Raw genomic sequence first — 144,179 nt, 5'->3', positions numbered from 1 at the left:
ACCTTCTAACTCTCATGCACTAAATCTTACTCTCAATCACTCATGTATAGTCATCGTCACTCATTCCCACTCTGATTCACTCACTTTCTCACTCACAGTCACTTGTGCTCGCTCTTACTCTTAACCACTCATTCTCACTGGCTATCATTGTCATCCCTCATTCTCACTTATTCTCATTCACAAATGCATTCTCTTAAAGAACACTCTTACCCACCCGCAAGTGCATACAGAATTTACCTCTAAAATATTTTTTGATGACTTCAGCGGCCAGTAAAGATCTCATTCCAGATCTTTATGATTAATTTTTATCACACTAATAGTAAATAATACACATTTGCATTTTTTTAAATGGGCAGAACGCCATGAGGGCTGCAGCACCTCTGTGTTATTGACACTGATTTTTCCACATCTAAGGCCAGGGGTTGCAAAGGCAGTGCCAGGAATCGCGAAGGATTACCCAAAGGTTGCAATGCATCCCCTGGTGAGGCCTAAATGGCATCAGTGAGCCTTCTCAGTGATGCTGCAATAGATCACCCTCATAAACAGTGCAAGTCTCCCTCAACCTAGGCTCCTTCAATTATGTTACTGGCCTGCAGCATAGGGTCATGAGGGTTGTTAACGGCAAAAAAATGATTGTACTCTTACAGTCACAGTCAAGACATGAGTGACTTGCCGCTTTAATAACTAGCTACTAAAATATATGAATTCATCCATTGCCTGCACTTTTGCTTGGTCAACTTTGTTGAAATTATTGTTGATTAGTATAAAGCAAAAGTATACCAACAATCACAATTTTCCTCTTCCTACATACTTGCCCAAAGGCCAGCAGTTCAAAGGCCAATAAAGCGTAACGAGTGCTTAATTCCTGTACAGGTATTTCATATTGCACATAACTGACATAATATTGATGAATTCAATATCAAAACACAAAAATATCGGAAATTATATATGGATAACTAAAATATTACCTTTCTATATTTAACTAGTAAAAGCACAAAAAGCGACAAAACAAATCTTGTTGTTAAAAATATAGATTTTTACATATAAAGTAAACAAAAATATTGGAAACAAAAAAATGTCTTCCTTTTAAAAAATATATATTGTGTCAAAAATATTGATTCACACAATATCGATTACAATATTATTGCCAATATATTTAATAATAAAAAAACACTTTTCATTGCAAACAATGATTTAAAAAAACCTCAAACATGTTATTTAAAATAAATATAAATCTATGACAGCAACAAAACATTTATCATTCACCCCAATGAATTATAACAATACAACTCTCAAAAAATATTACCATTAACTACAAACATTTCAACAGCAACCAAAATGTTCATAAGTATATAAAAATACATTTACGGCTGGATGTACGACCCTTATATTTTGCGAGTCGCAAAATGCGTCGCTTTACAATTTACAAGTGTCTCAGACAATGTTAGAGATTCCTAATGGGTTTGTAAATTACCTGCCTCATTAATATTCATGAGGCAGGTGCAATTTGTGACCCCATTAGGAATTGCTAACACTCACCGACCGATCAATGACATTTTTCAACATAGAGAATACAAAAACAGTTAACAGATATATAAAATATTCACAAAATTGTATAATACATTGGTAATTTGCGTGTATTCAGAAAAACAATGACAAAAACACAAAGCGGTAACTAACGCGCCAATCCATAAATCAGAAATGGCATCAAGGCGGAGTAGCAAGTCACAGCTTGTTAACCACTATTTATTCTCCTGCTTATATGCACTGCTCTGGGTATCCCATGAATCTTGTTGAGGGTGGCTTATGGAGGGAATGAATTACACCTTCTCCTAAGCTATTAGGGTATGCTTTTCCCAGACGCTGTTGTCAACACGTTTCCAACCCTGTCAGCAGTCAGGGGTTTTCGTCAGGACTTGGACGTGGTGTGGTATATTAAGGAGTCCAAAAGAGACAAGGTGTGTGTTACTTACACCTATTACCTAAACAGAGGTATATTGTTTCTCCATTGTCAAGCCAAGCACGTAATTACCTTATGTTGTGGAAAGAGAGACGTTCCTACTAATTCAAACATTTCTGGCACTGGAGGTGGCGATGGGGCCTGTGGGGAAAAAATGCTGTACGTGAGTGTTATGTTTAGGGAGGAGGCTAAATGTCCCTGTTATGTTAGTAGTAATGAGCAACTTGCCTGCATCAAAGGCGATTTTCGGTTTTGCAGTTTGGTGCATCAGTTCAGTTGAAACTCCAGTTAGGGGAAATGTAAATGCTTAGGCGCATATTCACAAGGAGCTATCGCCGAATTAACTGTACTTTATCTCAGCCAAAGTCGTGATAAATTTACCTCCCCATTCACAAGCTGGTGCTAACAGCCCACAGCACCAGTTTACCCGCGATAGCAGCTGCAAAAAACATCGCCACAGAGGATCCCCACAAATATCGCTAATGAGATGCAGAGTAGGCGTTCCCATGACAAAAGCCGCGAAAACACCACACCTCAACATTCTCAACGACCAGATAGATCAGCGCTAAGAACACAAAACCGGCGATAAGGCGCGTTAGCACCAGGAAATCTACACCTGCTCTGATCTGGTGTTAAGTCAGACGGCAGCCAGCACCACAAAAGGGAGACCAACCCAGGGCCACATCGGAAGGGCAACAGATGCCATGGAGCCACACATCATGCAGCCCGGACATCCAAGAGGGCCACAACACACACCACCCCTCCACAAAGACATGCCACATCAGCTGCACAAAAACATGTACAAATTATTCTGCATTATGTCGCACAACCACAACAGTTGAAATGCATGTGTTGGCACAGAAATGAGTACCACACCCTCACTTCCGAAGCAACAAAAAAAACTTTGTTAAAATGAACACCAAAATCAAATGTAGACGCATTGATTCTCCCCGTGGGACAGTCCGTAGGTCACAGCCTGCAAGACAAAAACATGATGAGAAGGTGTGTCCTGCGCACATCAAAGGACAGAAAGAGAGCAAAGGGGAGAGAGAGAGAGAGAGAGAGAGAAGAAGAGAGGGGGAGAAAGAGAGAGAAGAAGAGAGGGGGAGAGAGAGAGAGTTTCCAGGCCACACAGCTCACCTGCTGGCACCGGTGTGTTTCCAAACACTTGCCGTCATGTAGTGCAGTCCATTAGGTCGCATATCTGAGTCAGAGCCGTCATCTGAAACAGAGTCTAGATACATGACTGGCACAGTACACACACTTGCACAAGACAACAACGCCTGCCCCCATGCACACCCAGGCAGAGGCATCACAAAGGCACCCACCGCCCAGGGAGCATGCCCGCCCATGCACACCCAGGCCTCACTGTTCACCTTCCGCCACCGGCGTTTAGACTGGATGTCCCACCACATGCCGCTGCAAGCCACAAGCCCGGGGCCTGTGGACATCGCACCCTCCACACCATGCAGCCCCGCTCCGCAGGCCACCAGGTCTCACGTGTGTTGCTGGGTCTTGAATACTCCATGACTGAGGACATACCAGTGCACCTGGCAACATCGCAGGCAGAACACCAGCTCAGTTTTGATTTGTTCAGCATTACGTACATCAATTGTGTGTCTTTTGCACACCCGATCAGCCCAATGGGTGCCACTAAGTCTGTGACCCGGAAGTGTTGCCACGTGGTGGTAGGCCTGCGTTGCCTGCTGGCTCTGGCCTACACTGCAGTCCAGCAGGGCACACAAAAACTAAGTTGTCCAGACCGCCGGGATGGGGCATCATCGCACGGTGCCCAACCGCTCAGCAGCTTAAGGTGCCACTGACTCAGTGCACCCAAAATCACCGTCCCGTGGTGGGGTGCCTGTGCCATCCGCGATGTGCCGGGTGTGACTAACCCCGTGCAACCCCAGTCAGAGCCACATGGTGGTTGGCCCGTGCCGTATGCAGGCCTGCATTGCCACTAACCCTGTGCAACCCCAGTCAGCGCCATGTGGTGGTTGGCCCATTCCATACGCAGGCCTGGGTTGCCACTAACCCTGTGCAACCCCAGTCAGCGCCACGTGGTGGTCCGCCTGTGCCGTACGCAGGCCTGGGTTGCCACTAACCCTGTGCAACCCCAGTCAGCGCCACGTGGTGGTCGGCCCGTGCTGCACGCAGGCCTGGGATCCCACTAACCCTGTGCGCAACAAAGCTCCTGTGCCCTTTATGATTGAGAACCGTGGCATCCTTCATCCATTCACCAAGGGCAGAGGAAAATGGGACGTCGGCCCCTTATGTTGGCGTAGTCACATGGCCTGTGACGCCAGTGCCGGATGGGTGTGGTATGCGTGCAAACCTGCCCTCATGGAGTGGCTGTGACATGCTGACAACTAGACCAGTGACCTGCACACCACCAGCTAGTACGCCTGCGATGGGTAGCAATGAGGGTCCCCCTCTGAGCGTAAGTGGAGTGGTCTGGCCTGCCGTACGCCGGACCAGCGCAGGTCTTGCCACAATGACACGTGACATCTGGGCGTGGTTCAGTCCATGTCCGGACAAGGAAGTGAGTGATGTGTGTGTCCCAGTTGTAGTGTCCACAGGACCCGGTACACAAAATGCAATTTAGCATCCTCTGACTGGCATCCCACAGGATGCGCATCATTGAGGCAAGGGAAATCACTGTCCCTACATTCATCCACACATGCATACATGACTGATGATAGACATGACACAGCAGTGAGTCAATGGATGTTTATCGCACATCCAGTGCAGTTATGCAGCCGGAGCGGTTCAGGGCAATGCCCAGCTCACTACACAATATGGGCCCGTGGAGGGCCAGCCAGAGTCCATCCAGGGATGACAAGTCCTGCTGAAGGGAAGGATGCAGTCCGCAGCCTGGTCGCCGTGTCATTGGGCATCAATCCGGAAGTGGCAGTCCATGTCGCTGCCCAAGGTGAGTGCATTGGAGTGTATCGTGGGTCAGTGGAAGGTCATGAGGCCATGTGCGGGACCAAGCAGACACAGGCCAGGTGGCGGTGGTGAATGCTAGTGCCTGGTCCTTCTGACCACAGTCCCATCCATGACCTCATCCCCTGGGTGTGTGCCCTGCCCCACCTGTGGGTGTTGCAGAACCGGCTGCCGAACTGTGTGCCACTGACACATCAGGGGCCTGAGTGGATCCGGCTGCGGCACTGTGTGCCACTGATACATCAGGGGCCTGAGTGGATCCGGCTGCCGCACTGGGAGGCACTGACACAGCAGGGGGCGGGGATGTGGATTGCATGTGGCGCAGCGGCACTCATCAGTGCCACGCCTTGTGGTGGCAATGCCATGGTAGAGGCCTGTAGGGCATGATAGATCTCAGCTACATTTTGATGATGTGGAGGGGTTTCCGCCTCCATACCCACCATGTCCTCCTTGAGCCTCCGCATGTGTGCCAGCTCACGGCTGGTATCGCTGGAGAGACTCTGAGCAGACAGCTGTTCTACTCTCTGTGTCATGACTCCATCGATGTCAGTCAGGGCTCGTTAGAGACCATGGGGCGGACATAGACAGTCAAGGACGGCGTCCAGTTTGTCAGCCATGATGCCGAAACTCAGCCGCACCTGCTCAGCCGTCTCCACCTGGCACTCCAGCACACAGCATTGGAAGGCCATGTGTTGTTCCTGGAGGTCTTTGGAGGGTGCCGGGGCTGTGGGGGCCTCCTGCTTGGTGGATTGGGTGGTGGGTGGGGTCTCATCGATGTAGTTGGGCTGCCCTGAACCTGGAGGTGAGTGGCAGATGAGGTCACTGATGTCTTTGATGGTTTGAGCGTCGATGCTGGCGTTGTCCTCCTCGTCATCTGTGAAGAGTGGCTGGGACTGCTCTGCAGAAGGTATTGACGGTGCGCTGCAATGTGAAGGGAAGATGGTGTATTACAATGTGTCCACATGTGTGTAGACGCATGGTACAGGTTGACATTCAGACAGCATATCATTATACACTGTGACAGTCTGTAGATCGGGGCGTTGACCCAGAGTCATTGTGGGTGTGCACTGTGCTCTGCTTGCTTGTGCATGTGTGCCATTGTGCCCATCTCCACCCATCTCCCCAGTACCTGGTGGTCACTCACTCTGTTGCGGTTGTGTTGTGTCCTGTCGAGCAGTGTCCGGTCCTCTAACTCTGGCCACAGTCTCCACACTGATGACTGTGGACACCAGCTCCTCCATGTCATCCAGCTCCAGCTGTGGTGCTGGGCCCCCACCTCCAGTCCGCGTTGATGCCTTCTGGTTGGTGGAGAGTTTCTCCTTGGTCTTCCGCTTGATGTCATTCCATCGCCTTGTCAACGATGTCCCGCCATATTCCAGTTTTGGTGCCCAATGACACGTTGGACGTGATGAAGAGTTGTTGATGGTGTTCCATCACCTCCATGACTATGATCCTGTTCGCCTGCGGACTGAACTTCATCTTCCTCGTCTTCTTGTCCATGCCCTCCCCTGTCCCCGAGGTCCCAGGCTGGTCGTCCGGGGTGCTTGTGGGGTTGCGATCGTCCTCTGCGCCTGCTCCGGCTGCCTCCATGGTGCTTGTGTGTAGGTCAGTTGGTGTGTGGGTGTTTTTTCTGCTTTTATGGAGATTTTTCACACCTGCCAGGGTTGTGTTGCATGCCTGGTGCTGCTTATCGCTGATTTCCTCATTGGCTTTGGCCCATTGCATGTTTTTTGGTGTTGTGGTTTGTGTTTTTATCTCTATCAAAGTGGTTTTATCGCAGACATTTTCCGCGGTTTCGGCTGACTATCACATGCTACCGACTGTTTGTGAATCCCATGTTGTCATGGGGTTATTTTCCCATGATGGGCTGCGATATTGAAAGTTGTGTTACGCTACTCTTGTGGTAGTTATCACACGTTCTTGTGAATATATTCCTTAGTGTCCCTGACAATCCCCCCTGAACTGGCGCGCAGTTAAGAGGAGAAAAGTTAGAAAAGTTCAGTGATATTTATGAAGATAGTTAGGGAAAACATTCATGTTGCTATTCAGGGTTTAATTGCAACTGGCATTTCTGTGTGTAAGCCTCATGATTAAAACTCGAAAAGTAGGAAAAGTTCAGTGATCTTTGTGAAGATAATTGTTGAAAACATCCCTGTTGCTGTTCAGGGTTTAATTGCAACAGGCATTTCTGTGTCTAAGCCTTGTGATAAAAACTCAGGCCATTATCACTGATAGTTAGCAAAGCAGCATGCTGGAAACCACTTTTTGCAACCAGCATTTCTGTGTCTAAGCCTCATGATTACCGACCCTTCTTGACTAATGACTACAATTCCCATAATTCACTTCCCCAAAAAGCTTTTTTTAAATCCATCTCAGGTCTTAACTTTTGCCCAAACATTAGCAGCACTGCAGCAGCGGCAGAGACAAGCTAAGTTCCTGCTAACACAAACAAGCCAAGACGCCCGTGAAAATAGTGAGTACATAATGCAACGTTACATCTTTGTAGAACTGCGCATCAGTATTCCCATTAACTGTGCCCTCTGAGGGAATTAGACACAAATGTTTCCGCGCTCGTACGCCAGTCTTAATCGTTTTTGTGCCACTCTGGTTTCCAGCATGTTGCTTTGCTAATTATCAGTGAAAATGCCCAGGAGTTTTAATCACGAGGCTTAGACACAGAAATGCCGGTTGCAAAAATTGTTTTGCAGCATGTTGCTTTGCTAACTATCAGTGAAAATGCCCTGAGTTTTCATCACGAGGCTTAGACACAGAAATGCCTGTTGCAATTAAACCCTGAATAGCAACACGAATGTTTTCCATAACTATCTTCATAAAGATCACTAAACTTTTCGAGTTTTAATCACGAGGTTTAGACATAGAAATGCCGGTTGCAATTAAACCCTGAATAGCAACACGGATGTTTTCCATAACTATCTTCATAAAGATCACTGAACTTTTCAAACTTTTCGCCTCATTAACTGCGCGCCAGTTCAGGAGTAATTGTCTGGGACACTAAGCATTTACATTTCCCCTAACAGGAGCTTCAACTGAACTGATGCACCAACCTGCTAAACTGAAAATCACCATTGATGCAGGTAAGTTGCCCCTTATTACTAACATAACAGGAACATTTTGCCTGCTCACTAAACAACACTCACGTACAGCATGATTTCCCCACAGGCCCCATCGCCACCTCCAGTGCCAGAAATGTTTGAATTACTACAATGGAGAAACAATATACCTCTGTTTAGGTAATAGGTGTAAGTAACACACACCTTGTCTCTTTTGGACTCCTTAATAGAACACACTACGTCCAAGTCCTGACGAAAACCCCTGACTGCTGACAGGGTTGGAAACGTGTTGACAACAGCGTCTGGGAAAAGCACACCCTTATAGCTTAGGAGAAGGCGTAATTCATTCCCTCCATAACCCACCCTCAACTAGATTAATGGGATACCCAGAGCTGTGCATATAGGCAGGAGAATGAATAGTGGTTACCAAGCTGTGACTTGCTACTCCGCCTTGATGCCATTTCTGACTTATGGACTGGTGCGTTAGTTACCTCTTTGTGTTTTTGTAATTGTTTTTCTGAATACACACAAATTACCAATGTATTATTCACTTTTGTGAATATTGTATATAACTGTTAACTGTTTTTGTATTCTCTATGTTGAAAAATGTTATCAGTTTGTGTTGTCCTTTATGTTTGACATGAATTGATTGTTCTTTCATTTACGGAATAATCCAGAAAATTGTGAAATAAATCACAAGAGCCTATGAATTAATTCCATTGGCTCTGCTTTTGATTAAACTTTTACAGTAGCTACCAATTGCTTCTTTAATAAAGCAGTTTTTTTTTTTTTAAATGCAGCCCATTTTCCTTAGTGGAAAACGGGATGCATTTAAAAAAGAAAAATTAACCTCTTCAGTTTCATTTTCTAAGGGCAGGCAGTGGTCCTTGGGACCACTGCCTGCTCTTAAAAAATATTTTCATACCAATTCACAAAGGGCAAGGGGTTACTTGGACCCCTTTCTGTTTGGGAGTGGCTACCACCTACTTGAAGTAGGTGGTAGCCTGTGAGTGGTTTGCGAGTGAAAATGTGGCCGCAAAACAATGGTACATACCATTTGGAGTTGCTATTAGGAAGGGATGCTCTGGCACGCCCCTTCCTAATAGCAAGTCGCAAACCCTATTTTGTGAGTCAGTAGTTGGATACTAACGCACCAAAAAGGGTTTGTACATGGGCTACAAAAAACTGTCCTACATCTGGCCCTAGTTTCAAAACTATTAAACTGCACATCATACATCACAAATAAAACCCAAATTATCATTTACTATAGAAGGACTCAACCAATAAAAAGAATTGTGAAATTAAACTGAACAACCAATAAAATAAAACTATAAATAACTTTAACCCAAAAAATCAAACACACATTTAAGATAATATTATAAAAGGCACACTAAATACTTCAAAAACATCAAATGCTGCAAGACAAGGACCTCTGTCGAAACCTGTCACCAGACCAAAAAAGAAAAAAATATATACATAAACAACTGGCAAACCAAGTAACGAAAATTATATTGAAATTAAAACACACTTGTTAATAAAGATAAAAAAGTCAAATAGCAAATTAATGATAGTACACTCTCTAACTTCTTTTACTTTTACATAGACTTCCTAAACAAAAAAACGACACTTTGAAAAAGTGATAAACTGCCAAAAAATAACAACTCTCTAAAACTAGCAAAACGATAAGAAAGTAAGTATACATAAATTAATACAAAACTGGAACCCAAATAGAGAGTAGAAACAAACCTAATGACCTCAAGCTCTGCAAACAACCCAAAAATTAGCATTTAAACTGAAACTTCATTTTTTTTCATCCAACAGAAAAGAAAGCACCACTCCACATTAGAAACCCACAAATGGAAAATCTGCAAAACCGTGTAGCTCCAATGCCATTAGGACAGGTTTTTAAACAAAAATCTTTAAAGTAAATTAGAAAACCCAACCTCAAAACACATTACATTCTCAAAAATACATCTACATCACAATTAATGCTCAAAATATAATTAACACAATCTAACATACCATAGCAATACATTAAAAAAAAACTACAATCTACTGAAAAACACTAAGGGCCTAATTACGAGTCTGACAGTCGTTGGGGCAGGAGGGGCGGTCCACCCTATTTTCTATTATGACTTACAAAGTCATATCGGTAGCACCACCAGCCTTTTCATGGCAGAGTCCCGCCATGAAAAAGCTGGTGGTGCAAGAACAAATGGGGTCCCCATGCCCCCCACGCCATGGGTTACATTCAGGGGTGCACAACATGTGTCCCCTTGTCTGTATTCCATCCAGTTTCAGCACAGCATCGAAGTCCCTATCCATGCTGTGTTGAAACTTTTGGGCCATTTCCATTGCAGTGCCTGTTTTCAAGGCACCGCCATGGGAAAGGCCAAAGAACCGCCGACCATATTACGAGTTGCACATTTGCAACTCATAAAATGGTCGGCGGTGCTTGCCCTAAGGGCCTTAATATGACTTTGGAGGCCGCTACGACTCCATCCTGCTCTGGGTCTGCTAAAGCCATAAAAAAACACTCCCCAGAATACAACTTTTAAATTCTATGATAGGGAGTTCTTTGGCGGTCTCACGGCGGGAGAGTAAAAGGCAGTTCCTGCAGGGCGTGGACTGTCAAGTACATGCCCTGTAGGAACTGGGGGTGAATGCAGAAAGGGGGGCGCAACATGTGCCCCCCTGCATGCACCCCATGATGCATTGGCACAAGGTTTCATCAGTGCCATACTTTTCATGGCAGTCACACTGCCATGAAAAGTGTGGCAGTGAGGAAACTCGTAATATGCTTGGCATGGCAGCAGCAGCCCCACGAAGCATATGTGACTTTCTTAAAGTGTGCCATTCCAGGTCATCAATGTTAGTGCTTAAACCGGCAGCGTTCAATAAGCGGACTAACAGATAGCTGTTGTTGCAATATTTTGTTCTTATGTTACATTCAAACTAATACAAATACAATAAGCAAGCATTAGCAAAAGAAATATGTCTCACTTTTGGCAAGTGCTTACCTAGTGGCTTTGCCAATGCCTGTTTACATTAGTGCATGGTAAACATTTTTTCTTTACCATTCCAATAAGGCCATGTAAGTATAACTAAAAAAAGCAAAATGAAGCTGGGCATCATAATGCTGCTATTTATATGCATACTCATACATTCATTGCACCACATGCGCATGCATGTATGCACGATGTGACTCCACATGGTCCACATGGTCATAAAGCTAGCGTGGACCTATACATCTACCTTTGAGTGTTTAAGTTATAATTTCTCTAAGTTGAAAATTAGGTCCAAGCTTCGACATAAAGTCTGTACATATAAAAGGTTTTTACAAGTGACTGGGATTGTTGACATCAAAGGGGTTTAACACAATATGCAGCTATGTCTTCTTTTATTTCCATTTTCGTGTCTTGCACTTTTTTACACAATGTCACTTTATCAGGATTATAGATGTGGCTGTATTATTCAACATTGCCCACAGGGGCATCAATGTCTGGTTGCAAATTGTACATATTAATTTAACCAATTGATAGGGAAAAACTAAGTGTTCATTTAATGAGGCAATACAATTTTGATTGAAAGAGTGATATAATTGTGATTAGAAACTAGGCATAATGTGGCTTAAATGTAGCTCCCCGAGGTAGAATTGCAATGACAAAACACAATAGCATGCACATTAGATAATCAATGCACTATGCGCTTAATAGGCACATTTTTCACAACTGTGTTGTTTTGCACTCAGACTCGAATTTAATTCGGTCAGATTATTTGCTGCTGTATATTCAAATCGTGCTAATTTTGCAAAAATGTGTCGTTTGCACAAGGCCCATAACGAATGGGACCCAATCTTTGTTCCTAAAGCATCAAGCAATATGACCCAATCATGTTTATACAGAAAGGGAGGAAATGTTTAAATTGTTCATGAAGTGTTCTCATCAAACAATAGTAAAAAGGTAATTTTACATCACAAATTGTAATTGTCCATCCTACAATTTTACGCTTATGAATTAAAACAAAAATCAATTGTATTTGGAGAGTATTACAGCCGACTGTATGGTAGTCTGTTTTTCATGTTTAAAGGGGTAGCAATCATGTGGGCACTTTAAATAACAATGTGAGCTCTGTAGCACGTCATATGATCAAGGCCAGGATTGGCCGAAATGCGTCATGGCAAACTATGTGAAATGAAATAACTGCACAGAGTTCTGGTGTTGTGTCCTGATGTCTCGTTTGGGCTATTGATGCAAAGGGGTTTGTAATATATATATATATATATATATATATATATATATATATATATATATATATATTCACAGAAAAAACCATAGGTTTCAGGCACGTTATAGTTAGGAATTAGCATTTAAAAAACCTCAGAAATTCACTGAAAAAACCATAGGTTTCAGGGGTGTTATAGTTAGCTGGACTTTTCACTTGTACAAAACCATTGAAATTCCCCCGTTATAGTTAGTTCAGCTAACTATAACTCGCGCGCCCGCAATGCACTGCTGATGACGTCACATATTACATCACTCATGACATGGTCAGTGACATCACTCATGACATCACTGATGACATCTCAAATGACATCACTGATGACATCACTGATGACATCATCCAGTGAATGTGTGTTTTTCGGAAAATTAAATATGTTTTATATATGTATATCTCAAGGTCGATGGAAGAATAAATGGGTATATAAGTGTCTAAATGGATGATTTGTTTTTGAAAAATTGATTGTGTAACTGACTGATTAAGTGTATCATAGTGAATACATGGCTTAGTGAGTAATGTTTAAATATGTAAATATCTGTATCAGTCTCTCACTTTGTGTATAAGTGGCTGCATGGGTTGGTGAGTAGCTACATGGGTGTCTATATAGGTTATTAGTTGGTTTTTGGAGTATCAGTCTGAGTGTCTGCATGGTTCGGTGGGGGGTATTACGTAGTGCATAGGTGCATGAATGAGTGACTCACTGTTTGTATGGGTTGAACACAGCATGTGTGCAGGACTGTATGGGTGGATGAGTGTGTGTATGGGTGTGTTAGTGAGTGAATGACTGTCTCAATAGTGTCTTTATGAGTAACTACATATGTTTTAAACTAGTATATGTGACTATTGGTGTATATATGTGAGTATATGTGAGAGTGAGAGATTGAAAGAGTTCCTGTATGAATAAGTATGTGTTTCTATAAGTGATTGTTTAAAAGACTAAGTATGTGTAAGTTTCCGTAGAAGTAAGTATGGTGGTGTGTGTATAACTGTATATGCAAGTAAATGTATGTTTGATTCTTTATTAGCATGAGTGACTATGTGTGTGAGTGACTCTATGGATGAGTGGCATTGTGTAACAGGATGTATAGGTGTATGAGTACATATGATGAGTGAGTACATGTATGAGTGACTGTATAGGACTGTTGGTGAATGAGTGGATGTGTATGTGGATCTTAGAATTACTGAAGAGGTTGTTGTAACTGGTATTGGTATGTCCATTGTTTTGAAAATTTTAGTCTCTATTTTTGAATGTGTGTATCAAAGGTTATATTAGGGTGAGAGGAGGTCTGCCACTCTATCACAAGGATGATGTCATCAGTGATGTCATCAGTGATGTCATTTGAGATGTCATCAGTGATGTCATGAGTGATGTCACTGACCATGTCATGAGTGATGTAATATGTGACGTCATCAGCAGTGCATTGCGGGCGCGCGAGTTATAGTTAGCTGAACTAACTATAACGGGGGAATTTCAATGGTTTTGTACAAGTGAAAAGTCCAGCTAACTATAACACCCCTGAAACCTATGGTTTTTTCAGTGAATTTCTGAGGTTTTTTAAATGCTAATTCCTAACTATAACGTGCCTGAAACCTATGTTTTTTTCTGTGAATTTCAAAGGTTTTTTAAATGCTAATTTCTAACTATGGCTACAGAGATAGGACATGTGAAGAAAGAAGAAAAAATGCACAGAAAGAAACAAAAGAAGTGCAGAAAAAAGCAACAGAAGTCCTCAAATACGAAGATAAGTGCAGGAAGAAGGATAACGTGCAGAAAGAACAAAAAGAAGAGCAGAAAGAAGCCTTGTTGCAAAATCATCCTGTACCCTCAACTTTTTCAGACGGATACTGGTGGTAACTGAGTCTGACTAACCAGTCCTAGAGCCAGTGCTATGTTAAAAGACACTTAGAATACAGTGAAAACACCTACATACACTAGGGAACATTATGCGTTGGGGTCCCCCTGTGATTAGCATGACCTCCTCTGTAAGCCCCTAGTATATAATAGGGCATGGGGATTAAAACTACCTCTTAAAACAGGCCACAGGGCGTTTTTGCACACGTTAACTCAGGCCCCGTCCCCTCCATTCACCACTGTGTAAACACGCCCTGTGTCCATTTTTAGTTGGGAGATTAAGTTCATTTGAATCCTGAGGGTCCCTAGGGTCCAACTAGCCCACTAGGTACCTCCAGTAAGTGCCACAGAGCTGCGTTGCAGAGAGGTGTAAAAAGTGGCACGGCCTGGACCACCTCTCTGCAATGCAGCTCAGTGGCGCTTACTGGAAGCACTTGGTGGGCTAGTTAGCCCCCAGGGGCCCTCAGTACTGAAGGGAAATTATATCCCCAATTTAAAACGTGCCATAGTGCGTGTTTGCACACGTCACCTCAGGCCCCGTCCCCTCCCTTCACCACTGTGTAAACACGCCCTGTGGCTGTTCTAAGTTGAGAGATTAAGTCCCCTTGAATCCTAAGGGTCCCTAGGGTCAAACTAGACCACTAGGTACCTCCAGTAAGCGCCACAGAGCTGCGTTGCAGAGAGGTGTAAAAAGGGGCTTGGCCTCAGAACACCTGGCTGCAGCGCAGCTCCCTGGCGCATACTGGAGATGCCTGTTGGGGGCGCGTTTGCAGAGTGCTGCACGGAGGGGGCATGGCCTCCGGCACGATGCCAGTCTTTTATTTATTTTAGTTTTTTAAGAAGGGGGGCTGTTTGGTTCCCCTTCTTATTCTAATTTATTGGCCCTGATGACCCCATCCCCCAGGGCCAGTCTCCTAATTATATTTTTTTGACCCCAATCCCCAGGGCCGGCCACTGTTTTTTATTATTTTTAAAACATATATATTTATAGACACACCTAGGACATGCTGGACAAACCGTACGTACCTATCACCATGACGATTTGCGTGATATTCATTAAAAGGCGACTATGCATGCAATGAATCCACGTGGAATGTATTTACACCACTAGTGAAGCTCTGACATGTCTGATGCCCTACCGTGCCTAATCCTGGTAGACACCCTTGTCGTTTATTTATACAAACATGGGTAGCTATTGACGGGCACATTTAATACACATGCACACCAAGCCATTCAAAGGGGATTCGACAAAAATTCGACCAAAACTATGCAAGAAACCCCCCTCACGGTTAATAAAACACACATCCACTGCCGGATGTGTAATACTTTTTATTTTACTCTCTGGAAAGGGGACGAACATCACTTGAGAGTCACAGCGTGCTCCTGACAGAGCCCAATGCTGTGTTACACCCACCATTGCCTGCCGAGTGCCACACACCTCTGTGTTGTATTCCACTAGCTAGTGCATATGCTATGACACTCTCTAGCCCATGTGCACTGTAACACCACCCCGTGAATATGTCATGCCACACTTGTCTTCGCACGGGTTATATTGCCCCATCTAACGTGCCTTTCTCGATGCCTATGTTATAACGCACAGTGCTATGCCATACATATAACAATCTGGGATCCATATCTTTGTCACAGTGCATATGCAACGTTACACTCCCCAGCACATATTTTATATTACAACTTTAGAGACTAGTTAGGTTACACAACACTGCCCTGTGCATATTACACTCCAAGGCGCATATCGCATAGCACGCGCTAGTGCCTGTGCTATCTCGCGCTCTCCAATGAATCTGTCATTGCGCACAATGTATTGCATATTATATTTCACGCCCGGTTCATCTTATATCACACTTTTTGGTGCATAGTTTATACCATACACTATATCTAGTTTTCATTTTCAATCGTGCTCTCAGGACTATGTTCTATATAACACTGTGTTCACCTACCCTTTTCACGGGCATTACATTTTGCGATAGGGGGTGGAGGGTCAGGGGGTGTTTCTGCCAAGTGAGCCCGGAGTCACAGTCACAAACGTCCTCTTCTTCCTGAATAAAAGTGAGATTATGCTGCATACTTGTTCATATTTTAAGTAGTTCGCACAGACACAATGTTTTAAAAACAATAAAGTTCCTAATACCCGCCTTCTCTGAACAGTTAGCTTGCTTCCCCATCCCCTTCCTCCCTATCCTCTGTTGTGTGAATCCATGGACTAGCCTCCTCCCTCCTGCCATGCATGGTCTGATGTGCTGCCACTGCCCTCAATTTAGTATGATGTACCAGTCCACTCATCCTGCCCTCCATTGCCCAATTCTATGCCCCATCATTGACCTCCTGCTTAAACTCTGTGCTTAGCTTGCTGCCCCTATTCTCCTTCCCCCTGCCCTCCGATGTCTTTGTGCATGCCCCTGCTCCATCCTTTTTGCCCACCATGTCCCATGGACCTGCCACTCCTATCTACTCTGAGTGTTCTGTTGAGCTGCCACTCCCCTCCCACCTGCCTAGCATTGTCAGATGACTGAAACCTGTCCCTGCCACCTCCACCCTGCCTGTCCACATGCCATGCCCCTATCCTCTTCCTCCTGTCCTACATGGTCCATTGTACTGCCACACCCTTCTGCCCTCCCTGGTCTGTTGTGCTGCAACTGCTCCTCCTGCCTGCCCCGTGTGGTCTGTTGTGAGGTCCCTTCCCCTGAACTTTCTTGTCTGTGCACAGGTCCTGACCCTCCCTTCTATCCTCCATCGTCCTTTGTGCATGCCCCTCCACCCTCCTTCTTGCCCATCATAGCCATTGTGCTGCCACTAACCCTCCCACTTGCCATGCATGGTCTTCTGTGCTGCCATGGCCCCTCCCACCTTCCCTGTGTGGTCAGTTAGCTGCCCCTGACCCCCTCCCACCTTCCCTCCATGGTCTGTGTGTATGCCATCACAGTCTCACTGTTGCTCTTCATGGTGTGTCTTGCTTCTAGTGCCCATCCTGCCTGACCTCCATGGCTATCTTGCTGCTCCTGCCCTGTCCCCTTGCCCCCAGCCCTACTCCCTCCCTCCTGGCTTGTCTGTTCCATTGTAATGCCCCTGATCCGTCCCTCCTGCCCTTTATGGTCTGTTATGCTGCAGCTTTCTCTCCTGTCTGTCCATTATGGTCAGCTAGCTACCATTGCCTCTTGCCCCTCTGTTCTCTGTTGTCCATGTGCATGGTCCTGTCCCCTCCCTCTTGCTTTCTATGGATTGTTGTGCTGCACTCCCGTCCTGCATGCCCTGTGTGGTGTATTGTGCTGCTGCACACCCTGATGCCTGACCTGCAGGGTCAGTTTGGTGCACCTCTCCATGTCCCTCCTGTCCTCTGTTATCCAAGTCCATGTCCCTATCCCATTTCCTTCCATGATCCAATGTACCATACTTGCGAACATTTTGAACTTGGTAAGAGGGAGATTTTGAAAAAAAACTGGGGTATTGATTTTCCCTTTTGAGTTACATTGAAAAAGAAGATATTGTAGACAGGAGACAGATCAAATAAAGCCCATTTGAGCTTAAAAACATTGGACGTTTCCTGGCTGAATCGGGTCTGTTGGCATGTATGGTTGTACTACCATTGCCTCTTCCTTCTGCCCACAATGGTCTATTACATTGCCACAGCCTTGAAGGAGGGTAGATTTTGTATCACAGGGGGCCCCTGGCCCGTTCTGTCCACACCTGAAGTATGAGACCCTTGTCCTTGCCCTGCCAGCTGCATTTGTAGGCCGTATTAAATTGACCAGCGGGTCCTGTGTTGCTATATAATTATCCTGAGACATCCTTACCACTCAGCCAGCATAAAACCCCTGTGTAGGCCCTTCTGTTCAATATGTAGGCCCCTTTGTTAAATTGACCATAGCTCTGCAATTTTAGTGTATAGCAGTCTGAAGGCAGGTCTGCGAGGCCTTCTGATCCAAACTAGTAGCCCCCACCCTACCCGAGTGCTCCGTGCTCGGTATCAAAGTTCAACATCCCCCTGAAGCTGTCGACATACAGTAGGCTGCATCCTGGACTGGTACTTGCTTCCTGGGCAGGTTTCCCGCTTTTAAGGAAGTGGCAACCGCAGAGCGTCAAGTTAGGAGAACTGAGGAGATTTTATACATGAATATATTGAATTCCCGTACAATACCCATTATTTTCTGCTTGCTCTATGGAACTTACGATAAGCGATTGGCCTGAGAGACTGACCTTTTCACCCAGTCCATTGTCAGCATTAAGTGGGTAAATGACGAAATGTCTGGTAAAATCTGCAGACGAAGCTTTTGGGTAGCATACGTAGGTAGATGTAGCGTGCAAAGGAGCCCACAAAATGATATAAAAAGGGAGCACCCACAGATATCGACGGACTACCTCGCCGTCTGTATGTAGGTTAACAGGCAGTGCAGGTTTTCCCCAAGAGCTGGGAGCTCTTGTCTTCCTTTGCTTAAAATGTCTTGCTCTGCTTTGCTTGAAGTATCTTATTCTATTTTACCTATATGAAATGTCATGATTGTTCTCTTTACTTTTGCATTTAAAAGATTTTGTATTGTAATTGCAGGAATGCTTGCTCTAAGAGTAAACGTGAGTGTTCCTAGGTAACATTTTCCTTGGTGTAACTTGTTTCTCATGATGCATTTATAGATGTGTTTTCTCTCTCTCTCTGTCAGTACATTAATTGAGATACAGAGAATATTATGACAGCTGTATGATTATCTGGATTCTGTATTTTGTACTTTATGTCTCTATTCTGCGGTTTCTTTGAAGTTGCATCTTCTCATTAAACTGCCATTGTATTCTGCCTCCAATTCCATGTCTCATATGTCTGTTTTCTTCATTTTTGGAGCAAGCGTTCCTAGGCACCCCGGCTCAAATTAAGGTGCCCCTTTTGTCCCTGACTCACTCTCCTGCTCAGTTCTGTGGTGGCTCCCGGGGATCTGGGGACCGCCCCTAGCTTCCTTGACCCGTAATAGATCTTCCCTCCAACAGCCTCTCTTGCAAGTCCTGTATTGTTGGTTTGTTGCCCCTGCCCCCCTTTCCACTGCCCTCCATAGTCTGTTGTGCTTCCACGGCCCTTCCTGCCTGCTCAGTGTGGTTAAATTGTTGCCTTTGCACCCTCCTACCTGCCTTCAATTTTCAGAGTCCGTGCCCCTGGCCTCTGCCTCTCAACAGTATCCTAATGAACAACTAGATTGCTAACATTCTATATTTATTACAAAAGTGTGGAACGCCTGACATCATCTTGATGTAATCAAAACTGTAATACCTAGAGCATTTCCTTTAGAAATTACATATATGAGAGGGTCTTATTGGCATCAAAATTATGGTTAGTGCTCTAAAAGACTAAAATAAGGACATATTTTCTGAGTTTTCAAATAGCGACAAAGCACTTTTAAATTATTTGTTATCTTTATGTTTTTTTATCCAGTTGACCACTTGATTAAATGTTGCACTTAGGGGAGAGGATGTGGTGTTACTTCCAGAACTGCAGACTTTGCAACTGGGGAACCAGGTTGAAGTTTCTGCTTCAGCTCGACATTCTGTGATTCTGGTCAAATCACTTAGTCTCCCCATGTCTACAACCAAAATGAATTTGTTCTTGTGTGATGTAACCAATGCTCATGTAAAGCACTCCAATACCTGACAAGTCTGCACTATATAACACTGCAAAAACACAAAATAATAAGTGTTTTGCACACTTCTGTCATTGGGCTATATTTGGGCTACATCTGGGTGATTTTGGGCTACATTTGGGCTCTTTTGTCTCCGGTGGCCATCTTGGGAGATTTATTTGTTATGAAGTTTCCTAATTTCCTCATGTACTGCAGTCTCCTCAGTAGGAAATGCTTTCAGTTTTTTACTTTGATTCCATCATGAAGGTATTCAGATATGTCACACATTTGCCATAAATTCAGAATGTTAGCTCTCTAGTTGCTCATTAGATCACTGTAGTAAAACTACTGCACCATGGAAGTGTGCTCCTGGTATTAAAAGTGCATGTTTCAGTCTGCATGTCAGAATTTTTTAATGAAATAGAAGAGGATTTGAGAAGTCACTCAAAATGTGCCCTCATTTTCTTTCTTCAGCATTAATCATAATTTCTATGGCAAAATGAACCTCCTCATTGTGTTCCTTTTTAAATTAAATGTTTTAAGTGTTACCAGTTTATTCCAATCAAGATGGCTTCAGGTGTGCCATACTTTTGTCATAATGAAGACAGTAAGCGCTCTAGTTGTTTTTAAGAACATTCTGGGACATTCTGTCATTGGGCTATACTTGGGCTACATCTGGGTGATATTTGGGCTACATTTGGGCTCTTTTGTCTCTGGTGGCCATCTTGGGAGACTTATTTGTTATGAAGTTTCCTAATTTCCTCATTTACTGCAGTCTCCTCAGTAGGAAATACTTTCAGTTTTTTACTTTGATTCCATCAAGAAGGCATTCAGATGTGTCACACATTTGCCATAAATTCAGAATGTTAGCACTCTTTTTGCTCATTAGATCACTGTAGTAAAGCTACTGCTCACCAGGGAAAACTGCTGCTGGTATTGAAAGTGCATGTTTCAGTCTGCATGTCAGAATTTTTTAATGAAATAGAAGAGGATTTGAGAAGTCACTCAAAATGTGCCCTAATTTTTCTTTCTGCAGCACTAATCATACTTTTTATGGAAAAATGAACCCCCTCATTTTGTTCCTTTTTAAATTAAATGTTTTAAGAGTTACCACTTTAATCCAAGCAAGATGGCTTCAGGTGTGCCATACGTTTATCATAAGTAGGACTGTTAGCGCTCTAGTAGTTCTTTGGAACACTCTGGGAAGCTGCAGTAGAACACAAAGGAATCAACTGACAGTCTCTGCCCTTGTTGGATGTACATGTTTTACTGAGAATGTCAGACTTCATTCTCACATGACTGAGAAAGATAATGTGAATTTACAGAAAATAAGCTCTCAGTTTAGCCTATAGATCACCTTCCAAACCTCTGTGGTAAAAGCATGAGAAAATATTTTTCTCTCAATCATGATATCCCAGCAGAAGGCTTTTTCACATGGTGAAATCACCTTAGAACATACCACAATTCCTAAAATGAGTATGGTACCATCAACAAATGATTTATAATGTAACTAAAGTCTTAAAACCTTCTATTAACTGCAATGCTTTTTAATGAGGTGCTATCATGTATATTGGTCCCAAGATGGCTGCCAACACTTCTTGGATGAAGTGCTGACAGCCAATCAGATCTCAGGATGAGATGTGTGGTTAGGCTCCGCCCACATATATATATGCTTTTAAATGCTATTTTCTCAGGAAATACTGAACAGATTTACACCAGACCTGCAAAAGGCACTTCCTTGACCTTATGGCTACCTCTCTGCCAAATTTCAAGTAATTCTGTTCAGCCGTTCAGGCTGTAGCTGTGTCTAAAGGTCCTATGGAAAAATGCATGGGGAAAACGCGTTTTGGGACCCCCCTTTTTTCTCGGCCCCTGCTTGACGAATCCCCCCGAGACTTTCAGGGTAGGAGCGGAGCGTAGCGCCCCACCTATTTTGAAAATTTCGCGAGGATTCGTCGACCGGCGCCAAAGTTATTCCAAATAGAATGTTGCGGATTTCCTATGGAAACAGGGTCCTAACTATAACTACCTACTGGCGACCGCCAGTAGGTAATATATATATATATATATATATATATATATATATATATATATATTCATTTATATTTATCAACAGTTCTCCGTAACAAGGGGCCCCTGACCCTGACAGGGAGGCCTCAGCACCACAGGAACAGAGTGTCCTGCTAAGTTAATATCACATATTTCTGGAATTTGTAATGCATATATTCACAGTTCGTTATTTCGATATTGCCCTATCACTGCCACAAAAACAAATGTCTTTATAAAGCGCATCCATCTCAATTTGGCAACAGGCAGTGTAAATACCCGTCTTGCCTCCCTTGCCCACAACTGAATGCATTTACTTCAGGAAAATCCCATTCATCTCCAACAGAGAGGAGCAGGTGATGCCCCCAAAGTTACATCCATCAACAGTTCTCCCTAACAAGGGGCCCGACCCTGACAGGGTGGCTTCAGCACCACAGGAATTGAGTATCCTGCTAAGTTGCCAGCACTACAAATAAAAGAAAGCCAAGGCCCGACTTCAAAGATGAAAAGCGCTTTAATGAATACACATATATATTCACACAAAAAAACAAAGATTACAGGGACGTTATAGTTAGGCTGACATTTCACTCATTCAAAACCAGATAAATTCAGCAATTATAGTTACCTGAACTAACTATACCTCATGCCCCCACAATGCACTGCTTATAACCTCACATATTACATCACTCATGACATGGTCGGTCACATCACTGTTGACATCTGATATGACATCATGGATGACATCATCCACAGAAACACTGACACACCCACTTACACCCCATAAAACATGTCATATACCCACTCCCGCAGAATCTTGCGCAAACTCTTTCACAGAACCCATACCATCACTCACACAACTTATCACTCATCCATACAGCCAGTAACACATCAACTCTCCCATAGAGTCTCTAACCAAACAACTAACTTAAATATAAAGCCACTCATGCACCTACTCACTTACTAATGCAGTCACTCACAAATCCAATCAAAGAGGCATAGACACACTTACACACCCACTCATACACCCATACAGCAAATGAGTTAACCATACACCTACTAACACAACTGCTCAGTGACCCATACAGTCACTCACACAGCCACTAATTCACCCATACAAGTACTCAGTCACTTAGTTACTTATACATATACTAATAGATACACTCACTCACCTGCTCAAATATCCATGCAGCCACTCATGTACCCTCTCATTCACCATTTACAACTGATACACCAACTCAGTCAACTATACAGATACTCACACAACCACTCACTTACCCATACATATACTGGCAAATCCACTCGCTCACCGATAGAAAAACTCACACGCCCAGTATCTCATTTATACAGTCTCTTATATACCCAGTAACTCTTCCATACACTACTTATACACCCACTCACTTACCCATACATGCACTCTCACTGTGAGTTACCTTAGTGTATATGTTTAACACTCAGTAACCTTTAGAAAACACTCACAATCACTGGGTGATGTCATCAGTGATGTCATTTCAGTTCCCTTAATGATGTCATCAGTGATGTCATTTGAGATGTCATCAGTGATGTCACTGACCATGTCATGAGTGCTGTAATATGTTAAATTTTAAGCAATGCATTGCTGGGTCGTGAGTTATAGTTAGCTCAGGTAACTGTGTGAGTGCAGTGTCAGCCTAACTATAATGTCCCTGTAACCTTTGAATTTTCCAGTGAACATATATGGTATATATGGTTTTGTACAAGTAAAATGTCAGCCTAATTATAACGTTCCCAAAACTTTTCAGTTTATATATATATATATATATATATATATATAAAGAACCACCACTCTCGCCATCACGAAAATAGACTCGGACTCCGAAGCTGTATGCAAATATTTAATATCCAAGTGCAAGAACGACGCGTTTCACCATTACGGCTTGTTCACGCTCGAAAATGCAAACCAACCACCATGTTTTAAATACACAGGTTCATTAAATGACGGGTTTACACATAGTATCAGAAAGGATGTGAATTGGGCGGCCATCTTGTAACGGTGTGTAGTACATTGTATACCTGTCAATGTTAACACAATTATTTACAAATACAGATAAGTGCATGTTAACACAAATAAAATCTTCATTGTATTTGGTGATTATACAGAAGCATGTATTACATAGCTCAGATAGATGTGAATACGTGATAATAGCGCAATAAACAAAACCGTACCACAACGCGTAATTAAATATCACCATGATATTGTTGTATCACTAAACACAATGTTACTACGATTTGGGCATGCTTATGTGGTGTGCGACCCCCAGACAGGTATGTCATATTGCGTGATAACATGAATTACGATGTCATTCGCGATCCAAACGCCCTAGTGGGCGGGACCAAAAAAGTACACCAATCAGTATTAGGAATGAACTAGTTACTGAATGTACACAATCATGTCATGCACCAAGCATACAGCAATGCCTCAAATAATAAATGGCTCTAATAGTACTGTGTCCATTGAAAAATACATTATCAGCGTCTCATCGCCCAAGTGGGCAGGACCAAAAAGTGATCTTAAGTTGGTGTAAAGATCTAGCCAACTGTGCGATCTATATATCAATGAATGTAAGATTGACATACCCATTCTAGGTCAAGAAAGGGCTCTCTGGTACAAATACCTCACTATGTGAATATGATAGAGTTACATACAATGTTTTTCCCAAGTGGGGTTAAGGCAAGGAGTAGTCCGCCTAAAATACAAAATTCGCTTTTGATAAGGGCCCTGATGTCAACTAATGAAAGTAAAACTAAGTGCATGTCATCATTACAATAAGTATGACCACCTTCCTCAATCTTCCTGAAACACCGTCTGAAAGATAAACAGATATAGATATAAAATATTAAAATGAGTCTACAACAGCTTAGGATAAACTTTCATTGATGCTTATTCATGCAGGTGAACAGATAATTCTTCGCTCATATTTAAACCTTTAGGAGCGAGACTTTCAAAATCCACAATGTAACGGGATTCTAGTTTCCTCAACAGTAATTCTCGATTACCACCTCTCATTCCCAGATCCACAGAATCAATAACGACCATGCGCAACCTGGTCTCGTCTTGGAAATGTTGATCAAAAAAGTGTCTGGCTATGGGATATGCTCGGTTGTTATTCCGTATAGCCCGTAAGTGCTCTAACACACGTTTCTTTGCTGCATGTTTGGTGCTGCCGATGTACCATTTGGCACATGGGCAGATCAACACATACACACAATGGTTGGAGTTACATGTGAGTTTCTTTTTTATGATAAATTCTCTTTTAGAATTAGGTATCTGTAACTTGGCACAATCGGTGCTGTTTTTGCACGCTTTACATTTCTGACAACATTTGAAACCCCCTTCCTTGTTCCTGGGATCATTTTCATTGTTTGTGATGTAGCTACAACTTAATTCATCCGCCAAACAACGACTCTTTCTGAATGTGATCTGTGGATTACTACTCAGATCTTGTTTGAGATGTTCATCTGTGAGTAGGACATGCCAATGTTTGTTAAAAACTCTGCGTATTTCAGCAGCTTGGCCTGAGAAAGTGGTGATAAATCTAATTTTTTCTTCTTTAGTTTCTTTCTGTTTAGGATATCTATACACACTTAAAAAACCATAGGTTTCACACACGTTATAGTTAGGAATTAGCATTTAAAAAACCTTGCAAATTCCCTGAAAAAACCATAGGTTTCACACACGTTATAGTTAGGAATTAGCATTTAAAAAACCTTGCAAATTCACTGAAAAAACCATAGGTTACACACATTATAGTTAGCTGGACATTTCACTCGTACAAAACCATTGAAATTCCCCCGTTATAGTTAGTTCAGCTAACTATAACTCGCGCGACCGCAATCCACTGCTGATGACATCACATATTACATCACTCATGACATGGTCAATGACATCATCCAGTGAATATGTGTCTTTCTGAAAAATAAATATTTTTTATATATGTATATCTAAAGGTTAATGGAAGGATAAATGGGTAAATAAGTGTCTAAATGGTTGTTTTTTTTGTAAAATTAATTGTATAACTGACTTATTAACAGTATCTTAGTGAATACAAGTATTAGTGAGTAATGTTTAAATATTTAAATATCTGTATCAGTGTCTCACTTTGTGTACCATAAGCATATACATTAAGAATTCCTGTGCATCTTGCTGGACATTTTGTGTAAACTGTGTACATCCAGAACATACATCTAAAATATTTCTAACATCAGAAGCACTTTCTATTTTAGTTTTATCATTACTCAACTTCTCATACAGGAAACTCAGTAGAGAACAAAATCTTTTTTCATGATTTAGTATTATCTGCTCTTGCAAACTTTCAAGATAAAATACAACATTCAGCACTACATTAGCGTAGCAGTTGACACCAGAGCTATTTTCAAAATGACAACCAACAACCTCTTCAACATTGTCCTTTTTCTTTTTGCTTGCAATCACATCACTCTCTTTTTGTTTTCTCTTCTGTACATCCTCATTACAGATATTCTCAATTCTCCTTTTCCGACAAACAACACGTTTTTCAAACACAGGATACTGACCTAAATGAGGAGCATAGCTTCTTCTTAATCTATTATACGCCTTTACACAATTTGCATCAGCACGAACTTTTGAGTCATCAAAGTCTATCATGAATAAACCAGATAATTTTTTCACTCGTGACAAAGCAACATCTACCATACCTTCTTTAAACACACTAGATCCAATGTTTACAAAAGCACTATCTACAATTAATCCTTGAGATTTGTGAATAGTTACAGCATATGCTAGAGAAAACGGAAACTGCTTCCTACGTACATATAAGTCTTTCACAAGCAAAAAACGAACTGAACAACGACTAATGTCTTTAACCTCTTCAATCTGATCAAATTTTATTTTTAAAAATTCAATTCCATCTTTTTTCTGGTAATTAACAAAACCCACAACTTTACCCATGACTCCATTCACTAAACCTTTTTCTACATTCAAATTACGTCTTAAAATTACTCGACAGTTCATACATACATAAAGATTCTTTTCTAAACCAGCTGTTTTCGATATGTTTTTCTCTAGAGAATCCAATTTAGTTTTCAATTTGCCTGTCAATATAATAGTTATTCCTTCATGCTGTATTTTATCCACGGCTTCCATTTTCATAATCTCTTCATTTTCCAATTTTAAAAGTTCTTCATTGAATATAGAGCATTCATGTAGTGTTGGCATTAAGCAGATTACAGTATTTTTTTCTGCAATTTTCTTGTGTATTTTCTCTGGAACTATTTGTTCTGTTGGATACAAATTACATAGCAATCAACTCTGTAAAGCTTTTCTGCCATGTTCTGTGAGTAGTCCAATTCTGATATCTTTGAGAATACTTGCATAATCATCATCATCATTTGCTTGCCGCATATTGGTAATGAGTTCTTTGTACTCAAATTATGACCAAATATTCACATTACCTATACTTCCTAATGACTTTTTCGTGTCTTCATGTGCAAGAGTATTAAATACTGGTTGTCCTTTAACTGGAGTGAGCTGCAGTAGATTCCCAAAAACTCGAACATGTTTTCCTCCAAATAACACGTCATAGTCTGTCTTTAGAATTTGCTGCAGTCTTAAATGCACAAAGGCAAGCATTAAGCTTGATACCATGCTTACCTCATCAATAATGAGAACCTTCATTTTCTTCAACACTCTTGAAACTTCAAAACATGCTTCTCCTGTTAGCTTGTGGTATTCTATTTTGTTCTCATGCTCTACTGGTAACATTAGCAAACGATGTAAGGTAATTCCTTTTATGTTATATGCTGCTAACCCAGTTGGAGCAGTAACAACACAAGACAAAGTTGAATCCGTTTTTTTCTGTAGGTAGCTTTTAATTACTTTAATTAAGAAACTTTTTCCAGTTCCAGCTTGTCCACTCACATACATTCTGATTGGTTCAAATGATGTGCATGAGCACTCTTTATTTTCATGTAGTAATCCATGATCAATTTGTTTTGTGACTTCTTTATACATTTGTTGTTGTTCATCATTCCGTTGTTGTTCCAAATTTGGTAAATCTATTAAATCTTCCTGAGCTTGATTCATAGCTGTTTCCACTTCAGTCATGGCTATTGCAGCTTCATTTTCTACGATTTGGTTGTCCTAGGGGATCTTGACTGAGCGTACCAGAACTTTGACTGTCTTGAGAACTGTCTCTAGCTACTTCAGCTGCAATTGTAGCTTCTTGTTCAATTTCTTCATTTAACATTTGTACATAATTTGTGAAAGTACTGCATTCTATGCTATCTTTACATGCATTAAAGGAATCTTCATAGTTCTGAAAATCTCCAAGTAATTCATCCTCTGAACGCCATGGTTTAAACAGCTGTAAAAGTGCTAAGTAGTAAAAAATGTTTTTGTCAGTAGTGTCGCAACTCAGCTTCCTGTGATTAATCAAACTTCCTTTTGTTTGTTTCACCAAACATCCTTCCTCACCAATGACTTTATATTTTCCATTGTTGATGTCTTCTGTGGCACTCCGTGTAAAAATGTAGTTCTGCAGCACTTCATAGAGACACATGTTCTCAAGATGATGACTTCTGTTTGGGTAATATGTGTCCAACATATTTGTTTTCAAAATGTCTGTACTTTCTGGTTTGTTCTCTTCTAAATATTCAATTTCTCGAATAGATTTCAGTACCCGATTTCACATTCCTGCAAGGCCTAAACTTACCCAAATTATTCTTCTGGATTTGGAGTACAGACTTGCAGATGATCACCTATCTGAGCATTCGTATGACCCAATTTCTCGATGCGATAACCTCTTTAAACTGAAACTGTATAGCTTTTTACTGACAGTCTTCTCATGAGAAATCTCTTCCCACATTTCTTTCAATTCCGTTTTCTCAGATTTAGTGATGTAAGATGTGACCTACCGAGCAACAGCAATAGAATTGTCAGCTACATACTGAATATCCATGTTCGCATTCCACATGGATAAAATGACTGGGTTGTAGTCATTTATATATTTTGACTCTTCTTTTCTTCTTAGGTTGTATGTATTTTTCGGAGATTTTCTTGTAATGGTATGTCGCACAGCTGACATAAAACTGTTTACTCTTCCTTTTGAAAGAACAGGTCGTGGAAATCCAAATCAACATTTTGTGTAGAATTTATCTTTACTCTTGTACTTTCGTCGACAGTATTTTCCACACCGATGACTTTGGAAACGTAAAATTTGCTCTTTTAAGTTTTTTTCTTCTGTGCTTTTAGGTATAGCACATGTTGCATATTCTTCAATGAAAGAAAAAACTGCATCATCAGAATCTGTTCCAAATTTTGGGGCATCCTTGATCCACAACAGCATATGAATATGAGGAGCACCTCTTGCTTGGTACTCTTTTCTCCAAAAGAAATCCACAACTTCTCCAAGAGGTGGATTTTTTTTATTGCAAATGAAGGACATCATAGCCTCAAATCTATGATTGAAATATCTGCAAACATTAACCGGATCCAATGAGCACAATGCTCCTGCTGTCTTGTATTGGATGTCTTCAATATTTTAATTTGCATCTCGAAGAAAATCCAGTAAATCATCCCAAGCGTACTCAGCACAGCTTAGGGTAAGGAACCATGTAGGAGTTCCTAAATTCCGTAACCTACATTTCAATTCTCCATGGCGTCGGTACCAATATTCATTAGTTCCATGCTGACAAGCCATCAGATTAATCAATTGAGATTCCAAATGATCATCTCGCTGTTGCACTTTATTCATAAAATCCTTTGCATACACATTATGTAGATGTACTCCAGTTTTTAAAATGTGATTTACTGCATAAGATAGTGCAGACAAGTCACTTTCAAATAAAAGATGGAACAAATAAGTAATACTTTGACAAAATCTTGGATCTTCTGCAGATAATCTTGTAGTCCGATACTCAGAAGCAGGAATCTGTACTGGACGTTCATCATATCGTCCACCTTTTCCTGTAGGAAACAGCTGGGGAAAACAACGAGCTTCCAAGCTCTCCTCCCATACACTCACGGGAGTTCCTTTTGCTTTTTTCATCTGAAACAGATCAATAGTGTTTCCCATAACTTCTTTAGAATGAAGAGGATGTATGCTTAAATGTTCATAAATTTCTTCTTCTTTTGACTTATCCACTTTTTCAATTTGCCCACTTGGTATTCCTGTGTCTGCTAGTAAAACTTCTTCATCTTCATCCATATAAATTGATTCATAGTACTTATTATTTCTTTTCAAATATAAATTTGCTCTTTGTACTTTTCGTACATCTACTAGCTCCTGCCAAATTTTCTTATTCTTTGTAGGTACACCATTAACCAGAATAACTAATGGTTCAGTTTCCAAACTATATGCATCAATTGTTTCAATATTTTTTTTCAAATCTAATGGCAAATAGACAACTCTTCCTTTTAAACCTCTTTGTAAATCTGAAGGAGGTAATTTACCTGTTTTGGGCTCCATATGAACTATAGTCTGAAATGGATGGACACATTGAATGAGTATAGACTCATACGTATTTAAATCACTAAGTTCTGCAGGAATATCAACCAATTCTAAATTATTATGTACAGCTCTAGGTGGCATTTTATTTTCTTCTAACTTGTTATAACAGTATTTACAAATACACTGATCTTCACCCAAATCAAAACAATTTTCCAGAAACAAATATGTAGCAAAATCCTTCCACTCATAATTATTTTCTTTTTCACTTTTTTTATAGAGATCAACATTCCTTGTTTGAGTTTTATAATGGCTTCTCCGGCAACAAATACAAGTAATATTTGGTCTTTCATTAGAGATGATAGTAAATTTTGTCATTTGATCTTCAAAAATTTTACTAACAGTGGGTTCTACATTCTCTTCCACATTTTCTTCAATAACTGTGTCATTTCCTGCACTTTCTTGTTCTGGACCAATGTAACAAAACTGAATATCATCAGTAACCGTCTCTACATCTGATACAGATCCACGCAACAGAGCACTATTCAACTCATTTAACTTTAGTGCTGGACTTTTAGCAAAATACAATCTTCTCACAAACTTTCTCATTTCAGTATGATGTACTGCCAGCAATGGTGAAAAACACTTTGACAAACTTTCCTAGAAAGACAAGCCAGAGAATGTCCTTGCAAACCAGTATTCTTTCTCACTCTGCATGGATCTAGTCTTTGAAGCACCTTAATCTTCTGTTTAACACTTTTTTTTACTATATTCTCTTAGAAAGTCACGTAATTTATCAATAGATTCTTGTCGTACAGTAAAAATACTACTACAACTCCAAGTGTACGCTGGGGCTTTAGAACGTTTCCCCATAACCTCATCAGCTAACACTTCTTCCTCATTTCTTGGAACCCTTTTCTCCTTTTCCATTACACAACCATCTTTAACTTCATAAGTTCGACCACTGGTTTCAACTGCATGCAGCAAACTATTACTTTGAAGATAACTCTCTTCATTAAAAAATGGTCCAGTACTTGAACTATGCTTCCATTCTCCTAAGAACACATTACAAAAGTAATTTTTTTTCACTACTCTTTTCCTTTTGATTTTTGACTTCATTACATTGACTATTTTATCTAATGTACGGATCCTGTTCAAAATTAAAATGAATAGTTTTCTTTTTAATTCCAAAGCCTTTGCAACAATTGATTCAATATGTATCTTTTTCTTATAAAATATTGCTTTCTTCCTATATTTTTTCACATCCTTTAGCAAATTGAACACCACTCTTCTCTGAAACATTTTTTTACGAATGTTTTGAAATTCAGTTTTTCTTTTTAAGTCATTCTTTCTTGCTTCTGATTGTACATTAGCATTTTGTATTTTCTTTCTATTGTCTTGTTGTTTTCTTCTTGAAACACTATTTGCAGTGGATATACTTTGTACATTTTTTCTATGTTTGAGTATATTTAAAAAAAAAATCCTTAGTCTGCTTACCAGAAGGCTTTTTTCTTTTTTCCAACATGAGGTTCTTCAACTAATTTTTGTTGTCCAGTTGTCTTCAAATATAGATGTTTTTGCTGTTCTTTTCTCTTTCTTGATTTTATAGGCATGTTTAATTTATTTCAGTGTTGTTCAGCAATACCTAAAGGAAACTAAAAAAAAAATACCTTTATGTAATTTAAATATATTACTATATTATTTTTTTGAGCTTTTCAAATCCTATCATATGAGCTGCCCCTTTACTACGAGTGCAAGTCTTACAGAACAAGAGCAACACAAATTAAATCTCTGACAACAATTCCTGTGTGCAGACAGACCCATGGTGTGATTCTAGGCAGAAAACAATATTTGATTGGCAATTTCAAAGCACATTTACTACTGTGGTAGAGCAAGTGATAATTACTGTAACAGCCTGACACATTTTCCTTATAGTTTAGAGAGGCAGAAAAGAGCACATGTCCTAACAGCTACTTGAGACCATGAGCATGTGGAACCTGGGTGAGTGATTAGACTAGAGCAAAGGAAATGAGCCTTGGTGATGTTGAATGTGTTGGCGTTACACACTGCTATCTGAAATACCACACAGTGCTGAATAGTAAGCATGGGAGTGCAGGAGAAGCAGCTGCCTGTGTGCTAAGAGTGTGTTTCTGGAGACTGTGTATTGTCAGGTGCAAGAGAGATCTGCATGGACGCTTGCACAACTGCATGAAGACTGCAGAGATGTATGAAAGAGCACATGTGGTAAGGGTTAATTTGGCTTATGAACATGTAGGAACTACCTTACTCATTACAGTACTGCAAGGAAAATCTACCCTGTTGTTTTCAAAGGTGTTAGCATTTGCCTCTCATCTGTGAGATAGTGATTCCTGCTGAATGCGAACCATCACAGTTCAAGAAAACAAGCTGCCCCTTTCCTACGAGTGCAAGTCTTACAGAACAAGAGCAACACAAATTAAATCTCTGACAACAATTCCTGTGTGCACACAGACTCATGATGTGATTCTAGGCACAAAACAGTATTCCTGGGTGATACCAGTACACCTTAACTTATTGTGAAGACATACTCCATAATATCTTACAAGTTCAAGGCAGTTAAATATCTTCCAAAACATAAAATGTAAAACACAACTTTAAAAGAAGAAACACATTTCTAATATTTATATCAAAATACACCACATACATCCCCTCTCAAATTCATAACTCACCTTTAAAAGGAGTTAGTTGAGAAAGAAATGTACCACTCACACAGCAGATTATCAGAGCCAGAATCTCTGAGCTGTACTCCTCTCACCAGAACCACTAAATGGCAAAATTTCCCTCTTTTTTCACACATATACATGTTAACTTCAAATCACATTGCTTCCCACATTTTTTTAAATGGAAACACACATTTCTATTGGTTGCAAATTTCAACCCTTTCCAAATGATTCCTACTCCCAACATGACTTCTGCCTGCTACCATAGCAACAGATCATGGAACACTGGTGTGAGCAGAGAGGTCAGAAGTTCAGCACACAATGTTTCTAATCCAAAGAGCAAGAGTGCTTGACTTTTCAAACCTAACAGCATATCCAAAGTAATCTTCTGTGGGAACACATTTTTCTGAACCAATACAAAACATGCTTTTAAAAATTTAAACATACAGCCTAGTTTTTAGTGTTGAATGGTCTAAAACAGCCAATGAGTTCTTTTTATTAAAAAAAAGTATGTATGCCTCCAATTTACAACTATCTTTCTTTTCATATTGCCATTCTACTGAAAGACACCTTCTGAGTGCATCCAGATCTCCTTGAAAGATGTTCAGTGTGGATTGTAGGTCATAGCTATGTCTAATGGAGTGAAAAGTATGCGGAAAAAAGAGGTATTGTTAAAGACCTTGCTTTGCCAAATGTAGACATTAAATGGATTGGTCAGAGAGGGTTAAAGTGGCACCAATTAATGCCTTTGGTGAAATCCTTTCTACATCTCCCACAGCCTGACCTTATAATTGTGCACTGTGGTGGAAATGACCTAGGCACTTTAACTGGGGTAGGTCTGGAAATGCTTGTTAAGGACACCTTTGTGCAATTGATGTCACTTTTTCCACAAACTACCTTTGTATATTCTAATATATGCCAAAGGCAAAAGTGGAACTGGTCCAACCAATATTGTCCGCAGATTGAGAAAGCAAAAAAGCACGTCAATAAGTCTGTTTCTGCTTTCCTCAAAGACTATGGTATGGGTTCTATATACCACAACAACTTGCGTTACAACATGCAAGGCATTTATAGAGGAGACGGTGTACATTTCACAGATGAAGGGAACAGAGTCTTCCTCTTGAATTTTAGACTCTGCATCGGTACTTACTTGTAGGTACAAAAAAACACTCAATGAACACAACGGCTGTTTTTAGAGCCAACCAACATCGAAACACTTAAACTTGATTTTTAATTCTATTTTTTTAATGAATTTTTTGCCACCGTGAGCACACCGTGCAATATTTATAAGATTTTTTTTTTTGGGACCTTAGGGGTCTTTCATGGTCCCCCTGAGAAGGCCTAGGGGGTCAGGGACTCTCTACCCTGCCCCCTTTTCACGTTCTCCACTTGTGTTTTTAGCTCTCTTCTGCCTCTAAAACTCAAAATGGCGGCTGGGTGGTGCGCGCACCATGCGCGCACCCCGCGATTTTTTGAAAAACAATAAAATGTTTTCTTCACCCTTCGGGGTCCTTCAGGGACCCCCTGACAAAGGCTAGGGGGTCATGAACTCTCTACCCTGCCCCCTTTTCACGTTCTCCACTTTTCTTTTTCACTGTCACACACAAAATGGCATCCGACACTTCCTGATTTCGACCGATTGGAATGTTGACTGACATCTAACCACCAATCCGAATTACGCTCGCGGACATTTAGTGCAAGCACGGTGCGCGCACGGTGCGCGCATATAGATATTTATGTACTTTTAACTGCAATTTTCTCAGGAACTACTGAACAGATTGACACCATATATGCAAAAGGCACATGCCTGACCTGAGGACTACCTCTTTGCCAAATTTCAAGTAATTCTGTTCAGCCGTTCGGGCTGTACCTTCGACTAAAGGTCCTATGGGAAAATGCATGGGGAAAACGTGTTTTGGGACCCTCCTTTTTTCTCAGCCCCCGCTTGGCGAATCACCTCGAGACTTTCAGGGTAGGAGCTGAGCAGAGAGCCCCATTAGTTTTGAAAATTTCACGAAGATAAGTCAACCGGCGCCAAAGTTATTCAAAATAGAATTTTCAGATTTCCTATGGGAACTCGGTCCTAACTATAACTATCTACTGGCGACCGCCAGTAGATAAAATATATATATATATATGATCACTGAAAAAACCATAGGTTTTACAGACGTTATAGTTAGGAATTAGCATTTAAAAAACCTTTGAAATTCACCAAAAAAAACATAGGTTTCAGGGACGTTATAGTTAGTTGAACATTTGACTCATATAAAACCAGAGAAATTCGCCTGTTATAGTTAGTTGAGCTAACTATAACTTGCGCGCCCGCAATGCACTGCTGATGATGCCACATATTACATCACTCATGACATGGTCAGTGACATCACTGATGACATCTCAAATGACATCACTGATATCATCACTCATGACATCATCCAGTGAATGTGTGTTTCTATAAAATGTAAATATGTTTTATATATAACTATGCCAAGGTGTATTGAAGAATGTATGCATTTACAAGTGTCTAAAGGAAATATTTTGTATGTATTTGACTGACTGTATAAGTGAGTGATTGAACGTGTCTTACTGAATGCATGGGTTACTGACTAAACTGTGTAAAAGTCTGTATTAGGCTTTCCATTGGTGTGTAAGCAACTGCATGGGTTGCTGAATACCTTCATGAGTGTCTATATAGGTTATTGATTTGTTGTCTGATTATCTGTATGGGTCCCTGAGTGTCTGTGTGGGTGGGTGGGTGTATGAGTCTGTGCATGGATGTCTGAGTGGGTGATTCAGTGGTTGTATGGATTAAAAAGTATATCTGGACAGGGCTGTATGGGTGAGTTAGTGTGTCTATGGGTGTGTTGGTGAGTGAATAAATGTCTCAGTGGTATATCTGTGACTAACTACGTATGTTTTAAGCCACTATATGTAAGTGTTGGAGTATATAAATGAGTATACGTGAGACTAAGTTATTTCAAGAGTGGGTGTATAAATAAGTGTCTGCTTCTATCAGTGATTGTATGAGACAGTAAATATGTGTTAGTATATGTATAAATAAGTGATGTGGTATGTCTAAAAATAACGAAGTTAGTGTATAACTGTATACATGATTAAATGGGTATGTGATTCATTCTTTGTATTACTGACTAGGCGTTTGAGTAACTATATGGATGAGTGGCAGCGTATGACTGCATGTGTAGATGTATGAGTGCATATTATAGTCCTCTATTGATGAGTAACTACATGTATAAGTGACTGGATGTGTGTGTACACCTAGTAAATAGTGAATGCTATGTAGTATATGGCATTCTTCTGTGTATGATTTCAAAAATAGTAGTCAGCAATTCAGAATGGGTGTATCAAAGTTCATATTAGAGCATCAGTATGTGCATCAGATTGTCACGTGGATGATGTCATCAGTGATGTAATTTAAGATGTCATCAGTGATGTCATCAGTGATGTCACTGACCATGTCATGAGTGATGTAATATATAACATCATAGGTAGTGCATTAGCTCAACTAACTATAACAGGCGAATTTCTCTGGTTTTATATGAGTCAAATGTTCAACTAACTAGAACGTCCCTGAAACCTATGTTTTTTTGTAGTGAATTTCAAAGGTTTTATAAATATTAATTTCATATTCAAATATTTATAAAACCTATATTGTTTCTATTATATTTTGGAACTCTATTATATTTCTTGTTTTTAACTTTAAAAATCATGTAATGTTTTTTTATCTTCCCCCAAAAATATGGATTTTTTGGGGGGGAGAAAACTGCACTCCCATACCGGTAGCGTACCAAGCTCCATCACCACACAAATCCTCACACAAATCCTATCTGCCATATTGCTAAACTCGTAAATGATGCGCATTTCGCATCCGACGAATTTGTAGCACCACGTCCCGCGTAACATCATATACGCATGAAGTCACCCAGGTACTACTTTGGTATCCGCAGGGTACGCAGTACCAAGTCACGTGTTACATCATGTACGCATGGGGTCACGCCTGCTGCACGTTGCGTATTCGACAAGTACACGCTGCCAGGCCCTGTGTTACAACACAGATGGATAGTATCGCGCCAGGTACGCCATTCACTTTTTTTTTTGTCTCAAAAGTATATCTAAATAACTTTAAACAGTATATGAGAGCACACAAAAATCTAAATTATTTTAAACGTTTATATATTTCTAACTGGAATAAACTTTTATTATGATAAATATATTTTGTCAAAATCATGTTGGGTGCGGCCTCCTTGCACACTCGGTGAACGATTGCCATGTGAACTTAAAAAAAAACATTTGATTGGTTCATAACATTTCCCATTGTTACAGTTGTACGACCCCAACCATTTTACTCATTCTCTCTACAGTGTTTGATGAGAGACACCTCTTCTGCTTAGAAAGCTTTTTTGAAAAGTGTTTTCCTGTATACACATATCTTATACTACACACAACATGCAACGATCATCTTGGCCAATATTCATGCTCTGTACATTAGCCTTCCACGTGTGATTGCCATGCATCTCAAATGTTTAATCAAAAAACAAATATGTGTTACACGATATCCCTGGTGTGTGTGTGTCTGCACATTATTGTGCTGCCTTTCGGGCTGGGTATTGCTGGCTCTAAGGAGCATCATCAGCCACGGGCAGACTGCACATCTTAGATCACATGCCATCTCATTAATGATAGTTTCCGCCCTCCCGACACATGCTACACTAATCTAAATTGCACACTCTATGAGGTCAAAACTACAAAAGAAACGCACATAAGTACACTTCCTGGCCAGGCAGGAACTGAACAACGCCCAAGTCCCCGGAATAATTATTCACACCCCTACGCTGGCCTGGCGTACGCAAGCCCAGCCCACTTAGCATAGGTATAAATAGGATAACCATGACGCCACACGTCCCTCTTCTTCCACACTACCTCAAATGATTTGCCGCATCCACCTCGCATATCACAATGTGCAATAAAAAAAAGAAATGGATCCATAAGGTGTACTCCATCCTGCCAATCAACACGGGCTCTAAATTGTGAGCCCTACTGCCCATCGTCTACGAAAGGAATCCATGAGGTGTACACTCTCCTGCAATCAACACTCCATCTGAATTGTGAGCACTGCTGCCCGTAGTGTTTGCTCACACAACAATAACAGCAGGTAAGCAGAGCGGCCTGGGTGCACGGGGTCTCCAATTGAGCGTGCTGCAGCGAGAGGGGTGGGGTGTTTCAGCCTAGCTGCGCAGGTCCGAACAAACTATATTGCCATGTATTATGATGTGATCTTTGACCTCATTCAGTCACATCTGTCTCATTTCAAAGACCTGCTGGACTGTATTGTAGGCCTGAGCCAGCGGGCAGTGCTGCCCTACAGACACCTCTTCAGCGCGGTGCTGCGGGAGGGATGGGATGCATCAGCCAGACTGCGCACATGCAAATAAGTGATATTGCCATGTGTTATGATGTGATCTTTGACCTCATTCAGTCACATCTCTGTGTCATTTTAAAGACCTGCTATACCATAAGGTAGGCCTGAACCTACGGGCAGCTCTGCCCTACAGACACCTGTTGAGGGCGGTTCTGCGGGAGGGGTGGGGTGCATCACCCTGAGTGCGCACGTGCAAAAAAGCAATGTTGCCGTGCGTAATGATGTGATCTCTGACCTCATTCAGTCACATCGGTCTAATTTTAAGGACCTGCTGAACTGTACTGTAGGCCTGAGCCAGCAGGCAGCGCTGCCCTACAGACACGTGGTGTTGGCTTTTAGGACACTCTAGTAAGCTCCTTACTAAGTGTACATGCACACAGGCTCTCGCCACTGCATTACACGCGCACATTATCCTTCTAGCATGCGCTCTGTTCCTTTGTATGTGAACGTTGGCATAACATATTATTATTTAACCTTGTGTATTCTCGTGCACTCCAACTCCTCTTTGAACCACGATTACCACTAACAGTTAGTAGATCGTACTTCAAAAACGAAGGATGCACTCAACTCCTATTTTCTATCAAGCTTGAAATAAACCTTCATTTACCTCCAGACGTTTCCACCATTAAAATATTTCTCCCTTTTCAGACATTCCATTGATTGCCACAAGAAGGGCGGAGAGTGAGCTGACCCCGCAATGATGCCCTGGCATTCTGACACCTTCCATCGTGGTATCAAGACACCATCCCCGACCGGAGACCTGGTCTATCAGACAAACATACCTCGGACTAGGAGCTTGAATCAACATATCGTGGGACACTCCAGTGGTGGCAGGTGAGCAGTGAAGCCTCGGTGTGCAAGACCTACAATTGAGCACAGTGTGGGGGAAGGGGTTGGGGTGCAGCACCCTGGGTGCACAAATGCATGCAAGCGATTTTCCAGTAGCCAATAATGTTGGACTATATTATCAAACAATGGCGATAACATTATCACCACTTTAGCAACAGGAAACCTGCCGCTAAAGCGACGATAAGGGGTTGATAATATACCTTGTAAATTCCCATAGAAGCCCAGGTTCACACCAGAACCTGGGCTTCTAAGGGAATTCACAAGGGCATATTATCAACCCCTTATAACCTCTTTAGCGGCGATAATGTTATTGCCCTTCCTTCATAATATGGCCCATAATCTCTGGCCTCATGTATTTAATTTTAAGGACTTGCTGAACCACACTCTTTCTAGCAGACCCCAGCCTCCTAGACAAACGGGTGACTGAGGGTAAACACTAAGGGCTGGGTGCAATAGGCCAACGCTCTGTCTCCTCCTCCCTCTTTTCTTTTGACTCTCCCTCCCCTTCTCCCTTCCAACCACTCCCCCTCCCATGCATTCTCACTATGGTCCTATCATTCGGACTACCTTTCTTTACCTCTTCCACATAGCACACATACTTATGTTTCATTTTTCTCTTGCAGGTCTCCGCTGCTTCCACTGGAGTCCAACCCAAGTTTTGTTTTATTATACTTATTAAAGTTACATTTCTATTTCTTTCTGTTTTAATAATGGTTACTTATTTTTTCAAATAAATAACTGAGTGTATAGGTCTTCTTTTTCTGACGACACTTGTCTATTGTTTATTGTGAAAATCATCTGTTTATAGGAGATTTTAAGGACAACAATATTTAATATTAGAGTGCACCTACCAAACATAATCTAACTGACTATTAGACAAATGAAGCCTGGGTAATTGTACAACTTCAAGAGTTCTATGAGTGCATCACTTTAAAACACCATAAGTAATGCCTGTGTGATTACAGTACAAATAAGGCACTGCCTAGGACCACCGAGGCTTCAGGGACTGCCGAGGCCCACCCTGCATATTTAAATAAAGACCCGGAGTGTGATGATCCCCGTACTTCAGTTGGCCGCGAACCCCCCGAACAATTAGTAAACAATACCCAGGAAGGTGCCGCTCCCCTAGGCTGCAAAACGTATCTGTGCCCTTCTGTGCCTAATTTACATGTGACATTAAGATCCCCAGTCCTACAGAGACCCCGCAATATAATAATTGGATTGGCCACGGAACATTACCCACCCACCAGGGGCCTCATTTAAAAGAACGGGTGAGACCCCGCTTTTTTTTTTTGTTCTTTTCTCTCCATTTTTACCATCTGCATCCCCTCTATTACAGCGATACAAGGTTTTCCTCCTCTCGCTTCAAGTAGTCGAACAAATATTTGCTATCACGGGGTGGAAGCCATGCACCACCCTGTAATAGCAAATACAAATGTCCAGCGAATGCACACCCCGGGACATTGTATGAGCTGCGCCTGAGAGGTCGCCCTCCCTACTACCATGATGCATTTGTTAGTATAAACGCATACTAACACTACTTATACACATGTAGTACAGCGACCAGAATGTAGTGAAGAAGCAGAGGAAGCGCAAAATCTAAAAATATAAATCCTACCAGAAGTCGGATGACATAGTTCAATGAGCCGAAGACAATTTTGAAATATTGCTGAGTGGTGCCTTCTTTTTGCCTTCTCCCACTCGTCGCCAAATTTGTGTAGTGAAGAAGCAGAGAGCAGTGAATCCAATAAGTAGATTTATTACAAGAAAACAAGACACCTGAAACAACCACCAACAGGAGTAGACAGCCTAGCAACCGTCTAATCCAGCACCGTGTACAAACTCCGCAAGGTTCCTCTCATGACAGCCCTACATTCCAACATTACATACTGAGGGCCATATTATCAAGGAACGGCATTAGAATTATGGCTGCTTTAGCAGCAGGAAACTGGCGATAATGGGCTTTATAATATGCCGTAGAGAATTCCAATAAAAGCCCAGGTTCTTGTGTTAACATGGGCTTCTATTGGAATTCTCTAAGGCATATTATCAAGCCCATTATCGCCATTTTAGTGGCAGTTTCCTGCCGCTAAAGCAGCGATAATTTAAACCCCATTCCTTGATAATATGCCCCTTAGATTCTAGTAGAATTACATACTAACATTCTACTATGACTTACAATGGAATACTGCACAGAGCACATGACTTTACAGCAATGAGCTCATGGTTTCATCCACGAGTCTTGACACCGGTAGGTATGAGTAGTTCGCTTTCCACTCCCTATATATTATAAACGCATACTAACACTACTTAAACACTTATACTACAGCGGCTAATATCCTACACCGCCCAAAGCCCATCACTTTACAGCAAACAGCTTGGTTTCATCCCCAAGTCTTCACACCGGTATGCGTAACTACTTCGCTTCCCGCTTCCGGTATACTATCAACACACAGTAGCGGTCAGTAGTTCGCTTCCCACTCCCTGTATGGTATAAATGCCTAATAGCACACGTATGCTACAAACACCAGACCACATCACTTTACAGCAATGACTTCATGGTTTAGACTCTCGGTTTCATACCCGAGTGTAGCACCATATCATATCACCACCATGCCACTCTGAGCAACACCGCCCTTTCAGACCGTTAACAGTGATAACTACCTACTGTCGACCGCCAGTAGGTAATCCAAAACAAATTACAATAGTTCCTTGATTCTTTTAGCTTTCAAAAATTCTCTCTATTACTGTCTTTCTACTTTTGCTTATAAATAGTTTTTTTAATATTCAAGTACACATCGAAGTTAGAAATGCAACGTAATCTATCAACACACTTTCTAGAACATTCCACAACACGTGGAGGTTAAAAGTTCATCCATTTTTTTAAACCTAACGATATTTTTTTGCAAAATTTTCTCGAACATTTAACGGCACGTGCAAGTTAAAAGTTCATGATTGTTTTAAGTTCAAACAGTGCCTTCCAAATGCAAGTAGCGGTTATGGTTTAGTTGAGCAAATTTTATCCTATAATATGTACTATAATATGTACGTTCAAACTGCTTTTTCTTAACCAATCACAAACATACTTTTCCACAAAACTAATTTGCACCCTACTTTTAAAAAACAATGCTTTTCATCTCCCAATCAGGAACCATTTTGTATGCGAAAAGAAACTAATTTCCCATCTTTAAACATATCTCTTGTTCTACGAAGGAACTGCATGAGCTACATACATCTTTCCATACCTTCCAGCCATACCTTCAAAATGCTAGTGTGGATCGTAGGACATAGCTATGTTATCTGGTGCAAGAGATATGCAGAATAGAGACGTATTGACTTAGACCTAGGTTTACAAAATGTGGACATTAAGGTGCCAATTCCGATCCGGTAAAAACCGGGTACGAACCGTCGGACGGAGCCTTTTCTCCGTCCGACTCGTACCCGGTGCGAAATCCATCCGAAAATGCAAGTACGATTCGTACGGAAACACCATTTCCGTACGAATCGAACAAAACACCGACCGAACAGAATCGAAACACAATTCCGATCCTGAAAAGCGCCGACCTGACGTCGGTACGCATCCAGCCTACGTTTCACGAACCAGGAAGTACGATTCGAACCGACGTCATCCCGCACGGAAAATATTTACCGGCTACCAAAAACTGCCGGGAAATCAGGACGACACACGCAAGGAGCAGCTGGACGCGACGAACATACATGGACCCGAACCTACGTGCCATCCCTGCCCTCCTAGCAGTCCACCTGGCGTACAGGAACCGACGCAGACGCCGCAGAAGGTCAGCACAACAACCAGGGGCAAAGGGGGGGGCAGGGGCAGGACACACAACACCAACACATGGTACCAAATCACACATGGCCTGGACATACCTGACCATCAGGGCCTGGTCACTTCCAGGGGGTGGGGGCGAGGCCAGCAACGCAAGCGTCCGCCACAACGGAAGTGGATGGTCACGCGAACCGGTACGTACCCTACCCAGGCCGCAAGAGCGTGGGTACGGAACATACCACGCGTCCCCCTACGTCACTCCAACAATGGCGGTACGGCCCGTACCCACGTCAGAAAGGCCTTGGTACGGCTCGTAACAGCATTGCAATGGTCATGTAGGGGTACGCGTGGTACGACCCGTAGCCACGCCCCCAAGGCCTGTGTACGGTGCGGACCCCACGGCACCGCAACAATGGGGGGATGCACCGTACCCACCCACGGCATGGGTACGGGCCGTACCCAGGAACGCAGAGCGTGGGTAGGGGTATGTACGGACCGTACCCCCACCCGTGGAAGTACGGCCCATACCCACACCCGTGTATGTACGCACCGAACCCCTACCCCAGCAGTGTATGTACGCACCGTACCCCCACTCGTGTATGTACGCACCGAACCCCCACCCGTGTATGTACGCCCCGAACCCCCACCCCAGCAGTGTATGTATGCCCCGACCCCCCCACCCGTGTATGTACGCACCGAACCCCCACCCCAGCAGTGTATGTACGCCCCGAACCCCCACCCGTGTATGTACGCACCGAACCCCCACCCCAGCAGTGTATGTACGCCCGACCCCCCACCTGTGTATGTACGCACCGAACCCCCACTCGTGTAAGTATGCCCCGAACCCCCACCCGTGTATGTACGCACCGAATCCCTACCCCAGCAGTGTATGTACGCCCCGAACCTCCACCCGTGTATGTACGCACCGAACCCCCACCCCAGCAGTGTATGTACGCCCCGAACCCCCACCCGTGTATGTACGCACCGAACCACCACCCGTGTATGTACGCACCGAATCCCCACCCCAGCAGTGTATGTACGCCCCGAACCCCCACCCGTGTATGTACGCACCGAACCCCCACCCCAGCAGTGTATGTACGCCCCGAACCCCCACCCGTGTATGTATGCACCGAACCACCACCCGTGTATATACGCCCCGAACCACCACCCGTGTATGTACGCACCGAACCCCCACCCGTGTATGTACGCACCGAACCACCACCCGTGTATCTACGCCCCGAACCACCACCCGTGTATGTACGCACCGAACCCCCACCCCAGCAGTGTATGTACGCCCCGAACCCCCACCCGTGTATGTACGCACCTAACCTGCAATAAGAATGGTGTGTGCCTAACACCCCCAGCAGTGCCCAGACATAGGAAGGGTGGGTGCAGAGTCCTCCTATCAGTGCCCAGACACAGGAGGGGTGTGTGCAGAGTCCTCCCAGCAGTGCCCAGACACAGGAGGGGTGTGTGTAGAGTCCTCCCAGCAGTGGCCAGACGCAGGAGGGGTGGGTGCAGAGTCCTCCCAGCAGTGCCCAGAGACAGGAGGGGTGGGTGCAGAGTCCTTCCAGCAGTGCCCAGACACAGGAGGGGTGGGTGCAGAGTCCTCCCAGCAGTGCCCAGACACAGGAGGGGTGGGTGCAGAGTCCCCCCAGCAGTGCCCAGAGACAGGAGGGGTGGGTGCCTAACACTCCCAGCAGTGCCCAGAGACAGGAGGGGTGGGTGCCTAACACTCCCAGCAATGCCCAGAGACAGGAGGGGTGGGTGCCTATCACTCCCAGCAGTGCCCTGAGACAGGAGGGCTGGGTGCAGAGTCCTCCCAGCAGTGCCCAGAGACAGGAGGGGTGGGTGCAGAGTCCTCCCAGCAGTGCCCAGAGACAGGAGGGGTGGGTGCAGAGTCCTCCCAGCAGTGCCCAGACACAGGAGGGGTGGGTGCAGAGTCCTCCCAGCAGTGCCCAGACATAGGACAATATACCCCATCAACAAGTTCAGTGACCAACAAGGGTGATACCCCAGATGCAGGTGGAGCCATCGCTGAGCCAGCATGGCTATATTGAAAGGCAACCCTCACACATCCAGGAAATGTAGACACAGCACAGCACAGCATTTGGGAGACACCCTGCAGGGAAAATGGCCTGCTCCACAGAGGATGGAACACACCTTGGGACAATGTCACCATACAGTGAGAGCAAACATGACCTAATACCATTGGCAGAGACCTTTTGTGATGGCACGCAGATGGCAGGGTACACCCCATGAGCAGCACACTCCAACATTTCACAGACCCCTAACACATTATCACCACCCCAACTCAGGGAGCACCAGAACCAACAGCAAGTCCAGGAAAGCATCAGTGTGCAAAACCAAAAGAAAATGCTTTATTCAGCAGGAAAATATCTCTGAGAAAATGTCCACTATGTACAAGGGCCATTGGCCAGGCCAGCAGCAAAGTCCGGGGGGGGTACACATCGGGACGTGTGTCCCCTAGCTTGCCTGCACAGTTCACATGTCCATTTCATCCACAGAAGAGGGGGCTTCAGGGGGGAGGGTGGAAACAGGCACCGCAGGGACAGGAGGGGCAAGGGTAGGTGTTGTGGGTGCAGGGAGGGATGATTCTGCCACAGGAGGGGTGCCAGCGCCAAAGGTGGAGGACAGAATGGCGCTGCACACGTCGGCAAGTTCCCCCAGCGACTCCCCCGCACCCAATCGAACCACAGGCCCCAAGGAGGGGGGGGGCAGAGGGATGGGTCGCAGCGCCACTGGGGGAGGGTGTGGACAGGGTGGGGGACTCAACTCCCCTGGCCGGGTCCCGCCTCCACCGCTTGCGGGGTGGTGTCATCCTGGGGCTGGGGGGCACACTTGCAGTGGATGATGCTGTCACCGACTGTTGGCCAGGAGAGCTAAGGGGAGTGGATTTGGAGGGAGTGGGTTGTGTGGACTGCGGACTCCCACTGTGGCTGCGTGTTGTACGTTTCCCCCCCGACCCAGTGGGTGTGCCTTCCTCACCCTGTGTGTGCGTGACAGGAGGTGTGCGCTTCGACTTCCCTGGTGGTGTGGTGCCTGTGTCTGTTGGGGTGCGTGCACGCTGACGTCTGGATGTGCGTGGGACAGGCACGGGAGTGGGAATTGGGGATGGTGCAGGGGTAGGGGGGGGTAGGCAGCGCTGCAGGAGATCCAGTGCTGCAGTCAGTGTGGAGTCTATGGACCTCAGCAACTGCCATTGGTCAGACTGCGCAGCCGACATGCCCTCCATGTATGCCTCCATCTGGGTCAGCACCTGGGTGTGGGCATGGAGGACATTTAGCATCGCAGTCTGACCAACCTGCAACTGCCTCAGGATGTCCACAGACTCCGCACTCACCGCAGCAGTGGTGACAGGGGCAGGGGGTGCGGTGCCTGGCAGGAAGGAGACATGTGGGGACCGAGCACGGAGGGAAGGGCCACGAGCAGGTGGGAGGCCGGTGATGGAAACTGAGGTGGCGGGGGGATGTGGAGGGCTGCCTTCAGCTGGGGGGGCAGACTCCGCCACCTCTGGGAGCTCAGCCTCGGACCCGTCTGCGTCATAGTCTGTGTTGGCAGTCAACAGGTCCTCTGCCTCACTCCCCTCGGACTCCGTGCCACTCCATGTGCCAGACAGGACAGCACTGCTGGCACTGGTGCTCAATCCCTCCTCCCGGTCCGTGCTAGTGTCTCCTTCCGTGTCCCCCGGCGATGCTGTGGGCAAGGTGAAGAGACAGGAGATAATCAGACACCTGTACACATATGTCACATGAGTCAAATATACATAGGTCACATTGCATAGCCTGAAAAGCAACAGGAGTTACACCTACAAAACAATGTACACATGTAGGCCATGGAACACACAGTTTGTCGACCCACCATGCCACTGAGAAACAATGGAGAGCATGACACAACAGCAAATCACTTCACTTCAAATTTTACAGAGGAGCCAGCCTCTGGGGACAAATGTGCACAGCATCTGCACCACACTGCGTCGTCAAAAAGGGATGAGCAGGAATCATATCCATTTACTCTTGGCACATGCTGCAAAGGCAATACATGAAACCATGCCAAACATGACTGGGTCACTGCACCTTGAGCGTATGTCCAGTCAAACATCACACACAGTAGGCCTGGGCGAAGCACTACGCTACGCTCGCGTAGTTTGCGAAGTTCGCGCTACTTCGCACTACGCGAACTGCACGTAGCACAGTGCGAACACGCGTAGCGTAGTGTTGCATAGTGCTGCGGTAATTTTTTGCTTGCTCGCGGTCCTCAACGTCAAGTTGGCGACCGCGAGCAAGCAAAATGACATCCTGGCGAGACTTTTTCCTTGTTCGCGATCGCGAGCATGGAAAATAAACCTCCCGGCGAGATTCACAACGCGAGAAGGTCAGGTTTCTCATTGCGAGGGGTCGCGTATGCTCGCGACCGCTCGCGATGAGAAACTACCAGTTCGCGTTGAGAAAGCTGCAGCTCGAGGAAAAATCTACTCGAGCAGCAGAAAACTACAGCTCGCACTGTGCAAGATGCCATTTTCAATGATTGCACAGTGCCGGTTGCTTGTCCGCACTGTGCAATCATTGAAAACAACATCTTGCACAGTGCGAACATGTTACTTCGCAGTTCGCGAAGTGCTACGCGTAGCTCGCGTAGTGCGAACTTCACTTTGCGTAGCTTCGCGAAGTGCTACTTCGCGAACTACGCCCACCCTTAACACACAGGCCAAACCCAGCAAGGAGGATGGAGCTTTTGACATGTAGGCCTTGTACGCACAAACCACCCACACCTGAGACAATCTCATTGAGACGGAGAAAGTATGTACACCTCTTACTCTGGGATGAAAACACATGGCCTCCACTAATTCATGACTGTACACACACTGCCCCTGGTGCGCCTGTCCACACATCATTGACAAGCAAACATCATCAGATTGTCTTAACAACACACACAGGTAATGCCCACTGTGAGTATGCACAAGCAAAATGGGTCCCCCTGTACAGTGGACACATGTAGCAACCTGTAGGTCATAACAGTTGAGCCCAGGGTACAATGCCACCCTACCCAACCCCTGGCGAAGACACAGTGAATGTCCATATTGTTGGATGACGCACATGATACCTAGGAAGAGGTGCCCCAGGGCACAGTAGTGCCCACACTCCTCCATGGTCCAGGATGGACATGACTGCAAATTAAGCAACCGTCCCGGCAATTAGCAGGCCTCCCACTCAGGCACATCATGTCAGAGGGCACACAATTGGGCATGCATGCTGGAAGGCTGTACACTTTGGAGACACACCCCTATGTCGTGATTCACAATCATTGCCAAGTGACATGGACCCCACAATGACTGAAATTGGCCATGGCCCACGCAAGGTCCCCAGACCTGTGACACATCACCCCCACACATGATGCTGCTAGCATTGGGCACCAGCATAAACTGCCTGCCTAAATAACCTTGTGCAAGAGTGGCTACACACAGACCAGGGAACACATGGCAAGGAGGGGAAGGGAGGGAGTGAGAACAGCACCGGGCTACTTTGGGGACAAGTTGACGCACTGCACAATCAAACCCTGGCAGTGTATCCATGCAACTGCGCACTTACATTGGCTGGGGACACACAACTGACACACATGTACCTACCCCCTTCCTGCTGCTGCTTCTCCTGTAGGCGCCTGTCCATATCGGGGAAGACCACCGCCAGCACACGCTTCTGGATGTGAGTCAGACGACGGCGCCCACGGTTCTTACGGCTCTCAGGTGAGTCCCCCAGCAGGACCCGTGCAATCCTCCTCGTCCAGCACCGGATGTCCTGCCAGCGTTTCCTCACCTGAGACAGGCTCCGCCTCCGACCCTCTGTACCCCTCACGGCACTGACGGCTTCCCTCCAGATCTCCCCCTTGGCAATGGCGCCTACCTGTGAGGATGCAAAAGTGAGAATACATTAATCCACATGAGCAAAGACACAGAGACACACATATAGAACAATCCTCTTTATGAACAGGCCATGGTATGCAGGCAACTCATTGCACCTTTGTCATAGGGACATTATCCACTGTGGAAGGCCAAATGCACTACGTGCCATTAAAAGTACACGGGTGGCATGAGGGGTACCACACACTCACTGACCAGGGATCACACTGTGCCTCACAGGCTACACCAGGATTATGCACAGCACCTCACAGCAGTCACCTGCCCCAGCACACTGATGCTACCTCAGCAGAGTACACAGACACACACAGGTACAGGACAATCACATGGCATTGCCAACTGCGGGTACACACCTCACTCTGCCCATGTGCCAGTAGACGGGGGTGTCACTGGTGTGGGGCTGGCTCAGCACGGCATGCACACAGCACTGCTCCCTGCTCACATCGGATGGCCAGGCTATATCCATCCCTCATGCTGCTTGTGTGCAACACTCCCCATATGCACTCACCCACATGACAGGGGACTTACACACACACCAATGTGCAGGGGACGAACACGGCCTTTGGACACTCACAGCACAGGTACACTGAACAAACACACATCCATGGGTACTGTCACCTGTCACACTGGGGGGAACACAGGATCACATCAGGACTGTGGAAACAACATCCCCAGGAGGAGTATGCAGGCAGAATGTGGCATGCACCATGCATTCATTGTCACAGTAGGCACTATGCAAGTGAGGAGTGCACACAGGAAACACAGCATGCTCTGCATGGGTGACATGAGGCCTTCCACACCCTGGGACCCACTCTAAACAACAGTGCATGTCTGTCACACATGGACACAATGCCAGAAGTCACTGTCACACAAAAGGGGCACAGTCTAAGCTAGTGGAGTCTGCACTCACCTGAACCCCTGGTCGACCATACAGGCTCTGGAACTGTGGGAGGATCACATCTATCAGGGCAAGGTTCTCCTCCTGGGTGAATGGCTGTGACCTCTCCACAGTCCTGGACATGGTGCCAGAGGAATCACTATCAGCAGCAGTGGTCATGGATGAATGGATGTGCAGGCAAGTGCTCTCTCATGGGACCTGGCTGCCTTATATATGCCTGGCTGGCCTGTTCATGTACAGGAGTACAGATTGATTGGTCAGTCACATTTGCATCCTACGTTTCATCCAATCCCTTCAAGCCTACCCCAGTGTGTGGCTTTGCATGGTTTCAGTTTTGATGATGATGTCAAGTCAACATCCACTTTGCAACAATGTAGATTCTTTCAAACTGACTTCTGCTGGGCACCTGGTGCTCAAATTCAAAAATCTAACTCAGTCTCCATGGCAACCATCATGCATTTAGGCCCTTATACTTGTCCCTCATGTGTCCCCTATGTGTTTTCATACATTTACACACAGGTACGGTGCGTTCCACGCCCTAGGGCACCCCACAAGCAGTGATACGGACCGTACACGCGCTTGTACGGTCCGGATCACACTATGTGCGCTGGCGTATGCGTACGCCACAGTAGTACAGACTGTACACGCGTTTGTACGGTCCGGATCACAACATGGGCGCTGGTGTATGTGTACGCCACAGTAGTACGGACCGTACAAGCGCTTGTCCGGATCACAATATGGGCACTGGCGTATGCGTACGCCACAGTAGTACGGACCGTACAAGCGCTTGTACGGTCCGTACTACTGTGGCGTACGCATACGCCAGCGCCCATATTGTGATCCGGACCGTACAAGCGCGTGTACAGTCCGTACTACTGTGGCGTACGCATACGCCAGCGCCTATATTGTGATCCGGACCGTACAAGCGCGTGTACAGTCCGTACTACTGTGGCGTACGCATACGCCAGCGCCCATATTGTGATCCGGACCGTACAAGCGCGTGTACAGTCCGTACTACTGTGGCGTACGCATACGCCAGCGCCCATATTGTGATCCGGACCGTACAAGCGCGTGTACGGTCCGTACTACTGTGGCGTACGCATACGCCAGCGCCCATATTGGCCCAGGGACCCTATACACGCACTCAGAGCGTATGTACGGTGCGTTTCACACCTGTCAGTGGTGACAGGCGGCACACAGACAGGAATGGAGCGGTCAGATTTTGCAAAGGGTGGACACCAATGCATTGTCTGTGCAATACCACATGTGTGTGACACAGGTGTGTCAGGATGTGATGTGGCACTTTACCCCTGAGGTGTGGGCAAAGCATATGTACGATGAGCTGTGTACACATGTCGTGTGTGATGGTGTGCATTGTACCACACATCCCCTGCACTCCTTTGACATGTGTGCATGTCGTACACACTAGTGGAGCCATGAGTCACTTGCATGTCCCAGTCACGGACACCCGCACCTGTCCCCTGATGCCAGGTACACGGAATATTACACATGACATGTGTATGGCTGCGTTGCACGCTGCAACCATGTCATGTGTGTGGCATGTGTTTCCATGATTTTGCTGTAGGTGTGTGGTCCAATGCATCAGCAGTTGCTGCTGCCAACATGTCTGTGTGTAGATGGCCATGGCACACTGTTCCGCACACCAGCCCACATATGTGATCTGCCATGAGGTGTGTATGTATGCAACTACACCGAGTATCACAACAAGTACATATCCACATGCTCTCTATGTGTGTTCTGTCTCGACATGTACTCCTCCAAGGCAATGTGTGTGGCCTGTCCTTTTCCTATGACATGTGACCAGTGCATATCGCATCCACCAACCTGTCTGTACCATACGCATACTACTTCTGCACATGTGTGGATGTCTGTGAATCCTGTGATGCGTGTGCATGTTCACTTACACTGGCCCACAGCTAGTCTCATGCCATGTCATTGTGAGCTTGCCCCACTCCGTTAGTGGCTGTCCCTTGGTAGGAGTGTCACCTGACTGGCGTACGTGTCCAGGAAATGTGGCACAGACCTGACTCAGAATGTGGCATTTGTGTATTGGCTGTGTAACATGTGCTCAGTGCATTGACAATGTCGCTGTACAGTGCTCACTCTTCGGTGTTCCTTCCATTTCACTGCAGGGCTCCGCCTCTCCCTCGACGTATGCCAGACATGGCTGCCCTGCATGAACAGGACTGTATACGCCGCTACAGATTCAGCCAACGGTTGATTGATGAGTTGACTGGCCGGCTGGAAGCACAACTCCTCCCGCGCCACAGGTATCCCAGTGCACTGACACCCAAGTTGAAGGTGATGGCAGCCCTACATTTCCTTGCCACGGGTACGTTCCAACATACCATTGCTGACGTCGGGGGCATGTCCCAGACGATGTTCAGCCGTGTTCTGCATGATTTCTTAGAGGCCATGTTGGTTCACCTGGATGAGTACATTAAATTCCCAATTCGTGAGCAGTTGACAGATGTCAAGCGTGAGTTCTATGCCCTGGGAGGGATGCCCCATGTCATTGGGTCCATAGATGGGACACATGTTGCGTTGGTACCACCACAGGCACAGGAGGTGGTGTATAGGAATCGCAAACATTATCACTCGATTAATGCCCTTGTGGTGTGTCTGTCCAACATGGTGATTTCACATGTCTGTGTTCGCTTTCCAGGATCAGCACACGATGCCTTCATCATGAGGCATAGCAGGCTGCCTGAAATGATGCTGCAGCTGCGGAACGAGCGAGCATGTATTGTTGGTGGGTAGACTCTGGCAGTTCAGTGTTTGGCGTCATCTTCCAATCTCACTGCCTGTGCTGACACACTTCTGTCCATGATGTTTCCTTGTAGGGGACGCTGGCTATCCCAACATGCCATGGCTGATGACGCCTGTCCGCAACCCCAGCACGGCTGCCGAGCACCGCTACAACAACGCCCATGGGCGGACCAGGAGAGTCATTGAGAGGACGTTTGGACTTCTGAAGAGCCGATTCCGGTGCCTCCACAAGACCGGCGGAGCACTCCCATATGCCCCGGTGAAGGTGTGCAAGATCATCATCGTCTGCTGCATGCTGCACAACATGGCAGTGGAGGAAGCTGTTCCACTCATACTGGATCAAGATGACCAGGACCATCCACCCGTGGAGGATGAAGGCCTTGGTGACGGGGCAAGTGATGTGGAGGAGGAGGAGGCTGTGGAGGACATGCGGAGTCGGCTCATACGCAACTTCTTTGCTTAGTGGTGAGTTCCAGTGTCTGAGTGTGCACGCATTGGGCCGTGTGTGGCATGTGTTGCAATGTGTGTGTCCATCTGCATGTCTGCCAAGTGAGTCAGTGGTGTGTATTGAAGTGACACTCGAGTGATGGCGCAATGGAAGGATGTTGTCAGAGAGTCATCATTGTCACCTGTCATGTTGACAACATGATACGTGTTGAGTACATGCTTGCGGATGTGCTCCTTTGGGCTGACTCCTTGTGTGTCTCTCTCTCCCACAGGTCCATGGGCATGCTGTCTGCTGGTGGCATTGTTGTGCTCCTGCTACTCCTCATGAACACAGCAACATGTGCTGATTCTGCGTCACATGCACGGGCAAGTTTGGAAATCTCCTTAGGGTAAGGGATGCCTCACGGCGTTTTGGGTGTGTAAATTGTTTGTAGTCTGTGTGCACTTCTCCGGTTGATGTGTGGTCAATTTGCATACATGTGGATCCTACATGAGGAACATGACATGGGGCAGGCTTCACCTGGAGCCATGGTCAGACTTGGTGACTGTCATGTGTCAGGGGATTGGGGATTGTGATGAGGCCATCAATGTGTGTAACACTGGCCTCGGAAACATACAGGTTGCACCGGGTTGACATGGTGTGTGATTGCCCCATCAGGGCCTCAATGGTGTATAGCAGCCTCTCCGTGGCAGCAGGGGGTGTTTAGCTGTTATCCGTCACTTGTGTGCCAGTGGAATGGAATACCAGCATCTGTGTTGCAATGGGGGGTGCCAGTGTTGCTCCCACATGTTCATCCACATGACCTGTGTATGTGTTGACAGAGTATCATTGTCATTCCAACACACATGACTAATACATTTGTCCCTCTGTCTCCAAGGTGCCTCTTCCCTGTCAATGGTGGCCTGTTGCCACTGTGCGTGCGGCATGTCTGGCATAGTTTTCAGAGGTGGTGCATATGTGTCTATGTGTAGAGTGACAAGATGCTAGCGGTTTGTCAGGGAGTGGAAACTGTATTATGCACAAGATGCACAGTTCCATCCACCTCAAGGCAAGAGAGACCATCCCCCAGGGCAACTACAACATCCGTGTCGAATCCTACCCTGCAGTCTACGGACATGTGCCTTACGACTCCCATGATACTTGTCCATATCCGGAGTGCATCTGCACAGCTCTGCTACTGCATCGGGCAACCAGGCCACATCAACGTCCAAACGGGATGGGGGGAATGATTCACAGCCAGCTGCAGGATGACCTTCTCGATCCACGCCCACACTCATGATGCAGCCCACAACCCCAACACAACCATGTGGCACTGTGATCCAAAACTGCATTCTGGCATCTCCATGCATCCAACCTTGGCCTAGCCACCATTCTCAACATCCACCTGACGCAAGCATGCAGGACATGGTAGGGACACATGTCTAGACATACCTGGGAGCGGCAAGCCAGGTCACTCCACATGATCCCTGACCTCTGCGCATGACTGTTGCTCCCCTGAATGTGTCTGTAGCCACAGTTGTGCGGGAACCACTCAGCTGGTTGGGCCCAGCACAGGTGAGTATGGTACTCCATGTCTGTATCAGATGATACATTGGGACCCATGTGTGTCCTGGGCAAGACTGAGACCCCACGGTTTGGATGGTTGGAGTTAATTCTGAGATCAGGCATGCTTTGACTTTACGACACACACATGTATTGTAATAATGCAGAATCACGGCATCATCTTGTAAGTGTGATTAATTTATTTGTGGTGGGGTACGGGTTTGTGGGGATGACAAGAGGTGCACAGCGGGAGTGTAGAATCCAAAGTTCACTGGGGGAGTTGGTATCCTTGCCGTAGCAAAATGTCAGAGTCCATGCCACAGTCTTCGTCAACATAGGTCAGACAGTGACCAGCAAGTCCATGTGGCAGAGAATGTCATGTGCTGCTATTGGGCCAGAGGGCCAGGTGCCAGGCCAGGTGACCTGGGAGATGGTGATGTTCTGCTGACTCTCACAGTCTTTTTCGTGGACGACCCACCTTCCTGCGGGGACCCTCGGAAGCAGGCCGTGACGATGTCTGTGACGCTCCGTCGGATGAATCCTCCTCCTCCTGATCCCTCCCTGTGTCTGGTAATGGCCTTCGCCTGGTGCCACAGGGAGGGTTGCCCATGTTGTCGGCAATCCGACGGAGTACACCGGTCATTTGGGTTTGCACCGCCACGAGCTCAGCCTGTCTATCCTCCATCCTTCCTTGGTGTTGCAGTTGACAGGCATGTTGCTGGGCCTGCAGGGTCTTCATCTCCTCGAGGGTCCCCTTGATGTCATTGAGGGTGGACGCAATCTGGTCCATGCCCCTGGTGTCACGCCGGTATGTATCCAGGATGTTGCTGACCTGGGACACTACCGGGTCCTGAGCTCCCTGGTCAGGTTCGCGCCTCCGCCGTCCTCCACTCCCGCCACCCCTGCCCACGTGCACCTGGCCTGCCGTTGTGGGCGCATCGGGTCTCCGGGACCCCTGAGGGATGGCATCTGCGTTGCCGCCTGCCTCCTCCTGGGTGCCCGGAGGACCGTGTCCCTCCTGGGCAGACTGGCTGGGTGGTCGTGTGCGGGCAGGGCTCCTGGACGTCTCCTGGGATGTGGCAGGAATGGGGGTGGTGGTTGGCACAGTTGTACCTGACGCAGGTGCTGCAGGTGGTTGGACACCATAGGGGCCAGGTTGGTCTGGGTCATCCACGGAGTGGTGAGAGTCGTCGCTGGCGGTGGGGTCCTCATCCCACGGAGCCTGGTCCTGTGAGACTTCCCCCCCAGTGTTGGGGGGTGATCGTCGACGTTGACCTGTGTGTGAGAGAGACAATGTTAACAGTGTTACATGTGGCATCCATGTTTCATGCATTTCTGATTTGGCACTCTTCCTCTGGGTAGTTGGATCTGTCTTGCATTCCTCTCACAGTGCACTTGTGCATGGGTATGTCCCTTGGCCACAGCTGTCAGGGCTTTACGCATGTGTGACACAATCTTAGTTGATGCATCTATTTGGGTACACCGTCAGCAGTGTGGTGTGCGGGCGTAGCGAGCCATGCAGAGGCGCCTTACGTGTTGCACTGTACGTGGCCAAATGGTGTTTTGCCAAGGCAATTTGATGTTGCAGGTAGGTGACTGAAGCATTTGTGACAGGGTTCTTACCGACACAGTGGGTGGGTATACTGGGTGTGTGGTTAGGTCTGTGCCTGAAGCACGGATGGACTCGTGCACAGATTGACACATGGACCGGTCTTCATCTACGGTAGGGGGGGGTTGAGGCACTGCCAGACCTTGTCTGCATGCACACAGTCCACCGGCTGACGAGTGGACATGGCCACACCACCCAAGGGTGATTTAGTCTCCCTGTGTCTCCCTTCCTCCCTCCCTCTGTCACCCTCCTCCCTCTGTCGGTCTCCCTCTGTCACCCTACTCCCTCCCTCTGTCTGTCTCCCTGTGTCCCCCTCTGTCTCCTTCCCTCTCATTCCCCCTCTCCCTCCCTCTATTTGTCACCCTCTGTCACCTCAGGCCAGCTTCCTGGGCACACACAGTTAGCCGGTCTTTGAATGGCCATTGGCTTGTTCATGTGAGTTAGTTCCTGTTCTCCGGGCACCCATTGGGCAGTGTGTCTGAGTGTAGGCTGCTGCTGTGGCGGTGTGTGCTGAGACTCTATCAGAGCGATGCATCTTCATTGTCTGCTGTTATGTGCAAATTGTGCCTTCAGACCCATGTCATCCTGCATGGCAGCCACCATTTGCAGGCAAGACAGTACTGTGTGGGTACACACAGTTTGTATGGCTGTGCCCTGGGCCATATGGGCTGAGGGCATTGTTGTGTGCTTGTGAGTTGCTCAATGTTAGTTTTGATGCCCCCACTCCCAGCATCGGCCACATCCTGTGTTGTGTTGGTGTTTTGTGTGGCCTGTGACTTGGCATGGCCCTGATTGATGCATGGGGCATGGAGGCGCTAGTGGCATGTGTGTGTTTGTGGAGTGTTGTTGTGTCCAGTGGTGGCTTGGGGGGGGTGGCATGCATGATTGATTGTGTATGGCATCCCCCCATGTGAGGTGAGTTGTTTGTGTACTCACCAGGGTCTGGGAGTCCTGGTAGTCCATGTAGTCCCTCCACCGCCAGCGTGGACATCACCTTCTCCTCCCAGGGATGGTATTGTACCGGTCTGGGGGGCGGCCCTCCTCCAGTGATGTTCCCCTGGTTGTGATTGTCAGTCATCTTCCTCTTGACCGTCCTCCGCAGATCGTACCACCTGGATTGGCACTCGTGCCTGGTCCTTCTGGTGGTCCCAACAGCATTCACAGAATCGACAATCCTCTGCCACATGGCCGTTTTTTCGGATATGCTGGTCTGTCTGACCAATGTTCCAAAGAGCTGTGGCTCGACTCTGAGGATTTCGTCGACAAGGATCTCCAGCTCCTCCTTTGTGAACTTTGGATTCTTGGTGGTGGACATGGCGTGGGGTGTGGGTGTGGATGGTTGTGGGGGTGTGGGTGTGGATGGTTGTGGGTGTGTGGGTGTGGTAGTGGAGGTGTGTGTGTGAATGTGATGAGGGGGTGTTTGTGTAGGTGGTTGTGTGAAGGTATGCAAGTGTGAGGTTCAAGTATGGTGGTGTGGGTCGTCTGTGGGCTCTGGCAGCAGTGGGTCTGTTGCAAAGGCTCATGGTTTGTGTGTGTGGTCCATTTTTATTGGTCCATTTGTGGGTGTGGCTGTGTTTGAAATTTGTGTGGGTGTGTTATGAGGAGTGATTGAGTTTTGGGCCTCTGTTTTGTCAGTTTGGCAGTTGCAGGTCAGTGTATGTGATGTTTGTGGGGTTGTTGGGCATGTTTGGTGGTGTGGGGAAACTCTAATTGACTCTCCTTGTGTAAATATGGTTTGTCCTGGTTCAGTACGTGTGTTTTTGGCGTCAGTACGGTCCGTACATGCACTGGTGGGGGTACGGTCCGTACATTCCCTGGTGGGGTGTGGGTACGGCCGTACTTCCACGGGTGGTGGTTCGTTGCGTACATACACGGCTGGGGGTTAGGTGCGTACATACACGGCTGGGGGTTCGGTGCGTACATACACGGGTGGGGGTTCGGTGCGTACATACACGGGTGGGGGGGGTTCGGTGCGTACATACACGGGTGGTGGTTCGGTGCGTACATACACTGCTGGGGTGGGGGTTCGGTGCGTACATACACGGGTGGGGGTTCGGTGCGTACATACACGGCTGGGGGGGGTTCGGGGCGTACATACACGGCTGGGGGGGGTTCGGTGCGTACATACACGGGTGGTGGTTCGGTGCGTACATACACTGCTGGGGTGGGGGTTCGGTGCGTACATACACGGGTGGGGGTTCGGTGCGTACATACACGGGTGGGGGGGTTAGGTGCGTACATACACGGGTGGTGGTTGGGTGCGTACATACACGGGTGGGGTGGGGGTTCGGTGCGTACATACACGGGTGGTGGTTCGGTGCGTACATACACTGCTGGGGTGGGGGTTCGGTGCGTACATACATGGGTGGGGGTTAGGTGCGTACATACACGGGTGGGGGTTAGGTGCGTACATACACGGGTGGGGGTTCGGGGCGTACATACACGGCTGGGGTGGGGGTTCGGGGCATACATACACGGGTGGTGGTTCGGTGCGTACATACACTGCTGGGGTGGGGGTTCGGTGCGTACATACACGGGTGGGGGTTCGGTGCGTACATACACGGCTGGGGGGGGTTCGGGCGTACATACACGGCTGGGGGGGGTTCGGTGCGTACATACACGGGTGGTGGTTCGGTGCGTACATACACTGCTGGGGTGGGGGTTCGGTGCGTACATACACGGGTGGGGGTTCGGTGCGTACATACACGGGTGGGGGTTCGGTGCGTACATACACTGCTGGGGTGGGGGTTCGGTGCGTACATACATGGGTGGGGGTTCGGTGCGTACATACACGGCTGGGGGGGGTTCGGGGCGTACATACACGGCTGGGGGGGTACGGTGCGACATACACGGGTGGTGGTTCGGTGCGTACATACACTGCTGGGGTGGGGGTTCAGTGCGTACATACACGGGTGGGGGTTCGGTGCGTACATACACGGGTGGGGGTTCGGGGCGTACATACACTGCTGGGGTGGGGGTTCGGGGCATACATACACTGCTGGGGTAGGGGTACGGGCCGTACTTCCACGGGTGTGGGTACGGTCCGTACATACACGGGTGGGGGTTCGGGGCGTACATACACGGGTGGGGGTTCGGGGCGTACATGCACGGGTGGGGTGGGGGTTCGGTGCGTGCATACGCGGGCGGGGGGGTGGTGGGGTGTTCGGTGCGTATGCGGGCACATGTCTCCATGGTTGCTATGGGAGTTCGGTTCGGACGGTGTTTTTTCCGTACGGTTGTGAAATGGGGAGGACGGGAGGGATCGTACTTGCGCTGTCGGACTTTATTTTTCCGCACGGTGGGTTTTTCGACCGGGGACGTGTCGGTGACTTTTCCCGACCCGAGGATGTGTGGGGAAATCTTCCCAATGCGATTCGTATGGACTTTTTTCCGTTCGAATCGTACTTGGCAGTTTGTACGCTACTTTCACGATTCGGACGGAAAAAAATCCGGATACGAGTCGGACGGGGAATTTTTTTACCGGATCGGAATAGGCACCTACATGGTTTGGACAGCGAGGATTGAAGTGGCCCCAATTGCTGCCTTTGGTTAAAACCTGTTTGCATCTTCAACACCCCGACCTCATGATTGTGCACTGTGGTGAAAACGACCTAGGCACATTGACTGGGGTAGATTTGGAAATGCTTATGAAGGACACCTTTGCACGATTGATGTTACTTTTGCCTCAAACTGTATTATATTCCAATATATGCCAAAGACAGAAGTGGAAATGGTCCAAACAATTTTGTCCTCAGATTGAAAAATCTCGGAAAAAAGGCAACAAAGCATACCTCAGAGACCACAAAATGGGGTCCATATACAACAACAACATACGTTTTGATATGCCGGATATATACAGAAGTGATGGAGTACACTTCACAGATCAGGAAAACCGAGTTTTTTTGAATAACTTGAAGCTGTGCATCCGCACTTATATGTAGCTCCAACTAATGAACACAAGGGCTCTTTTTAGAGCCACCCTATAAGTTACAACTTAGGCCCGCTATTTTAGGGCCAGATAATGCCAACTCACGCACCCTCGCCCAAATGTATTCTCCACACAGCTGTGGCAAAGCGGCTAGACCATCTCACTTTGCAGCACAGACCTCTCACTTTGATCCCCAGCTCTACTCACCCATAGGGGTGAGTAGTTTGCGCTCTACAAATACCATATTGATTTACCTTCGCACTCCCTATACACCACCACCTAAACACCATACACAAGCTACAATGTTCTAAACAAAAGTTCATCCAAGTACCTATAACTACATGCTGACACTACTTGCACAGATGTGGCACAGCGGCCAGACCACATGACTTTACAGCATATGACACACAGTTTGGGCTCACGCTTTAATCCCCGACTCCGGCAGCAGCTTAGCTTAGCAACATGAGACTCTAGACAATACCTCACATATATTACGTACCCCAGGACTTTCATACCAGTACGGGTCAGTAGTTCGTCCTAGTAGTTATGAACACATCCGGACACTACTTCCACAACTGTAGTGCAGCGGCAATGCCACATGACTTCACAGCATAAGACACAAAATTTGGGCTCACGCTTTAATCCCCAAGTCCCGCACCAGCTCACCTTACCCATATCAGACTCTACCCAATACCTCACTTAATTTCCGTAGCCTACCACTTACACACCGGTAGGGGTAAATACTTCACTTTGCACCCCCTTTATTGCACACCCTAAACACCCCACAGAGGTTACAGTGCTCCTACCCTGCTATTTCCCACTTCTTTCCCCCTTTTTTCACCTAACTTGCTTCAACGAAATCACAAAATGGCAGCCAACACTTCCTAGTTGCAACCGCTCGCAGCCAATCACCAGCAAGCTCGTGCTCGTAATGCCTCAGCCAATCAGATGGCAGAATTCCCAAATATCGATATCTGTAAATTTCGATATTTCTCAAAAACTACTGAACGGATTTACACCAAATAAATAAAAATGTGCTTTCTAGACCAAGACCCTTCTCCCTTCCAAATTTGGTGTCATTCCGTTCACCCATTCGACCTGTAGCCTTGTCTAAAGTTTCCTATGGAAATTAACATTGAAAAAACATGTTTTGGGACCCCCTTTTTTCTCAGCTCCCCTTCACAAATCACCCCCAAACTTTCAACATAGGAGCTGATCTCAACAAAGACTTAGTTTTGAAAATTTCGTGAACATTCGTCAATCGGCGCCAAAGTTATTGAGAATAGAATGTTGCCATTTTCCTATAGTAACTAGGTCCTAACTATAGCGACTGCCAGTAGGTAATATATATATATATATATATATATATATGGGAGCTTGCTTCTCCCCCAGCTATGCATGTCTTCATGTTGGCTGGTGGGAGGAGCAGGTTCTCATGGGGACCCATGCGGATGTGTTCAATTCCCAGATCGTCACGTGGTTCAGATTTATTAATGATGTTTTTATGGTTTGGAACGGGGATTTTACCAGTGTGATGAATTTTATTGAGATTTTAAATAATAATGCTTTTAATCTCAAATTCACCTCGTGCATTGATAAAAGTTCAGTTGAGTTTCTTGACACCAAAGTTATGATTGTTAACAATAAGATTGAGACAACCCTCCATAGAAAACACACTGCTGGCAATTCCATCTTGCATGCCAGCAGTGCTCATCCCCAGCACCTTATGAAAAGTATCCCCTACGGGGAACTCCTCCGCATTAAGCGCATCTGCAGTACATCTGAGGAGAGAACTAAATGTTCGGCGGAAGCAATAATGAGGATGAAGGAAAGAGGATACACTGAGAGGACTCTGAGGGATGCTTATAAGACAGTGCAGACTATGCCCAGAGACACCCTACTAATTGATAAGTCCAGCATTCCTATTCCCAATGAATCTGCTCTTGGGATGGATGACCCATTTCCAGACGCACCTCGTTTGATTACGACCCATAACCAGCAACACCATAAAATCAGGGCCATTATCACCAAAAATTAGCCCATGTTGCTTACTGATTGTGTTCTGGCACCCATGTTACCCTCCAAACCTGTTCTTACATTTAGAAGAGCTAAAACAATGAAAGGAGAACTCATGAGACCCACAAGGAAAATTCTCCCAGTGGCACATGGCTCAAACCCAAAAATTGTTTTTTTAAATGTGCCAGCTGCAGGGCCTGCAAGTTTGGCCAGAATACCACTGAATACTCTGTTCCCTTTAGTTCCAATACAAGGCAAATCAAGGGTCATTACACTTGCAGATCAGAATTCGTGGTGTATGCCCTCAACTGCACGTGCGGATTAAACTACATTGGTAGCACCAAACTCCAAGCCCATGTTAGAATCCTTCAACATTTAAGAGCTATTGTTAATAACGATTCTAGCTACCCCGTAGCGCGACACTTCAAGAGATGTCATAATAATGATTTAAGTTGCCTCAAATACTTTGTTGTTGATAGTATTCCTGTACAACGCAGAGGGGGCAACAGAGAAAAGTCTTTAAGACAGCTCGAAAGAAGGTATATCCTTGAGTTCGACAGCAAGGCCCCTACAGGACTCAACAACACTGAAGACTTACATAATTGTATTTGAAAACAGGCATCATATTATATGTGACAATTGTTAGCGCCTTATGTGATACAAGAAGATAATCCATCGACATTTCGCTTGTATGTTTATCTGCTCCTTGTTGTTAGTCCTTTTATCCTTACTAATTTTAGAGTATACACATCTAGAAAGATAGTGTACAACAACACATGTTTTATTTTATGATTGTTTGAAAATTGTAACATTGGCTCATGAATGGTGAACAATTTGCTCACATATTTCTCTTTGTTTTTTCTTCCTTCTTTTCTTGTCTTGCTTCTTACTTCTCCCCATTTTTTCATTTCATTTTCTTGGTTGTCATATATATTTTTTCCGGTACCAGGGTTTTCGGATTTCCAATTTGACGTTCCACACAATCTGGCCCTTCTAGTGTCTGCCAGCCGTACTGTATTTGGGACCATCTCCACTGAAGCCGTACAAACTTCTGTTTTTCTATACATGCTTGTTGAACCAGCCTCTGAATTTATGTATACATGCTGTTTGTTTTAATGTACTCCAGCATTTTTCAATAATTAATTTTCCTTTCTCATTCCCTTCTCTCCCCATCCTTTATCTTTCCACATTTTGCACCCTTTTTCACATTTTTGGAACAATATTTACATGATCGACATATTTGTAATTGATTTTTGAAATCCCAGGGCTCGTTCATTAGTTCTTTATTTTCATTTCTTGCTAAATGCTAGAAGGATGCTTTTTATTCCATTTATGAACAATTTTTGAACTAGGATTACATTGTTGCTATGTAGATCAGCTCTTTGTATTATCATTGCGTATTTTGCACAACAAAGCTTTTTGTAGTTTACATATTTAATTGACTCTGAGGCAACTATGTCAATGCTTTACAAAATGTATTTTGCACTATTCATGAAACACTTTGAATGGACTCTACATAGCCACCCTGTATATATACCCTGTGCGAATATTTGTATTTTGCACCATCATTGTGTATTTTGCACAACAATGTTACTGCAATTTGCACTTCAATCTGCGTATTTTGCACAGTAAGCATTTGCACTTTACAACATTACTGTTCAGGTTTTTTTGCACCTTCAAAAGAATTTATTATAATAAGAAAAAGAAATATTTTAGCCCACAATAAGGATTTCTGTTACGGATTGGCCATGGCTACATATATTTCTTCTATGTCGTTCATCACTAATGATCACGTGATTACAAAGTGCTGTGTATATAAGGATGTTTAGTATGGCGGTTACCTTATGTGATCAAGGCCACTTGGTGGCCGAAACACGTAATGACATGTCATGCCGGTGCTGACTTCCAATAAATCTTCGTGAAGCACGATTGGTGTCCGTGTGCTTTCCTCCTCGCCTGCCAGGAAGTGGAAGAATGCGCAAGGTGCTTGTGTATATATATGTATATATGTATGTGTATATATATATATATATATATATATATAATTTATTTTCACTGAAAAAACTACAGGTTTCAGGGACGTTATAGTTAGGCTGACATTTCACTTGTACAAAACCACAAGTGACATCGCAAATTACACCACTGATGACATCAGTGATGACATCATCCAATGACTGAGTATTTATAAAAAGTTTAAGAATGTTATATATATATACACCAAGGTGTATTGAAGAATGAGTGGGTGTATGAGTGTCTGAATTGATGATTTAGTGGGTGCGTGACTGACTATATAAGTGAGTGATCAAATGTGTCTTAGTGAATGCATGGGTTACTGACTAATCTTTATGAATGTTTGTATCAGTCTGTCAGTTGGTATGTAAGTGGCTGCATGGGTTGGTGGGTAGCTACATGAGTGTCTATGTGGGTTAAAGATTGGTTTTTCTGAGTACCTATTTGGGTACCTGAATGTCTGTGTGGGTTGGTGGGGGTTGTGACTCCCTGCATGGATTTGTGAGTGGGTGAGTCACTGGGTGTATGGGTTCATGAGTGTGTCTGCGAGGGGCTGTATGGGCGAGTGACTGTGCGTATGGCTGTGTTGGTGAGTGAATGGATGTCTCAGTGGTATATGTTTGAGTAGCTACATATGGGAAAGGCAGTATATGTGAGTGTTGGAGTATATAATTGACTATATATGAGAGTGGGTGATTGTGAGAGTGGCTGTACTGGTCTTATGGATTGAGAGCTCCATGCGGGTGCAGTTCAACATGCAGAATATTCTTAGGTTCACTGTGAACTGGATGACAGCAAACTCTCTGAAAGTGAATCCCAATAAAACCAAGATTCTGGCTATTACCATGAAGGGAAATCCGTGGATGGATGGTTTTTGCCACAAGAGTTTGGTCCTGTCCCTGAATATGTGCCAGTAGTGAAAAGCCTAGGTGTCAAGCTGGATAGTAACCTGCCGATGGCTAAGTAGGTGGTGACAGTGGTTGGCAGCTGCACGAGTCTCCTTAGGCAGCTCCGGAAATTGGTTCCTATTCTTCCTTTTACAACTCTGCGAACCGTAGCAGCTGCATTGATCATGCCACGGTTGCACTATAACAATACCCTGTACATCGGCCTCCCCAGTAAGTGGATGGGTAAGCTTTAAGTGGTTATGAATGACCCTGCAAGACTATTCTTCAAGCTACCAAGATGGGCGAATGCCACAACACTGCTGCAACAACTGCATTGGCTGGCAGTCAAATAGAGGACCAGGTTTAAAAGCCTGGTTATTGTGCACACGATGTTGTAGAGCACAGTACCAGCCTATATTGAGGAGCGGGTGAGGCACTATGTGCCTGAACTCCGGTTTTGCCCCTATGCGGCAATTTTGTTGACCTGCCCATGCTTTTAAAAAAAAACTACCTCTGGCAGTTTGTCTTTTTCAGTTCTGATACCGCAGATCTGGAATCAATTACCTGAAAGTCTGAGGAGAGAAATCGCTCTCTTCTTCTTTCAGAAGAGACTGAAAACCCTGTTATGTAAACAGGCTTTTTGAAGAGATTGACTTTCTCATTATATTAATATCTGCTGCAACTTGGTATCATAACCCTTAACTGAGTGTCAAGAGACCTGTGGTATTTGTGTGCTATATAAGTGTTATTATCATTAATATTAACAGCCATAAAGGCAGATCTCATGGGGCCCCTGGCCCTAACGGTATTCCTGTGTTTGTTTACAAACAGGACACTGAGTTCTGGTCTACATCACTGGACAATGGAATCATCTTGTCAAGGCTTGGTTTTGCATCCCATCTATAAGAAGGGCCCAGTGGTGGCCCCGGACAGCTACTGCCTCATTGCCCTTCTGGATGTTGAAGCCAAATATTTTGCATTTCTCCTCCCAAAAGATCTTGATGCATGGGCACATTTGAGGAAGACTCTGATACCCTTCAACCAAACTGGCTTTAGACCTAATGGCCATCATGATGCTTGCTGCACAACCAATAAGGACAGACTTTCCAGAACTTGCTCTTACAGCACGTACTCATGGGTCTGTTCTTTCAAAGTATTGTCAAAGAATGTGGGACTGTTAATGACCCTGCCCTGACTCTTCCTGTCTTAGATGAGTTAAGGTGGGTCCGTCTTGACCCGGTCCCCACCCGGACATGCACCCAGACAGGTTCCACTCCACAGGTAATAAAGAGGTGCTTTATAGCACTGCAGCAGTGATGGCAGCAAACAGCAGGCAGCCCCTCCTCCTCCTGAAGGCTCAAGAGTAATGGGACTGCTAGACCCTATGGCAGCCCATCAGAAGACAGACCGATTGATGCTATATTTTGGACTTTTATAACAACTTACTTCTACTCACAACTACCTACTCCTACCTTCTTTTACCCTTTCTCCCACTCTTTCTACTTCTCCTACTTACTCCTAATCCTATTTAAGAGCCTAACGTTAGTCCTCAGTATGCCTAATATTATTCTTACTTACCCCAAATCTTTCTTTGACTAAGCCATTTTTACTCTTAATATTATTCCGACTTATTTTTACTTACTCCTGCCTACTACTCCAACTCCTACTTACATTTATAATCATCCATCTATCCATTTCCATGAACCCATCAACCACTCCCACCCATGCACTCATTTATTCACCCACACGCAAGTATTTATCAATCAGCCCATAATTAAGCATTTATCCACCAACCTTCATTTGCGTTCATCATTCCATCCAACTTCATATCTCTACCAGCCCACCATCGTATGCACCCACAGCCACTCAACCTTCCATTCATCCTTGTATATAACCATACATCCACCAATCTACAAATTCATCTAATGAACATGGACCTGCGTAGGCAAGTCCCTAAAGTATATTATCTGGCAGCATGAAGGTCTGTATGTTTGTTGTATGTGAGTGCTGTCTTTGTGCATCTGAGTATAATCTGCATCCATATTTTTGTTTGTATGTATGATTTCTTTAGGGCAGCCAATCATATCACCGACCAATCTATGCCTAGTACAGCAAAGAACACATACATTAAAAAAAACAGACATTTTGCATTTGCCGGTGCTTGTTATAATTGTGTTGAGTTTGATCTTGTGCCCAAAGTACCGCGTGTGCTGGATATTAATGCGTCGTGTTCAACATTTGTCCTTCTGCTCAAGTGCTCATGCAGTTTCTTTGATAGCCGTGTGAACTGAATTTACTATCTTGTGAATCCCTGTTATTTATGTGCATTGTTGTGTTCCGTCCTCATTATTGAGCAGGTGAATTAGTCTGTTGTTTTCCTGGACAAGTGCGGTTTCAGCTCTGCACATCTGATCAAATATGGCAAAGTATAATAGCATAGTACTGTGGGTGGTTTGCATAGATATTTGCTATAGTATGACTGTTCCTTTATCCCTTGTCTTGACTAGTGTTTGGTCATACCATTACTGAAAGAGATTGGACATAACCTGCCATGTGAGACTTGTTTCACTAATGACAGTGTATATGCAGGGTGGCTGGGTTATTAGATGAGAAGTGGGACTGGCAGGCACTTCCAACCATCCACAGGCATACACACTAAGACATACACACACACATCCATCCATCCATCCATACACCCATCCATCCATCCATAAGCACACACACAAGCACGTGCTCACATCCACCCATACATGAGCACATAAATGCAAACACTTGCCCACACAAGGGGACAATCACATATATCCATACAGATACACAAGCACTAAAACATTTAACAAAGCACTTACAGGGGCGCAGTGATAAAGGTAGAACCAGTGAGTAGAGGGGATGCAGCACAGGGGCCTGGGAAGGGAAGAACAAAGCAGAGAAGATCCTGCTGCTTCAGCTCATTGGTTAAACTTGTTGTGGGTTAACCAATAACAGTGGGAAAGTTCCCTAAATTGTCATAGAGTGAGGTGAGGTCAATGAGACTTACTGTTCAGACCCCACTTTGCAATGTGTTGGGAAAGGGTGGTGTGAGGCATCACTGACAGGCTGGGACACATCAGAGCTTAAATCTAAAGCGCCCAGGGTTTTACTCTATAAGTGAAGCTTTCCCTGGTCATAAGGAGGAGGATACTCACAAGGCTTTGCTAGGCTGGTTGATGATGTCACTGCCCTCAGACCTTAGCTCAGACTGCCAGGCACCTAACCACCAACGGTTGAAAGGCACCTAGCTGGCTGCCCTTGATAAGATGGGTGTCAGTTAGGCTGATCTTTGTTCAGCTAAGCAGGCACTCATCATGCTTTGGAAAAAGGGGGCAGAAGTGAGCCCTGGCACCTGTCCGATGGACTGCCTCTGGTGTATATCAAAATTAAGGCAATGCATTTCTAAAGTGCCCATCTCTCTCTTGCTTTCAAATGGCTTTACTCCTGCAATTAAGAATTGCTTCCAGGTAGTACAGGCTGAGCAGCAACAAAGCAAGAGCAGTCATTTGCAGCTTTACAACACAGAGGTTCAACACATCACTGAGAGAATTTCAATCTTCCTGTCGGAAGAGGAAATGCTGTCATATAACTCGAGTAACCTTTTGTGAATGAGATCAAAGCAGTAGGGCAAAGCTTTTAATAACCATCTCAATTCTTGTACTTGAGGTCAGCTCTGCCAGCTGATGCAGCATTTCTAAACACTGCAGAACATGCAGCGCAGGTTTGCACATCGTTAGACATAACCTTTTGTCAAAGTCACACATCTAAGGAAGATGGTGCCCACACCAAAGCAATCTACACAACATTAAGCAAAAACAGATTATAATCCATGCTTTAATATGGACAAGCAATGATAATGATACTCATGAAGTTAGTATTCAATATTTCTTATGCATGTTGGGCATATAATGACAGCAATGTGTCTCACATGCAAAACATGCTATCACTTGGGTACAGTGACTTTAGTTATAGCACACTTGCATTATAATCAAATAATCTTACTTCCTGGCAAGTAAGCAAATATAGAAATTGAGTTATTTTTAGAGGTAAAAAGAATGGTGACGAATATATAACTATTTGCTGATTAACTGAGCACGTGCTTTTAGGATTGGCTGCGCAGCTCAGCAGTATCCCAGAACGGAGGCTCACATAAAAACGAGTCTTATTAGGAAGGGTTTTGGCTCCACCCCTTTGTTTATCTTTTTCCTCAAGGCATATTGATCAGGGGAAATACTGTGATATTTGATGGGCTCTACACTGGTCCAAAAAGTGCTGCAATCACTGAGGCTATGCAGTACTGGTGCCATGTTCAATACACATGCACATGCAAAGCAAAGTTTATTGTTTTTCAAAAACACACTCCCAAAGCAGGATTTTTCCTAAAAAAAGAATGACCCTGACTTGTTGAACTGCTTATTCCCAAAAATGTGGCTATTAAATGTAAACTTTAATCAGGATATATATATATATATATATATATATATAACAATACTCCGTTTCGTGAACTGAAGATCTCTCCTTCAAGAAACCGAAGCAAACCCAAGGTGCGGTGAAAATTAATTATTTATTTAAATATAGTAGACACCACCGCTGCCATTACGCGTTTCAGCCCGTCACAGGCCTTGGTCACATGATGCGCAATACAACGGATTTCACCATATATATATATATATATATATATATATATATATATATATATATATATTCACTTAAAAAACCATAGGTTTCACACATGTTATAGTTAGGTGGATATTTTACTCGTAAAAAACCAATGAAATTCCCCCATTATAGTTAGTTGAGATAACTATAACTCGCGCGACCGCCACTCTATCACAAGGATGATGTCATGAGTGATGCCACTGACCACTGTACTGTACAACACGCCACTCCACTCACAACATACCACTCAACTGTACGCCACTCCAATCTATGCTCCTCCACTCTAAGGGCCTGATTCACAAAGATGACCTGAGACAATAGTCTATCTGAACGACTTTTTGATATTCACAGAGGTCGTTTACAAGTCGTATCTTCCCGTCTGCAGTCGGGCCAGAATTTCCAGCTTTGGCTGTACGCTCAACACGCCACACTCTCCGGCTGAAGCCCTACCCTAAAGTCAACACTGACGGGAATGCAAATTGTGGACTGCATATACCATCATGCAATGGAGCAAACCTTTCTGGGACATGATGTAGTGTTCGCCCACACTCTTTCCCTGTCGAAACGGATTTTCAAGATCTCCTCTACCATTTATCACATGTTTCTAATGTTCCTTTTTGAAAAATTGAATTCCGGCCCATTGATTACACTTGATCCGGCCCAAGCTGTAGAATATGGCTGGAGAGTATGGCCCGGGTGTGGAGAGTACGGCCAAAGCCGGAGATTCCGGCCCAACTCCGAACATGAAGATACGATTTGTAAATGACCTTTGTGGATACCAAAAGTCGTAATGTTAGACTTTTGTCTCAGATTGCCTTTGTGAATTGGGCCCTAAGACACTCTGACACACCACTCTATTACATGCCAATCCTCTCCACTTTACTAAATGCCACTCCACTCTTCATCAGTCCACTCTATGAAACTCTACTCAACTCTATGCCCTATGTTGCTCTACTCCACTCTACAACACACTATGACACACCACTTAACACTATGAAGCACCACTTCACTCTATGAGACACCAATCCACCAGTGGCGTCCGGCATGGCTCGCGGGTGAGGGGTCAGGCGTGTGGGTCACGGGGGGAGGGGGTCACGATTTAGGAAAATAATATGCATAATATATATTTTTTAAATAACTTATCTTGCTGCCGGGTCCTGTGTCTCTGCTCCTGTTCTATTAGAGGATCAGGAAGCCAAGCCAGGCACCACTGACCAATCACAATACTGCAATGCAGCATTGTGTTTGGTAGGCACACAGGCTCCCCTGACCAATCACAAGGCTGTAATGCAGTGTTGTTATTGGTTTTGAGTGTCCTGGTTTAACACAACACTCAACCAGGGAATGGGGTCATGGGCATATTCTCTAAGCAGGATGTAATGCAGTCTGCATGGAGAACGGGGAAAGTGCACGACTGGTTTGGGCAGCCCAAGAGGGCCAAACAAACAATAATTGCACACTTAGGAGTGGGAAAACCACTGCTCCACTGCCCTGCACCGAGAGCATAGCAGCCCCGCCCACCTGCAATGCAGCACAGACATAAAGTGATCATGAATTTCAGCTATTATCATTTTGTGTTTTCAATGTGTGCACTGCTTGAAAGTAATCCTGGGTGTAGTTTGCGTAGTCACGCTACGTGTAGCTACATGAAGTGCACTTTGCACTACGCATGCTACGCGAACTGTGAAATGCGGTAGGGAAATGCTGTTCGCAATGATTGCACAGTGCGGGATGCTTGTCCGCAATGTGCAATCATTGCGAACAGCATCATGCACAGTAAAAAAAGAAAGTAAGAAAGAACTTAAAGACGGTATCATCGTTTCCATTTTTTTGACCTGAAGAAGTCCAGAGGTGGACGAAACGCGTCGGCTGCTTTGGCTGTTTTGGAAGTTTTAATATTTGCATAACAAACTGAACAATAAAGAAGAACTTTTCGAAAAAGAAAAAACTCTAAGGATATGGACTTATTTAAATTACATTGTACAAGTTGAGTGGTGCATTTGGTGCTGTTTTTTCATGTACACTCCAGTAACTGGAACGGCATTGTGCTGGCGGGTGCTAACCAAGATTGCACACTTGTGGTGAATGGAATATATCACCAGTAGATATATTGAGTTACTGTTAAATCCGTTGCTGTCCTAGAGGGATACCGCTAGCTTTGTGTGTTTCTTTGTTAGCATCATGCACAGTGCAAGAAGTTGTTATCTGCCGCTCAAGTAAATTTGTTCTCGAGCGGCAGCTTTCTCAACGCGGACTGGTAGTATCTCATCGTGAGCGGTCACGAGCATACGCGACCACTCACAATGAGAAACCTGACTTCCCCGCTTTGAGAATCTCGCTGGGAGGTTTATTTTCCACGCTTGTGATCGGCAACTTGATGTTGCCGATTGCGTACGAGGAAAAAGTCTCCCCGAGATGTTGATTTTGCTCACTCGTGGTCGCCAACTTGACGTTGAGGACCGCAAGCGAGCAAAAAATGCCGCTACACTACGCGTTTTTGCACTATGCTATGTGCGAGTTGCGTAGTGCATAGTTGGGCAAACTACCTACACTCTGCAAGTGTAGCATAGTTTTCTGCCCTGGCCTACTTGAAAGCAGTGGGGCGACGCTCCTCTGCCATAGTGGAGGAACCGCCACTGCACTCCACGACATACCACTCCACTTCACTCTTATCTTCTGCCACTCCACTCTACTCAATGACATGCCACTGCACTCTACAGCATGCCACTTCTCTCGACAGCCCTCCACTTCACCGAACACCATTCCACTCTACACCACTCCACTCTATGCCACTCCACTCTGAGACACTCCACAGAGTGACACTGCATGACAAGCCCTCCACTCTACTCTATGGCATGCCACTCTACTATGACACACTGCTTTACTCTACACCACGCCACTATACGACGTACCACTCCACAGTACAGCACACCACTCCACTCTTTGCTCCTTTACTCTGACACTCTACAAGATGCCACCCTATGATAGGCTACTTCACTCTACTCCACAACACCCCACCCTATTGTACACCACTCCACTGCACTTTTCTACACACCACTCCACTCTATGACACAGCCCTCCACTCTACCCCAGACCAATCCACTCTATGACCCACCACTCTACTCTACAAAATGGTGCTCCACTCTATGCCACTTCAATCTATTCCCCTCCACTCTAAGACACTGTATGACTCACCACTGTATAACACTCCACTCATCTCAACTATACAACATGACATTCCACTCCGCCCTAAACCACTCCACTCTACAGCATTCTATTTCACTCTATGGTACTCTATGAGACACTACTCCACTCCACTCCATTCTATGACACGCCACTCCATTCTATGACACACCACTCGACTCCACTCCACTTAACTCCACAACACAACACTATGACATTCCACGTCACTACTCCAGTCGATGCCATCCACTCTATGCCCCTCCACTCTAAGACACTGTATGACTCACCACTGTACGACACTCCACTCATCTTTACTCTATGACATGACATTCCACTTCATTCTAAACCACTCCACTCTACAACATTCCATTCCCCTCTATGGTACTCTATGAGACACTACTCCACTTCACTCCATTCTATGACACACCACTTGATTCTATGATGCAGTACTCAACTCCATGAGACTCCACAACACTCCACTCCACGACTAGACCACTGACCTGGTCAGTGTGACTACTCTCCCTCTGCTCAGCTCCACCACTAAGTGCTGCCCCCTGAGCCCCATGAGCTTGGTTTCAGGGTGTTTGAGGCCCTCCTCCACCAGCAGGCTCCTGCCTGGGCCTCATCTCTGGTGGTCCAGTGGGAGAGCACTCTGCTCTTCTGCTGTTCTGCCTCTCTTGGCTTTTTTCTCCGTGCTCTCTTTTCTTTTTCACTCTTCTCTCTCTTCCCCTCTCACTCCCTGCTTTTTCTCCCCATTGCTACTGCCCCTGAGGTCCCGCTCCTCTCCAGTGTGTCCTTCCTGCTCTCGGCTCTCAGATGACTGCCCTCCCCCGACCCCTACTTAATGGCGGCTGATGGGGGGCAAGAAGAGCTAGAGCACTGACCTGGTCAGTGTGACTGCTCTCCCCCACGCAGCTCCACCACTAAGTGCTGCCCCCTGATCTCGGTTACAGGGTGTTCGAGGTCCTCCTCCACCTGCAGGCTCCTGCCTGACCTCATCTCTGGTTATCCTTGAGAGAGCACTCGGCTCTTCTGGTGTTCTGCCTCTCATGTATTTTGTCTCTGTGCCCTCTTTTCTCTCTTTTCTCTCTTTGCTCTCTTTAGTCTCTTTTCTTTTTCTCTCTCTACTCCCCTTATTTTCTCCCTACTGCTGCTGCCCCTGCGGCCCCTTCCCCCTTCAGTGTGTCCTGCTCCTGACTCCCAGCTGACAGCCCTCTCCAACCCCTACTTAATGGCAGCCACTGCACGGCAAGAAGAGCTAAACCACCAAGCTGGTCAGTGGGACTGCTCTCTGCCCATGCAGCTCTACCACAAATTGCAGCCCCCTGAGCTCAGTTACAGGGTGTTTGAGGCCCTCCTCCACCCACAGGCTCTTGTCTGTGCCTCATGCCTGATGGTCCAGTAGGAGAACACTCTGCACTTTTGCTGTTCTGCCTCTCTTAGCTTTTTCCTCTGTGCCCTCTTTTCTCTTTTCTCTTTCCTCTCTTTGGTCTCTCTGCTCGCTTCTGTCTCTGTTCTTTTCTTATTCTCTCTTCTCTCTCTTTTCTCTCTCTTTTCTCTCTCACACTCCCCGTGTTTTCTCACCGCTGCTGCAGCCCTTGTGGCCCCTCCCCATCCTTCCCGCTACCACCTCCCATCTGACATCTGACCACCTGACCCCGACCCAACATAACGGCAGCCACTGCATGGCTAGACAGTAGGCATGCCGCTGGCGCAGCAAAGGCAAGCCTGACTGCACCCAACCGTGACCAGACCACGACCAGCACCAAGGAGCCTGGTCCTCTGACCTGCCTCTGTTATGGCTCCAGCATCCTCCACACTCTCAATCCTGGACACAGCAACATCTGCCAGATCTCTTGTTGTCACTGTCGCTGCACCTTTACCCACCACTGGACCCCACTAGCAGCCCCCAGCCTTCTGTACTTCACCATTCACAAACCACTCAACTGCATCCTCCTAATGTGTGCTCCCTACACAAGCACACCATTGAAGTCTGGGACATCCTCAGCACCCACACACCCAACAAAGTCTTCCTCGCAGAAGCCTGGGCCAACTCCAACTCCGTGTCTGATATCCCTTCCGCCATTCTCGACAGATACAAGATCCTGTAATAAGACTGCCCCACCTGCCCAGGAGGAGGCATCGCCATTGTCCACAACAGCACCTTCCACATGACACTCACCGCCCGGATGACACAACAACCCTCATGAAGCATCTCCACTCTCACATCCAGACCAACCCTAAAATGACTCTCCATGGAACCCTCCTCAACAGGCCACCTGTCTTCACGCTTCTTTCACTGACATCATCGCTGACCTCATTGCACCTCATGCCCTTGCTTTCGCAGACTATATCCCACTCGGAGACCTAAACTTCACCTGGACAACCACTACGGCTCCAACACCATCGCCTTCCTAGAGAACCTCTCCAAAATAGCACTGAAGCAACTTATCACTGCCCCCACACACACAGTGGGACACATACTCGACCGCATCTTGGTAGAAGGAAACAGCATCTCCTATAGCCACACCACAGAACTCCTTTGGACAGACCACCACTGCATCCACTTCTCCTTCAGAAAATGCACGGTACACAAGCACACCCACCCCCTCCTCCATAGAAGCTGGAACAAAGTCAACGAAGACCAGCTCACCTCCGCTCTCATCAACTCCCTACCACCGATGACGCCAGACGCTAACACTGCGGCATGCAACCTCAACTGCTGGATCACAAATTGTGCCGACACACTCACCTCCCTCAAGAAAGCCACAGGACGACACATCAAGAAAACATGTCGGTTCACCTGTGCACTTCAAGAATCAAAGTGCTTCTGCCAATGACTCAAAAAGACATGGAGAAGCAACAAAAACCCAGAAACACACACCACCTACAGAGCAGCCACCCCAGCACACCACCAACTCATCAAATCCTCAAAGAAGAAATTCCTCCAAGAGAGTCCTCACCAATGCCCACAACACCAAAGAACTCTTCTCCATCATCAAGGAATTTGCCAAACACTGCATCAAAACAACGGACGTCCCTCCCTCCCAAGGCCTCTGCAACAGATTCAGCACCTTTTTTACACTCAAATTTAAGATGATCTAGGACAACTTCGACAACCAATACCACCGCACTGCTCCAGCTCCCCCCCCAGCGATGCCAACCAACAGACCCTACTCCCTTGGAACCCACTCACAACAGAAGGCAACTTAACGACCATGAAAAGCATCCGCTCCGGAGCTTCCTCAGACCCCTGCCCATCCCACATGTTCCACAGAGCCACCATGGCCATCACACCCAAACTACGCCAAACTATCAATTGCTCCCTCGAAACTACCACATTCCCCGATGACTGGAAGGATGTCAAAGTAATCCCCTCCTCATGAATAAGCCTTACACAGACCCAAAGGACCTAAAGAACTTCAGGCCCAACTCCCTGCTTCCATTCGCAGCCAAGGTCATCAAAATTTCCGTCAACACTCAGCAAGCAAATTTCATCGAAGCCAACAATGTCTTGGACATCTCCCAATCCCAATTCCACAGCAACCATAGCATCGAGACCACCATACTTGCCGCTAGTGATGACATCCACTCCCTACTCGACCTGGGCCAAATGGCAGCCCTCATCCTACTGTACCTCTCAGCTGCCTTAGACACTGTCTCCCACAGCACACTAGCCACCAGACTTCATGACGCCGGCAGCTGCAGAAAGGCCCTTGATTGGATATGCTCATTTTTCACACGCAGAATGCACTAAGGCAGAATGCACTAAGTCAGACTCCCGCCCTACCTCTCGGAATCAACAGAGACCAGATGTGGAGTGCCTCAGGGATCCTCCCTCAGCCCCACCCTCTTTAACTTCTATAATGGCCCCCCTTGCAACAATCATCATAAGCCACAGGCTCAACATCATTTCCTATGCTGATGACACCCAGCTCATCTTCTCCCTCACCAAAGAACCCAACATCACGAAACATAACTTCTAAGAAGGGATGAAAGCCGTTGCCACCTGGATAAAGAAGAGCGGCCTGAAACTCAACTCAGAGAAAACAGAAGTCCTCATCCTTGGCTCCACCCCCTCTGCTTGGGAAAACACCTGGTGGCGCTCTGCCCTCGGAAACCCCCACCTCAACAGACCACGCACAAAACCTGAGCATCATACTAGACTCATCGCTCATCTTCGGCCTGTATTAACACACTCCGCAGCTCCCAAAAATTTTCAAATGGATCAATGAGTCAAGAAAAACAGTCAAAAACGCCCTCCTCAGTAGCAAACTGGACTACAGCAATGCTCTTCAGTGCGGGATCAACAGGAAACTGCTTTGCTAACTCCAGACCGTCCAGAACACGTCAGACAGTTTGATCCTAGACATCCCCCACGATCTCCACTGGCTCCCCATCGAAAGAAGAATAACCTTCAAGCGCCTTACTCACGCATACAAGTCCTTTCACAACATCGGACCACCATACCTGAACATCAACCTCTTCTTCAATGCACCCAAGAGAGATCTCTGATCAGCTGACCTCTCTCTGGCCACCATTTCACGCATCTACAAGACCAGAACTGCAGGAAGGTTCTTCTCCTACCTCGCAGCCACTGCCTGGAATGACCTGCCCCTCTACCTCTGGCAAGTCCCTACACTGCTCCAGTTCATGAAGGACCTCAATACCTGGCTCTTCAGATGACCCCAGCACTCAAAGGAGCACCCACCTACCCCCTAGAACCTTGAGACCCTTGTGGGTGAGTAGCTGTGCTTTACCAACCCAGATTGATTGATTTTTTGGCTCTATGACAGTCCATGCCACTACTACCCTCTATGACAGGATAGTCCACTCTACAACAAGCAACTCCACTCTACACCACTCCACTTTACACCCCTCCACTAGAATACACTCTAGAAAACATCACTCAATGACCAGCCATTCCACTTTATGACATGACACGCCACTGTACGACACATCACTCCACTCTACAGCACTTCAAACTACTCCACCCTATAACATGCGACACCACTTTATGACATGCCACTCCATTCTATGACACTCTACTCTAAGATACTCAAAGACATCCAACTCTATTACATGCCACTCCTCTGTACTCTACTACACCTCTCTTGACTCAGCACCAGTAAACTCCACTCTACCCCACTTCACTCTCTTCCCTTTCCCTACAACACTCAATGACACACCACTCTACTCCACTGTATGACATGCCACTCGACTCTATGAACCACCACTCCACTCTACTATATTCCACTCCACTCTATGACATGCCACTTTACTCTCTAAACACCCACTCCACTCTATGACATGCCCCTCCACTCAATGACACTTCACTCTACTTAATGACATGCCACTCTATGACACACCACTCCACTCTATGACACCACTCCATTCTATGAACCACCACTCCACTCTATGACACACCATTCCACTCCCCTCAATAACACGCCACTCCACTCTAATCCACTTCACCCCATAACTCTCCACTTCAAGACACTCTACAACATACCACTATATTATATGCTCCTCCACTCTATTGAATGAAATGCCACTCTACTCTTCAACATGCCACTCCACTCCACTCTATGAAATTCTGTTCCACTGTATGATGTGGCAATAAACTTTACACCGATCTATGCCCATAAAGTCTAAGACACTCTACAACACACCAACCACCACTCCACTCTACAATGTGCCACTCCATTCAATGACACACCACTGCACTCTATGACATGACAATTAACCCTACCCTACTTCACTCTATGCCCCTCCACTCTACTTCACTCAATGACACACCACTCCACTCCACTCTACCGGATGCTACTCAACTCTATGAAACAGCACTCCACTCTTCGGCATGCCACTCCACTCAACAACACTCCACTCTATGACATGCCATTATATGACACACCACTCCTCTCTGACACTCCACTCTATAATCCAACACCTCACTCTACGACATACCATCCCAGTACACTCAAAGACACGCCACTCCACTCTGTCCCACTTCACTCTATGCCCCTCCACTCTAAGACACTCTACCACATGCCACTATATGGTATGCCCCTCCGCTCTACTATCTGACATGCCACTCCACTTAATGACACCCCACTCCACTCTTCGACATGCTCCTCCGCTGCACGACATGCCATTCTACTCTATGACATGCTACTAAACGTTACACCACTCCATTCTCCTCAACACTGACACTCTACAACCCACCACTCAATGAGACACCACTCAACTCTATGAACCACCATTCTACTCTACAATGTGCCACTTCATTCAATGACAATACACTGCGCTCTATGACATGACACTCCACTCTACCCCACTTCACACTATGCCCCTCCACTCTAAGACACTCTACAACACGCCATTATATGATATCTATACCAGTCCACTTGACAACCTCTACTCCACTCTATGCTCCTCCACTCAACACTACTGTACTCCACTCTATGACACAATACTCTACTCCACCCTATGACACGCTTCTCTACTCAATGAATCACCACTCCAGTCTATGACACGCCACTTCACTCCACTCAACAACACTCCACTCCACTATACGACATCGACATGCTATTCCTCTCTACCACACTTCACTCTATGCCCCTCCACTCTAAGACACTCCACAACATGCCACTATATGATATGCCATTCTTCAACAAGCCGCTATGAGACACCACTCAACTCTACTTTGCGACATACCACTGAACTCTGACACCCCACGCCACGCTATGACCCCACATGCCACTCCATTCTACAACACGCCACACCACAGTACAACATCACCCATCCAATCTATGCCACTCCACTCTATGACACTCCACTCTACACCTCTCCACTCTCCAAAATGCTACTCTATGAGAGGCACTCCACTCTACTCTAACACATACCACTGCACTCTACAATACACCACTCCACTATATAACACTCTGTTTTACAACATCCCATGTCACTCCACTCTATGACACTTATGCTGAATAATCTGCAACTGGCTCCGGGTTTTAAAAGAATAGCTGAAATGAGTGCAGATTATTCTGCAGGTGCTCAGTTTGTTGCTGACTATGTATTCTTTTTTGAGAAGGTCTTGCACCATCAGGTTGATTCAATGGGCAAAAAACAGGACCCTGAAATAGCCACTGTCTGACATGGCTTTGACTATGTTACTACCATAGTCTGTGGCAATAAATCAATTTCTGAGTTCTGAGTCGCAGCCATGTATACACCTTTCTGTTGAATTTAACCAGGATGTTTACAGTTTACAGTTTACAGTTTGTTCATGTTTTGTCCATAGTGAACATGGACACTGTTGCATCCCGCCGAATGCTCATAAAACTTTCTTCAGGGCTAAGACCAGTAGATATATTTTGCTTTACCCTCACAAAGGAGATACAGTGTGCAGTGATGCACATGTAATCAGTCCCCTGACAACTGGCCCCCATGTCTCTCGTTACGTGGACAGTGTGGACAGCACTTTGCTGCAAAGTTTGTCCACCCAATTGCAGCACATCGTGATGCAGTGTAGAACAGCAACTCTGACAAAATAGGTCTGGCTAGAAACCTTACATTCCAGACAGATGGCTGCCACAATTTCAAATAATCCCACTCCTTCCAAAAAAGAAAAAGGTAAAAGGTCCAGCGCTAACATGTTTTCCCAGCTTTCCTTTGTACAAACAAGCCATTAGGGGGGTTGCAGTCATAGTGCTCCTCCTGCCTGAACATACCCATAATAGTAGCTTCTATTTATTTTTATTCTTTTCTAGGGTCACTGGTATCGCCAACTGACTCCCAATCTTGTGCCATTGTGAAGTTGATGAGGTAGGTGATTCTGCTGGTGCACTGCTGGGGATAGGACTGCTTTGTGTGAGGACGTCGCCATCCTCTTTCTCATTATCATCACCTCCCACCATGATTAGACTTGTAGTTGATGTTCCCTGGCACGCCTCACCTTCACCACCACAACCACTTTCAGCAAATATCTTACGGTGCTCTTCCCACTGGATTGTGTGGTGTTTTTTCATATGGGTCGTTTGGCCTCTAGTACCAAAATGTCTACCAGGCTTACCTTGACGAACATTTGTGTGGAAAATGGTGCATAGTGCAATGTGTTCCCCCTCTTTGCTAAACGTAAAAAAGTCCCGAACTGGGGAGGAGTTATTTTTTTACTGTGCCACTGCCAAAGTCTGTACAACAGCTGGAGGTAGTTGGGCATGTAATCGATTGCCTCTCTGCAGTGCATATTTCTACTGAAGCAGTGGTTGCTAGTGCAGGTCTCTGTGGGGCTTTGCAAATATGAGAGCTGGCGGTGCTACCTGTGCCTCATCCCTTGGAGCAGGTTGAATAGCAATGTCGGGCTCCTCTGTGTCACCTTCCACAATGACTGGAATGTCATTATCACCCTCTTCATCATCCCCTTCCATAATTCTAAGGCTTTCAGGAACTTTTCTATTCAGATAGTGAAGTAGCTCCCTTCTTTTTTCATGCTGGAGATCTGGGAGCCTACGATTCTTAAAGAGGAGGTTCTTGCTCGGAAGGAAGCTCAACCTCCTGTTCTGCTTCAACATCAGGAGGATGTTCTATTGCTGGCCACTTTGCTCTGTTTCCTAAAACGACTGGTACTACTTTGCAAAAGGAACACATCAAAATCAGCGCCAATTAATCAATCAGAATTTTTAAAGCATGGCTGCTTAACTCACAAGGGTCTCGAGGTGCTGTGGAATTGTGCTGTGGGATCATGCTGCCTAAACATCTAGGTCTTGAGGTCCTTTCTGCACTGCTGGAGTCATGGTGAGGCTCTGAGTAGAAGGGAGACGGAGTTCCAGGTCCTAGCCACCATGCGGCTCCCCTGTTTGCCTGGCAGATGTATTGGGTAGCTGCTATGTGGAGGGTGCTGGAACAGAGTTTCCTAATCGGTTGGTGGTAATTCACTTGTTCATTGAAGTACACCGGTCCCTCATTGTGTAGTGTCTTGTAAGCATGGGTTAGCAGTTTGAACAGCATGACTGGTAGCCATTGGGGATTCCTGAAGGTGAGTCGTGTCGTGTTGTGTGTCTGTCTGGGGAGGTCGAGGATGAGCCTGGCTGCTGTGTTCTGGATGGTACAGAGTTTCCTCAAGAGTTGAGTGGTGATTCCTGCAGAGAGGGAGGTGGCACAGTCAAGTCTGCTGGTGATGAGCGCTTGTGTGCCTAGTGCTGGGTGGGACCTATATGAAGACTAACCCTGGGCGCGACACTACGCTTCGCCCACGTAGTGTACGTAGCGCTGCCTGCTTCGCAGTTTTCGAAGTAGGCGACGCAGGCAGCGCCTACGCACACTACGTGGGCGAAGCGTAGCTGCCTGCCGCCCACCACCCGCCTCCCGCCCGCCGTACTTTTAAAAGGTAAAATGAATTTGTAATAAAGCAAATTAGGCACTTACCTGACGCGCGGCGTCTCCCGGGGCTCCCTCCTCCTGTTTTTCAATTTTCCTGACAAATGCGCATGCGCGGACGCCCGCGCATGCGCATTTCTCGCAAGAAATGCGCGGGCGTCCGTGCATGCGCATTTGTCAGGAAAATTGAAAAACAGGAAGAGGGAGCCCCGGGAGACGCCGCGCGTCAGGTAAGTGCCTTTAATTTGCTTTATTACAAATTCATTTTATCTTTTAAAAGTAGGGTGGGTGGGTGGCGGGTGGCGCGTAGTGGGGCTACGCGAAGCGCGTAGTGTGCGTAGATTTGGGCACACTACGTGCTGCTTCACGTAGCCCCACTACGCCCACTACGCCCACCCTTAATGAAGACCTTCCTGAGCATTTGGAGAGTGAGGAAGCAAGTGGAGGAGATGGCGCTGACCTGCTTCTTAGTGGATGATGCTGTCAAAGATGATGCCGAGGTTGCGGGCGTGTTTGGTGGGTTTGGGGGCTTGGACCAACTCGGGTGGCCACAATGCGTATTTCCAGAGGGTGGCCTTGCTTTTCTAGATGATGGGCACTTCTGTCTTGTCTGTGTTGGGTTTGAAACTGTCATTGTTCATCCAGATGGCCTCATCTTTCATGCATCTTTGGAACTTGTCTTTGATGGTCGTCGGGTTGTTGGTCAGCAAGAGGATGTGTTGGGTGTCATCCGCGTAGGAGATGATGTTTTCTGTGGCTCCTGATGATGTTGGCCAAGGGTGTCATGTATACGTTGAAGAGGGCTGAGCCTTGAGGTACACCGCAGGTGATGTTCTTAGGAAGTGATGGGTAGGGAGGTAGGATGATCTTATGCATTGTTCCTGTGAGGTAGGATGCGATCCACGTGAGGGCTGCTCCTTGAATTCCGATCTGGTGGAGTCTTTTGATCATGTATGGTAGGATACGGTGTCAAAAACTGCTGAGAGGTTGAGGAGGACGGTGTCTGCTGTTTCTCTGTGGTGTAGCAGCATTTTGATGTCACCTGTGGCTGTGACTAGAGCTGTCTCCTTGCTGTGGTTTGCTCTGAACTTGAAGCTGGATTGGGAGCGGTCCAGGATGTTGTGGTTCTCTAGGTTTCTAGCTACCTGGATGTTGAAAGCTTTCTTGATGATCTTGGCTGGAAAGGTGGCAGGGGTATGGATCAGTTGTTCTTAAGCGCTCCATGGTCTGTGGAAGGTTTCGTCAGCAACGTCATCGCATTGACATGTTTCCATTGCTGGGTAAAATGGATCATAGTGATCTAAGAGTTAAGGACCTTGGTTAGTTCTTTACTGAGGGGTTGAATGCCAAGGTTGAAAGTTTGGTGGGGCAGGGGTCTGCTGGAGCTCAGAATGGATGGATCTCTTGATAAACGCTTTTTCCTTCTCTTTGGGGGTGATCCACAAGGTGAGCTTGTATAGGCAGGCGTAGGTCAGTATAAGGAGGTAATATAGTCCTCAGTGGAAGTTGGGGTGCAAAGTCTTGGTAGATTTTGTTGTGTAAGAAGTCCACTAGGGTGTTCCAGAGAGCTTTCGAGGGTGTGATGATGTTTTGGGGTTGCCGAGATTTTAGTGAACTCCTTTACTATGTTGAACAGTTCCTTGGTGTTGTTGGAGCTGTCATAGTTGCAGGTGGCGAAGGTGGTCTTCTTGGTGATTTTGGGGAGGTGCCGATATCGGTTGACATCATTGTTCTAAGAGGGATAACCTCTGGGTACCGGGTAGCAAGGTGTTCCAAGACTAGGATGTACCTGTTTCCTAGGGCTGTCTTGGGGTCCAAGGACCCCACAATAATAATTTCCATGCTCTCAAAAGGGATGCTGACAACAGGGTAAAGATTGAGAGGGGCCTTGCACCTCTTCCCACTCTAACTGCTTGCCTGGCAAGTTTGGCAAAACCTCCCATGTGCATCAGAGTGTCTTTGCTACTGTGGCCATTAAAAGTGGGAGACAATCCTCTTAAAGAATTTTTCCTGCCCCAGATGTCCCACCAAAGGCACGTCATGAGTCAGCTCCAGTAGGAAGGTTCTGAACTGCTGGGGTACCACCAGCACACAGCCTGACCCAGGTACAGCAACCTTAGGCTCACTATACAGGAGGTCATCCTCTCAGTATATCCAATGTGATCCAGGCTGATCATCGGCTGCCTAGTTTGAAGCCTGCTGCCACAAACCAACAAGAGAAGGCCATTCCTGCTGCTCCCAGCAAGACTATTTCCTGGTGGGACCCCCTTTCCACTGCCAATGGGTCAGCTCAGGTGAGTCTCCCAGTTCAGCACTTTGTTGCCCTGTAGGTTCCTTGGCATCCCCCTCAAGTTCTGCCTCCTCCCAGATGCTGGGAACCTCTGTGGCAGGTTTCCCATGCCCCCTGCCCCTTCTCTTTCTGGAAGACACCTGTGCCACTATTTCAGGCTTCAGGTCCTCTCGATCATCCTTACAAGCTACCATTAACCGAGTGGTCACACACCCCCTCTGGCAGACCCAACATCTTCAAGTGAGACATGCGTTCCACATCCTTCGAAGGGGAATCATTCTCTAACTGACAATAAAAAGGCATAGTTGGACTCACAGCTACCTTCATGGAACCCGAGGACCCCCACATTCAAAGGGAACCAGTGCCACCTTATACAGGCGCACTGAAACTGAGTTGTCTGCAGCAACTACTTGATGAAATACATTGGGATTACCTGCTCTTCAGACAGCAGCTGACCCCTGACAGATGTCACACTGGCTCCAGTGTCTATCGGAGCCTCCACCCTCTGCCCATTGATGGTCACCCACTGCTCATATTTCTTAGTGTTTGTGGGCAGACAGGTTCCCTGAACCATCTCACTGCCCCCCGAGAGACAAGGGTCATCTCAGCTGGCTCCCAACCTTCACCTTGAACCAACTCCTCCCCAAGTGCTACACTGGATAACCAATGTGACAGCACACAGTGGGTGCTGGTGCCACCTTGAGACACTTGGGGCACCCTTTATGTGACCCTCCTGACCACATGCATAACACTAGCGGGGACACCCCTCTGTGGGTTTCCTTTCAGAGTACCAATGTTTCTTCTCACCTAGGGGATGGAAATCCTTACCGTGGGAACTAGAGTGTGCCCTTTTGAGAACTCCTTCTTTTTACCATTGTCCCCCCAACTCTTCTGCTGGGGACCCTGCCCATGCTTGGCTGAGTCCCCCACATGCCCTTTGTGGACCCTCCTGCTGACCCAGCTGTCCGCCTCCATAGCAAACTTCCTGGGGTCAGGAAGCCTACAATTAATGTGTTGGTGCAGCTCTGGAAAACTATTACTAGACAAATGACCTCATGCAATCAAATAATAAAGCCCTTGACAATGAGTTACCATTTTGCGTTTCACTCAACCAGCCAAATGCTCTGCAGAATATAGCAATATATTCAACACATGTCTGTAACTCAGGTTTCTTGAAGGCCCTAAACCTCTGTCTGCACAATTCTGAGGTCAAGCCATACTTCCTGACCAGGGCTTTCTTCATATGGGGATACCTCAACGTGTCCTCCTCAAGCAAAGCTAGCAAAGTCTCCCTCCCCTCTCCAGTGAAGCAGCACCACAACCCCTTTGCCCAGTCTCTCTCTGGGACACAGTGCGGCAGCATTGCTACCTCATATGCTTTGAACCATTGGCAAATGTCATCCCCTCTAAAGAAATATTTTATCACTTCCTTGAGTATATCTACTCTCCCTTCTGTGTGCACTGAAGACATGCGGCCATCACTTGAACTTGACTCTGCACCCTCAGCCTTGACAGCCAACTCATTTGACCCTCTCTTGTTCTCTAAAGGCATTTTTCTTACCTCTATGGCATGTTTCTGCTTCTCCGCATCATCATAGGCCTCTCAAGCGCCAACTCATGCACTTTGCTTCTTTCTCTTTCTCCTTTTCGTCTGGAGGCAATCCTTTTGAAGAGACACTGCTGCCTTCTCTGGATGGCACCGTCCCCTCCAGACAGACCCTGCCCCAACAGTCCATTTTGCTCCATGTTTAAATCTGCAGCCTCCCCAACAGGCTCTCCTGAAGGCCCACTTGCATTCCTAGCTTCCAACCAGGCCCTCAGCGCCTTTTGAAGCTCATCCTTCCTGGTGAGGCTTCTGATGGGGACTTTAAACTTTATAGCAGATTGATTTCAACGGTGGCACAGTGTAGGAATCCACCCTATCCTCTTAAAACTCAACATCCATAGATGCAACTGAGGTTGGCTTAAACATGACAAAATTGGAAGTTGAACAGTCGCAAAAATACCCCAAAATTAAAAAAACAGCCAAAGAAGAAAAATAGTATGTGGTTGTGTAGGGGTCTGCACTGATCAGTAGTAGTGTACACCAATTATTGTAGTTAAGTACAAATGCAAGTCCTATCCTCACCACTGGCCACCATTGTTAGCAATTGGGGTCTCTAGTTGGCAGTGGCGTGCACCTTATCAATGTAGGCACCCTTCCTTCTACTCAGGATGAGTAAAATACACACCTAAGTTTGCCTGTGCTCACTCTCTGGATAACTTGGCACACAAAAGTCAGGATAAACTACAGAGGCAAGGTGTAAAGCATTTGTATATAACCCAGAGTAATATAGTGAAAACACCACAAATGGGCATCACACCAGTTTAGAAAAATAAAGTATCTTTATCTAAACAAGACCAAAACAACTGAATTTCAGCAAACAGATATCGAACTATGACTTTTAAAAGGTAAAAAAGGTTCTGTCCATAGGACACTATGTATGCGTCACTTTCAGTACAAAGTACCTGGGATGTGTCAAAATCAAAAGCACAAACAGCCTTAGGGAAGGTGATGCTTTGGTTCCTTACTCATTATCAGTGCCACGCCTCTGGGTGGACACAGGGAGCTTTGCACAGCCGAAGAAAGGTTCTGCATGTTGGTTTTAGGTAGAGAGGGGACCTGAGGATTAGTTGACAGTAAAATATGCAAGAAGTGCTACAAAACTGGATAGGATCACACCTGGGATCGTTTACCCCAGAGGTATCGGAGTGGCCAGGAGTTTGCCCAACCTACATTCTGGCACTGGGCATGGCTACCAGGGGTACAGCTGAGGTTTAATTTATTGAAACATTTGCTGGACCTAACAGAAATAGAGACATTTTTTCTTGTGGTCAAACTGCTATCCGCCCAACTAATAATTCCCTTTCTCACACATGGCAAGCTAGGTAATCATAGTCCTTGGAGGCATACAAGTCACATCTACTTTGGATGCAGGTCTGAGCTTGGAAGCTGTCTCTAGCTTTCAGCCAACCCTTGGTCCAAGTAATGCAGATATCCCTATGAAAGCTTCCCAATAGAAAAAGATCCTGTTGTCTAGTGTATGGATCATTGTTGAAAACCACTACATACCCACAAATACCTAAAATGTGTGGTGTCCCTCAATCAGGATAATCAGGCAAACACAGGATTGAGTCATGCCTTTGCAGAAATATTTTCCTGTACAAGGAGAAGTGAAGGGAAGTAACATGCTTTGGGAAACATTGTCTGATAATCTGGCAAATGTTGTGTTCAATGATCCATCTCACCTATCCATTTAGGGAGTGAGAGTTAGGGCACTCCCCCATAGAAACTTTTGGATGTGTACATGTAAAAGGTTTTGTTACAGACCTGCAGTGATCCCACTGGCAAAAAAACAGATGCCTTAATGTGGGATTACCCTTTCAGTTCCTTTCAAACTATCCCATATCCACTGCACCCAGTTTATTAGCTGTCGGCATCCTGGACCCATAGAAAACTCATACATATCTGGAACCCCTCCACACTCATGAGCCTCAGAGCAAACACAACCAAGGGCTAAGCCTTTGAAAGAGTATGTCCATGAATGAGAGAGATTTGAGGGAACTGCCATGATCAGGAACAAAAAGCTAGAAATCTATTAAATGTCAGGTTCAGTGCAATCTATCAGCCAGCCAGGCAGGGTGAGGAAGGTCTTGTATCTGAGTATTTTTTCCATACTGACCAAAGAAAACACTTGTGACCAAAACACAGGCGTCTAATCGGGCATTTCACTCTAGGTTACTTTCCAAATGTCACAAATACACTGTGCCCAGTTTATCACCTGAAGGGTCCTCAAGCTCATGGGACACCAATCTATGTCTGGTAACCCACCCCGAGGAGACAAGGAGGACTGCAGATGGGGATTAAGTCATGGCAAGGACATTTTCAGGTATTAGGGAGACTGGAGATATTTATCTTATGGTGGTAAGAAAACAAGCTAAAAATCTGGCAAACATCTACAGCATGTTCTAGTGGCCAGCAAATAGGGACAACAGAGGTCTGCTTTGCACCAATAGATTCCTTTATTTGTACAGAACTAGAAAATATATAGTTTTCATACTTTACATTGATACTGTACATTACAATGTATGTGCTAAAAAAACATACTATCATAATATTTGTACACATTCACATTCAAGAGAACAAAGATATATATTTGTTTATACAAGCGCGCACCCTTTATTCTATATGTTTTTTAAAGATAGATAAACAGGTGCTTTTCACATTTCCTAAATGCACTGAGCCCAGTTTATTACACCCCTAGCCATAGAAAACACATACCTGCCTGTCACCTCAATGCTCAGTTGACCCAGAGGAACACAGATGGATGTGCAGCTTTGGCAGTGACATGTTCCTGTTTAAGGGAGGCTGTAGGGAATTACTATATCTTCAAAAATGCCAAAAGTCTTACTAACATCATGTTGAGACTGTTCAACGGTCAACCAATTAAGATGAGGAAGGTCTGATTTGCACCAATGGATTCTCTTGGCTGTACAAAATAAAAATATATCATTTTTATACTTTTCATATTGTCTTGAGTTTGATATTTGTTGTTAAATGAACATTGCAACAGTAACAGTTATCCTGCCACAATCTAGTTGTCTGCACCACTAATATGTAATTTCCCAGGAAAACTCCGACACATATTTGGTATTGACAGACCCCAGACATTCAGGCCAACATGTAGGATGTGCACCCATGCATAGTTATATATGCGCTAAGAAAAGAACATACAGTTTGTACAGGTGCACAAAGCGACCACACAAGCAAATCCCATAAAAAAAACAAAAGATCTAGCATAGAGTGCCATACACCACAACAATGAAAATGTTAACAGCTCTTTTTAAGGATTATATATATTGACATTAGTAATTTGAGGACCTTGAGGGCAGGGTTACTCTCAAAATTATGGTACTTGTTTCGAAACCTCTAATGTAACATCTTCCTTCTTTTAGTAACTCTCTGTTGTGTGTAGATTTAGATTCCGTATATAGGTTTCCTGATTTATGCCCTTATATAGGTACAATTCATATTACCCTTATTTAGGCATAGAAACTCCAGGCGTTATTTAGGCATTGTCCATGCTAACCAAATACAGGCATGGTCTCCTACATTCGTCAATCCACGTCACAACGAGTTTTTGGAAAACCAGACTGTTAAGCGTTTAGGAATTTCCCTTGCTTGGATATTGATTTTTCCAAGAACTCATTTATTATGCATGAACATCTATTCATTAGGGGTTCATTCATGATGTTCTGATGCCCTACTTTTACGTCAATACATGCATTCCTAAACACCTTCAAGTTATAAATATACCTGCACTTGCCCTGGCAAACCATGGTTCCGGTACGGTCTAGTTTGACTGCCTACTTGCGGTTCGTCACAGCAAGTTCGGAAGGAGATCGAGTTCCCGCCTGATGCACTGACCAGACGCTGTCATCCGCCTCGCAGAGAATCCAGCTCCAGTGTTTCTGACTCCCCTTGCGGGGTGTTAGATATCGAGTCCCGGAAAGAGATTCCAACCTCACACATTATAAGGTACGGAGCAGACTAGAACTTAGAGAAACTTTTGGCAACTCTTGGCAAAACTAAAACTATAGCTAGCTATACTTTAGAAAACAGCACCTACTTCTTACCTCGTACTACACTTAGGCTAGGTACACTGGGATAGAACTAGCTAGAAGCATCAGATGAGTATTCACATTTTAGCCTAAGGTATTTATGTATGTATTTTATGAATATATGTCATAGCTACAAACATGCTATTGCAGTATTATTTAATCTTACTGCTAACACTGTACATATTGTACTTCGCATCCTGTCTTACGATTGTAGCAGTTCATATCTCTTGCATGAGAAATAAGACTGTTCAGTAAACCCCTTTTGATTGAAACGCCCGTCTCTCTATTTCTGTGCAACTCTTTAGAAACGAAGCATGCACGATTGACTGAGTGAAACTTTTATCTATTGTTTCCACGGTTCTGAGACTGTTCCGACTCTAAGGGAAACAAAGCTGTCATGTTCATGCGGTTGTCAAAAACGAATCCCTTCTTGTATTTTCGAGAAGTTTCTAGTGACCTCTGAGTTAGCTGGCACACACAAGTAATTAAGTTTAATGTACTCGATAGAGATATACTGACCTCAGTCCTATGTCAAAACTATAGTGTATATTATTCAAATGTGCAGAGCCTGTCAGGGATATGGGAACTACACTACGTGGCGCCCAACAGTTTGGTAAAGCACTAATTTAACGCTAGATACTGAAGTAACTCAGTCGTGCTTTTCTCAGAGACCCCAACTCATAATACTCCATATGACGTCTGGAGTGGGTAGGGATAATATCCGCCATAGCTGAGTAGGACAAAAATCCTATGTATTAGCTGTTTGGTTTGTTCAGCGTTGAAGGATACAGTGTTCCAAAATTTTGTGCGCCTTATCTTTGTTCCCTTGAAACTAGTTATGCATTTTTCATTAAACAATGTCTGACAACAAGGTCGTTGACAACGGTACAGCTAAGGCTGACCTTACAGGTTTAAATGAAACTGAGGCGAGTGTTATACACATCCCACCAAATTTAAGGAGAGCCATCACTCTAAAACATGGCCTAACACCAAGAGGTGGTAGAGCAGTTTTTGTGATAGAGGCACATTAATCTCACCAGAAAGAGGTATTCTATTCATGGATAGTATTCCCAGAATCAAATCCAGTTGCTAAAATATTTCACTTCTACAAAGAAGATGAACCACCTGAGGAATATATTCCTTTCGAGGATATTGAAATTCCACTCACATACCAGGAGCATGATCTCTGGTTTAAAGGCGCCCTAAAACATTACAATCACATTACCAGGCTCAGTCTACTAGGTAGACCAGGAGCAACTTGGCCAATGTTAGCCGGCTACACACCTCATCCTGACATTGAAGAAATGTCAGATGCAGAATTACTTGCTCAAGGAGTTGATCAAAATCTACAGACAATTAGTTCAATATGTCATGCGGACTTTCACAGTTCAACCACCATTAACCATTCAAACTCCAGCCCCTCATCAGGAGAATACACTAAAAATCACTCCACAGACTTTACATGCAGTCATGGGTAAAATGCCCACAAAACGTGAACAAATTCCATTCTGGATAGCTAAAAAAATTACTCAAATCGAAGCTGTATCTCCTAATACTAGCCCTTATAAGAAAGACAGAATTCTAACAATCTGTTTACCAATTGGGATCACACCACATCTGGAAGACTGCACCACCAGTCCTTGCTGCAATCTACACAAAAACACATGGTGTTCCGCCTATGGCGGTAATACCTGATGTCCTGAAACAGATTCAAAATGTATACGGGGCAGAACCTGCTCTGAATTTAGGTATGAAGTTACCTAAAAATTTCAACCAGGTCTCAACAATAATATCTAATATTAAAGGAGAAGCAGCATCAGTGGCAATCCGCCAGAAATTAAGGGAATTTGATGTAACAGAACAAGCACAAGAACTAGCCAGGATAATTGAAAAATCCTATGAAGAATTAGGCAGAGACAGTTTGGAAGAGAAACCAGTTAAACCACAACTGTCTGAAAGTCCTGATAAGGTCTTTCCTAAAAACACTCCTACCTCTTCTAAAAAGAAGTGGGAAAATAACAAACAACATTCAAAAGAGAAATATTCTCAATCCCGAGGTAGGTCTCTTCAAAAGGAGCCCTCTGAAAGGAGGTACAACCTCAGGAATAGGGATAATTTGAGAAAACCTGACGGTATCAAGATACTGATACACGTTCCTCTTGTACCTTTCAGATATCATCACACACATCCGAAAGAAGAGGACGGTCAGAGAACAAAGAAGAACGCGTGAAGTCCAAAGACGATCAACACGTTCAGAAAAACAAACCAAAACCTCAATTCTCCAAGAAGAAGGTAGCAGGTCTGAACATCAGACATGCCGAGGATTCTGAGAACACAACTCAAGAATGGAGACTGGGCTCAGACAATGTTGGACTGCGCAGCATAAGTTACAGTAGCTTGCCAGAACCTGGAGGGGCTTCTGGAGACAGTGGACTTGAATGAGGACATTCAAGTTGAAACTGTAAATGTAAAATGTAAATGTAAATTGATACTTGTATAGCGCACTACTCACCCGCAAGGGTCTCAAGGCGCTTGTACGAATACCGCTGTGGAGCCCATCCTGGCTTTCCCTGTGAGGCATCCACTCCTGGGCACCCCCAAGGTGGAGGCCAGGCATCCTTAGCGTTGTGGGGGGCCGTTGTGGAGATTAAGCAAGCTATTGCCCAGAGTTGCAGAGTGGGACTCCATAATTGGAATGGCACCGAGGCGAGAATTATCAGGTCCGTGGAATTTTTGAGCCCAAGACCCGCTGAAGCGGGGAATTGAACCCTGGTTCCTGGCTAGACCTCTGCATCAGGGTCTGCCGCTCCAATCATTGAGCCACTCAACTGCAGATACCAGGGTTAGTTCTCCACATAGGTTATATGAAATAACACTCTGGATGGAGGGAGACATACCAAGAAAAGTGAAAGCACTCTTTTGGGAGCGACTTTCAAAGGGTTATGATATACTTTTAGCAGAACAAGACTGGCCACCAGAATTTGTCAGGGAGTGCCCACACGGCGAAGACATTATTATGCCAGCCTTCTCCAACTATGTTCCAGTACACTTAAAATACACTTATGCCAGGAAATGGGCAGTGGCCCAAGCCCCAGCATTATATAAGAATTAGGGGTGGGCGGAATTTGTGAAATTAACTTTTGCAAATTATCGCGAAAATGCTGAAAATCTCCGCAAACACGCCGGAAATATCGCGAAGACGCGGAAGATTTTTTGCCGCCTGTTCGCGGTATTTTTTGCATGATCGCGGGTCGCCAACTTACCCATGCAGTTGCTCACGGGCGCGGCCATCTTGTTTTCACTTGTCCCGCCCTCTCGCGATGCTTACTTCCTGTTCTGGGTCGCGCAATGCATGTTCGTGCCTGTTCGCGGTCGATATTTCCTGTTCGCGACCGCTTTTACTTGATCGCGTTGCTCGGGGAGAAAATGTCGCGCGAACTTGCGCACGTGGTCGCAATGGGCGCGGCCATCTTGTTTTTCACTCTATTGCATGGTTCTGGGGCCTGATTTTCAATCCTCCCTAAATCTTTTCAATCCTTTGTTTATAGCCACTTTTTTTGGATCTTTATTACTCATTATTTCTCTAACTATTTTCCTGCTTCTATATTTTTGGTTTTTGTCTACTTTTTTTTTTTTTTTTAGCTACTTTTTCTCTTTCTATTGCCTGCTATTTATTTCCTTTACTCCTTTATTTATTTTACCTTTTCTTTCCCGCCCCGTCCCCAGAACCATGTCCAAGGGTAGGGCTGTTCGCCGGCGCAGCCAGAGCCGCGACCGCCTTCCTTGCGGAAGGCGGCACCCACAAGGGGTGCAGGCACGGGCCTTATTTGGGGAGGTGGAGTTGGCTGCACTAATTTTCTTTGTGCAGCGCCACCTCCCCTCAACCCTGGCAGCAGGTGGCAGGCCTGGGTCCGGGTACGGCCTCCGGGAGCGTCGTCGGCAGCGGTGGGGGAAGGTGCACCGGGCAGTGTCGCGCATCTCTGGGGTCCGGCGCACCCAGGCACAGCTGACGCACCGGTGGTCCGACATCCTGGACCGTGAGCAGGACCTGCTGGACCTGCTAGGAGTGGAGGTCCCGGGGCTTGGTGAGTACCTATTTAATTATTACAACTTTGTGTCTGTTCTTCTGCTCTATGTTATATATTGTGAATATCTTTTTTTCCTTCCAACCCGCTAGAATGTTGCTGCTTACAATACATTCCAGGTTAATAGCGTTTAAAAGTCTTCTGTGATTATGACACAGGTGCTCTTCTGCGCTACTACTAATCTTACTTGTTTGCAGCTTTGCGTTTGCGCTTGCTTAGCGTGATTCTTTACGAGTTTCTTTTAGAGAAATTAAGTTACGTAATGCTACAGTGACTCACGTCCACTCCTTACTTTGTCCTGTCACTAATAGATAGGGGCGGATTGATACTTAGGTTTAGGTACTTTGTATGAGCTTCTAATTGGTTAGTGGTATGCGTGATGCCCCCCCTCACTCAGTTACGTGACGTGCTGCTAGTACGGCAGTCTTTAGAACCTTTTCTAGTTTGTTCAATGAGTGGAGGTAGGCTTAGCAGTTACTTAGAAGTAGCAGATCAGCATCAATCAAACCAAAATTTGGTGTATACAAAAAATGTAGTCATGTTCATGTGTCCTCCATGATTGGACCATACGCATTGTTGAGGAATACAGTGGAAATGCATACTTAATGTACAATTGGCATGCCTGGAATAGGTGGGCTAGGTTGGGTGGTACGTTGTACTACTACTTAGGCTTAGTTGTAACTTAGTTTTCTGGAATCAGAATGGAAGACTGGATTACTGTTGATAAATAGTAACTTAAGTAGTCGAACTGCGAATCCCCCGATATTACATGTTGACCAGATGAGATCGGTCAATGTAGTTATTGCAATTGTTGTTTACATAAGTGTTTTTTGACCGTTGTTGAAAAATATTGTATTTGTTTGACACCATCCATCAATGTTTGTCTCTTTCTTATATCTTTCCTGTTCATCAGCCCCCAGGGGCAGACCGACAGCGACTGGGCAGTCGGCGGGACAGGAACACCACCAGGAGGACACCGCTGAGGGCTCCTCTGCTGGCCCCAGTAAGTCTTCTTGTTTTTAATAATATTTCTTATTCCATAACTTTTACTGCCCCATTTCTCCCGAACTATAGTGTGTTTCCAAATGCTATTTTTTTACCACCAATTATCCTTCGATCTGTACGGTTTCAAAAATCTTATCCCTGCCTCCGCTATGATGACTCTGAGTACTACTACTACATACTATCAGTCTGTCTGTACTGTAGTAGCTAGTCTTGCCCAGTTGGCCAGTGCCACTCTTTGTGAAAGGTTGTAATATAAAACTCATATTCACCAGTAGCTCATACAATCCGTTGGGTCGTTGTCTTGTACTACTTTTACTCTTATTGATGTTGAGGCTTTGAAAATTCACAGCAACAACAGCCCTACCAGATTTCTTAATATTTTGATATGATACCCTATAGGACATACCACTGTTGTAGGGATCTTGCACATACATTTGCACCAGAAAATAGGATGTTGGTGATGGTAGGTTGGACCTTCCTTGCACACCTCAATCAGAAATTCTGCACCCACCATGCTTGACTATAGTACTGTCTTGTCATACCTATTAGGTCTCGGAACCCTCCCCCCAAGATACCCAACAAGTACACAACCCAGAACATAACACACCCAACCTCTGTCGTGGAAGCAATTCACATGCACACCCTTACTTTAATTTACTCACTCGTGTAAGTTAGTCCACACCAAATACCACCAAGTCTATGTAAGTTTAAAATGTTTATTTCAATTTGAGAAGGTCTGTACACTGTTTTCTTAGCAGCACCAACCGGCAAATCAATAACATTAAAACAATATACATTGTTACACTTATACAGTTGGGAATTAAATCATAACTGAACAGTGGTGGAAGGCAGCACCACCATCCCATAGCAATTTAGTTTATATAAATTTATAAATGAAGATGTGAGTGAAGGGACCCCTCACCTCAGAAGAACCCAGTACTGGTAGTTGGTGCATCGTTCAGAAGCTCTGGTTCGTGGAAGGGAATCTTGCGTCTGTAATGCGAAAAAAGAAATGGTGTGCGTTAGTATATTACAACTTGCAAGCATTTCTCAGCCGTGCCAAAAAGTGTAGCATCTATGGATAAGCAATATGGACTAACAGTAACAGTAGTACACCAGTTCGTCCTAAAAAAGTGGCTTGTTAATGTTAGTTGACCGCTTGTACGCAGCGCGTAGACTAGACAGTAGCAGTGTGAGGCAGGTCATGTGGGCTCAAAGGTGTTTTAAGAAGCTGCAAGGTAAAGGTAAAGTCACATGTGCATGGCTAGGGCTAATCAAGCAAAGGCTACAATGATCATATAACTATTAGTGTCTACTCTACTACTACCTGATTTGTACTAGTGATGTATGTTAGTATTAACTCATTTTTCAAACTTGCTACTGATCAATAGGGGGGAGGTGTATATGACGCCTAATAAATGTGTAATGTTTTCTAGGCGCACTACCGACCACCATTGCCGGGGCCAGCGAAGGCGACGCGGAGGGCGAGGATGCGGCAGTTGCAGATAGCAATGGAGCGGTAGGGGGAGTGGCAGCACCAGTGACAGGCGGTGGTAAGTTAGATTCATAATCCTTAACTATTGTTGAACTTGACAGCACACTCACTGCAAGGGTGTACTGTATGTATATGTATACTGTACAGTTGTGACTTAGGGCCCCATTAGGATGGTGGGCGTATTGCCCCCGCCTGGCCGGCTGGAATTCACTGCCGTCACCGCAGGGGCAAACCTCCCGCCATCCCTGTAGAAAATATTCAGACATGTCCAGGCGGAAAAGGGTTCAATATGGCGGTGGCGTCTCTCTCACCACACCGCCAGCCATATAATCTGCATTTTGGAATGCCTTTGCGTGGCGGCATTGCCGTCCGCCACGGAAAGTCAAGCACACATTGCAGAGTATGCTTGGGGGCCCCCATGGAGGGGACCTACCTATGCTATGGTACCCCCCCGACTTTCAAAGCAAAACGTGACAGGCTCCGTGCGGGGCCCGTCATGTTGTGCTTGGAAAAGCAGCACAACATTTTAGCATTGCTTTCAGCAAAGCCAACCAGAATTTAAATTTTAAAAAACAGGGTGCGCCCGCCACTGTGCGCATCATCCTAATTAATTGTCCCCACGGGACCCCCACCCTTTTTAGCAGTCGGATGGCGGGCGGACAAAGTCCGCCCGCTATCCGATGTCGTAAGTAAGTATGAGTTGTTGGGGACGTTTGAAGAGTGAACTAGAAGACTAGAATTCCCTTTAATTGGTATAGGACTAGGAGCCGGAGTATTGAGTAACCAATGGCCTCATCTATCTGATTTCAACTCCGCTTTGAAAGTTTTATGGAGAAGAGCACCTGGTGCACTGTTCAACTAAAAAGTGTAAGACAGGTGGAAGGAAGAAGGACGGGCGACATTTAAAATGTTATGTACTACTGTGCTTTATTTTATAGTGCTACTCTACCATGCCACTATGTGTATAAATAATTACCTTGTCCTACTGTTTTATTAAGACTATATTTTACAATTGTCTTGTTTTTTTCTTTTTGATACACAGCTACCGGAGTTGGCCGCCAAGGCACGGCGCCGGAAGCTGGAGGCAATCCAGCAGGAATACCGGCGGCTGGCCATCCTAGCCGAGGAGGAGGAGGAGACTGCAGCAGCAATTCAAGCCTCCTCCAGTGCCCCGGGCCCCAGCCACCGCCCTCCATCGGTACGGCGCCACCGTCTGGCGGCTGCCCGCCGCCACCGTGCCATCTCCGGTGCCCCCCCCACTGTGGCTGCAACTGCCGCGGCCTTAGACGCCGCGTCGTCCATTTAGAGGACGAGATGTGCCAGATGCGTGTCCTCCTCCAGTCCCGCCCCACCAGTTAGTCCCTGTCACTGCCCCTTTTTTAATTCCTGTTCTTGTTCTTTACTCGTTTGGCCGTTAAGACTTTTTTCTACTGTGGACAGTGGTTGGGGTTAGGGAGGGGGGTGGGTCAGCTTTTGTGGGTTTAGTTTATTTTTGTTAGGGTCAATTAAATATATTTTTCTATGTTACATGCAATGTTGTTAATGTTTTGTAGGTGGGGTAACTGTTTTACATCACACTGTTTCCTTGCTGGTGCATGGCCGCCCATAGCCTGTGTTTGATTTCAATAATTTGCTGACTGTATAAGACACAAACAGATAGATGCGACACACCTCACTCATTGACTGGTCCTTCTAGTACTTTCAGTCTGTCCTCTAGTCTATTCATTCTTTGGAGTGGTGTGTGAAAATGAAATCATTGACAACATGTCCATTATTAATTCTGCCTCCCCCAAACTTCTCTCTTACCGGTGCTTGATGTTTATGTTCAACTGTGGCACAGCACTGGCTGCATGGTGAAGATGGTTTCCTTTTTCATACATGCCATGATTGGGGTGGTGGTGGTGGTAGTATAGTAGTAGTAGTAGACACTGGCAGGGTGGCAGCATTTCCAAAAAAACAAAAGGAGACAGTCAATCGCCTTTGAGAGACTGTTAGAGGAGTAGTTGAATGAAGTACATTACAGAACTTACCGAGCAACAATTATATGCTCAAATATAATTTGACAAAAAAACTGAATGGTGGTTATGAGGATAGCCTACTAGACAGAGTTACAAACTATAGTTGTGTCGACTCGAGTCACTTGACTATGCCTACAGTCTAACAGTTAGTGCTGTATATGAGGAATGACAACAAACAAATCCAATCAATGCCGGCAATTCATGCTGAGGTATATGTTCCTTTGTTAAATAAAATAACCTCTGAAATATCCTACTCATGGGTGGGCAAGCAGAAGAAGATCACCGCTCTGCATTGAAATTGAAGTTGTGTTGCTTTCACCACATCCGCTCCAGCAAGTGTGTGATTAAGTATTGGTGTAAATTTAATTTAGTTACACCTCGACAATAAGTCACACAGCCCGGGGGAAGAGGGTTAGGGTTTGTTGAATGGATGGGAAGGGGGATTTTGGGAATGGTTTGACATAGAAAAACAGTATGCATACATAGACAAACAAATGACAATCATTGAAGACTACCATATCCATATGTTAAGGGAGAAAAAGGCAATGCATGCATGATGATGAGAGACCCGGATTACATACACTTCTATTTCTTGTTCTGTTCCGGCCTTAATACTTTAACAGATAGCAAATAGAAATTTTAAATATTGGTAGTGAAGAATCGTAAACACAGAGCAAACCTAATGATGATTGATAATAACAACTCCAAGAACACACTGTTGTAAAGATTGTATATAAGATATTAATCAAATTATTTAAAAGAAGTTAAAGGTGGATACTGTTACTGTGTTATCCTGGTCAAAAATGTGGACTGGATTTTTGCATCTCGGCATTCCTCTTGCTCCTCTCGTCCATCAATCTTGGGTGTGTCGCCTCGCCCCTCGCCACTGCCCGGCTGGAAAAAAAGGTGATTGATTGGTAAGGTAATTAATATGCATTGTAATGTTTTACAAAGTTTTGGCCAAGGCCCGGACTGTAATTTTAGATTGAAAAACAAAGGGGATATTGAGAAATCAAGTGAAAACAAATGCACAAGTGATGGTGTAGTGCAACAAGAACACTTTCCGAGGTGGCATGTATGCATATGCATCATCTCTACTCTAGTCTGTTTCCAGCATTGACCTTCAACAGTAACAGGAGAAATCAGACCCACAGTGCTTACCATTAGCACATCCTACGTTAACACTTTAGAGTCCTTTTTTTTCTCTCAAAGAGTTGGACAAACGCAAAGCACATTATCCATTCCAAACATAGCATTTTACAGTTTAAGTTAGTAAAATCAATCCACTGCAGTCATCCCACCGCTACACTCTATTCAACTTCTACACAGACATTTGGGTCTGCTGTGGTTGTTGTTGACGTGTTTACATTTAGGCTTTTCCGTTTTATGCCACTCCTGAAACATCCTCCTCCTGACTTCATCATCATCTCTGATACTTTTACTGACTGAAGATCGGCCTGCAGTATAAGTATAATTTTTATGACACAACAAGAGTAGAAATATAAATATTACTGACTTGAGTCATTCTTTATTGTGTACAGAAAGATAGATTACTACTAGTACACTTTGACATCACTTTGTGCACAACAAACAAACAACGCAAACACAAAGACCAATAGCTCAGAGTCAGGTGTCCATTGCATGCCATTAATTGTCATCATTCATTACCTGTTCCTTCTCATCTTAAGTTAACGGGCCGTCTCTTTCGCCATCATCATGATGGACGGTGCTGTAAGTCACAGTCATTTGCATTGCGCAGATTGAGTGAGTCCCCTTCCTGTATTGAATTAAATGCAATGTATCACCAAGATGCAGGAGAAGTACACATTTCTTGTTTGCAAGAAGGGGAAAATTAGTGTTTTCTGTAGAAAGTTGATTAGTGGCAGTGCACAATTACATCAATTCATGCGCAACACACACAACAAAATCTACATCATTCAGTCTGCGATTCTGCGGCCAATGCATGGCATCAATCATTACCTGTTCCATCTCATCTTGTTAACGCTGCAGGCCGTCTCTTTCGCCATCATCATGATGGACGGTGCTGTAAGTCACAGTCATTTGCATTGCGCAGATTGAGTGAGTCCCCTTCCTGTATTGAATTAAAAGCAATGTATCACCAAGATGCAGGAGAAGTACACATTTCTTGTTTGCAAGAAGGGGAAAATTAGTGTTTTCTGTAGAAAGTTGATTAGTGGCAGTGCACAATTACATCAATTCATGCGCAACACACACAACAAAATCTACATCATTCAGTCTGCGATTCTGCGGCCAATGCATGGCATCAATCATTACCTGTTCCATCTTATTTTCAGTTAATGGCCAGTCTCTCTCGGCTCTGAAAGGAGGATAGCTATAGTAGTCATCTGATTCATGGTCCACTTGTTTTGGAAGGACGAGGAAAGTTTGAATTTGTTGTTACCATCATCCAATCATCATTCATGAGGGAAATGGAATTGAGCAGTATGATCGAGCGGAGGAGCTGGATTCTGAGGACTGTAGTGTCAAATGGCAGACACCTGAAACTTGTATCTTAAATTAGAAGAGTAGAAGATGGTGAGAATGGATTTGTTGCGATTCACAAGTTTATAACCGGAACGACAGACACATAAACAAAGGGGGGGAAAAAAGGGAGGAAGACAGTAAGTGCGAGCCTAATTGTCAGGGAAGTATAGCTCGTCCTCAAACTCTGGGGGTTCTTCCAGTAGTAGGTAATCATCTGACACAATACTTCCGTCACCTGAGCCGCTGTCCTCATCTTCCTCTGTTGATTCATGCATTGTGTAATTCGGTGGTATGAAGTGCTGATTCATTTTGATCATTGTTAACCTCTCCACGTTTTTTGGAGATAGACTGGTCCTTCTCAAGGTTACAATGGAACCAGCAGCACTGAAAACACGTTCGGAAGAGACACTTGCAACAGGGCAAGCCAGATAGCTTATCGCCAGCCTGCTGAGCTGTGGCCATTCAGACCTTTTCCTATACCAATACTGCACTGGGTTTTGATCAACGTACACCTCTGTTGGGTCGTCCAGATAGGCCTGGACCATCCGCTCAATGTTCAGGGTTGCTGCTGGTAAGCTTTTGTGCTGTTTTTTCTGTGCATCAGCACTGTGCTTACAATAGCCCATCTTTACATACCAATCTGATAATGATTGTACTCGGCCTAATGATCCAGTTATTGTTTCTGTAGTCGATGGTGATGGTGAGTGTTGTGATTGTGAGCCAACCGCACTGCCCTCAGCCGACGAAGTTGCACTTGATTCTGCATGGGCTGCTTCAGTATCAGTACTTGTTGTGGGTTGATGTGGGGGGCTTTTAATTAGCAGCCCTTCCTTTTCAAACTTAATGGCTGCTTCAGCTATACAACTTTTGTAGCGGGCAACATCATTGTCGGAAAAAGCAAGGAATGTCTTCACTAGTCCTAATTTTGCACGTGGATCCAGAATTGTGGCACAAATGTAATGTTCTTGTGACAAAATTTTATTTTGTATCCTTACATTTTCAGTTAAGCGCCTGGATAAGCTCTCCACCAAGTCATGGGCTTGCCTTCTGTCCTCTACACCTTTGTAGGATTCAGACACATTATTCAGCTCATGCTCTAGCATTTGCAACAATGGGATAGCTTGGCCCATTGTACAGTCCTCCTTGCTGACTTCACGTGTGAAGACCTCAAAAGGAGACAGCATCTCAGTCAGGGTCCATTGCTCCATCTGAAGGGTCATGCCTTTAACACTAGCATCACTGCTTCTGTACCAGACATATTCATGGAGTGACCTGTGCTGTTCGTACAGACGATCAAGCATGTAATACGTTGAGTTCCAACGTGTTGCCACCTCCTGGATGAGTGCCTTGACTGGCATCCTAAATTCACGTTGGATGATCCTCAGCTGCTTCCGAGCTTTAAAAGAATGGCTGAAATGAGTGCATATTCTTCGGCAGATGGCCAGTAAATTGCTGACTATGGGTTATTTTTTAAGAAAGTCTTGCACTATAATGTTTATGCAGTGTGCCAAACATGGAACCCTGAAATAGGAACCAAGTTCCATGGCCTTAAGTACATTACTGCCATTGTCTGTGGCAACAAAACCAATACCAAGCCCTCTGGGCCGCAGCCATTCCAAAACCTTGGTGCGAAACTCTTCTAAAATGTTTTCAGCCGTATGAGATTTCTCCATGGCGAACATGGCTACAGTTGCATGTTTCCGAGTACCTTCAAAAATCGCAGCTGTGTCAACAACACCTCGTGCAGATAGTTGATCTCTAACCCCCACAAAAGAGATCCAGTGTGCAGTGATGCACATGTAATCTGTGGCTTGGCAACTGCTCCACATGTCTGTTGTCAGGTGGATATTGTGCACAGCACTCTGCTGCAAACCTTGACCAACCAATTCCAGCACATCATGATGTAGTGCCGGAACAGCAATTCGTGCAAAATAGGACTGGCTGGGAACCTTCCATTTAGGGCAGATGGCAGACACAAATTCAAGGAAACCCAACCCTTCCACAAATGAAAAAGGAAGAAGGTCCAGCGCTAACATTTTAGCCAGCTTCACATTGTACAATCGTGCCGTTGGGTGGTTGCGTTGGAACTGCCCCTCCAACCTAAACATGCTCTCAATGGTAGGCTGGCTTACTTTCCTTAGTGGTGCTGTTTTCATTAACCCACTAAGGCTCAACGACACAGATTGTCTCATTGAGGTAGGCGCCGGTCACCTTGGTGTCTCAGCCTGACTCTGAGTATGGCTCTTACTGCGGTGCCACTCTGATGTTACTGAGGAGGATGTGGGCGTTACCACTGCAGTACTGGGGACAGGCCTAGAAATGCCTCCCTCTTCACCTTCCACCACAATAATATCGCTCCCTGATTCACCTTGACCAACTTCAATGGGTTGAGTTTTTCTACTTTCTTTTAACTTAAGTAGGTGAGCCTCCCACACGATATTGTGGTGTATTCTGAGATGACTTGCTTGTCCTCCGGTACCATAGTTTGTACCAAGCTTACCACGCCGAACACCTTGGCGACAAATTGAGCATATAGCAACGTTCTCCTCCTTGGCGCTAACAGAAAAGAAGTCCCAAACTGGGGAGGAGAACTTTCTGGCACTGCTGGATGTGCCACTTTCAACACCAGATGAACTTGAGGGGGTGCTTGAAAATATGTGACCCTGTCCACCTACACTGTGACTTTTACTACCACTACCTACTGAGATGGTTGAGCTGGATGTACGTCCCTGCCGGGCCTTGGAAAATATGGCAGCTGGAGGTAGTGGTGGTGTAACCTGTGTTGGTGAGATCCGTGCTACATCCCGCTCAGTAGCAGCCTTTCTGGATAGGGTGAGAATGTCGGTCTCCAATCCCTTTGGGGCGGGAGTAATGTGCGTGATGACTGGCTCGTCTTCATCAACATCATCACCCCCCTCTTCTACATCTACCTCCATAACTCTAAGTTTTTCTGGGACCTTCCTTTTCAGAAGCAATGTCTTGTGGCGTACATCACTCTCAGACCGAGCTGGTGGGACCCAAGTGTCATCACGATCATCAGAAGCGGGGCTTGAAGAAGAAGATGATGGACTAAGCCTCCTTTTCCTTGCTGGTGGTCTGGAAGACAATTGATCTTCTGAAACAGTGGTTTGACTTCGCTCCACTTTGTCTGCAGGAAGCTCGATTTCCTGAAATGCCCCTACGTCAGGAGCAACAACTACTATGGTGGGCTGTTGCGGCTGCTGCTGTTCTGGTTGCGGCGGCTCCTGCTGTTCTGGTTGCGGCGGCTCCTGCTGTTCTGGTTGCGGCGGCTGCTGCTGTTCTGGTTGCGGCGGCTGCTGCTGTTCTGGTTGCGGCGGCTGCTGCTGTTCTGGTTGCGGCGGCTGCTGCTGTTCTGTTTGCGGCGGCTTGACACTGATCTGTTGAGTTTGCGCGTGCGTTGAACTTGATTGTGTACTACTTTACGGTAAGGACATTTCTTGAACATCGCTGCTCGTTAGTAGACTGGCTACCTCTGCGACACTAAAGCCCTTGCGCCTAGGTTGGTGGGTTTTGACCGCTGTGCTGCTCCCAGCTTGGTTCCCGGAGAATGCTTTGGTGCCAAAAAAAACATTGGCCGGCACACCACCAGTCGTGGTTAATGGCACTTCCTTTTTCTGTTCCTTCTTCTCACCGGCAACTTTCTTGGTACTGGACCTGGTACCTTTCTTTGGGGCCATCTTCTTCAGATGTCAGGCAGGAGGCAGATGCACAACAAGTTCTGGTCACACGTGGGCGTGATGCGCAGCAGGACTTCTGTCTGGCTGGCAGTACAACGGGTAGCCAGGTGATGCTGATGACACCTCATACTCTGTCTTTTGTGCACGTAAAAGCAAAGAAGACAGGAGAAGAACATCAGAGAAATGTTGCATTTGTTGTTGTGGTTCAGTAAACTTAGTACTGTACTAGTGCAAAAAAAAGATAGTCTAGCCCTTTATGACTATTTTTTTTAACTAGAGCTATGTTATACTACTAGTACTGTGTACAGCCACACAGTACACTCTCAGGAAGGATAGGAAAGTTAATAATAAACAACAAAATAAAAATCTAATGGAAGTGGGGTGGACCATTGCATTCTTTGAGCATCTCAGCATCCATGGAGCCGCTGCTGGCAAAGGGGGTGGATGGATGGAAGCAGTAAGCCAAAGAGCCAATAGGAAAACCATGCAGGCCTATTGCAAAAGCAGGACACTAATACTCACAGTCCAAACACCCAAAAAGGCCACCACCCACATGGACACACACAAATCACAAAGAAGCCGGGGGCCTGGGAAACACCAGGAGCTGACAAAAGGCCTATAAAAGCCAGGTAAAGGATGCCTGCTAAAGCACACTGCTCTGACTTTTTAATGCAACAAAATGTAGGAACATTCACAGGCCCCAAAAAGCTCTGCAGGTTGCATGCATTGCACACCAACACACCAGTGACCAGACACATAAAAAAAGCATGGATTGTCTTTAAGACAACCAACATCAGCAAGACCACCCCCCAAAAAGCACACTTCCCCAACTCAATCCAATACCATCCATGCCCTAAATGAAGTCTAAATTCAACAGATTGCATAGAAAACACTTGATCAATAAAGCTGTGGCTACCTGCTCTGATCCTAGTGGATGAAAAAGCAGGCCTGTTGGCAGACAAGGCCAGGCAAGCTTGCAGGCCTAGGACTCAAAATGGCCACCAGCCACATGGCCAGGCCCAACAACATCAGCAAGGCCACCCCCAAAAACACACTTCCTAAACTCAATCCAATGCCATCCATGCCCTAAATGGTGTCTAAATTCAACAGATCACATAGAAAACAGTAGATTAATAAAGCTGTGGCTACCTGCTCTGGTCCCAGTGGATGAAAGCAGGCCTGTTGGCAGACAAGGCCAGGCAAGCTTGCAGGCCTAGGCCTCAAAATGGCCACCAGCCACATGGCCAGGCCCAACAACATCAGCAAGGCCACCCCCAAAAACACACTTCCTAAACTCAATCCAATGCCATCCATGCCCTAAATGGTGTCTAAATTCAACAGATCACATGGAAAACAGTAGATTAATAAAGCTGTGGCTACCTGCTCTGGTCCTAGTGGATGAAAGCAGGCCTGTTGGCAGACAAGGCCAGGCAAGCTTGCAGGCCTAGGCCTCAAAATGGCCACCAGCCACATGGCCAGGCCCAACAACATCAGCAAGGCCACCCCCAAAAACACACTTCCTAAACTCAATCCAATGCCATCCATGCCCTAAATGGTGTCTAAATTCAACAGATCACATAGAAAACAGTAGATTAATAAAGCTGTGGCTACCTGCTCTGGTCCCAGTGGATGAAAGCAGGCCTGTTGGCAGACAAGGTCAGGCAAGCTTGCAGGCCTAGGCCTCAAAATGGCCACCAGCCACATGGCCAGGCCCAACAACATCAGCAAGGCCACCCCCAAAAACACACTTCCTAAACTCAATCCAATGCCATCCATGCCCTAAATGGTGTCTAAATTCAACAGATCACATAGAAAACAGTAGATTAATAAAGCTGTGGCTACCTGCTCTGGTCCTAGTGGATGAAAGCAGGCCTGTTGGCAGACAAGGCCAGGCAAGCTTGCAGGCCTAGGCCTCAAAATGGCCACCAGCCACATGGCCAGGCCCAACAACATCAGCAAGGCCACCCCCAAAAACACACTTCCTAAACTCAATCCAATGCCATCCATGCCCTAAATGGTGTCTAAATTCAACAGATCACATAGAAAACAGTAGATTAATAAAGCTGTGGCTACCTGCTCTGGTCCTAGTGGATGAAAGCAGGCCTGTTGGCAGACAAGGCCAGGCAAGCTTGCAGGCCTAGGCCTCAAAATGGCCACCAGCCACATGGCCAGGCCCAACAACATCAGCAAGGCCACCCCCAAAAACACACTTCCTAAACTCAATCCAATGCCATCCATGCCCTAAATGGTGTCTAAATTCAACAGATCACATAGAAAACAGTAGATTAATAAAGCTGTGGCTACCTACTCTGGTCCTAGTGGATGAAAGCAGGCCTGTTGGCAGACAAGGCCAGGCAAGCTTGCAGGCCTAGGCCTCAAAATGGCCACCAGCCACATGGCCAGGCCCAACAACATCAGCAAGACCACCCCCAAAAACACACTTCCTAAACTCAATCCAATGCCATCCATGCCCTAAATGGTGTCTAAATTCAACAGATCACATAGAAAACAGTAGATTAATAAAGCTGTGGCTACCTGCTCTGGTCCCAGTGGATGATAGCAGGCCTGTTGGCAGATAAGGCCAGGCAAGCTTGCAGGCCTAGGCCTCAAAATGGCCACCAGCCACATGGCCAGGCCCAACAACATCAGCAAGGCCACCCCCAAAAACACACTTCCTAAACTCAATCCAATGCCATCCATGCCCTAAATGATGTCTAAATTCAACAGATCACATAGAAAACAGTAGATTAATAAAGCTGTGGCTACCTGCTCTGGTCCTAGTGGATGAAAGCAGGCCTGTTGGCAGACAAGGCCAGGCAAGCTTGCAGGCCTAGGCTTCAAAATGGCCTCCAGCCACATGGCCAGGCCCAACAACATCAGCAAGGCCACCCCCAAAAACACACTTCCTCAACTCAATCCAATGCCATCCATGCCCTAAATGATGTCTAAATTCAACAGATCACATAGAAAACACTTGATCAATAAAGCTGTGGCTACCTGATCTGGTCCTAGTGGATGAAAGCAGGCCTGTTGGCAGACAAGGCCAGGCAAGCTTGCAGTCCTAGGCCTCAAAATGGCCACCAGCCACATGGCCAGGCCCAATAACATCACAAAGGCCACCCCAAAAAACACACTTCCCCAACTCAATCCAATGCCATCCATGCCCTAAATGTGCTTGAAAATGAAATACATTCAAAAAACAAAAGGAACAGTTGCTTCATCATGCACACACACCCATGAGGCCATGCCCATGGCTAGCTCGGGCCTACTACTACAACCCACAAAATAAAAAAAATAAAAAAAAGAATGATGATAATTAATTAATTATCAAAAATAAATTGTAGTTACAACAACTGCAATGCCCACAATCAAACACAACAACTACTTACTTGTAAAATATCCTATTCCAAAAATCCTGAAATCCAATTGCAATGATGCAGCAGACAAAAAGAGTGATCTTTCCAGCTCCAAATCCAAAGGCAGAATGAGCAGGAGATGGACAAAGCACTGGGAGGAGCCTGCTGAACAGGAACAGGAAGTTGGAGATTCTGTGTCACTTCCTCCCTCTCTCCACCTTTTAAAAAAATGACTCCTTGCACAAAAAAGGAAAGCCAAATGTCAATGTAAGGAGTTCTTTTCATCCAAAATCAGTATTTGCACATGGTTTCATGCTGCTAGAGCCGATATTCCTCTCCAAATTGTAAATTTTACTTTGTTGAGTTCTCGAGCTTCACATTACTTCCGCCGGCGTGTCGAAAACGATATGATCGCGTTCTCTTCTTTGTCCCTGTCGCGTTGGATATGACGTGTTCGAGGTCTCTTTCTCCTGTTCGCGTTCGATTACACGTGCCCGCGTCCTCATCCTCTGGATCGCGATGTAGAATGACATGTTCGAGATCTCAATCTTCTCATACTCGCGCGGTGCATGATCGCGAGAAGAAAGACGTGATCGCGCGACAAATGACGTGATCGCGTGACAAATGACGTTAATGTGGCCGCGAACTCTCGCGAGACAGCGCAAAATGGCTACCAAAATCCAACATCTCGTGGAGAACGCGACCGGGTCAAGAAAACTTGTCAGAGAACGCAGGGATTCAGGTAAGGCGATCGCGCGAGAATGTATTACTTTACAGCGCGAGCAAGAAACAAATTATCGCTAAGCTGCGGAATGCTGAAATTTTGACATTTTCGCGCTTTCCGCGGAACGCGAAAATGCCAAAATATCGCAATTTCCGCGAACGGAACGGAATTTTGGCCCAGGCCTAATAAGAATCATGTAGGATAGGATGAGGACTCACCTCACCACAAAATCCAGTTAAAAAATCAACCAACTGTACAAAAGCAGTACCTGTTAAAGCAATAAGCTAAAAAACAAATCAGGGAGATTTTAGATCAACTTGAATTTCAGGGGGTGATTGAAATTTTCACCTCATCAATGAACAATTCTTTGTTTCCTGCCTCCAAACCAGACAATACATATCGTCTAGTTTTGGATTACAGACACCTAAACTCTTGTTGTAAAAAGTTTGCAGTGCAAAATGCACACAGTACAGCATTAATGAATAACATTGTGCGTAAAAAGTACAAAACCACATTAGACATTTCAAATGGTTTCTTTTGTCAAAATATTGCACCTGAAAGTAGATATTTGACCGCTTTCTCAATAATGGGGACCCAGCGTCAATTCTGTCGTCTCACGCAGGGGTTCAAAAACAGCCCAGGGTTATTCTCAGCTAGAGTAACTGAGTTACCACAAATTTATGATGAAGAGGCATTGTCATATGTCGATGATATATATCTAACAGACGATGACCTGGACAGGCACTTGAACAGGGTGAACACCATTATATAGGGCTTTGCCTCTGAGGGTTACAAATTCAACTTTAAAAAATCCAGAATTGTCCATCTCAACGTCCTTTTCCTTGGATATGAACTATCAAGCGAAGGAAAAAGCCTGGCAGCCAACTTTTTAGAAAAGTGTGCGCTGATCCAACCTCCAAAAACGATGAAAAACTTACGGTCGATTCTAGGTTTCCTGAATTTTGGAAGAACATACATTCTAAACTACACAGAGAAGGTTAAACCTCTCTATGAATTAATCAAACCTGATTTCAAAGCCACAAATTGGACACAAGAATACACAGAAATTCTGCGTTCACTTCAAACAGACATGTTAGCAACTAAACACTTGCAAACACGCGTAAATGTACGCAACTGAGTGGTCCGAATCATTCCGGGTCAATGCGGATTCACCTACTTAACTTTTAACAAAGGTGAAAAAGTACCAATTGCATACAAATCACACTTGTATACACAAGCAGAAATGAAACTCACTTCTGCAGAAAAGATTCTGACAGCAGTTCAAACCGCTGTAGCAAAAGGAAGAGCCCTAGCACAGGGGAAACGAATTATGGTTGTGACTCCTATACCAGCCTTAGAGGCAGTTACTAAAGCTAGCATTCCGAATGCAAAAGCTTTACATCCAAGATGGATACCATGGGTTAATTCTCTTGCTGCAATTGATGTTGAATATGTTTTTGATCCTTATTTAAAAAACACAAGCATTCCTGCAATACGAACACGAATGTCCTCTGCCTACTGAAATTCTCCCTCTTGATCAGTACGAATTTATAATTTATACTGACGGATCTGCACAACCCGCTATGAGGCGTAACCAAACTTACAGTGCAGCATGTGCGATCGTTAAAGGTTGTATGCGCAATGACAAATACAGACCAATGGTCACAAAAACGCAATCTCTAGGAGATTGTACAGCTCAGCGAGCTGAACTACAAGCATTCAAGATGGCATTTGAAAACACGGATCGCAAATTCCCCACACACATAGTGTGTGATTCTTTTTACTGTGTTCAATCTTACAATGAAGATTTACAGAATTGGCTTCAAAATGGTTTCAAAGATGCAAAAGGTGGCACAATCAAGCATAAAAAGCTTTGGGAACAAGTAGTTCAGTTGCAAAATGGACTACAAAACACTCACGTTATACACACGCTGAGTCATCAACATGATGGCATTCACATTGAAGGGAATTCATTGGTTGACGAAGCCGCAAAAGGGACTGTGCAAACGTCTTCCGTAGCTGCAATCACTCGTTCAAAAACAAAAATAAACAGTGAAATAATGCTGGCTGTCAATGCTTCAAGCAAAGGCAGCGGTGCAGCATAACCTAAAAAATTTCCACTCATATATAATTGATGCGAACAGCGTTCCGTATGCTCGAATCCCTGGAGTGGGGGATAGGGTAATACCAACCATGGAACGAAGAGCAGCTTTGATTTATGAAGCACATCTGGGAGAGGGCCTGACACATCAGGGGATCTGTAACACAATTTTAGAACTAAAAGAGATGTACTGGTGGCCAGGAATGAATACATTGATACACACTTTTATCAATGAATGCATAGACTGCAATAGAGATCGCAGTACAGAACGCCACCAGGCACCTGTCTACAACGTAGCTAGCCCAGTACAGACACCATTGTTAGACATCATTAGACTATCTACATGCAGCCATCCCTGTGGACGAATGCAGTCCCAAAAACACTAAATCAAGGTTCGTATGGATGTGGCATCAGTGCTCGGCTGATGCTCAAACTGTTATAAAGGTTTTGCGAGTCTTTATCGGCACATACGCAATTGGCACACTACATTTCTGACCAGGGTCCTGCGCTTAGCTCTCGAGCTTACAAAGAAGCCATGGCCAGTTTGGGCATAGCATTGCAGTATTCTTCTCCATTCCACCCTGAGGGAAATTCTGTTGTGGAAAGAAAAAACCGGGACATAAAGCAGTCTATAACAGCTAGGGTATTAGGTTCGGGTGATGGGTGGGTCAAACACCTTTATGGGGTTCAGCGCACACTTAACAACTTGCCAAGAAGTTCTCTAGGGGGTGTTACTCTATATGAAGTTCTATTTGGAACTAGAATGTTGGTACCGGACCTTGATATGCAAGGCATAGTGATGGAAAATAAGAAATTTGATATCAAAAATCGTTTGGCTGTTTTACAGGACTTAAATGAACTAAGAACAAAAAAAAGGAACGTGCTCCTGAAGCCAACCATCACTGGGGAAAAAACAGCCGTCCCAGCAAGGTCTGTCTGGATCCCAAAGCTTGGTGATCTAGTCAGAGAAATGATCACGGACAAGAAGGAATTTGGGCCTTCTTACAGACAACCAGTACCTGTCCTAGCAATCCACGGATCAAGAACAGTACTTTTGCCGCCCCTTGCTGGTAAAAAGGAGTAAAGATTTGTGTCCATCGACCTGATCAAACCACACTATGTGGCTGATACTAAGCAGTAGGCCAAGTGGACTCCGCCAATGTAGCAAAGTGGACTCCGCCAATGTAGCAGACGCACTCCTCTAGCTACAATCCAAGAGGTTCAAACTGAGCGACTCATCACCTTTGAAGATTCTACAGTGAGAAATGAAGGACTAAGCAACAAAGCTATGGAACTCGTCCCTCTTGAAACCCAAATAACAGTTCGTCCTGATACACCTGTCTACAACGAAGTAACAAGTGATCAACTGGTTCCAGTGATTTCAATGAATCCTGATGCAATTCCAACCATTGACAGAACTGCCTCTGGCTATTCCATGAACTTTGATACGTTTTCTGAGGATCCCAGCGAACCTGAAACGACGCCAGCACAAAGAAATTTCAAAGGACAAGCAACAGACCTTTTTCATCTCCTGAAAAAGACGTATCTGGTTTCACCATGGATTGAACTATGGATTGTTTTGGGAATATTCTTCTTTCTACTTTGCTTAGCTCTGGTAATAACTCTGTGTTGGAAATACTCCACTCCCACACCGGAAAGGGTTGGTGGTAACGGGGTCTCTCCAGACATACACAGTGGTAGCTTGGCTCGAGTGGTCAGGAATCAGGCACCGTGCTAAGCATACGTCATACCCATACAATAACCATGCGTGCATCCGTTCCAAAAATGACTCTACACCGTAAAAATTATGAAAATATCTTTCTTTATCTTCTTTTTCTCTTAGTTGCTGATTAAATAAATAACACAATCACAATATGCAAGGCTTTTTAAATAGTGCAGGTCAAATAAATGCTGGCTTAATGATTCAATAAATAGGGGTGATCATAAATAATTAAGGCATAAATATAAGTGCAATACATACAGGCAATTAAATATTCTGAGGCAATAAATACTGCAAACCAATAAATATTGTGCGACAATAAATACTGTGGAACAATAAATACAGTGAAGCAATAAATAGGTTAAATACAATAAATACAGTGCTCTCAATAAATAATTAAAAGCTGACAGTGACACTCATAGAATCAGATCACATTTAGATTTCTATGGGCTGATCTGGCCCAGTCACAGCTTGTGGTTAGGTGGATGGCTTGAGGGTGTCTACTCCCTGGCTTGGACAAGGCTGAGGCCTAAACTGAGGTAGATCAAGGGGGGAATACTAGAGACCTGGCTCTCTCACTCTACACAACCCCTCTGAATTAGTCTCAGCTCACCCCTGGCACAATCAAGCTGGTTCCAGCACCTCTCTAACCCCTAGAGTAGTCTCTTAGGATTCCACAGGGCCTTAGGCGCCCTCTATTCCACTTACTGCCCTTTTTCTGAAGCTCCGACGCCGCTGGAGTCGTGTCGACGCCGTGAGGCGGTTCCGGTTCGATGTCGGCGGCCTCGGCACAATGTCAGTTCTTGACGACGCCGGTAGGCGGTTCCGGATCGATGTCGGCGGCCTCGGCTCGATCTCGACCTCCGATTCGATGACGTCGGGCAGTCTTGGCTCGATGTCGACTTCGGGCGGCTCCGGTCCGATGGCGACCTCAGGTTCGATGACGTCGGCCGGCCTTGACTCGATGTCGACTTCCGGCGGCTCCGGAGTGCGATCCCCACTCCCGACCTCCGGTGCTCCTCTCCTCAGGTTCCGGCGACTCCGGAGTGCGACCTCCACTCCCGACCTCCGGCACGATTCTCTCAGGTTCCGGCGACTCCGGAGTGCGATCTCCACTCCCGACCTCCGGCACGCTTCACCTCGGTCTCCGGCGACTCCGGAGGGCGGACTTCACTCCCCCGTCGACGCCGCTCACTCGACCTCAGGTGACTTCCTCCTCGACCTCTGGTACTCTCCACGACCTCCGTCGGCGCCCTCTCTCGACCTCTGGCGGCTCCGGGTACGACGTCTGCTTTTCCAGTCAGCGCCGCTTCTCCACCTCGGGCTCCAGGTCTCAGGCTTCTCGACGTCGGACTCCAGGGAAACCAGTATCCAGGTCAGGATCTTGCTGTTCTTGGATTCTAAGGCCTGTTCCTGCTGTCCAGGTCCTTAAGATGGTTTTTCTTGCTTCTTCCCACACAGGGCTCCAGGCTGGGCTCAGTCAATAGGGACTAGTATCAAGGGTGGGTTTATGGACCCCACTCCAGGCACAAGTTTCCACCCCTGCTGCCTCACTCCTTCCTCCTTCAGGTTTCTGCTGCTCACTCTTCACCAGTCAGGTGCCAACTGCCAGCTCCAACTGCCAACTCTCTGTCTTAGCTTCCCAACATTCTAAACCGCCTCCAACTGTCACAGGGCTCCAGAATGTTGCAGAAGGTTCTAGTAGGTTCCAGTGGGTGCTGGTGATGTCACAGGTGGCCACCATTTTGTGCTCCAGGCCCTCAGACAGAAGTTCCAGGGGTAGATAAAATGGCTCCCTGAATCTGCAGCAACACTAAAAAAATCTGGTGGTTCCCAAAAAGGAAAAATACCAACAGGGTTTGAGGCAAAAGTGGGACAAAATAAATAATGATGAGGAGGGACCACCCAAAGGGCTGACAGGTCTAACACGCGTCCCCCCCAGCTGAAAGTGGGGAGAGCTACCCAACCCCTTGGGAGTTCTCATCACTAAGGCGGAAATACCTTGAGAGACCGTCTGCATATGCGTGGTCCACTCCAGGCCGATGTTCCACCTGAAAGTCCATTCCCTGTTGGGAAATAGACCACCTCAACAACTTGGGATTCTCCCCCTTCATCTGCATCAGCCAACGAAGGGGTCGGTGGTCGGTCTGAACTAGGAAGTGCGAGCCAAACAGATATGGCCGCAACTTCTTCAGAGCCCATACCACTGCAAAGGCTTCACGCTCAATTGCACTCCACTTCTGTTCCCTGGGGAGTAGTCTCCGGGATAGGAAGACCACGGGTTGATCCAGACCCTCTTCGTTGAGTTGCGATAACACTGCCCCAATGCCATGTTCTGATGCATCTGTCTGGACAATGAACTCCCTGGAAAAGTCTGGGGCCCTTAAGACCGGGGCCTCGCACATGGCTTTCTTCAATCTCACAAAGGCCTGCTGACAAGCCTCCGTCCAGACTACCTGTCGAGGTTGTTTCTTGGACGTGAGCTCCGTGAGGGGGGCTACAATGGTACCGTACCCCTTCACGAAGCGGCGGTAGTATCCCGTGAGGCCCAGAAAAGCTCGGACCTCAGTCTGTGTCTTGGGGGGTTCCCAGGCCATGATGGCCTCGATCTTCGCCTGGAGGGGTTGCACCGCTCCCCTACCCACCAAGTGTCCAAGGTACACTACCGACCCCTGCCCGATCTGGCACTTGCTGGCCTTGATCGTCAATCCAGCTTGTCTCAGGGCCTGGAGAACAGCTTGCAGGTGACGCAAGTGATCCTCCCAGCTGTTACTGAAGACGGCTATGTCATCCAGATAAGCAGCAGAGAAACTCTCCATTCCGGTGAGGATCTGGTTTACCAGGCGCTGAAACGTGGCAGGTGCGTTCTTGAGCCCAAAGGGCATCACACAGAACTGGTAGTGGCCATTGGGCGTGGAGAAGGCTGACCTTTCCCTTGCTCCATCAGTCAAAGAGATCTGCCAGTACCCAGAAGTAAGGTCAAAGGTACTTCGATATTGGGCAGCTCCCAGCCGGTCAATCAATTCATCCGCCCTAGGGATCGGATGAGCATCAGTTTTGGTCACTGAATTCAGTCCCCGGTAGTCCACACAGAACCTCAGTTCCGGTTGGGCACCCGGTGGTGCAGCTTTTGGTACTAGCACCACCGGACTGGACCAGGGGCTGCTAGAAGGTTCGATCACTCCTAGCTCCAGCATCTTAGTGACTTCACTGTGAATGCTGGCCTTCACCTTGTCTGACATCCGGTAGATCTTGGACTTCACAGGTGGGCTGTCTCCTGTGTCCACGTCATGGACGCACAGGTGAGTCCTACCCGGGACAAGGGAGAACAACGAAGAGTACTGTCCCAGGACCTGCCGGCAGTCCTCCCGCTGTTCAGGAGTTAGAGATGGGGAGAGAATCACTCCCTCCACCGACCCATCCTTCTCTTGAGACGCAAACAAATCAGGGAGAGGCTCGCTTTCCACGTCCTCTCCTCCATCAGTCACCATCATCAAGATGACTTCGGGCCTCTCGTGGTGGGGTTTGAGGCGGTTGGCATGCAGCACCCGCAGGGGCTGACGAGGGGTCTTCAGGTCCACCAAGTAGGTAGCCTTACCCTTCTTCTCCAACACCTCAAAGGGTCCTGACCAGCGATCCTGGAGGGCGCTAAGCTCTCCCGGTTTGATCACCCACACCTTCTGGCCAGGCTCCAACTCCACCGGGTGAGCGTTGTGGTCATACCACGCCTTCATTACTGCTTGGCTGGCTTCCAAGTTGTCAGAAGCTTGCTTCCACAACTTAGCCATTTGGCTCCGGAAGGCCAGCATGTAGCTCACCACATCCTGGGGAAGCTTTCTGGGAGTTCTTTCCCATCCGTCTCTCACCAGGTTGAGAGGTCCACGTACAGGGTGCCCATACAGAAGCTCGAAGGGGCTGAAGCCCACTCCCTTCTGTGGCACTTCCCTGTAAGAAAAGAGTAAACAGGGTAGGAGGACGTCCCATTTCCTCCGCAGGCTTTCAGGCAGACTTCTGATCATGCCCTTCAAGGTTTTGTTAAACCTCTCCACCATACCATTGGTCTGGGGGTGGTAAGGAGTTGTGAACCGGTAGGTCACTCCACACTCCTTCCACATCGCCCGCATGTACGCGGACATGAAGTTGGTCCCCCTGTCGGACACAACTTCCTTGGGAAAACCCACTCGGGTAAAGATTCCCATTAGGGCCCTAGCCACAACAGGTGCTGTTATGGTCCTCAGAGGTATTGCCTCTGGGTACCGTGTGGCATGATCCACCAGGACCAGGATAAACCTGTGACCAGCTGACGTTGGCGGATCTAACGGACCCACAATGTCGATGCCCACCCTTTCAAAGGGGGTGCTAACGACAGGAAGTGGTTCCAGGGGAGCTTTTAGCTTCACCCCTGTTTTCCCACTGGCTTGGCAAGACACACATGTCCGGCAGTAGGTATCGGACGACACTTTCATTTGAGGCCAATAAAAGTGTGGGACAAGACGGGCGAAGGTCTTGTCTTGCCCCAGGTGTCTTGCCAATGGGATCTCGTGAGCCAACTCCAGAAGTAAGGCTCGATAACATTGAGGGACTACCAAGGCTCATGACGATCCATGTAGGGGTGCCTTGGGTTCACTGTAGAGGAGGCCATCCTCCCAGTAAACACTGTAGTTCCCTTCAACGTTCCCTGCTGCCTGGGCTTCGGCCTGTCGCCTCAGCCCCTCAAGGGTAGGGCACTCCCTCTGGCCCTGGCAGAATTCCTCCCTGGACGGGCCTCCCTCCACGTGCCACTCGGCCGGGATGGGTAGGTCCTCCAGTTTGGTAACGTCCCCCACCGCAGACTCCTGGTCCACCACCTCCGGTGGCCTATCCGTCCTACGGGGTGTGGACGCCGAGGCAGGCTCCTCCTGTCCTCGGTCCTTCCCTTGACTGGCAGCTGGCTGGGCCTTTGTTCCAGGCTCCAGCTGAAACGAACTCCCTCTCCGGGTAGTCGCGGACCTTGTGCTCACACAGGCCCAGTCAGGTGTACCCAGCATCTCAGTATGAGTCCGGTATTCCACCTCCTTCCAAGCATTGTGCTCCATGTCATTCCCCAGTAGACAATCGACTGGCACGGCAGGGCTTACGGCAACTCGAAGTGAACCTGCAACCCCCCCCCATTCAAAGGGAACCTCGGCCACTGGATAGTGGCCTGTTCTGCCGTCAGCCATCGCGGCTGGGTGGAGTACATCGGGAATTACCTGCTCTGGAGACACCAGTTGACTACGTACCATAGTCATACTGGCTCCTGTGTCTCTCAGAGCCTCCCCTCTTTGGCCGTTGATGGTGACCCACTGCCCATACTTTACAGTATTTGCGGGCACCTGGATCTTAGGAACCATCTCCCGTTCTCCCAGGGACACTAAAGTGACACCCGCCCACTCCCTTCCCTTAGTTAAGGGCATCTCCTCCCCGAGCACTACACTAGCTACTCCGGGGGTCTTTCCTCCAATGGGAGGGGGTGGTCGTTTCAGGCACTTCGGATCTCCCTTATAGTGTCCAACGCCACCGCACTCGTAGCAATGGACAACCCTTGGCTGCTGACTCTGGCCAGGATTAGGGTTTCTGGGTGGGTTAGCCCTAGGGGTGAATCCTGTTCCCTTCCCTTGGAAGTTATTTTGGGGGCCTTTGGAGAACTCATTTTTCTTTTCCCCTCCCTCTTTCTTCTGAGGGGCGCCCTGTCCGGCCTTTTGAGTATCCCCTCCAGTCCCCCTTGTGGACACCCGGGTACTAGCCCAAATGTCCGCCTCCTCAGCAAGCTTCCGGGGACTGGTCAGCTTGCTATCCACCAGGTGTTGACGCAGTTCAGGGAAACATTTCTCGAGCAGGTGTTCCTTCAGTACTAGATCAAACAACCCCTCGTAGCTCCTCACTTCACTGCCCTGAATCCAACCCTCTAGTGCCTTCTTTGCATAGTCCAGGAAGTCCACCCAATTCTGTGTGCCCAGTTTGCGACTACCCCATAACTTCTGTCTGTACTTTTCGGGTGTTAGTCCAAACTTTCTTATGAGCGCCAGTTTCATGGTGGGGTAGTGGGTCTGCTCATCCTCCTCGAGGGCCAATAATGCATTCCTACCAGCTGGAGGCATGTACTTGTACAATCCCCCTCCCCAGTACTTCTCTGGAACCCCATGGGCCCTTAACGAGACCTCATAGGCCGCTAGCCACTTGGCGATATCGTCACCCACCCCATAGCTAGCTACTATGTCCTTTGGCAGGTAGGGTTTGGGTTCCCTGGTGTACTCTCGTTCTTCGCTGCCACCGTGAGGTACAGGGTGTGCCCCGATTCTCAGGATCTGAAGATCTATCTCTTTCAGCCTTATCTCATGAGCCATCCTCTGTTCCTCCTTCTCTTTCTCCAGCCTTGCTAAGTCCCATGTGAGCTGTCTTTTCTCCCTCCGGTCTGTTAACTCCACTTCAGACAAGCCACCGCTAGAGGCACTGCTGCCCTTCCTGGAAAGTGTCCTGGGCCCCGCTGACAGGTTCCCCACCTCAGGTTGGTACAAACCAGCTCCCTCACTGTCGGGCTCTCTATCCCTGTCCTCCTCCTCAGCCTTGCTTTCTCGGCGTGCCTCCCCCCAGGCCCTTAAGCTGGTTTGGAGTGCACCCTTCTTTGCTCCTGGGGGACAATACACCCCCTCCCGCTGACAAAACTCCCTGAGTTGGGCCACAGTGTACGTTTCTAAATTCTCCAGTACAAACTCCATCTTGCCCACTCAGGTCAGAGGACAGTTATTTGCAGTAACTATGCAGGGGGGTACCTTATATAATACCTCCTCCCACCACCAGAGTAAATTTGGAAAAAAACAAAAACCCACAATTAGGAAGGCCGCTTTGAGAAAACTCCCGGTGTAGGCCTATGGACTACCCACAGTTATTGTTGAGTATACGTAGGCACAGCTCTATCCCACCACTGAACACCAATTATGTTGGAAATACTCCACTCCCACACCGGAAAGGGTTGGTGGTAACGGGGTCTCTCCAGACATACACAGTGGTAGCTTGGCTCGAGTGGTCAGGAATCAGGCACCGTGCTAAGCATACGTCATACCCATACAATAACCATGTGTGCATCCGTTCCAAAAATGACTCTACACCGTAAAAATTATGAAAATATCTTTCTTTATCTTCTTTTTCTCTTAGTTGCTGATTAAATAAATAAATAACACAATCACAATATACAAGGCTTTGTAAATAGTGCAGGTCAAATAAATGCTGGCTTAATGATTCAATAAATAGGGGTGGTCATAAATAATTAAGGCATAAATATAAGTGCAATACATACAGGCAATTAAATATTCTGAGGCAATAAATACTGCAAACCAATAAATATTGTGCGACAATAAATACTGTGGAACAATAAATACAGTGAAGCAATAAATAGGTTAAATACAATAAATACAGTGCTCTCAATAAATAATTAAAAGCTGACAGTGACACTCATAGAATCAGATCACATTTAGATTTCTATGGGCTGATCTGGCCCAGTCACAGCTTGTGGTTAGGTGGATGGCTTGAGGGTGTCTACTCCCTGGCTTGGACAAGGCTGAGGCCTAACCTGAGGTAGATCAAGGGGGGAATACTAGAGACCTGGCTCTCTCACTCTACACAACCCCTCTGAATTAGTCTCAGCTCACCCCTGGCACAATCAAGCTGGTTCCAGCACCTCTCTAACCCCTAGAGTAGTCTCTTAGGATTCCACAGGGCCTTAGGCGCCCTCTATTCCACTTACTGCCCTTTTTCTGAAGCTCCGACGCCGCTGGAGTCGTGTCGACGCCGTGAGGCGGTTCCGGTTCGATGTCGGCGGCCTCGGCACAATGTCAGTTCTTGACGACGCCGGTAGGCGGTTCCGGATCGATGTCGGCGGCCTCGGCTCGATCTCGACCTCCGATTCGATGACGTCGGGCAGTCTTGGCTCGATGTCTACTTCGGGCGGCTCCGGTCCGATGGCGACCTCAGGTTTGATGACGTCGGCCGGCCTTGACTCGATGTCGACTTCCGGCGGCTCCGGAGTGCGATCCCCACTCCCGACCTCCGGTGCTCCTCTCCTCAGGTTCCGGCGACTCCGGAGTGCGACCTCCACTCCCGACCTCCGGCACGATTCTCTCAGGTTCCGGCGACTCCGGAGTGCGATCTCCACTCCCGACCTCCGGCACGCTTCACCTCGGTCTCCGGCGACTCCGGAGGGCGGACTTCACTCCCCCGTCGACGCCGCTCACTCGACCTCGGGTGACTTCCTCCTCGACCTCTGGTACTCTCCACGACCTCCGTCGGCGCCCTCTCTCGACCTCTGGCGGCTCCGGGTACGACGTCTGCTTTTCCAGTCAGCGCCGCTTCTCCACCTCGGGCTCCAGGTCTCAGGCTTCTCGACGTCGGACTCCAGGGAAACCAGTATCCAGGTCAGGATCTTGCTGTTCTTGGATTCTAAGGCCTGTTCCTGCTGTCCAGGTCCTTAAGATGGTTTTTCTTGCTTCTTCCCACACAGGGCTCCAGGCTGGGCTCAGTCAGTAGGGACTAGTATCAAGGGTGGGTTTATGGACCCCACTCCAGGCACAAGTTTCCACCCCTGCTGCCTCACTCCTTCCTCCTTCAGGTTTCTGCTGCTCACTCTTCACCAGTCAGGTGCCAACTGCCAGCTCCAACTGCCAACTCTCTGTCTTAGCTTCCCAACATTCTAAACCGCCTCCAACTGTCACAGGGCTCCAGAATGTTGCAGAAGGTTCTAGTAGGTTCCAGTGGGTGCTGGTGATGTCACAGGTGGCCACCATTTTGTGCTCCAGGCCCTCAGACAGAAGTTCCAGGGGTAGATAAAATGGCTCCCTGAATCTGCAGCAACACTAAAAAAATCTGGTGGTTCCCAAAAAGGAAAAATACCAACAGGGTTTGAGGCAAAAGTGGGACAAAATAAATAATGATGAGGAGGGACCACCCAAAGGGCTGACAGGTCTAACACTCTGGGTATGCTGATAAATGGAAGATATATTCAATTGGACACAGCAAGTAAAAGAGTGCACTTACTACTCCAGCCACATAAATCATCCCATCGTGAAGCAAGAGACTTGTCAGCAGTGAACATCACAGCCGTCCCTATACCAGATGGTATAGTTTGGGACAGAACTGAATACAACATTTTTGGCCCGTCGGAACATTTGAAGATTCCACACTTATTTAAACTTTCATTAAGTGACTTGATTAACTCTAGTATCTTTTCTGATGATTGGGACTTCGAGACTGTTAATAACATGATGTCTGATCTAGAAATGTCTACAATATTCCCATATCATGAATATTTAGAGGGATCATCAGACTATGAACAAATGTATTGTTATAACCACTATGGTCATCATTTCTTGCATAAATCTGCACCACCTAGAAATGTATATATGTATAACCAATGGGAACATTGTCCTACACCTCCAAAGGGTAGCTCAAAAATGTTTGCAATGAAATTTCCTTATTTTTCAGGGTTCAACAAATCCAGAATCGTTTTATTTTAAGAATATGAACAAGACAGGAACGAAAGATATGTTAACCAATACGAAACAGATTTATTCTGCAGCATTTATTGCCCAACTGTCTAGACAGGGTTTCGACTTTTGGAAAGACAACATTGAGCCAAAATCTTTCTGGGGTACACAAGATTGGCAAGTATAGGAGGTAGAAGCTTTGTTTAGAGCCTGTATCATCCCTGAGCAAATTATTTTTTTGAATGACTCTGTCCAGCAAAAGTCTTGCCTTGGGTTAGCCAAGATAAAAGACATGAACACAAAGACCATACCAATACCTGCAAGTAATAGCACTACACGGGGGGAGGTCGACGTACATAATATTTTGCATCAAAACAGATCAGATCCAGAATGGTTGCTCTGGCCCCCAGACACAAACAACTGTCAAGATCGATTCCTGAACAAAACACAAGGTTTCACTATCAATAGGCAAGACCCACGCTATGGTCAAAGACAGCATCCAGGGGTAGAAAAAACATACAGTGTAGGGAAACTCTGCCTTGATTGGCTACAGAAAGCTACACTGCAGGATGTAAAACAACACTTAATTTTACTTCAAGAAGGTGCAGACCTTAGAGAAATCTTGACAGGACCAAGAAAACCGCGTCAAAAACGTTTTGTATCTGCCGGTATCTGCGCTGCTTATAATGAAGCATGGAAGGTTACCCAAGCAGAGACTGCAGAACGAATACGAGAAATTGATCATATTAATTTAGAGAAAACTCTCTCTGTAGTAGACAATGGGTAACAACTCTGTCGTCCAGAATATATTCATTGGACAGCATTGTGTCTTCTGTCATAGACATTATGGAACAGGACTTGGTCATGTTGCAACATGGTCAGTCTCAACTGCGTTCTATCATGCTATTGGGCTGGACGCTACAAAACTTGCGTGCAGGCTATGTGCCTTGGTGTTTAATCAACTCTACGTCACTGTTTTCAGAATTCAATCTAACTGACAAACAGATTAGACTGGCATAAAGGGGAGCAGACTACACTACGCTGAGCATTGAAAAACTGGAAAAATTACCATTCACAGTGGCAGAAAAACCAGCTACTGAGTGGATCATACATAGTAAAACTACTCTTCTTGTTACAACTTTCCATTTTCAGTATTGCCTAAAACATTTACCAGTAGGCAAATATGAAAGGTTGGGTAAAGAATACTTCAAGACATCCTGAAATTTACCTTACACACATAGATGTTGTAGTGGGGAACGTGAAGTGTTTCTTAGCGGTGAAAAGTGTGAACACGCACTAAGCGTTTCTCTCCTTTGTCAGGGTATTAACTTACATGGGGCTTGTGATGGTTCCACTTCAAACTTATCCTGTCACCTGCAAGGTTCACCGGCTGCAGTGATTAATCCAATTTTTGGCCAACTTTCTAATGGGAGTTACATTATGTTGAATGATCACAGCTGCTGTGGCATGTTGCCAGGTATTCCATATCTAGTTACGGTTACATCCAGGGTCACTTGCTGTATGCAAGTCTTGTTTCCGCAAAAAGACACAGTCAGGGAGTCGCCATTATGGCCTTCACTGAACATCTCTTCTATACAAATTGATACTCTGAGCAAAATGAAAGCCATTCTTTTACAGAAACCAGTGCCATTGACATAGGCCAAAGAAACATATGATCTCCAAGTCGCAAGGACTTCTGCAGAGATACATACCCTTTTGTAAACAAGCTGCCCTGTACATTTCTCAGAAATGTTAGGTCTTAGCTTAAACATGTATGATACAAGCAGTATTATACATGTATTTAAGAACGTATGTGCAGGACTGTTAGCACCTTTTCAAGCAGTCCTCAGCATATTTCCGAACTTCGTGCACTTAGTGTTTGGCGGACTGCCTCTCCTTTTAGCACTCGTTGCAGGGATCCTATTTTTGCTCCTACTGCTACGATATGGCAAGCCAAATCACCAGCGTCACTCCAGGCACCATAAAGAAAGCTCTATTGGAGATGAAGTGTTGTGAGCACATCGTCCAAATTTTGGGTTTACCTCGTCTCCGAGAATTAAACACCACATGGTTTCTGTCATTCAGACCAATCTGGCAAGATTGCATCTTACCTGTTCTACGCTGCCTGCTCTGCAGTGAAGAATGCGTGCTAGACATCTGTCTAATGCTCCCATCAGTCATGCCTACGGATATCGATACTCTGCTGGACCCAGTAACGGACCATGCTCTGTGTTGTCCCCAGCGGCTAGCAATCCTGATGACATACACAAAATGCTACTGCTGAGGTACAAGAAGAAACATCAGGCACGCAGTTAACATCCGATTCAAACATTGCTGATGCAACCAATGCTGAAGGCGATAGTTCACATCTATGTGCAGTTAATCATCTAAACGAGGTATTCCAATTTTCCCCTACAACGGTAGATGACTTTTTGTCTACAGGATTAGAAGATTTAATGTTTTCTCCAGGCCCACACACTGACTTTTGATTCAGGCACACAGTGTTCCGATGAGACTCTGAATTTGGCCTTCATTCTTTTCAGACAAGGGACTAACTTTGGAACTTTTTTCCTATGATTAATTTGTTTTTCAAAATTAGTTTTTTTTCATTTTTTGGCTTACAGTAGAACTATTCATAGAGAACAGAATTCTTTGAAAATCTTCCAGGGACATTATGCCACCTTATCACAACAACAATTGTTTTGTGTTAACCTGATATGAAATGGTTTCAGACCCTTTTCTTCTGTATTAACGAGCCATTTCATCATGTGTATATATTTCTGGTTCATTCTTTTTAGCATTTCAAATGCACACATATGCTTAGAATGAAATATTGCTTTTAATATGTACAGCACCTTATGCATAGCAATGGTTTTGTAATGCATTTTTAGGACATGTGTTTTTAGATATGTTTTAGCATGTTTTAGCTGATCATTCAATACTCTCTTTTAGATATGTTTAGTATGTTTGGGATTTAGTAATGTCATTCATACAAACTGGAGTGGGTGTTTTGTGTAGATTTAGATTCCGTATATAGGTTTCCCAATTTATGCCCTTATATAGGTACAATTTATATTGCCCTCATTTAGGCATAGAAAATCCAGCCCTTATTTAGGCATTGTCCATGCTAACCAAATACAGGCATGGTCTCCTACATCCGTCAATCCATGTCACAACGAGTTCTTGGAAAACCAGACTCTTAAGCCATTAGGAATTTCCCTTGCTTGGATATTGATTTCTCCAAGAACTCATTTATTATGCATGAACATCTATTCCTTAGGGGTTCATTCATGATGTTCGATGCCCGACTTTTAAGTCAATACAGGCATTCCTAAACACCTTCAAGGTATAAATATACCTGCACTTGCCCTGGCAAACCATGGTTCCGGTACGGTCCAGTTCGACTGCCTACTTGCGGTTCGCCACAGCAAGTTTGGAAGGAGATCGAGTTCCCGCCTGATGCACTGACCAGACGCTGTCATCCTCCTCACAGAGAATCCAGCTCCAGTGTTTCTGACTCCCCTTGCAGGGTGTTAGATATCGAGTCCCGGAAAGAGATTCCAACCTCACTCATTCTAAGGTATGGAGCAGACTAGAACTTAGAGAAACTTTTGGCAACTCTTGGCAAAACTAAAACTATAGCTAGCTATACTTTAGAAAACAGCACCCACTTCTTACCTCGTACTACACCTACTATATGTCATAGCTACAAACCATGCTATTGCAGTATTATTTCATCTTACTGCTAACTCTGTATGTATTGTACTTCGCATCCTGTCTTACGATTGTAGCAGTTCATATCTCTTGCATGAGAAATAAGACTGTTCAATAAACCCCTTTTTATTGAAACGCCCGTCTCTCTATTTCTGTGCAACTCTGTCGAAATGAAGCATGCATGATGAACTGAGTGAAACTTTTATCTATTGTTTCCACGGTTCTGAGATTGTTCCGACTCAAAGGGAAACAAGGTTGTCATGTTTATGCGGTTGTCAGAAACTAATCCCTTCTTGTATATTCGAGAAGTTTCTAGTGACCTCTGAGTTAGCTGACACACACAAGTAATTAAGTTTAATGTACTCGATAGAGACATACTGACCTCAGTCCTATGTCAAAACTATAGTGTATATTATTCGAATGCGCAGAGCCTATCAGGGATACAGGAACTACACTACATCTCTTTCTGACTTACGGATAGGAGAAAACTATCAAAGCTTATTTGTGGCATGTTTCTAATGCATACTCCAGCTAGGAACATATCATAATCGACCTCACCATTGGCATACTAAAAGTGATATGCACACAACTTGATTGCATGACATTGGCATGCCATGGCATTTACACAATCACAATTGTTTTGATTTATAAAGTGTGTGTTTCCCTATGTGTATAGAGTGGCATATAATGCAAAAGTTGGAAAATAGAAAAAATCCAGCAATGAAATCTGTATTCAGAAAATATTTTATTTTCCGTTGTCTATGATCTCAGATACACCCAATATGATTCTGAATACTTCTTGTCTGATATGTCTTGGTTTGATATACTTATGTTTACAGTTCCATTCAGGTCTCTTAAAGTATGGAAATTTTTATACAGGATATTGTCAGCTTTTAAGCCTACGCAATGTTCACCTCTTCCTTTTGGCAAGCAAGCCTGGGGCTTTCTCAAGGCTTTAGCTAATTCTTTTTTTTGATTCAGGTTCTCAAATTAGTTGAGCTTGGGTTATAATAAAGTAATTTGCGGTGAAACTCTTTATCCTGATATTATTCCTGATTAGCTTCTTGTTCAGATATAATGAACTTTACTCGATCTAGTCTCTGGGGTCCTGCCAGAGCTGCAATCTACGTCAAACCAGGATATATCACACAATGAATATTTAGAACCATATTTTGTGTATCTGAAATCAAAATGGATACTCTGGAAAAATGAGATCATTGACAACGGACAGTAAAATATTTTCTTAACAAAGATTTTATTGATGGACTTTTTCTATTTTTCAACTATTGTATGATATTACTCTATAGACATAGGGAAAAATACTTTTCATACATCAAAACAATTTTGACTAATGAGAGGCGTTCTAAGCCCTGCGCTCAGTAGGTAAAAGGTCCCCTTCAATTGACAACAGAAAAGAATAGAGCAAGGGCATTGTAAATCAGCTTGTTGGAAATTACCCTTTCAGCAGGGCATCCCAAACGTTTGCCTTTATCCTCCCCTTTTTGCTCAATTAGTTTTTGTTGGTTTTAGGACTCTAGGTACTTTATCATGGCTAACCAGTGCTAGGTGCATGTGATCTCTGCTTAAAACATGATAACATTGGTTTAGTCATAATTGGCATGTTTGATTTACTTATAAGTCCCTAGTAAATTGCACTACCTGTGCCCAGGGCCAGTAAATTAAATACTACTAGTGATCCAGCAGCACTGATTGTGCAACCCACTTAAGTAGATCTTTAAACATGTCTAGTTTGAAAAACTCTTACATTTGTTTTTCACTACTGCAAGGCCTATCTCTCCCATACTTTATTTTATTACAATTTATAAGGGTAATTTCCAATTGGGAAGATATTGGACCCCTATTTGGTTTCTCTGGAATCATAATTTAAATCCCAAATTATGGTGAAGTTGGATTTTTGATTGTAATTCTGAAAATGCCACTTTTAAAAAGTTGGCATTTTCTTACTTTAGACATTTGGTGCCTTCAGTGTGTCTTTGAATACACGTCTGCGGTGAGTGACAGCTGAGCTTTGCGCTTTCCTTCTAGACAACAACACACAATGAGAGCTTAGGTGTAATTGATGGTCCATCCTGGGCATTATGGGAGGGAGGAGCTGACACTTAAACTGAATAAGCTGTGTCCCGTCCATTCACAAAGAGCTGCATACCCACCCACCTGTAGTGATTCTGGAGCCAGGGCAGGAAGAGCAGGGACTCTGTGCACTACAGAGGCATCTCTGTGAAGTCTCCCCCACTTCAATGGCACAACTGGGTATAAGTACTGGACCACTGAAACCACCACTTTAGTACACTTCTAGACCTGTGTATACTCTGCCAGGAAAAAGGTCTGCTCTGCTAAAACAACTATCCCTCTACTGGACTCTGCTGGACTCCTGCTTTGCAATGCTGAGCTGCTGCCCTGTTTCCTGGGAGTGAGAAGGACTGAACCTATATCTCTCCAAACCAGAACCAAAGTGACTCAAAGGGCATGTCTGCTTGCTTCTTGTTTTGACAGTTTGACTTGAGCTTGGTGCGGAAAGCAGAACTAGTGAACTGTCGTCAAGGGCTAAAACTCACTCCAGAGAGATCTCTGGAGGGATTTGATCTGAAATGCAAGGAAGGACTTGTTCTACAGCATGATACTTTTCACACCTGGCATTAACCACCCTAGGTCTTTCTGACACTTGGGTTTTACTTCTAAGCTGCTCAGAACGTAAAACACGGACAAAATCTAGTACGCAGGTTTTGTCAATCTTAGAGGATAAAGCCAGTTTGTCTAAATGTAGCCATGGATTGATGACTTTTCGAGGTTACATTAAGGGCAAATTGCAAAGCTACCTCCGAGAATGTTACAGCAACCAGGTCGAGGAAAAGTTTTTGAAATACAGGCTGGACATACTGCCTGTTCTAAAACACTACCCACCATGGAAATGAAATTGAAGGCCAAGAAAGCTGTTGGCTTTTTGGTCAAGGGCCTAAGAACATTTTCCATGTGTTATGCCTGTGCAATTCTGTTTTGGGTGAACACCGCACACTTTTTCACAGGAAACTGAAGGAAAGAGGCATAAGGACTTGTAGGGAGGAAGTGGTAGCCTCCTTTTAACCAACTGATCCCAGATTGAACTGTGCAATGGCGACGTTTTTCCAGAAGTTCGAAAAAAGGATTATCACCGAAAACATGAGGAAGAAGTGAACATCACAAAAGTTACAGTCATCCTTTGCCTATGCTAAGCTTGGGGAACCCCAGTTCCTCACCAGCCAAGGTAAAACCCTTTAATATCCATAAGTCATGGGTATTTTAGGAGGCAAACTAGAAGGTGCTGGTAGGGCTAAGCACTTTAGGAAACTCAGCATATGCACTTTAATGGCAGTAACCTCTCATAATTTTGGTGCTAAGTACTTGGGTGTTAAACCAGGCCACTAGAGTACTCTTTATTAGTAAGGGATGAATGCTTATCGGCCGTTCAGTGGCAATGTGCCCATATGACCAATTACCGGGAGCAATACCAGAACATGTCTTGAGGGAGGATGGAAAAGCAGTAGGAGCAGCTGTATTTTAACCTCTACTTGATTCCATGCACTTTAAATGTTGTTGATGTGGGCAGTGTGAAGTCACTTAGAACTCTCACATTTTATCAGAAGATATGAGTACTTCATTGATAGTTGTGAGGATTTAAATCACCCTGTAGGAAAGTAGGATCTGCTTCTTATGGTTACCCCCACTTTTTGCTTTTTGCACCCACTGTTTTGACTAGTCTGGCTGGGATGCTGCTATTCAGGACCCCAGCCTATCTGCTTTCCCTCTTAAATTGATATGCATGTACTTTAGTACATCTCCAGATTGGATATTGGAGTACCCTTATCAGTCCCTACTATATGGTACACATGTACCCAGGGCATAGGTACCCCAGAGGCCTCCCATGGGCTTAAGCATGTATTATGCCACCCATGAGAGGCCATGCAAAATGGAACCGAGGTCTGCTACTGCAGCCTATGTAAGCCGGTGCTCTCACCGAGAGATATAGGTTCACTGTATCTATATATATCACTACACTTAAAACCTTATTTATTTATTTATTTTTATCATTTATAGAATGCATGAATAACCCCAGTCGGGGTATCTCAGCGCTGTAACAGCCCATGGGAACAGCAGAGTAGGTAGATCAGAACAGTGAAGTTTTTAACATTTTTCTGAATGACAGGTAGTTGGTACAGAGATGGATGTCGCTGGGTAGTTGGTTCCAGAGTTGAAGGGGCCAGGTATGAAAGGATTTGCCTCCTAATCTAGTTTGTTTTATGTGGGGTACGGCGAGGAGATCTTTGAACCCTTACCGGAGTGTTCTGGAGGGGGTGTATCCGACCAACTTGTCCGACAGGTATCTGGGTCCCATTTTATTTAAGGCTTTAAAGACCATGCAGCAAACCTTGAATTTGATTCTTTTGCGTATGGTAGCCAGTGAAGTTTGTGAAGTAGGGGGAGTGAAGCTGTTCTGGGGTAGCATTGGTCACTAAGCGGACAGCCGTATTCTGGACTACTTGTAGTCTGTTTAGGGAGGTTTCCTTAGCTGAAATCAGTAGGGTGTTACAGTAGTCCAGGCGTCTTAGGACCAATGCTTGTACCAGGGTTTTATGTGTGGAGGATGGGAGAGGGGGAAGACTCTGCAAAGCAGGCTTAATACATGGAAGCAGGCCCTAGTGGTTGAGGTAGCATGCTCTTCAAGGCAGAGTTTGTGGTCGATTAGGACCCCTAGGTTCTTAACCACTTGTTTTGAGGACGGGACTGGGCCCAGTTCGCCGGGCCACGAGTTGGGTGACCATCTAGCTACGGCATCTTTGAATAGCATAATTTCAGTTTTTTCTGCGTTCAACTGAAGAAAGTTGTTGCTCATCCATTAAGTGATGATTTTCATGCCCTCCGAAGAGGTAGCCTCGATGTTTGTGGTGTTTTTGTCAAAGGAGAGAAATAGTTGTGTGTCGTCAGCGTAGGATATTGGTATGAACCCTAAGTTTCTCAGAAGTGAGGCGAGTGGTGTTACATAAATGTTAAATAAGGTGGGGCTCAAACATGAGCCCTGGGGTACTCCCTTAGAAACAGTGGTGGTCTGAGATGTGAAAGGCCCAAGGTTGACGGTTTGGGTTCTCTCCTTCAGAAAATCCGTCAGCCATTTTAGTGCATTGTCCTGAATGCCTATAGCTCTTAGTCTCTCTAGCAGGATCTGGTGTGAGATGGTGTCAAATGCTGCGGTCAGGTCGAGCAGTATAAGAATCACTGCTCTGCCGCTGTCCACAAGCATTCAGATGTTGTCTGTGACTTATAAGTCACCCCTATAGCAGGTCTTAACAATCCTGAAGGCAGGGTGCTGGGTTTTATGTGAGAGGGTGCTCCTGCATGAGCAGGGCCCCTCTGCGGTCTTCAGAGACTGTTCTCCCGGGCTGTATGTGATATTGCCAGACATATAGGTAGAGATGCATTAATAACCTTGCGGTAAATGCTATCTCGAAAACGACTGCAACAAAGTACGTCATGTTTGGTGTCAAACACCTTGGAATCATACCTCCACACCAGTAATTGGTGTTGGAGGTAAGAGACCTCCCATCAGAACAGAGGTTCTGGGGGTACCTAAGTCTACCGGTACCAACTCTCTCGAGCCTTACAGTACAAAATAGATGTTGCCAGCCACAGACATGAGTCTGCCCTTCTGCTGCTGAGCCATGCTCAAGCAGGGGAAAGCCGGACAATAGGTGTGACCACCTCCCAGACAGGATTTAGTGTATTAGGACTGGGTGGGTGCACGGTCTCCATGCCAGAAAGTCTGCACGAGGGGCACATTTGGTTTCCCCGTGCATAGTCCAGCTCAAACCAGTTCTACAAGCAATTTGCCCCTGCTCTGGCATGAAACTGGACAAAGGACTTGGGTCTAGCCACCCCTCTGTCCTGTCCCTCCCCTAGGAGGGTCCCTAGAATCTGTCCAACCCTTTCCGTGGGTATAAGATGGGTTACCTGGCTACAGGACATTAGATTTTACGTTGACAAGATTCTGGAAGAAGATACTACTACATTTCTACTGACTGGACATGCTGGACTTTGCTGGACCTACCTTGGGCTCGACTTCGTCTTCCCTTGCTGTCCCCAGTCTCGCCACTGTCCGTGATCCATACAGGCTCCATACTGGGCCCTGTGGACCTCCAAGACAACAGAAGAATCTCCTCTGGGGTGAAGGAGTCACTCCCCTGCAAACAAAGGCACAGTAACACATCTAACCAGTTTGCTGATCCTGAGCTCCTGTGGACTCCGAAGGCTCCAGCAGCACAGGAAGAGGTTTTCTGAAGGTCTCCAAGGTTGAGCTTCCCTCTCACTGAGTTTGAGGTGGATATCCCTCGTGTGGACCGTATATCCGTACCCCTGTGCACCGCGTTCATTTGCAGCTGCACATGCTTTTTGCCATGCAACAATTCCGTGCCTTAGGCGATCTGTCACCCGACCTCAGCGCATCTTTTCTGAGAAGGACTCCGGCATCCTTGCACTCTGTGCCCTGCTAGCTGGTATCCTGTGAATCTGCCTGATGTCCCCTCGTGACTCCTGTACCTTCGGCCTGTGGGTCCACTTGAAGGTCAACTTTCCTTTCCTTTAGCTCTCCTGGTTGATCCAGGCCGGCCCTCACTTCCCTTGCAGTGGTGAGTCTCCTGGTCCTTGCTGGGCCAGATCGACACCAAATTTGACCTTCTACATTGTTTGCCGCTGCCAAGGCTTGTTGGTGCTCCTGCCGGACACTGACCCCTCAGCACTCGACATCCTTCATGGGACAGCGCGCCTCCATATCCTGCTTGTCCTAGACATCTCCGGGTCCTTACAGCCCAAGAGTCAAGATCATCGTCAACACACCTGAAGCACCCGACATTGCTCGGCATTCGTCTACCGAGCCCCCGGTCACTCCAAATTGACCCAGACTCCGTCCCCTTTGCTTTCAGGTTCTTCTCATCTAGAATCCACGTTTGGATTTCACCGGACACTCTTCGTACTTCCAGCAACAGCATTTCTTTGTCGACATCCATAGAGAAATACGAGGGTTTCCGATGCCACTTCGTACCTATGCACCCGGATCCTCTGAGATAGGTAACTCTGGTACAAAGTTATCCACGGGTGGGGTGGCTCTCCAAATTCTTAAATTCCAAGGGTTGTCTTCGTAATCTGCTGGGAAAGGTCCTTAATCTCTAATTTTCCAACCGCGACTTTCCCATTGAATTGTACAAAGCACGTGGTCGTGTTCTCACTCTGCACCTGTCCTCCGTGGGGTCCCTACTCACTCATCTTAGGTGGTTCTTTGGGGTTCCAGCAGTTCTACACCCCCTAGACTAAGTCTAGTCCCGAATCATGGTTCTTATACCACTTATTTAGTATATGGTTTCGTCTCCCCCTGGAGCCCACTGTGTATTGTGCTACTTACGTTTGATTCTTTGCAATTGTATTGTTTGATTTGTGTTCTACCCTCATGTAGAAGATACTAGAGAGTGTTATAGATAATAAATACATATTTGTATAACTACTGTGTGGTTTCCCTTTTATTTAACCAATACTATAAGGTTGCATTCTGGTCAAACAAGGTGCTTAACATTCCTTTAAGACTTAGCCTGAAGGCTGCTCTCCACAGCTACTACTAGGATAGCTTTCAATAAAGGTTATCTTTGACCTAATCACCATAAGGGTTGTTTGGACTGGTACAAGGTGTCCAATTTAACTAGTGGACAGCATATACTAGGCCAACTTCTCACACACCCCCTACATCCCACTGGTTGGAGCCGGTAGGAGCACTTGCACTTTAGCTTTCAGTAAGCATGTCTGCCCACTACAGTTGGGCGTCAAATCAGAAGGGGCTGCCAGGGCATAAGCACTGTAAGAAATTCAGCACATGCATTTTAAATGCAGTAATCCCTCAGAATTTTGGTGGTAAGCACTTGGGTGTTAGATCACGCTGTGAGAGCACCAGCACTTAATTTGCAAAGAAGAAATACCTTGTCTTAGACATTCAATGGTAAGGTGCCCATTTCATCATTTGCTGGGAATAGTGTCACAATATGCCTCGAGAGTAGACTTAAAGGGGATAAGAGCAATTGCACTCTAGCCTTCTTGAACCATGTGCACTTTATCTGTTAGTCAGAAGTCAAATGAGCAGTATGAAGTGACTTAAAGCTCTCACATTTTATCAGCAAGCTATGAGAAACTTTTTTGGAAGTCGAGAGAACTTCGGGCACCCCCACATCCTACAGGTCATAGTCAGTAAGAGCACTTGCACAGTTACTTCTCTTAAATTGTATGCACTTTAATTGCTAGTCGACTGTCATTTATTCACCTTGCAGCCGGTCATGCTAATCTGCACGGGGCAGTTAAATGAACATCAGATCCTGGGGACAGTCGACCACACACCAAAGGTTTTTTGTTCTCTTCCGATTCATTTTAAACCATCATATGAGTTTTAATGCACATAGGTTTTTATCTCGAGTAAACATACAGGGCAGATAAAAGAACATAGAGTCCTGGGGACAGCTGGCCACGTAAGGAAGGCCATTTTCTTCTTTGACACATCTAAACCATACATGGGTTTTAATGCACACATGTTTTACTTTGATTAAACATATCATGAGCCAATTTGAAATGTATTTCATAAAAGGAATTTTTGTGAATGTTTTATGTGCTGCACTATGTATATCTATATGTATTGCAATAGTTTTAATTAATGGAGAAATAAAATGCAATTACATTTCATTGAATTTAATTGAAGTCCCTGGGACATCCAAGCCTTCCAACTATTCACCTATAGCGCCTGGCCTCTGCCATCTGAGAGTCTTGCCCTGTCAAGTAGTGCCAATTCAGTCTTGGACCATTGGAAGTGGGTATAAAGGGCAAAATCCATGCATCACCAATGTTCCACTGATCAGAACCTGTGCATCTCCTTCAATGCCGATGCATCACCGTTGCTGCACAGACCCCTGAAACTTACAACGCCGACAATATGGCGCATCGACTCCAAGTCCTGATGCATCGCCGACTTTGCATGAGCGAGATTTTTGAGGTAGCCGTTGGGGGAGGGCTGCTTCTTCAGGAGATTTGCGAGTAGCAGCAAAATCAACTTGTATGACTACATGCTCTAGTGCAGCACATTGTGCGTTTGTGCTAATTTTTCAGCCTTGGTCACACTGCCGGCACTAAATGACAGCATGAACAGCCCATTAGCGGAATTCCACGGAGTCAAATTCTGTGAGTTTCAGCCACCCCGACATCAATGTTGGATTGCCAGTTTACTGCTTGCCACATTTAAATGTGTCCCTCAACTCAATTGTGTTCTAAGAGTCTTGTGATGGAGAATTGTTGTAGAAGAAGTGTTGACCGTTGGCATCTTAATAACCAATGTGTACATCAATCACACTTGAGTTAGTGGTTCTTATTATTGACACCTAGAAACGGTGCTATAGGACACACCTCTTCCTAACCAACAATCCTTTACCTTTCTATTTTCAAAGCAGCACGAGCTACAGTAATCTTTGTCCTTAGCTTTCTACATTTTTTCCTAACTTTGCTTGTATTTTTTCTTTAAGCATTTTTTCTAGATTTTCAGAGATACAATTAATAGTCATTGTTGATAGAGCTACAGCTGTTTGGAGCTTTAGTTCAAAATAATGCCATAAAACAGAAAAGGCATATGTGTGATAGAATTGTTACAAAAGTGAATGCAGTATCTAACACGAGTCGCTCACTGCATGACATTCGGAAGTGCTGGAATAATCTACAGTGCAGAGTGCACTCCCTGGCCTCAAAAGAACACCTAGAGGCCCCAGCAAACAGGCAGTCATTCTCCCAGGCCCTTCAACCTCTTTCCCTGGGAGGAGCCTGTATATGGAATCCTGTAACCACAAACAAGTGCGATAACAGGCAATATTAGGCCAGTTTTGGTCCCTATCAAGGGTAACACCTAAATATTCCAATCAGGGCAGCAAAATATTAACTATCCTACTCCCAAAGGTGCCAATTATATTGGATAAGGATGCCGTGCCCACTTCTTGTTGCAATCTTCATCATCGGTGACCTCATCCCACCCTGGTAAGATAATACTACCAGGGCAGACCTAACCTCAAATAAGGGGGATTTCTTAGATAAAACTAACTGGACAAGACAGGATCCAGATATGCTAAAAATACATCAAAGTAAGTATAATACCTTTATTAGTTAGTGTCTTTGGTATGCCTAAAAGCAATGAGGGGTGGTGTACAGGTACAATTGTCTCACCACCCATCATAAGCCAGAATGTTTCTGCCCTTAATTTTCCAATACTGGTCAGGGGCATTGTTCAGTGCCAATGGCAATCTCTATAGCTCATGCTAAGTCAATGCGTATGAAAAATATGGATATCAACATGCATCAATAAATCAATCATTTCAATTCAAATCTCTCCTTAAATGATATTTAAAGGAGGTAAACAATCGCATATGTAAATACTTTGAAACCAAGGCACGAAATCCAAAGTGAAATATTCACAAGTTCTCATTCACACTTCCATTCCATTCACACCCTTACTGCCTCAAGGCACTTCCCTCACCATCTGCCTAGATGTGTGTGCTCCTCTCCCCTGACGTTAGCAGAGTGGAGCGATACCATCTTCTTTTATAGGTCATTGTCACTGGCTTAATTGGCCCATTAGCACTTTGCGTGTGTAATTGTTTACTAAACTAGTTCTTGGGATCTGGGGGCTGTGCCGTTGCCTGTTTGCTGCTAAAGAAGCCTGGCGGTAGCGTGAAGTGCAGCCGCCAGCTGAAAAACATAATTGAAGCTGAGCAGCTACACGCATTCCTTCCGGTGTCCCGATCGGTCAGGCCTGGGGGCCGCGCTGTGAAGCAGCGCTCGCAGGAAGAGCGGTTTGGTTTACCCCTGGAGATCACGCAACGGGGTCTGGGTATTGTCCAAGGTGCTTTTCAGGTTCGATACTGGTGCAAGGAACTGCACCTGATGTTACGTTTAACAGCCTTTAGGCTAGTGAATTCATAAGAAGGACCGGCAGCCCATAAAGTATAATAAACTCCAGGGGATTGTATATATAAAGACGCATGTAAAATGTACAGTGGATTGTTTAATGTTTTTTTAATAATGGATATCAGGATTTTTGGATCGAAAAAACGATATTGTGGTGGAGGCTATGGGTTTTTGAGGAAAATGGGAGAAAAAAGAGAACACTAATTGTTGCTTTATGCATGTAAGGAATATTTTTTCTCATCTACATCTTCTTTTCTAGCAGCATTATCCCTTGTTGTATAGTCAATAAATACCTCAAGCTTAGGGGCCTATTAGGATGGCGGTCGGAAAATCTCCCCGACCACCATGGTAGCGAGAAAAGACAGCCCGCAAGGACCGCGGCATTACCGCCGGTCCAATTAGGATGCTCCGCAGTTGAAATCCAACCGCGGTGGTCGGATTCTGGCGATTAACATTGCGGCGGTTGCTGCTGCCAGCAGCACCGCTGCGATGTGAAAAGGAGCATGTCATGCATGTCACTGAACTGCATGGCAGGCCACCTGGTACAGGGACATGCCCAGTGCATCCACACAACCCCCAACACATTGGGGGCCTGCAATGGGCCCCCGGAGACATTCTCTGCATGCCTTTCCATGGTGGTTCAACCGTCGCGGAAAGGCTGGCTACTGCTGGCATCATAATCATGCCGGTGGAGCCTGGCCCTGTACCGGCATCATTGTAGCAGTCCAGTTCCGCCCGCTAGGCATGCGTGCGGACTGGTACCGGTGGAAAAGTGGCGGGCAGAGATTCTCACCGCCGCGGTCGTCACCGCCATGCTAATGGGACCGGCGGTTTTCAGGGTTGCGATCGCAGGCGGATGTCCGCCGCCAGTCTGGCGGTTACCACCGCCGGCGGCCATCCGCCCGCCATCCTAATATACCCCTTAGTTATTTATTTATTTTCCTATCTGTACACATGGGATGTCGTCATTCAATCCAGTTTCCCATGTTCTGATGTGGTACACCCATTGTTGTTTGCGGGTGTGGAGCCTCTTCTGTATGTTTGGACAATTTGTGTTGATTTCTTCAAGTGCTACCCATTTCAGATCTACGTCCCGGTGGCCTTTCTCCAAGTAATGTTGTGCCAATTTAGTGGTGTTCCTTTTGCACCTGATTGTACTCCTATGTTAGTTGATTCCAGTTTCAATCTTTCTTGTGGTCTTTCCTACGTAAAAGAGGTCACACGGGCAGGAGATGAGATAAATTACATTTTCGCTGTTATAGTTAGTGAAGTTTTTCAGGATCCATGGTTTCCCCATTTTGATGTCAACTTCCTTTGTGGTCTTTGTATAATTGCACGCTACAAAGTTCCCACACGGGTAGTGTCCCACCGGTCGCTGGTTGTCCCAGACAGTTGTTTTGTATTTGGGCCTGCAGGGTTGGTGTTTTTGGGTGTACCAGTTCGACTTGTGGACTCGAGTTCCATTTGAAAGCAAAAAGTCATTGGGGCCAATGTTTTCCTGCACCATTCAGAATGTACCAGTTTTTCCGTACGATACTTTGGACTTTGTTTGATATGAGGGTGTATGTAATGACACATACCAGTCTGTCATTGTCTCTTTCCTCTTGCCTCTCAAGCAATGCTTCTCATTATTATTCCTCGTTTTTTCTCTCACTTTTTTCACCGTTTTTTTAGGGGTAGTGGCTGGTGACAAGTTAGTTTTCCATTTTTTTTGCTTGTGTGTCAAACGTTTCAAGGGGGGAACAGTTTCTTCTGATTGGTAGGAACTGACCGGCGGGAAGGTTCTATCAAAGTGGTTTTGGGTGCAAGCTTTCAAAAAGTAGGAGACTGTTCCTATCAGTCGCCTTGCTATAGACCCTCGCTTTTATGCCATCTTGGTCAAATGTTATGACCAGGTCCAAAAAAACTGCTTCATCCTTATTGATTGTATATGTGAACATCAGATGTTCATCTCTAAAGTTCACCCACTCCACAAACTCTACTGCTTGTTCCCTGTTCCCGTGCCACACTATTAGCACATCGTCAATATATCAACACCATAACCTCATCTGCTCTCTGTAGAGGTTGTCTGGGTTGCAAATGTAGTCAACCTCGAATTGATGTACATACCGACAAGCCATACTTGGAGCAAAAGTGCTCCCCATCGAAGTGCCCCTTATCTGATGGTATATGGTGTCTTCGTACTCGAAAAACATTCTCAGTTAGGGCCAATTCTGCACATTCTAAAATGAAGTGTCTTGGGGTCATTAAACGCCAAACACCCTCCTGGAGGATATGTTCAACCACGCTCAAAGTGCGTCTTTGTGGTATGCTCGTTTAGAGGGCCTCAATGCCCATCGTAATGATCCAATCCTCTGCTGGCTTAATTTCCATGTTTCTGAGTAGGCATAGGACATCTTTTGTGTCCTTCAAATACGAGGTTGATGTCTTCACAATGGGTGTAAGGAACCAGTCGAAGAACTGTGATAGTGATTCCAGCACCAAGCCGATTCCTCATACTATCAGTCTACCAGGTGGGGGATTCTTGTTTTTGTGGATCTTGGGTAGAGTGTAGAATCTTGGTGTGTGTGGTGTTTCACCCACGAGAAACTCTGCATTGTGTCTTTTGATCCAGTCATTCAAAAGACCCTACTCTACCAGGATTTTTATTCGGTTAGATAGTCTGGGTGTAGGGTCAGTCTGGAGGATTTCATAGCTGTAGCTTTCAGACAAGGGTCGTATGCATTCAGCATGGTACATGTGTTTGTCCATAACAACTATCACGCCGCCCTTATCGGCTTGCTCTATAACCTATTATGTGTTCTCTTTTAGATTTACCAAGGCTGTTTTCTCTACCCTCTTTAGATTCTGAAAGATCTTGTTATTTTAGCAGTCAATTGTGTCTACTTCTTTTAGGATGGCCTATTCAAAAGCCATCACATAAGGTTCCTAGAATATATCAAAACAAAACCCAAAATAATAATTTCAACAGAATTAACCTTCTCACAATTGGCACTCAGGTGGAAGATTACATTCAAGGTGGTAATACACACATATGTGCAATACAAATTGTGACACTGCACTGCAAACATAGAAACACACATGTGCATCATGGGTACATGCATAAGCCTAATTGTTGGCTTGTTACCCTTACTTTACGGGACTAGAACATCCTGGTCTTGGTGGAGATAGTATCCTCTGTAGTAACGCACTGTAGTCATGTAAGATAGTAAAATGAAGGTTCTCAGTTTCTACACTAAAAGTAATTTGGGAAGGGTAACATCTTTATGGTTCACTGACACCACACCAATGTAATAAATATTTATGTAAAAAATATCGAGTAAAAAATATAGACAACAAAAGTATCGACTTCCATACTTAAACAGGTAGGTACAAACATAGGGGGTCATTAGTATAGCAGGCAGATCACCACCTCCCGTATGGCGGTGGCAATCCGCCTACTAAAAACATCTGCCCGCTGCAAGTTTTCCCCCGCCACATTACCATGGCGGACGGGAACCCGGCAGATGGGAAGACCGTTCGCCGGTTTTCCATTGGTAGGCAATCCGCCCGATTGCCTACCGGGCGGAAAGCAGTTTATATGGTGGCGGTGTCTGGTAGACACCGCCATGCATATTACCATGCAGGCGGGGACCTGTCTTTCCATGGCGGCAACGCCGCCACGGAAAGGCAGGCGGTGTTTGACACAGGCGGTGTTTGACTCGGGCCCCCAATGTCAAACACCGCCTGTCAAACCTTGAGGTGCCTGCCACAGGGTGCAGGGATGAACTGCACCTCAGCTCTTTTCAATGAGGGCATGCATTCCTGTCGAATGCATTGTAGAGAATAGGAATGCGACCAAACAGTGTTTGGTCACAACCTAATTGGTGGCTTTGGGACCGACGACAGGAGGTCGTTCGGTCCCAATTCCCACACGATGTCGGACGGACTCAGACCCGTCCGACATCATAATCGGGCCCTAAGATTTTTTCATACCATTTTGAAGAATCTACACAAATGACCCCTTGATGAATTCAGGATTTTGTCTAGTTTTCAGAAATGTATAACTTTCTGGGATAAACCTTGGTTTTAACACCCATTTCCACCACAAACTGAAAGGAGATGGATAGCACAAAAAAATAGTAAAAATGGGCAATCTCCCAGTAAAATGCCAAAACTGTGATTAAAAAATTGGGTTTTTGCATCAAGTCTGCTTGTTCAAAAAAGCTGAAAAGATTGTGATTTTAGTGCCATAAGCCTTTCATGGATGCTATTTGCAGGAAAAATAGCAGACACTTTCTTCAGCAGCACGTTTTTCCCAAAATAACAAACTTTATCTGTATTTTGTCTAATTTCTCAGTCTCCTTCAGGGGAAATCCACAAACCCTGGGTGCCTTTAGAATCCCCATGATGTTGGAAAAAACGGATGGAAATATAGCATTGATAGCTTATTTGAAAAATAAATTATGGAGGTCTAAGCACGAAATATCCCAAATAGCCAAATGAAGTCATAGGTGCATCTCAGAAATCTTGCACTGAGCTGGAATGTAGACCACCTGCACATTGATGGAATGGTAATTCTTGCTGTTTCAGTCAACTTTTTCTCTTTCGTGTGGTGGTACGAAAGCAATGTGTGTCCCATCAATGGCACCAACAACATGTGGAATATCTCCCGATCCAAAGAAGTCTCCCTTTATAGAGTTCAGGGTATACACATAAGTTGAAAATTGGGTGTTAGCATTTCTCATTTCTCTGAGAGCTCACCACATTCAGGAATTCCTGTGGCCCACTTGAGAGAGTGGCTTGGGTATTCCATTACAATCCCCAAACATGCACTGAAATGAACCAGTTATAGTAAAATGCGGGACAGTCATTATCTTCACAAGTGGTGTTATAGTAGTGGGATTGCAATTCAGAGGCAACGGTTCTGGGAACAGCTGATGTGCCAAATCCAATGTAATTTTCTGGTTAAGTTAATATTTTTTCATTAACATCCTTCCCTTGTAGTGTGGCAAAATATGGAAATGGATGAAAAACTCCTGAAATATGCTGATGATGTTTTTACATGTTTTATGTGAATCTGGCCTTATATTGGACGGAGAGATCTCGATTTCTGGCAATGATACATTTTCCAAGTTACATGAAATATTGCACACACACTACTTTTTAATTTTCAAGCCTGATACTTGACTTTGAGTTGAGTTCAGTTAAAGAAAAAGTGCAACTTGCCATCGCTGCTGCTAGCATGCAAATGTTAACGCTATAGTTTAATATCTGCATCTTTGGCTGTGTGTCATCATATAGGCTTTAAAGATGAAGATACTTTTATGAAATTATGTGCAATAGAATACGTTTTTGGCTACCAGATGATGGGTTGCCCTTTTCAGGGCACCAGGTTAATTATTGACTTGGATCTAAGAGGACTTGTACGCCAGAGGCTCTTTGTGCGAGTCAGTATTACCCATTCTCGCAAAAGCAATGAAATAACTCTGCTCTCTTCTCGGTTAAACATGGCCTCTCCTCGCTTCCCTCAAGTTCACCTTTAAATGGCGGAAGTAGATTCAGCCTTTAGTCTGACAACAACATCTTCGCACAGCTTCCTACTTGATTGAGAGTGACTGAGTGATCAGCAGTAGGAGCAACACCCTACAAAAGTGTACATGATACCACTGCCCTTAATTTTCAGGGCAGCTAAACTCTCATCGGGCACTTTCCTTATCAGGTTATTGTGCATTAGCAGGAGGGAAATACAGTTATAACTAAGTTGTGTGCGTTCTTTTATTTCTCAATACTGGACTCCTGAAACATTACTTTCAAACATGCTAAGAAGCTTTCTTCTGGATTGCTGTGGAATCTGATGCTATTAGCCTTCCAATTGGTTTATAACATTATTATACTTAGCGCCATTATCTTTCCGATATCGATGCAGGACTCCTGGGCTCAGAACGCATTAAGTGGTGATATGTCAATGCGATTGGAGCAGGCCCATTACTCATCTCTGACGCGAAGGCGCATTCGCTTCCTCTTCAGCTAATTGCATGCTTCAGATGTAGTTTGCTATTTCATTTGATTTCGGCTCGTTTTACGCTGTTCATTGAACAAATGATAAATTAAAAAAAACTGCAGCTTTAGTAAAGTGCAAACGATATACAACGTCTGATTCAGATTGCTGGCTAATTAAGGATGCCACAAAATATGTAAAACAAACATGGCGAGGAGAACAGAGGGTCAGCGTAGTTGACAGAAGTGAATGCGGTAACTCTCATTATTAAAAATGAAGCATAAAACGTGTATAAAATGGTTACGATACATTCCCGTCATGCTCGATGTGCAGTGAGCTGTCAAAGAGCTGCCCAAGCACAACGTTTAGTTTCCTACGCTGAGCGGTCTTGTGCGAATGAGGGAGGTGGGAGTAGAAGACAAGAAAGTTTGAAGGCAAATCACACACACCACTGGTGTACAGCATGGGGTCCACAAAGTCAGGGTGAAAAAATGGAGAAAAGGAGACATTTTAAAAAGTGCTCTGAGAGCCACATGTATTCGATTCTTGTGTTGTCATGCAGACAACAGTAAGCAATCAGAACCCGAAAAGCAACAACTAATTAAGAGCACTAAAGTAGAGGAAGATATAAAAATATGTAGGTCACATAGTTCTCGGTCATTTGTGTTGTCAAAGTCTATAACAATAATGTCATTTCCTGCTGCCGGAAGTAATATGGTCGTGATATTCGACAGGAGGAAACGCGGTCGCATCGTTCACTGGAGGCCCACAATACTGAACCTTCCTGAAGGCATGAGATGCTGGAAGAAAAGAGGAGATAGTGGGGGGGTTCACGTGGACAGCCATGGCAGCTGCTTGGCTGCAGGTGAGGACAGTGCTACAAATGTGTCGGTGAGGTATGTGGGCGGGTGGGACTCAGGAGGGATACTTATGGGGGGGGGGGGGGCAGGAAATGGGGCCTATTTAACGGTCCTATCTGAATCTTTGCATATTGGCTGTTAC

Source organism: Triturus cristatus, chromosome 4_1 (assembly GCF_964204655.1).
Source record: "Triturus cristatus chromosome 4_1, aTriCri1.1, whole genome shotgun sequence".
Classification (NCBI taxonomy): Eukaryota; Metazoa; Chordata; class Amphibia; order Caudata; family Salamandridae; genus Triturus; species Triturus cristatus.
Note: the sequence above shows the minus strand (reverse complement) of the source record.